Raw genomic sequence first — 144,179 nt, 5'->3', positions numbered from 1 at the left:
TGGTAAAGAAGTACATGTATGCAAAGTATAAAAGTAATTTGTTAAAGGACAAAGAAAATATATGGGGTAGTACACAAACTTTAACATGTGCACGCTAACAGTAACGCCGACGTGATCAGGATAGCTCCATTATATATATTTCATATATATTAGTCAAGCTAAAAATGAGTGAAAATCTCTGACCCGTCTCCACCCCATCCCCTTTAACTTTTGACCCAGGGGTCAGATCAAAATTCCAAATAGTGCAGGGTCGCACATAATGCTCATAGCTACCATGTGTTTAAGTTTCAAGGTTCTAGTGCTTATGGTGTAGGAGATAGTGGCTAGGACAGACGGACAGACTGATGGTGGAGATAACCACAATGAACCTGTTAACAGCCAAATAACGCTGCCAACAAAGCACAAGCTTTACGTGTCAGGATGCGGCACTATCTATACAAACTGCATAAGGAATTACAAGACGCTTAGGGTTTGAGGGACACCAAACCTGATTATGAGTCTTCCACACCTTAAGCATCTTAATAACCCTTTGCATGCTGGGAAATTTGTCGTCTGCTAAAATGTTGTCTGCTGAATTTCTAAAATAAGCATTTTCTTCAAAAAAATTTCAAAGAATACTATCAGAATAGCAAACAGTTTGGATCCTGATGAGACGCCATGTTCTGTGGCGTCTCATCTGGATCCAAACTGTTTTCAAAGGCCTTTAAAATTCGGTTCCCGCACTGAAAGGGTTAAATACACTGTAACTCCAATATAGTGCGGTCCGTTATAACGCTGTGTCCAATATAACGCGGGGGGTCCTTGGATCCCGTTTTTTCTCCAACCTTCCATTTCTGATTCAAATCCATGTTATGCAACTACATGTATTTTCATAAATTCAAAGAAGCCAGCGATCACAGCTTGATTGCTTTATCCGTCCGTTTAACTGATTTTAATCGATTCGAGGTTAAACGACACTCGACAGCTAATTGGTGTTAATCTGTTGTGTAATGTCAATAAAGGTGTGAAAACTCGCGAGTCAGTGTTTATTACATGTTTTCCCTATTAGAGCGGTTCGGTGCGCTAATTTCAATAAGGCAAGTGCAAGCGGTATAATTATCAAATTAAAGTTATTTGAAACGATTACCTGTTTATGTTTTGTATTTATCGTGTATTGTATTTCATTGTATAAACTATGGCTGTGTAAGTGTGTTATCGTTTATTATATGCTACACATGCTTGATAAATACAAATATCTTTGTGTGTGTTTAATGTTTCAGTACGTATACGAAAAATAAATTTAAAAATCCTGACGATTTATTTACATGCTAACGCAGTGTAATAGTTAACAGAGAGGCACTTAAATTTTTGCCCGTTATCAGAAAGTCCACGGAAAGCACGTTTTTTACATGCTGCATATGACGCAATAAAACATTTCTTTGTACATGTATCGTGTTGCATTCAATCTAAATTTAAATGCGCTCGTCCAATGAAAGCTGTGTAAGTGTGTTATCGTTTATTATATGCTACACATGCTTGATAAATACAAATATCTTTGTGTGTGTTTAATGTTTCAGTACGTATACGAAAAATAAATTTAAAAATCCTGACGATTTATTTACATGCTAACGCAGTGTAATAGTTAACAGAGAGGCACTTAAATTTTTGCCCGTTATCAGAAAGTCCACGGAAAGCACGTTTTTTACATGCTGCATATGACGCAATAAAACATTTCTTTGTACATGTATCGTGTTGCATTCAATCTAAATTTAAATGCGCTCGTCCAATGAAAGCTGTGTCCCATAATGCAATGTACCAATTTTTCTGACAAATGGCGTAGGCATATGAATTTGTTTACGAAGTTCGTAAACATATTTCTTGTCATAAATGTTAAACATTATTTTTTCGTAAGTGATGTAATTATATTGGATTATCGGATAAATGTGCACATTAGAAAAGCGGTATGTATACTGTTATCGTTCGATTCGGTTTATATGCATGTATTTGCGGATGACAACACAGCATGACGATACACAGGACCTATATTATAGGCTATACTTTACCTGTTTTTATAGCCCCTTAAATAAATAAGCTCATAACTTATAACGCTGTCCGTTTATAACGCTGTTGCGTGGCTTGGACCCCGTCATCCGCGTTATATTGGAGTTACAGTGTATACTTATTTGCTTGTGTACATGTACCTGATAATAAATTATTATTATTACCTGTTTTGGCATCAACAAGCTTTATCAATAGGCCCTCAAATTTTGCACATAAACGCTACACGATCAACCAATATGCCTTTTCATTTCAACTCGGAAAGCAATTTAGCCCTTATTCGGCCATAATAGGGTGGAGGAACTATTTAAAATACAACTATTCCAGATACAAAAATATGAATTCATTTATTTAATGCACTTATTTTCTTCTCTTTTGCTACGAAATGACCATAAACCAGCTTTCCAAGTCATATTTTGCACTAGCAGATGATATTTCTTTTTTTACATATGAAAGGTAAAAAGAAATTCAAGCAGCATTTTATAATATAAATTTTAAAATGCACTCAATCATGCACTTCCAAACAATATTATTGTAATTCTGTTATTTATAATCATATTAATAATGCCTCATTTTTCTCAAGTTTATGGTTTACTATCTATTTTTCCCAATTTTATGGTTTATCTTGATTATTTTCTGAATTCAAAAGGCACTGGCTTAAAAAAAATGTCTATGCATGTAACTGTATATTGAAATCTCTTTATGAGTGATTATAAATGCATGATAAAATTCTAACATGTTATGTAATAGATAAATCTATATTGTTTGTATTTTTTCTTAAACATTATTAGCCACCGTTGTGGTCAAACATATTTTTTTGTTTTATTAATGACGTTGTTTCACAGATTACTGTAACAGAGCTACAGATAAGGTGGGCATTTGTGCAAATATCCAATGTAAAATTGCCGATTACGCATAGAAAAATAAAACCATGCGTTCCGAAACCCCATTGAAATTGCCGATTACGCATATCATATTTTTCCTTTGCATAACGAGTAAATTTGTCCCGGAAATACCCTGGTCCGAAATACCCGGATTCTTTCCGCTTTGTCCAAGCGCTTTCAGTATAACCTTCAGCACAATAATATGTACGGAAAAAAGTGTCTTTGTGACTACGTGTTATTGTTGTGAAAATGTCGAAATCGTGAGGCCTTAAAAATGGAAACATCGTATCCTAGGCACAAAGAAACTCAATTTTAAGATATTTAACCGCAGGCAACACAAAATCAGAAGCGGAAAATATAGTGAAACTAATTCTTGACAATATTATGTCGGAGGCAATCGCTGTCAGTGCTTACATTGTAAGAAAACTGGTGGAAAAAATCGTTGAACTTTTTTTTTAAATCAAGACTGTATATTATGGATACATCTACATAATGACACAAAATCTCTGAAACTAATCAATTAAGAGTGGAACTACAACCAGCTTATTCAGGTAAGCAGGTGAGAATTTAAGACAATGAACATACCCAATTTTAAAACAAAGGTACCCAATTGTCAATTAAAGTACCCGGTAGTGGGTACCGACTTTTTTGTACCCAATTGAATATGAAAATACCCAATTGAACTCAAAAGTAGTAAGTATTAACCCAATTACTCAGAAAAGTTATCTGGAGCTCTGCTGTAACGTACAATCTTTATACGGAATGAAGGAGTTTTTATTTACAAGTACACTTTTTGTATTTTTTTGATAGTCTACTTAATTTTTGTTTTACTGTTAAATAAAATAACGCCGCACGCGTCAGACTAATGTCGTTAAAATCTAGAGTTTAAATGAAATTATGTCACACGATATACATATAAAAATATTTAACTGCATGTCCGACTTGTCGTCATTAAATTCAAGTCGTCATTAAATTCAAGATTTAAAATGAAAATACGTCACAAGATATATGTACTTCATACCATACGAGTTTTTTAGGATATTTTAAGATCTGAATACTGGTATTTTACATGTGTTAAACTTTAACTGTAATGTATCGCAGATTCAGAGATGTATGTTTTGTTGTAAAGGTCATTTAACCCAACATATCTCAGACACAAAGAGTGTCCAAATTTGTGCAAACAATTAAATTAAAACTAAGACATTTATCGATTGTCATTACCTGCTGTATAATTTATTTGTGTACTGACATATATTCAATTGTGGTGAAATCAACCGGGATCACCTTGGTGAGAATCTGGTGGAAAAATCACTGCACTAACCTGAGGCATCAGAGTGTCATGATTGATTGCTCAGTTGTACATATTTTTCTAATTCTGGCTACCATAACTTTAAATGTCGCTTTTTATGATTTTTGACTGGCGCGACTTTATAGTTATGGACCAACCCCATTAGGAAAGTCAACCAGAAAATGCCGAAAGTCGACAGTTAACAAATACCGGTCCAAAACAGCTTTTAAATGCAGTTATTGGCCCATATCAATCACTTGATTGGAAAGATTGACATTTTTCACATTTAACTGATACATTCTTTCACAAAATACTATCTTAAACATTTAAAATTTATCTATTCTGCTCTTACATATCGAGAAAAACAGCGATGTGACAGACTTTCTTGAAATGCGAATCTCCCGAGATTTCACGGTCATATGATGGTATTTCTACTTTTAGTAACATACCATGTGCTCAAGTGTTTTCAAATTCAGAATGACATTTCCCGGTATTTTAGAATATTCTGGCTTGTTTTGTGAACAAATTGTAGTGTAAATACAAACTCAAAGTAAATATTTAAAACTACCCGATTCACACTGAAATCATTTTTATAATCCACCAAACTTGTTGTTAATCACAAATAATAGATTTCAGAAAACGAAAGTAATGTTTACAATTTCAGCAAAAAATGTCAAGGTCGTTCGAAAGTATCCAAATTAAAACTAGTCTTGGACAAAGCGACAATGGCGTCAAAATTGTGAATTTCAGACTGATGAGAGTTATTTTCATCTATTGTAAGATGCAGTTGAAACATTTGAACCTTAAAATATTCCTCGGTGCAGTAATTTATATTCATTCACCAATATATGTAGAAATGTATCCAAGAAAATGAGTATTCTTTGATTTATATCGTGACATAAATTAAATATGTTACGACTCTGGTTGACTTTCGATACGGGGTTGGCTTCATCATACAGGTATGTCAATACTATATTCAGTGTCCGACAAATTTCTTATTTTTCAGGGAGCCCACTGGGCTACCAATAAAAATATTTGGTAGCCCATATAATTTTCCTACAAAATGATAAGATGCAGGTTTTCATCTTTATTTTATTTCTTCATTTACATATATACATAATATGTATACATACATATACATAATACAGCAAGTAGTCTGATGTACACAGTCAATATTGTTAATTAATGTTACAGTACAGGCACCTTGTACTTAAATGTAAATGTACCAAAGAAAATCATATACTACATGTAGATATTACATGTATGTGCACATGTATGTGTACTTAAATTCGGACAGCACGTTAAGTTGGAAACGTAAATAAAGCGTTTAGATGATCAATACGACTGACTCGTATGGTGTTAATCAATGCAATAGCTCTTTTTAACAACAAATACCGAGTTTCAAGAAATCAAGAGTATTAAATCATTTATTTACTTGTGTCCGACTTTAAGTTCTGTCCGAATTTACGTATTGCATCCGTATGTTACGACACTAGTGTGCAGTCAGTATACAATACAATAATTGTTTCAATAATGAAGGAACTGATACAGTGTAACGGTAACGATACAGCGTGTTTACATTATATTTTATTAAGAGGAAATGTCAATGCCAAATAATTCGCGAGATACCCCGGTACTTTAGTTGAAATTCACAACGAAACTTTTAATGGAAATTAAATGATCTCAATGATGTACCCGCTACGAAATTTTTATTTACAAATAAATACACCCATGCCAATTTGTGCGCGCTTTTTATCTGGACCAGGGGCCTATACGTTTGTATAGGTCCCTGTCTGGACAAAGAAATTCATTTATTAAATGTAGAATTTTGTAACCTAAAATAACTGTACACAACGTGTGCAAACCGTCGCAGGTGATTTACGCAAGTTGCAATTGAACTGTCCTGATTGGGAGCTTATTTCATCATATCTTTAAATAGAATCATATGCCGAAATTCAATTGACACTTTAGAAAATTTCAAACGTTTGTGTTTATGACTCTCAATGTCTATATTACCCTCCCATAATTTGGTTTAAAAAAAATTAAATTGGGCATATATGGAATTATTGATTAACAGTCGATCAATCCAATTATTAATTGACAATGCAAACTAATTAGCAGGTGTTAACCGCGTTGTTATTAATATTCATTTTCGGTTTCGTTACCGTTTTGAAGAATCCGCTATTGTTTTGATTTATTTAATGTTCGGCATCCTTGGATATTTAACGACATCAAAAACGTAGTAGCTCTTACTCATAGTTGCGGTTAACAAAGAATTCCAAACTGCGAAATGATGTTGCATCATGTGCGCCAACTATTCAACCGGCTCTCATTATATTATTAGCAGACGACAAATGTTGATTCTGATTGAATGATTAAAATTCACTCTTACTGTTTACGACATTACCGCAAGTGATCGGTGACTGATAAGATAATTGATTGCACTTTGTTATCGGATTATAAACAAGACACGGTGTAGAAACACATGGTCAGCGTGTTTATTCTACGTATGTCTGTCAATAAAACGGGCTACCGCTCTTATAGATTTATAGTAGCCCGGCGGGCGTCAGCTGGAACATTTCAGTAGCCCGATGAAAAAATTCTGTAGCCCCCGGGCTCCGGGCAATGGATTTGTCGGACACTGCTATATAAATTGTACGCTGAAGTTTCTTTAGCTAATATTTTTCTTATGTTGACAGACCATTGACATTGCTGGGGTTTGTTGAGATAAATACTTATTATCATCAGGGGCAGGAAGACATTATAGACATTAAACAGCGTATCATTACGTAGACAACAGTTGCACAACTGTATGCGTAAAAGGTAAATCAGTATATTAATAATTATGTTGACAACTAGCTTACGTAGCAACGTCCGAAAATATGAAATATCCGACATCTATTTCAATATTTAAAATTCAAGATATAATGACTACTGAACTGTTTTACTTTAAGGAAAAAACAGTAAAAGTATGTTTTTAATGAAAATGAAACACAACAAACAATATACTTATCATGATAACGGCTAAACGACTTATTATCCCAATATAACACTGTCATTGAATCGCACATTTCAATTTAAAATTATTCCCCTTGAAAGTTAATGCATATTGATATAACGAATTCATCAAACGTTATCAAACATGAGTAATTTGCATTGCATCGGATTCCCACAATATTATGTGGATGTAAATCGGATCCGGTTGTTGTTTATGTGTCAAGCTCATTTTGCCAGTGAGATACTTAAATTACTTGCGTAGTAAAATCGGCTAGATTGAACTTTACCGGTACGGAGTTGTTTACCACTATCAAATCTACTGTAAAGTACACAAAGATACTTACATAATTCTGCCGTATCTGTCTGAATAAACATCCGCTGCACAAAATATAGACATTTGTATTAATGATTATTAAACACAATCATATTTTTCTGTGTTTATTGAATTAATGACACTGAGTTTCTTTGTTGCGTTACAAGATGGCGGATCTCTAGCGCTGTTTGTGAAGTGACGTCACAATCTTTATTTGAGCGCGTGCCCGTTCCCACAAAAAAAGTTTAAACACAAAATACTCGAAAACTTGATTTTTGCCAGGTATAACGCCTACGCCAACAGGTAGATCGCATTCTGGTCCATATACATGTCAAATTTCAGCAAACGTGTTCGGCCAGTTTTCAAGACTCCCAAATCGCGGCTATATGCGCCAGCTTAACGAAACTTAGCCCCCTTAATCATTCGTTCGAATGAACGTCATCAATGATGACGTCCAATACATCACTCATTCCATAATTGGGAAAAATATTGTGTGTGCGTTTGTTACATACATTTTACTAGACTTGCGACACCTTAAGGGTTTCGCGGGATGGAATGAGTGGAGAGATGAAATCAAATTGAAAATCGATTATTTCGAAAAAAAAATGGTACAAAAAAATATGTGGGTACGAAAAAAAAAAAAATTCGGTACGAAAACAAATTTGAGTACGAAGAAAAGGGAACAAAACAAAATAAGGGTACAAAAAACTATTTTGGTACGAAAAAAATGGGTATAAATAAAAAATAAGGTACGAACAAATTTGTGTACGAAAAAAATTTGAGTACGAACAAATGGGTACGAAGAAATTTTGGTACGAACAAATTTGTGTACGAAAAAATTGGGTACGAAAAAAATGTGGGTACGAAAAAAAATTTGGTTATGAAAAAAAATTAGGGTACGAAAAACTATTTGGGTACGAAAAAAAAGGGTACAAATAAAAATTTGGGTACAACAAAATTTGGGAACAAATCAAATTTGGGTACGAAAAAAATGGGTACGAAAAAAAATTTGGGTATGAAAAAAATTGGGAACGAAAAACATTTGGGTACAAACAAATTGGGTACAAAAAAAGATTTGGGTACACAAAAATTGGTTACGAAAAAAAATTGTAGGAAAAAAATGGGTACGAAAAAAAATTGGGTACGAAAAAAAAATTGTGTACGAAAAAAATTGGGTACAAAAAAAATTTTAGTATGAAAAATATGGGAACGAAAAAAAAAATGGGTACGAACACATTTGGGTACAAAAAACATTTGGGTACGAAAAAAATGATTACGAAAAAACAATTGGTAATAAGTTGCTGAGAAATAGCTTGGACAAGAATTGCACTATATGGAAAATTTCAAAGGGCCATAACCTGTGAAAAATCATCCGACAAGAACTGGCTGATAATATGCACATGTCCTCTTGGTAGTGAAGTTTCCCATAAAGTTTCATTGAATTCCGGTCATTGGTTGCCCAGACCGGACAAGAATTGCACTATATGTACAGTTAATGGAAAATTTCAAAGGGCCATACATTGTACCGGTAACTCTGTGAAAAATCATCCGACCAGAACCAGCTGATAATATGCACATCTCCTCTTGGTAGTGAAGCTTCCCATTAAGTTTAATTGAATTCCAGTCATTAGTTGCTGAGAAATAGCCCCGACAAAAATTGTGCACGGACGGACAGACGAAGCGGCGACTATAATGCTCCTCCTAAAAAATTTGGGGGGAACATAATAAAGAAGTTATGGCAATTTAAAGGTGGTACGCAAACTTTTAACTAGATTTATCGATTATATGCTTATTCTTGGTGAAAAAAGGCCATAATTGTTACAAAATGCTTGATACAGTTATCTGCTCTTGTTTATACATTGGGGTCATGTTGCTTAAAAAGCAAAATACATGTATGAAAGCAATATGTCAAGGGACATTGAAAATTTGAGGTGGTATGCGAACTTCAACATAGATTTATCAATAATATGCATATTCTAAGTGAAAAAGGGCCTAATTCTGTTAAAATGCTTGATACAGTTGTCTGCTCTTGTTTATAGATTGGGGTTATGTTGGTAAAGAAGTATGCAAAATATAAAAGCAATCTGGCAATGGACAAAGGAAATATATTTGAGGTGGTACGCAAACATTCCAATGCGCACGCCGACGCTGCGGTGAGTAGGATAGCTACACTATATATATTTCATATATAATAGTGGAGCTAAAAAGTAAATATACTATAAACAACAAGCTAACCTCAATCACAACTTTAATTCAATGCTTATAACAATAAAGTTACAATGATATGCCAGGGATTGAAACTAACTTTTTACTATTGTGGGCAACCGTCTTTAGTATTTTGGTTGCCCAGATAAAGAATAACGAGCCCAGAAATATGAACATGTGAATATTATACATTCTTTTAATAAAATAATAGATAATTAAATACATTTGCTGGCAATACACATGTTCAATGCATGATGTATTATTATGAGCCTGAATTGAATCATGTCCTATTCCTAAATAATGAATATTATTTAACTAGTATTGATCCATGGTGATCAATTGTTTTTCAATTTTTATTGCACTGAATTGTTTTAAGATTAAAAAAAAAAAATAACCAACTTTTGAAATTGAGTTGCCCAGGCCAAAATCTACTTGCCCCGGGCTCACAGGAAACCACTTATTTCCATCCCTGTATGCTCTTCATTTTCTGTTCTTCCATCCCATTCTCAAAATTAATTTTAAAGCACAGTATTTTTTAATAACATTTGTATGAATTACTAACCATTATCACCCAAAAAACAATTTTACAAAGCTGTAATCCTGTCGTAGAGATTTAGTTTACTATTATCAGTGTTCTCTTCAAATACCGGCAGCCAGCGATTTTGCCGGTTACATTTACTCTTAAATTAACATGCCGGCTACTTTTCCCAAATATATCAAGTAAATGTCATAAATGCTTTCGTTTTACTGCATAGTTGCCGGCCATATAACTGGCTACTCTAATTTTTCTGGAAAACACTGAATTATGCATGACAAACACACAATACTTAAAATCTTAGATTTGTTTTTAAAATAAATTGACACTTCCAGCTTGTCGCCATTAAAATCCAAAGATTCAAATAATTTTCCACGAGATACGTCAACAATTGCGTAATCAAATGAATGAAAAATAAAAGTAAAGAAAGCCGGATTTTACATAAATTCCAGGTTGATAAACACAACAAGGTAAAGGTACCTTGTAGTCGGTGAGATATAATAATAATACAGTTAGTAAGGCTCGTACCCTGGGTACGGTAAATATACTAAAACGTACCCGGGAATTTTAACACTAAATCGGTTGTTGTCGGCTATTTTGTCAAAATTAATTATGTTTACATTTCTGTCAATTTTCTGTTAAATGGCATTTATATTATCAAAACTCATTGTTAAAATCAATAATGTGATTTAATTTTAAATCTTAAATTGTTTAAAGTCGCGTCATTGTATGACATCGTCAAGTATAATATTTTCCGCGACATCGCACGTTCACTTTTTACCGTCATAGATTTTTTAAAAGAAACATTATTTGGTTACCAAGGTCCGTTAAATGGGGAACACCATATTCGGTATTTATATTATGTTTTAACAATAAATAATGCTGTGTAATAAATATTGTTTAAGATATTTCTATATTTATTGAAAATGTTTCAAAATGTTATTTATGAAACATCTTATTCTAATGAATGTATGCTATTATATTATACTTTGAAAAGCATATCTGTTGTACTATAATCTTATTATTCATTTATTACTGTTAATTTCATTTATTGTAGAGAATCGTCAATGTTACATCTAGTCGCCAATGCTTGTTGTCAGTGTTAGTCTTAAATGCTTGTGATCATTGTCGTCGATGTTAGTCGTCAATCCTTATCGTCATTATACATGAAGGAAATAAAAGCAGAAACAGAGACGTATTCTTGATTACTTGCTTATTCCTACGGCGTCCTCTCAACACTCATACTAAAAAGCATGTTGATGCTGATTTTTTAAAAGAGAAGTTTGTTTAAGGTAAACAATATTGTTTTACGTTAATCGGTAGCATGTTTAACGACATCGGATTTTTGGCGGATATACAACTCGGATACAATCTAATATTTGCGGGTATGTTTAAGTTTATTTACCGTACCCGGGGTACATGTAAGTAAAATTAAGAGTACCCGGGGTACATGTACCGGTAAGTAGTACCCGAGCCGAGAATGATCAATCGAGCCTTAGTAAGTGAGTGATGGTGTATGGGATAACATGCACTGAGGGTGTATATTTTTCACGAACAAGTCAATTGAAGGTGTTAGAGATGCATTGATCCATAAGATTTAAAAGGGTAATTAACCACGGGCTTATTAAAATTAAAATGATGACATTACATTGTACCGGCTGTTTATTGTTGTATACTGTAAGCTTGCAATATTTTAAATAATGTAAACAACTTACCTTGTATTAAGTTGGCACATTGTTGTCAGGTGTAGAAACTTTTTATACTTATTTCTGTTTAGTTGCACTGGCTGAACCAAAAGAATTATGTAGTCGTTTCTAAATAATCACGAAACAACCTACTAATGCATATATGCTTGCCAGTTACTGAGTTTGTGCATTTCCATTCATTATCGGCCTTGGCAAACAGCGTAGAATCAGAGACGCCGTGTGATGTCTGCTATTTCGTTACACTGAAGATTTTCATATCCGCGGGTGTTTTTATGTCAAATGTTATGGTTTTTCAATAGATCGTATACTTATCTACAAAACAGCGAATTAGCGTTCACTTTACATCATTTCTGATGATCTTATTTTGTAAATAATTTCTGAGCGTTAATTCCTACGTTGCTATGTCGTCAGCCATTTTGACGGTTGATTTGTTTACTTTCGGTTTCCACTACAAACGAAATTAATTGATTTGCTGCTTGCGTTTATTTATTGATTAAATAATAAATTATTAAACCCTAATAATGTAATTGTCTGAATATCATTTATATTCAAGATATTATCGGATAAACAGAATACCATTCTAATACCAGTGTGTACTTACATTTATCTCGGAAAGCCTAGCCGTGTAAACCTTTCTTTAACTCGTCGCACTCAATACGTTGAATAACACATAGATTTATCTCATGTTCATTAAAAAACCACAATGTGCACAAAAGACATGCATGTGTACTACCGATTGATATTCAAACACAATTATTACGCCTTTGTTTATCGATTAAACGCCTAACTGAATTAATAACGCGTAACGTCAGTTTCTTTGTTTCGTAGCAAGATGGAAGCTAGCCTAAGCGCTTTTCATGACGTCACGCGCGCGTGCCCTTTCCCATAAAAATATTTAAACGCAAAATACTCGAAAACTTGATTTTTCCCAGGTATAACGCCTACGCCAACAGGTAGATCGCATTCTTCTCCATATACATGTCAAATTTCAGCAAACGTGTTCGGCCAGTTTTCAAGACTCCCAAATCGCAGTGATTTGCCTCAGCTTAACGAAACTTAGCCCCCTTTATCATTCGTTCGAATGAACGTCATCAATGATGACGTCCAATACATCACTCATTCCATACTAGAGTTGCGACACCTTAAGGGTTTCGCGGGATGGAATGAGTGGGAACTAAAAAAATGTGGGTTCGAAAATTTGGGTAAGAAAATGTGGGAACACAAATTTTGGGTACTAAACAAATGTGCATCATTGTCTACTCTCATCTCAACTGTATTATCGACTGCGACTTTCATGGAATACGAAGCACCTTCATGGACCTTCTTGCCAACATAATTGAAACACCCATGTCAGTGTTTTCTTTCCTTCAAAATTTGGGCCTTTTTTCCATTTCCAATGCTCATTACATAAAAAATCAAAAGAGGCAACTTAAGGGGTGTGTTGAAGCGTTGAAAGCAAAAAAAGCCTTTATGTGTAAAAAGTTCACACCACATGAATTCTTTCAACCAGATTCTCAAGAACCAAATAACCAAAGCTAGGTTTTGTCAATAATTCATGAACCTATAAGCTCATGCGTAAATGACTGTGAATCTGAAGCGGTTAAAAACCTTCAGATTCATTGTCCGGGACAACAGCTGAGCCATGGAAACAACAATAGCTTGAAATAATTAATTTAACAAATAAGAAGTTATGTATGATTAAATTTTAGAAATAGGGGGTAAAATAATAATTAATTTTTAAAATAGGGGCAAAATAAGAATTTGACTAAAATGTTATCTGGAGCTCTGGGTACAAGTGTATAGCATGTCAGACTGCATGAGGACTCCAACAGTTTACTTTTTTTATCAACTCGCAAAAAATTGCGAGTTGTTAAAATTTTAACTCGCATTTTTTTCTATCCAGCTCGCAATACAAGTTGGTTACAATCAAAGCGCAAGCCACGAGACTGATACAAGCACTTGTAACAATAGACTTGCGTTATATTCCTTTTATTATATACAAAATTGAATCATTTAATTTAAAAACAAGAGCCGTCTCCATCGGAAGACATAATCGTCTTCTGAATGTAATAACTAGGGTAACTGACATTTTTTAAATTGTTCAAGAATATATATTTTCCGACATTTTCTGACATACAGTAAGAGCACTTACATTATTTTTTGCATTCAAAATATTTCAGTGTTGAAATTATGATATAACTGCTCCTTTTTTTAATTTTTTATTTACAAAAAAAAGACATCAATTTTGAGTTTTGTTTAGTTTTCAAGTGTTATAATAATACTAATCACAAAATTTGAATACGAAAAAAAGTTTTTTATTTTAATTGAACAGTTTTTTGCTTCACGGCTCAACATTAACGGTTATCCGATTGCCCCTGGCAAGTTAAAGTTGGGTTCGGGCAAGTTATTTTATAATCTAGTTGTCCGCCCGGGCAAGTGCAAAAAAGAACAAAGAAAAACATGTGTTTTTGTGGTTAAAACTTAAATAGTACAAATAATCACAAACGATTTGCCTTATGCACGAATTTAACTCGGCGATTGTTGTTTGCGGAAGTCCGAACTAACTAGGCATGGTGCGCATGCATTTCCAAATTTATTTTTTGAAACGCCGTAAATGGCTTGGGATTCCAAACATCGGTTTCAAATGCTATTTTTTTTATCTTTTTCATTAATATTCAGTTACACATGACTAATTATTTCATTTATAAGCAAACATTGGCACAAATCTACATTTAGACTTAATGAGACTTTAATTTCTGTAATCATTCTGTTAAATGTGCAAACATAAAAAAAGGTTTTGTGGGGTATCATTTTGATCTTTATTAAAATATGAGGTTTACAGTTAATGTGATATTTAATGTTTGGGCAAGTGGCTTTACGTTCAGGGCAAGTAGATTTTCTTAGTACTTGCCCGGCAGGGCAAGTTGGTTTTTAGGTGAATGTTGAGCCCTGTGCTTCTCTTGAAAATTTAACAAAATGTCAGTTACGCTACTTTTTACATTCAGAAAATGACAAATGTTCGTAATGTCAATTCCGAAAATTTGGTAAAAACATTATTTTGACCAAAAAGGTTGACTTAATATTTAAACAGTTAATGAATGTCACCTTAATAAACACAAAAATAGAAACAAGAGGGCAAACATGGCCCTATTCGCTCACCTGAAAGAGTCGGTTCATTCAATCTTTACCTAACGTTGGTTTTTAGGTAAATGTTGAGCCATGCGTCGGTCACAGAGTACGCGTTTATTAACAATGAATCACAGTTGTAGCATTAAAACGTGATATAAAACCGGTAAATAAAGCAGTACATTAAAGGCAGTTTCGGGCATCATCATCACACCTATTTACCGTACTGTAAACAATCATTAATTATGAGAAGTTAATTGCAATTGGTGAGCAGTGTAAAATTACTTAAGGCGAGTAAGTTGTGAAAAACAAAACCCGTTAATAATTTGATGCGGTAACAAATTAAATCCAGTGCATGACGTATATTTTATCATGTCTATTTGTAGAACTGATTTACACTGTTTTTCTACAGCCACGTGATAATAACTATTCACCAGGCATTAATACCGGTATGCCATGTGAAACCTGTGTTATAAGAAACAGCGCGAAATTATTGCTGCCGTCTGCAATGCCAAGTTCTACGCATGCAAAGCATTTTTTTTAAACAGACGATGTGTAATTAAATATAGCCTAGCCACTCAGTACATGCAGTATTTAAGACTTTCAAATTTACCAGTATGTTTCAATAAATTATATATTGCAACTATGGAAAAATATGTCAATTCAAGAATACATTGCAGTTAATGTATTTCTCAAAAATCAAGAAGCACCAGACTACGGCAAAAATTATTGGGAGAAGGGGGATGGCGAATAAGAGTTACGCAAGACCCACCCAATCAAAGACCGGGGCATATCTGAAAGTTCTAACATTGTATACTGTTTATGCCAGTGCATGAAAATAAATATATATGATAAATAAAAAAACATAAAATTATTTGATTTCAGGTAACAAATAATTTATTTAAATGTGACTTCATTGATAATTTAATACAGTCATTGTTGATACCGATAGATTTATGATAATGATTATGTCGTTCATTGAGCAAATAAGGTTATAGTGCTGAAATTTGGCTACTAATTTTTTTTCTTTAGCGCCAACCTAGTGAACTAAAACTCTGGCGTATGGAGTGTTATTGTTTTTGTAAGATTTGACCTGGTGACCTATATTTTGAGTTGACACCCCTTACCAAACATCAAACTTTGCTTACAAAAATGCATGTGGAAGGATATTAACTAAACGTTGTAAGAAGACATGAAAGAAACTGAACACTTAATAATATAAAAATGCTGTCAAACATAAACTTAGCAATTTTTATTCTGTTCTTATAATCATATTTATAATGTTTCCCAATTTCATGGTTTATCGCGCTATTTTCCCCAATCCCAAAAAAATGTGGCCTCTAGTGTTTACAATCAAATGAGGATGGACGACGGATCAAGACCAATCACAGAAGCTCACCTGAGCAATCACGTGAGCTTAAAAGTGAAAATGAATAAAAATGTCGGTTACATGACTTATAACATTCAACACTTTTTTTTCGAAACCTTATCCCAGATTTTGAAAGTTAAACACAGACCCTAAGTTCAAGGTCAAGGTCAAAATTTGTGTGTGTATGGAAAGGCCTTGTCCATATACACATGCATACCAACTGTGAAGGTTAAATCTGAAGTGACATAAAAGTTATAAGAATTTTTCAAAATCCAAACGCAAAAGTGTGACGGAAGGGCAGACCGACAGACAGTGCACTATAATTATGCACTCCTTCGGGGAAATAAAAAAGTTTAAGCATTCATAATTAACGAAGAATGCTCTTATAATTTTCTTTTTTCAAAGTGACTTCATTAAAAGTAGTCCGGCTAGTATGGTTATATGGAATTGGAAAACTTGTGAGTAGCATAATATGGGAATTATTTCTGTGCAGATAAATTTTACCGATTGATACAACTTGTATTTTTTGGGAACATAAAGCAGGTATATAACTAGTAACCTGAAAATTAACAGGGGTCATCTGCCAGTCATGATCAATCTTCCTATGAAGTTTCATGATCCTGGGCATAAGCATTGTTGAGTTAGGCCTAACAAAAAAATATGTTTGTTTCCACTGACATGGCCTAAAAAATTAGGGTAGGTAGGTAGGCAAATAATTTTATTTATATATTTTTTTTTTTTTTAGAAAATGTCGTACATGGTGCATCTTCTCATTTTTTTGTGTATAACTGTATGTACAATAAATTTGATGATGTATGTAATGCTATATGGCTTTATTTAAATGCTTAAATGAAATAAAAACTTGCTGTTCATTAATTTTGCATTTGTTGCTTTCCTTATTTCCGAGTTTATTGTTGATTTCTGGCAACGGCTTTAATACTGTAGTCAAATGTCAAATATATGGCGTCTGTCCGTCCGAAAACTTTAACATTGGCCATAACTTTTCCAATATTGAAGATAGCAACTTGATATTTGGCATGCATGTGTATCTCATGAGGCTGCACATTTTGCGTGTATTACGTTGGATTTTAGTGCCTCATGCCTTTGGTAATCAGTCTTAATTTGTTCAAATATGGGACATAATTGTTTGTTAGGATCTTGAATTCGTCAATTGGTCGGTAATAAATTTTGTGCTGGCGAAAATAAATGATATCACAGTAGTCCATTTTATGACCAATAAAAGGCATAACTAAAGTGTCTATACAGTGTCTATAGGGAGTCAGTGTTGTTATACTTTCTGTTCCTTTGGGATCATGGAGTATATACTATATTATTTATAATTTATTATATATTAAATAGCCTAAAAGCCATGCTAGGGGGACGTGAGTGGTGTTGCATGTAACATTATCGCCATGAACAGACGCAATCAAACTGGGTGTGCTATTATATTTTTTGGATGCAGTTTATGCTTCCAAAGGACCACAATTTCAGATTATCTTATGTACTGGTGTCGTGGGGATCTATCTACCAGGGCTAGCGCTGTCCCAAAATTTCTTTGAGCCAACCAGGTTTTTGTTTTTCGATGCGCGAAAACTGGTTTTGAAATAATTATATATACATTTACTATCAACTTGTTTGTATGTCTTTTAATGACAACAAAGGCATATCACATATCATAAGGTAACATTTTTCAATATAGAAATAATTAGTATGGTACTTGTCAAAGTACAAACATAAGTTATTTTATAGAGTACATTTAAAGGGGTGTCGATTGTTCCAAATTTGAAATCCTGAAAATTAGGCCGGGGTTCTTGGAACCGCAGCCGCAGGAATCCAACAGGAATAAAGGGAAGATCCCCCACCCCATCCAGAGCCCTTACTAATTGTTCTTTTTAAGAGTCTTTCCAATTGTATTTTCGGGTGAATACAATTTAAAATATTATAAACCACACCGTCCGTATCACCGCATGTGCATTCGTCATTCTATTTCTTCTATAAAGAACTTCGAAAATAAATTATAATCGACGAAAAATAATGTATCCGAAAACGACAGTCCAAAAAATTGTACGTGTATGCCACATTAAATAAAATGTGCATATCGTTTGACTGCAGACATTGCAAAACCTAGCAAATATACAATTTGGTTGACATATTGCTTTACAATAGCATTTTTGTGGGTAAAAAACAACTTAATTATTACCTTTTAATTTCAAACAATAATCGGCAAAAAGGTGTAACATCGCCGAAATAGAACTAATAATTTAATTATCATCCTTTAATTCAGATCGATAGTCGGGAGAAAGGTGTTAAGTAATCAGCTTAGAAATAATGTATTTCTTGGTACGCTTCTTTTGATTTGTTAATCTTTAAATACGACGTTTGCCATCGGCCGCTATATTGTTGGCAGACAACAAGATCAACTGACTGTGTATTCCAAGTGTACAGTGTTTGCGCATGAATGACCCAATATTATGTGTGAGCAAACTCATTGCTGATTGGCCAGCTACCACATGCACTTCAATAACAATAAAAATGATATGCGGATAATGTAGACAAGTTTATTGAGCGTCTCCGAAAAATAAGCGGTCCGATTTTTTTTCGAATTTTGGCCTCAAAAAAGATTAGGACCGGCGGCAAAAAATTAGGTAGGGTCGGGCCATCGGAAACAAACAATTATTTTTGTTACGCCTTATCATTCGGAAACCATTTTACTGTGTCCAGTAGGGCTGTCACGATTCACCGGTATACCGGTATATCGCGGTGCATGTCGTGAAAAAAATCGCACCGCGGTACGGCGTTGCCGCACCGGTTTTTTTAATATTATTATATTAGCACAGATATAAATACATTACATAATTATTTTGATATAGATATCGTTTTGAAAAATGTAGAAGCGATTCAAAAGGGCTAAATAAATAATCCGTTAATATCCAGGTCAAGCAAGCGCTTCCACTTGTAGATGTTTAACTTTCACGTTTAAAATACGGCGATGTATGGGTCCGTACCTTTTTTGGAATTAGGGAAAGATTTCATTTGCAAATAAGTTCATAATTATCAAAAAGATGTTTTTTCTATTTCTTATTTTCTTTCTTTAGTATACGATCGTTCAAAGCATGGCACTTCCGAATCATGTTATCTTAAGATTCTGAATAAGTCGAGGAAGAGTCAGAACGCTACGGATTTTCAATACTGGGCCCGCTGACTCCGCATTTTGAACATGCCCTTGAAGCGTTCGATTTACACAGATCGTAGTCACAGCTATTGTTAACAACATGGCGGACATTTTAGAAAAAGACGCGAACAATAACAATGACTACTTCTATCAAGTTTATTACAGTTTCTTTTACAGTTTCTAGTCATACTATGATACCAGTGTTTTCTGATTATTGAGTTTAATAAAGTTTGTAAAACTTGTTATTCTGCTGTTTTCTTCACAGATACATATTCTGTAAAATATCGCGGTACGTACCGCGATACAGTGTTGACGTACCACGATATACCGCGGTACGCTCACGGCGTATCGTGACAGCCCTAGTGTCCAGTCACTGTGACCATGACCTAGTGACCTGGAAATCGATAGGGGTCATCTGCCAGTCATGATCAATGTACCTATGAAGTTTCATGATCGTAGGCGTAAGCATTGTTGAGTTATCAACCAGAAACCATTTTACTATTTAGAGTCACTCACTCACTGTGGCCTTGACCTTTGACCAAGTGACCTGAAAATCAATAGGGGTCATCTGCCAGTAATGATCAATGTACCTATGAAGTTTCATGATCCTTGGCCTAAGCATTCTTGAGTTATCGTCCGGAAACCATTTTACTATTTATAGTCACTGTGACCTTGACCTTTGACCTAGTGATCTGAATATCAATAGGGGTCATCTGCCAGTCATGATCAATCTACCTTTGAAGTTTCATGATCCTAGGCCTAAGCGTTCTTAATTTATCATCCGGAAACCATCTGGTGGACGAACCCACCGACATGTGCAAAACAATATACCCCCTGTTCTTCGAAGGGGGGCATAATAAATGAAAATAGTTGAATTTTCTATTATCATTAAAAAAATATTCAATCAACACATATTTCAAGTATTCAAAATAAAAGTCTACATATTAAGTGAAGACAATCATATCGTGTACTGAATGTAATAACTTGTGTGTACAGAGGTGTGTACAAGAAAGTGACACCGATATTCGGCGTCTTACCCTACCAGCATTTTCCCCTCAAAATACAATTTCCCCACCAAAAATATCATTTTTCACCAAAATATAATATTTTTATCAAAGAAATGTTTATTTTTCCTTTGGGCATTCGACAATTATCCAATTTGCACCATGAACAACGATCTTTCTCTCTCTCTCCAGACGAACACAAAAAATCTGGGAATCCCAGTTATTCTAAATATACCTCTTAAATTACGTCATGTTAACTGGGCAACTAATCGTAATAATCATGTGGCTATTTTACTGGATACCGGTCTTGCGCGAGAAGGGTGTTTCGTCAATAAATTATCGGAAACCAGTCGAATTTTCATCCGGCTAAATGTCTCACAATTGGCGTTCTTACACAAACAAAATAAAACATTCGGACTCGGAAGATACTGAACGCATCAAGGCATTTTTTAAGAAAGAATCATTGAAAACCTTTATAACCCAGCAGGATTCTGAGGTAATCAACATCAAACATTGTGAAAGTGAAAGTAGACAATCGGCAGCTGCCGCTCCTTTCCCTTCCAATACTGTTTCAGATCAAGATCGTCAACCCATTCATCATGAAATTGAAATCACAAAAATTGACATCGTCCCCCGGCCCCAGTACAGAAATATAGTTGAAAACATTTCCCATAATTAGATCTACACCTGCAACTTAATTAAGGACTTTGACTTTAATACGTGTTAAATGTGTTTAAGAACAAATAGGACAGAGACCAGCCTCTTTTGATGAGTTATAGACATTGAAATGAACAGTTTTTATTTTTTTCCCTAATATGTCTCTTTTGCAATCTTTTTTCCCCTTTCACCCAGCGCCCAGCGTCTTCCCCTTTCTCTAAAAAAAAACCCTGGTGTAACTAACATTTTGTAAATTTTTCAGAAGAGCATAATTTCCGAAATATATTAAGAGCACTTATGCTACTTTTTGCATTCAAAATATTTCAGTGATAAAATTATGGTAACTGCTTCTTTCTTAACTTTGTATTGTTTTTAATGATATCTCAATTTGTAGTTGTGTTTTGTTTTACAAAGTTTACTATAACACTGATAAGAAAATATGAACACTCAAAAATATTTATTATGTTAATAAAACAGATTTTAGCTTCTCCTGAAAATTTAACGAAATGTCAGTTACACTACTTATAACATTCAGAAAACAACATATGTTTGCTTTTTTCAATAAGGAAAAATTGGTTATGTTTTTTTTTTTTAATGAGGAACTCATATAAGGGCCGCTACACAAATCAGAAAAAAAGCCCTGTTGTCAAGTAAGTAAGTATAAAGGTAAGTATTCTTACCTTTTTCTGGTGAAACTGTCCTTTCTTTGGTCTCCCGCGCCCGCGGGCATTTCCAGTTCTGTTGTTATTCATAATTGTTTTGGATCTATTGAGAAAAAAAATATAGGTTTATATGTACATGTAGAACTGTTTAATGGCACTCATCACAAACAATGTATAGTACCATATGGAATTATAGAAAAGATATGTTTTTTACTTTAAGGGAAGAGAACTGGAAAACTAAGGAAGAAAAGGGAATTTATTCACTTTGCACCTAGGCCACTCCAAATTGATTTGTTGGTGTACGGATTTTTTTGAAAAATAGTTGACGAAGCAAGCGAAAAAATAATAAATTCTTTAGCTATATTGATGCATATGTACATGACTTTTAAAGGAATATTAATGAACAACAGATACATTTGCATCAGATTTTCTTGTCAGTCAGTCGGACTGAAAATCTGTCATCTTTTGTCAGTCCTTCACAAAATTTGTAAGTCAGGACTGAGTGAAGGACCGACTGTTTTCACAAACTCTGTATTACAGTTAAGTCCGGTAATCTTGCGCGTCCCGTAATATTGCGCACTTCGCATTTGCGAATCTCGCAGACGACAAATGGTTTTCTTTAGTGATCCAAGATGGAATTTCACATTTTTAATAATTAACGGATTTAAAAGGTACGTATTCCAAGCAAAATTAAATTTGATCATTACATTTAAACACCGGTTGCGTCATCGTAAACACTGGCCCACTTACGAAACTTTCGAAATGAATCACTAATTCCCTGCAGTCTTTAGCGTTTTCATACTTTAAATTAAGAATTCATAAATCCAACGTGTTATTTAGCATTCCATTGCACAATATCCGATCAGTTATGGTATTATTGGCCATGAAACCGACATAGTCCATTATTTACCGCCATTCTGTCAAACCAATTTGGTATGATCTCTGCATGCGCAATGGCCTAGTTTGGATATTTTCTTTAAACTATGGAAGCATGATAAGGATACAATCAAACTCGTTATGCATAAACATTTATTTCACGCATACCAGGTACTTTTTTATTAATTGTACACTATAACTAGTAACTATATTATTTGTTGATTTGTAGTGAACAAAAACTGCACTAGAAATCCACATTTAATTTCAATGGTTTTACAAACTGATTTTAAAAATATTGTTCTGGAATGTTTTTGTGTCAATAATTGGAAACCACATGTCTACAATTTTGCCTAAACAAGGTCATTACAGAAAGTGCGCAAGATTATTGGACACTGTGATAGTTTGAAAATGAGGTGAGTCATGTTTGTTTTGAAATCAAATCTGACAGTTCTTCACTGAATTAATCAGATACAGTCGATTAGTGTATAACGGATAGCTAAGGACTTCGAGTCTCATTTCAACGTAAACACCATGCATTCAGTAATTAAACCATTAAACCTAGCAGGGCTTAACACTAAGGCACGTCCGAACGACATTCACTGCCTGTACCTAGGTCCGGGCTAGCCAATGTCCCAGAAACATGCCCGACCAGTCGTGTGTATTTTGGGAGGGATAATGTATTCTATTTCAATAAACTGCATTTTAAATAAGCTTTTCAAAGATGCAACAATCTTACATTTAATACAGTACGATCAAATAACAATTAAATCCCAGAGTAAAGTCGGAGACAACAAACAGATCGTATTTCAAAATCAGATTTGGAACCCCCTGATTGCAATCAAAAAGAGGCCGATAATTCAGAAAATCCCCAGCAGTTTTCCTGGTAAAACACGTCAGTAGCTATTTTTAAACGGAATTCCGCTAGATACGGTTTTTGATTGGTTTTCTCGTAGTAACGTGTTTTCTCGATAAAAATATGTTATAATCTAAAAGCAGGGATCGCCCAGGATCGTCCGGGGTGGATGAAGGCAACTCGACATTAACACAAAGTTACTATAAAATTATTAGTTATTTATCAATTTAAAATAATTGTAATTTGTTTGATCGATTAGACGTGTTTTGACAATCTTTTTTACGCAATTCAATTAGCAAAAGTAATATTAATGATTGATCCCGGCTTTTAGTAGAGAGTTAACCCTGTACAATTGTTACGACTACCGTAGCACGTTATTTTGCGAAACCTGAGATTCACTTACCATTTGTTGTCAGACGGTAACCGTGGCAATCTATGTAAAAAAGGTTTGGCTTTACGGGTGGGGATGGGGTTTCCTCAGATAAGAAAAGGGAAGGAGGAAAGCAAGAGAGAGTATGAGGAAAAAAAAAGGAAATTTCTTCCGAAATGGCATGAAGATTACAAATAGATGTCTAAAGCAGATGAATATTGAATTCATTATCAATAGAAAGGCAAGCTTATAAGAATTATTGAATCATAATTGCGCACCTCTACACACAAGAAAATACCAGTTGAATGATAAACATAAAGGTTTTGATATACTTGGGGTCAGGGCACATGAAAGATTGGTAAGGGCTAGTAGGTTCTGCATTTAGAAGCCCGAATGGGCTAGTTGAAAAAAAAGTTAAGTGTTAAGCCCTGCCTAGATATACATTACACAGGGCTTTTTTTCCTCCTTTATGAGTGGCCGTGGAAGGACATTTCACAATTTTGAAAAGGACAATTCACAAACCTAACATGGCCGTGAATTTTTATAAAATGGGCCGTTTTTCACAATTTTAATAATTTCACGACTCAGTTTTTCACAATTTTAAGAAGTTCGCGACTCAATTTTTCACAATTTTGAAAAGTTCGCGACTCAATTTGTCACAATTTTGAAAAGATTGCAACTCATTTTTTCACAATTTTGAAAAGTTCGCGACTCATTTTTTCACAAAGTTAGGGGGCCAGGGCCGCTTCACAAAGTCAGGAAAAAAAGCCCTGTTACACATGTCTTTCCTATTGAAACATGCCAGCGGTTTTAAATTTCCGAAAAATATTATTTGTTTACAGCGCGAATTTCATGGTACACCGATTCAGCCATTTCCGGATCGCTTAGGTCTTTATCGGATTACATGTGTATCGTGTTATTTCTTGAAATTTGACACAGCATTTGTAAAAAATAATTGCAATATATGTACATTTCCAGAAAGGAAATTCATTTCTGCATTTAACAAGACCAAATTAATGGAAATCGCTACACAATTGATGAAGTTATTGCTGTTCAAAGCGATGCACCCTATATTCGGGTCATTTTGAGTTGAATCTATATATAGATTTGATTGCGGAAAATATGTTTTCAGAAAAATCGATTTTTCGTTATAATTTGATTATTTTTCATTAAAAATGATGTTTTTACTTATTAATATCATAGTCACACGCTTACCACATGTGTATTGGACAACTTCAATTGGGTTTATATTTATTTTCAGACAATCCCCACATTCCTGAATATGGGTCACCACATGTCCGTTATTCACATCAAATTCCGAGTTGCAGCTTTCATGTATATTTTATAAGGTACGCATCAATTTGGTTTCTGAGCATTCTTGCTTTTGTAAAGGACACATAATACTAAAATATCACAGCAATAAACATTATGTTTACCAAACAAAATCTGCAAAATTCAAGAAACCATTTGTCTGCACTTTTCCTGACGTCACAAAAACGGTGCGTACATAATGTGACCTTGTTTTGCTTTCGAAAAAAGAAACAGTTGTAAACATTGACACACATCAACAAAAACATTTATCGACTTAACAATAATAGGCTATTTGTATTCAATTAATAGAATACTATAAATCTTAACATAAATAAAAGTATTTTGCAAAAAACGTTTAAGCTATCCGTAACTCACTAAAATCAGCTATTCACCAATCGACTGTATTTTTGTGTTAATAAGCACATGAATTTATTATTTCCATAATAAATTTAGATATTATGTTGTCAATTTATAAAAGAACATGTTTTTAAACCATTTGACCCTTAACTGCGCAAGATTACCGGAGAGCATCGTATTGTTAACAATAAACATACGAACTGCCAGCGGTTGACCTACCGTAATGAAAGTTTAGAGTTGTTTGTTTTTGATCTAGCTTCAATGCCTTTTTCGGGGGCATTATTTCTGTATTATTTATCACTGTAAAGTACAAAAAGTTAAACAGGCAATCATCCGGGGACTCAAGAAAATATCATAACACACTCTATTCAAAAGGTTGATTGTAATTGGTTCGTATACAGCTGGGGCTCAACTGGAGCCAATCAAAAGACTTGTTGCATTATTGAAGCCTCATTGAGTCATTCGGTTAAACTCAGCGTACATCGGTACACTTTTGACTCGTACCCAAGAGGGTTCGTACTTATCGGATTCCTTTCAGCAATGAGTCCACTGCCGGACGCGCGGATAATTATTAACTGATTACAATCTGTTTCGTATTACATAATCGTTATTTGTACGATTGTTTTTAATTTCAAAAGTTTTCTGTAAAATTCAAATCGTAAAAACGACCCTTATCTCTAGCCCTGAGTAAAGTTCATTTAACATGTTAAATACTGAAGATGGCGTTCATGTTACTAATATTCATGATATTTCCATATGCGAGTGTGATTGTAAACACAAGTTTCTGAAAGCAGTGCGAAAAGGTGCATTACGCAAAGCCAATAAATCTGCGCAGATTTGTGTCAATATTGACAATAAACTGCATGTTTTCTTACCGTTAGTAGATCTAATCTGACAGTCCGTTGGTCACTTTGTGGAATATCTTGCATTAGTCCGTTTCAGTTATTATTGCCTTACACTTTTCAATATAAATTTATGAACTTTAAACAAAATAAGTAACTAACTAACTATTTAAATGACTAACACGCGCGTTTTTTTTTCGCAATATCCGAGACATTTTACTTTTGCGCTTTGCCCTCAATGTCTGGCTTTTAAAGTTTACCGCTTTTTTGCAAATACAATGACGTTTACATATGAATTGGCCAATGAAAATTTCGGCGGGATGACGTCAGGCGCCAAAACTGGCGCGTGGTTTTTCCCGGTATAGACCCAATGTGTCAACGCTGTAAATGCGCGCTAAGCATTGTGGGAAACGGACTATTTCCAGCATGGAACTATTTCCAGGGGATGCGGTGGCGGTGTTGTGGTGGAAGGACGTACTTTTTATGCTCTTAGATTTTTAAATTTTTAACTGATTTTTAACTTATTATTCGGGTGGAGGAGATGCGGCAATACTAGGAACAGCTATAAGAGAAAGACAGGACTTTTGTTATTTGCCCAAATTCCCAATTTTTGTGTGCTCGGTGTAGATAAATAACTGCGTGTGTACGTGGACAAAGGAAATCGATATTGGCCGCCATCTTGGATTTTTTTTACTTTGGACATTCTAAAACTGTTTTTACCCTAAATATAGACACTGTTATGACAATTTTAGTAGTCTTAGTGCCGTGCTTATGTTTTATTGTAGATAATTCGTAGTTTTTAAGCTTTTAATGACTTTGCAACTTTTATTGTGAATAACTTTGTTGCACGTGGTGCAGTTCGCGAGTGCCGTAGCGAAAAGGAAAACTGTCTATGGTCCTTAAATCTAGTCCCTCTTATGACATTTTAGTATATAGTTCGTAGTTTCCAAGCTATTCTATGTCTTTGAAACTTTTATTGTGAATAACTTTGTTGCACGTGGTGCAGGTAGCGAGTGCCGGTGTGAAAAGAAATTTTCTAGGGGTCTAAATTTAGTCCTTTTATGACATTTTAGAAGCCTCATTATCATCCCTATGTTTTATTGAAGGCAATTCATTGTTGTTGTTTTCTTTTTTCAAGCTATCCTAATGGTCTTGTAACTTTAACTGATTGCAGCATTGTGAGTGCCAGTGTAAAAAAGAAAACTGCCTAGGGTTCTCAAATCAGACCCTATTATGACATTCTAAGATGCTTTATCGCTGCCCCAATGTTTTATTGTAGACAATTTGTTGTTTTTTAAACTGCTTTTATGATTTTGTAACTTTTACCGATTGCACGTGGTCACAGGCCGTGAGTGCTGGTGTGGAAATAACACTGTTTAGTGTCCTCAAATTTAGACACTTTTATATTTTTCAAGTAGCTTTACTGTCGTCCCTATGGGTTATTGTAGGCAAACTGTTGTTGTCCCTTCTTAAGCTATCTTAATGATTGTGTATCTTTTTCTAATTGCAACATTGTTGCACTTGATAGCAGGTCGTGAGAGCCAGCTTGAAAATATCACTGTTTATCCTTTGATTAATTCATATTATTGGTACGTGAGGGGTGGTCGTATGGTAAGCATGGCCTTGGAAGTTCGAAATAGGAAACCTCTGCCGAAAGCAGAAACACAGAAGTTTGAAAACTATGCCCTGAACATCGACAAATTGCTAAGGAACAAACTTGAGGCCGCTCAAAGAGCTCATGTCGTATCATACGAACTCAGTGAAGGCAATATAGTCTTCTCAACCGACGCAGTGCTGTTTGAATTAATTGATATTGCACTCTCTCAGTATTTTAATAAACTGTCTGAGCAAAATTGTAACGTGAAAGTCACAGACACATTTGACAATACTGGAGTCAATCGAACCAAAAGGGTCTATAGAGTCATTAAAGCCGATGGTGTCAGGTATACGCTCAACATTTATGTAACCACAAGTAGATTTCTCCTTAATGGTAAAAACTGTATGGAATTTCTGGAAGAAGATATGCCAAATATAAATGCTATTGTAGACTTTCTGTGCGTAAGCAACAATATAGATTTGAAAGTGTTTAATGACCTGCTGGTTGAAAAGTTGACCGAATTTCTTTCAAAACAAAGTACAAATGCTCTGTCTGCAGCTGGTGCAGCGATAACCATCAATAACTGTAGAGAAGACTCTGATAAATGCCCAGGTTGTAACCGTGCATGCAAAACAAATAGTGTGCTGTGTACCAAAGGTTCTCATTGGATCCATTATCATTGCCAAAAGCTTAAAAAAGATGAAATTGAACAATTGGCTTCGTCTCACGACGAGTCGTTTTGCTGTAGATTTTGTAAAACTTCTGACACAAGTACACCGTCTAAAACGTTAAATGAATGCGAACAAACTGGTGTTAGCCTTGATGAGCAAACGTCTTTAAAAACATACTGTGTTGCATCGCATATTGACAAAAAGAACCAACCTAAACTTATGTCAAAATCTAAATCAGACTCTAATTTGCGCTTACAAATTCCAAAGGTAACCAAGGCAACAGAGAGCACGGTGGCTCTCGATATCTTACACGATGAAATGGACAGTGGTCAGTTACAAGAGTCAGAGATAATCACTACTGTTAGTGCTGCAAGTGTCGAGTCGCGCAAAAGTAGTAACGATACCTCCAGGCAGAAGCTAGTGCAGAGTGTTGAAGTTAGCAGCGCAGAATGTTCTTGTTTAACTAAGTTGAGTGATATACGAGAACGTGAATTGAAAGTAAAGAAAAAGGAAGAAGAGGTTAAGATACTCCAGCTTAAAAACCAAGAAAAACTTAAAGACCTTAATAAATTAGAATCCTATTGTAAACGTTTAGAAGCCCGTAATGAAGAATTACAAATTACACTGCAAACGGTTGCTAAGAGACTTGAACGTCTTGAGGCGGGAGAATGTGTTAATGATAAGCGGCATGATGCCGATCCAATTCCTAACGAGTCTTCGCGAGAAAAAGTGCAGACTGGCTTTAATAGCACGATACAGGCTAGATTGACTAAATTACAAGACAGACTAACTAACTTTGTTTTTGACAAAATAGAAAATGAACTTGAGCAGTTTATATTTAAAGACAATTTTTTGCATGATACTGAGTGCGAGAATATCCCTGTTCGGCACAATAAGAGCCATATTGTTTCAAGCAATCGTGTACTAGAAGCCGCGAGTGATATAGGTGTGCATACAGCCGGCGTCAGTGTTTGTGCTAAGCCGGTCCTTACGAACATTCACAGCGTTCCCCCTGTAACCCTGTCAACGACTAGTGTGGTCTCGACAGCCGCCGCCAGAGTTTGTGCTACGCCGGACCTTACGATCATTAGCAGCGTTCCCCCTGTAACTCGGTCAACGACTAGTGTGGTTTCGACAGCCGCCAGCGTTTGTGATATGCTGGACCTAACGAACATTAACAGCGTTCCCCCTGTAACAAGGTCATCGACTAGTGTGGTTTCGACAGCCGCCGCCAGTGTTTGTGCTACGCCGGACCTTATGATCATTAGCAGCGTTCCCCCTGTAACTCGGTCAACGACTAGTGTGGTTTCGACAGCCGCCAGTGTTTGTGATATGCCAGACATAACGAACATTACCAGCGTTCCCCCTGTAACACGGTCAACGACTAGGGTGGTTTCGACAGCCGCCGCCAGTGTTTGCGCTGCGCCGGTCCTTACGAACATTAACAGCTGTCCCCCTGTTACGTTGTCAACGACAAGTGTGGTTTCTACAGCAATGCACTACAGCGACAGAGTAGAGAGTGTACCGAACCGCAACAGTATAGACAGTGATAGCGAACGTGTGTCAGTAGTGCCTGGACATGTCCATGGTCAACCGTTGATGTATCTACCGGCGGGCACTAGTGTAAGGAGCTTTCCTGATCAGCATCCTTTTTTGTACCACGTCAAACATCGGAACATTCCCAGATAGCGCAACAGTCGGAATCGAGTGTTAGTTTTGAACCTAGTAGCGAGTCTCCAAAAACGTTAGGGATAGCTTCTTTTAATTGTAAGAACATTGTGACTAGTACACTCGCCATAGCGGACATTTTTAAGTGTAACGATATTATACTTGTGCAAGAACATTGGCTATTTCAGTCTCAAACTGATCTCTTAAGTGAAGTTCACGAAAACATAAACTCTGTTGGAAAAGGTACAGATTACAATGACCCATTATTGCCTACACAGCTTCCGCGAGGTTTTGGCGGGGTAGGTGTTTTATGGAAGAAAGAACTTGATCCAAAAGTGACCGTGCTTGACGACGGAGGAAACAGAATTCAATGTTTGCAACTTTCTAACTTCAAGGACAATAAGGGATTAGTCATAGTGTCTGTATACATGCCCTGTCGAGGGTTGAGCGGTAATGTGACCGAGTTTTGCGATTGTGTGGACCAGATAAGGGAAATCATTTTAAAATATAACACTGACAATTATATCCTTTTGGGCGGCGACTTTAACGAAAATCTTGGAGGGGCTCATGGATCTAGAAGACTTAATTACTTGAAAGAACTGGTAAATGACTTTGATCTTAAATTTGAGAATTCTGGGGAAACATACCTTGACCCTCGAGGCAATGAGTGCACCGAGATAGACTTTTTTCTGTACAACGTGCCATCAGTGCTAATCACTTCAAGAAAGGTCGTACTTAATGACCTGCGGACAAATACATCGGATCACTATCCTATAAAGGTTGAACTTTTGTGTAATTTTACTTTAAATATAAAGCCAGAAGAGAACGTAATAAGCACTAGGGTGAACTGGAGAACTATTGATAAACACGTATATTCCATTAGGGTCAAGGACGGTCTCGCAACCCTAGAAACTGAAATTGATGATGATAATGTCGAGGAGGTTGTTAAAGATTTCTGTGAGCTTATGAGTGAATCTGCGTCAAATCTTGCCAGTAGAAGGAAACCGTTTAATTCTAAACCTAAGTTAAAGGTGTGGAACCCAGAAATTAGAGACAATGTCATGAACATGAAAAATGCATATAAAGCTTGGAAGCGGGCGGGTAGACCGCGTGGAGAGAGTAGTTTATTAACTGAAAAGAACTTGGCTAAGAGGGCACTACGATCCAGTGTTAGGCAGGCAATTGCGAAAAAAGACTATGAACTAAAACAGAAGATAATTGAAAGCAGGAAATATGACTCTAGAACATTTCATAAGCTAGTGAATAGCCAACGTAACAAGCAGGGCAGGTTTATTACTGATTTATACGTAGGTAACCAACGGTACCAAGAAGATAAAATTTTATGTGGTTTTCATGATCATTTTGAAGCTCTTGGGAAACAGGCTGCCAATGAACTTTTCGACAATGTATATGATGAAATCGTCAATATCGAATACGAACTGACTGTGAATATGAACCGCAACCAATACGTCCAACCTGTAACTAAAATTGAACTTGAAAAAGCAGTTAAAAGTCTGAATACTGGTAAAGCGCCTGATGTTTACAACATGTCAGTCGAACATTTATTGAACTGTGAAGACAGCACCTTTGAGTATCTTTTAAGGGTTGTATCCCATGTATTTGCTAGTGGACTGTTTCCTGCGGCTTTGAAGAGAGGTGTGGTGACTCCCATTTTCAAAAACAAAGGTGAACCCAATGTTTCAGGGAACTATAGAGGCATAACAATTCTACCGGTGATTGGCAAGGTCATTGAAGCAATACTGCGCGATAGGATAGCACCAAACATAAAGAGCAGCCAGAATATATTCCAACGGGGCTTTACTAAGAACTCTTCACCACTAAATTCAGCTTTTATAGTAGAAGAACTGTATCGTGAATGTCATGACAATAGATCCGAAATGCACTTGATCTTTCTGGACGCGAGATCTGCGTTTGATGTAGTAGACCACAAACACCTTATGCGACGACTGGGTCACATTGGAGTATACGACAAACATTGGTGCCTAATCGATAGCTTCCATAGGGACTCCACTAGTGCAGTTAAGTGGAAGGGGCGTGTCTCGGCTGAGTTCAGTGTTCAGCAGGGCGTTAGGCAGGGTGGAGTACTGAGCACCGACCTATACAAGGTCTACGTTAACCCGCTGCTTGATCGCCTACAAGAAGCCAGGGTGGGATCCACTATTGGTGACGTCAACTGTTCGGCCAGTGCTTGTGCGGACGATATATGCTTATGTGCCGAAACGGCCAATGAAGCGCAGGAACTGTTAAACATTTCAGCAGAATTCGCCAATATGGAGCGATACCTGTTACAGCCTACCAAGAGCGTGCATATCCATGTTAGTCACCAACGTAAAAAGGGCGTGTCTACTCCCCTCTTCATGAACAATGACGAAATTCCATCTGTGCAAAGAGCTATACATCTCGGTATTATACGAACTGACTCTATGCTGAACAACCAAAAAGCTAATGTGGATGAAAATTTTAAAAAAGCAAGAAGGAAAGCATATAGTATATTCGGTAGTGGTTACAAAGGGCAAGCGGGACTAAATGTACTGTCCATAATTCATCTTTACAAATCTTATGTTCTTCCCGTGCTTTTATACGGATTGGAACTGTTATTACCTCCTGAACGCATTATAAACTGTCTCGAAGCATTCCAAAGAAAGTTTGTTAAAGAAATTCTTAGACTACCAGACAACACAGCCAATGCGGCAGTATATCTTCTATCCGGACTTTTACCGATCGAAGCACAAATTCACATACAGGCACTGACCTTCTTACATACTATATGCTCGCAAGATAGAAACAGTATTGAGTGGGCGCTACTCGAACGTCAGATTAGCTTTAAATCAGTTGACAGCTCATCCTGGTTCATACAAGTTCAGCATATAATGTGGAAGTACGAGTTGGGGACTGTTGCTGACTTAGCTGACAACACACCCAAGAAGGGAAAATGGAAGACACGTGTACTCAAGGCGGTTCATAGCTACTGGAGTGATCAAATAGACAGTTTAACACCCTTATATTCTACATTGTTTTTCCTGAGACAAGATAAGTATGTGCCTGGTAAGATTCTCCCTTTGCTCTCATTGGAATATACGGCCAGAGAGTCAGAACGGTTAAAAACAAAGGTACGGTTACTCACAGGGACTTACATGCTCCAAACAAAACGTAAGAACTTTAACCAGTATGACATAAACCCAACATGTCAGATGTGTGGTGAAGAGAACGAAACCGCAGAACATTTTGTGCTCAAGTGTAGTGCCCTACATAGTGTTAGACAGTCAATTATGGTAGACATAGAACGACAGTGGGGGGCGATAACAGAGACTTCATTAATACTTTACCCGTAGACGAACAGCTCTACATACTCATCAACAGTTGGCCAACTTTAAAGACTTTCCTGAAAACCCATTTGTCTTCAGAATTTCACGAGTTTGAGAAGCATTGTGGACGGTTGTTGTACGGTCTGGACAGGACACGTCAGTTGCTCTTGGTGACCAATGCAAGCCAGCGACCACCCCGTACCAAACACACATAAAAAACAAACTAAAGAAGGGCATAATTCTTAATTAAACTGGCAATAGTGTTTATTGGGTATTTTTATTGAAGGCAATACAATTCTAATGTATGTACAGAAGCACTCTCCGGCCTTCCGTAAATTCATTTAATGATTTATTTTTATTTTTATCTCATTTAATATTTTAACAACTAATGAAAAATCGCGCGTACAGTTCTAAGTCGCATATATTCGCGATTAGTGGATAGACTTATATTCTAGTGAAAGGTGTGTGATTTAAGGAGTGAATAGTGTGAACGTGTAATATAGTGTTTATATTCGGTGGAGGATTATTCACTGTCTACAAACGATTGTTTGGTTCCTCTACAAAGGGGGTTCAAGAAGAACACAGAACATGGAGACTCTTCAGAGACTCTTGAAACAACTATTTATGCTACCTACAAATACCTCTGATATTGCTGTATACGTGTTAAGTGGACTATTACCCGTAGAAGCGCAAATCCATAAAAAAGCATTAGTACTCTTTAATAATGTATGTCACCAAAATAAAAATGCTGTAGAACGAAGGTTGGCAGAGAGACAATTGACAGTTAAGACCGGAAAAAGTAATAGCTGGTTCATTGAAGTGAGGCGTCTTTTTTGGTGGTATGAACTTGGTGAAGCTGAAGATCTACTGAAAACACCTGTAAAGAAAGAACAATGGAAAAGAATAGTTAGTAAATCGGTGAGTTTATGGTGGTATAACAACTTTCAAGACCAAGCACAACACATGAAAAGTCTTAAAAACCTAAATTTTAAAGCAGTAACTCCAGGAAAACCACACCCACTACTTCAACTACCCTCAAGTTCATCTTACGATGCAAACAGACTATTAGTGAAGCTGAAATTCATGAGTGGCACCTACATACTCCAAAGTAATCGAGCGTCGTTCAACCAAAATAGCGTCGATCCAACCTGTCCTCTGTGTAACGAAGCTCCAGAAACGCTAAGCCATTTTATTCTGAACTGTTCATTGATGTCAGAAATACGTAAACCCATTATAGCCGACATCCGCTTTGAAATCGAGAGACTGATGCCAAATACATGGGACTCATTCAACACAGACGAGAAAGTACACACAATTATAGACTGTTCTGGTTTAAGTCACAGGGGTAAATTAACAAAAACAGAGACACTGAGGCTTCAGAGTGTTGAGTTCCATTGTAGAAGACTTTTATTTACTCTACATACTGAAAGATATAGACACTTACAAATAATAAACGTCATTAAAAACAAGGCTACATCCGCGGTGCATTCTTATAAGTCTAATATAAGTAGGAAGGTCTCATCGGTGTCACAAACATTACACTAACGCTTTGACGTGCTCGTCACGGTTGGCCCATAAGGGCTGTTAAGACAAGGAATACGAATACGAATACATGGCGCCCGCAAACCTTATGAACACGGAAGTAAAAATAGTAATTAATTATTATCAAAAACAGGCCTCATCAAACCGGGTCAGCCATGATATATTGTTGGATGCAGTTTGTGCTTCAAAAGGAGCTACTATTCATGCCAGCCTATTGATGTAATATTCACTAAACACGTTGCAACGACTGTTATCTTCGAAATAATAAATATTTACAATTTAATACCTGCAGTCCTTCTGAATTTTGAGGACGTCATCGATTCAAAATAAACGCTGTGAACATTGCAAGGAATCTAACATACATGTAATTTTTGAGAGGATTATTTAGGGATGAAATCAAATGGAAGTTGATGGATTGAACATTTGGAGGAGATCGTCATGGTATCATCATTTGGCACTTTCATCTATTTATTTATCAGTAGATACTGAAAATGCTAAATGTGCTAATCGCAATATCAAACTCAAAGTAAAACAGGTAGGATTTTTACAGCTTTGTTTTTCTTAACATAATATTGTATGTTTTCCATTCAATTTTTATGCTCATTTTTTATATAATTTACTAATGTATTCATAACCAGAATAGTTTATGAATGTATAAACAAAAAGATACATTAACAGTATGTTTAACTATTTAATAAATATGCTTTGCTTAGTCGTTTGGTACTCTTTTTTCATGTTTTTTTTTTCCTAATTACTAAAACTTTTTTGATAGCAAGAAAAAATTGATTCAGTACAATGAATTGCATTTGCAATGTTATAGTGGGAACAATATTTGATTAACTCAAATTTGACTATATCAACATTCGAGTCAAATTAATCAAAGTTGTTTGCACAGATAATTATTGCCCATTCATACTGGTATGAATTAATGGACTATAACACCTATATAATATATAGGTGGTACATAAAGTTTCAAAGTGGTACATAAAAGGCTTGGTACATAAAAGGACTGGTACATAAGGTGTCACATTGAGCTAAAGAAACTTCAGCGTACAGTTTATATATTATTGACATACTTGTACTAGTCGCCTTGAAAGTCGCGCCAGTCAAAAATCATAAAAAGCGACATTTAAAGTTATGGTAGCCAGAACTAGGTATCAGTCTTTCAATAATGTAGTGTTTCCTAATTATGTATTGCTTAGGTTGTTTTGTTTCGAATTTGCAATTATTTTAGAGTATCTTCAGTCATTTTGCAAATTCCATGTTTTTTTTTTGTAATAAGGTAAATTATGTTGCACATGGGAATGCGTGGTAAGTAATAGTAGTAGTAGTAGTAGTTATTGTTGTTCTTGTTGTCGTAGTTAATTAATTAGTAGTAGTAGCAGTAGTAGTAGTTGTAATGGTTGTGTTTTTATTTGTATTGAATTCTGCTCATACAACACAATGATGCAGCTGCTAATGATGATGATGATGAATATGATAATGCTGCTGATGATTGTGATGATGATTAAATGATGGGACTTAGGTCTAAGAAAATGTGTGAGGTTTAAACACAAAACCTGCTGGATAATAAAACCATTTTATGACAAAAGAGCTAGATTTTAGAGTATATAACAAGTATAAAATTGGGAAATTTACCATTCAATGATCATGTGGGCTTCATCAACAGCAATGCATGAAACAGTTATATGATATCTCTTTGAAATGTACTCAATATTGCTCTTCCAATTCTTGTGCTCAGAAATGCTTCTGGTTGGGCATACACCAATGAGTACTTTCCTTCAATTATTTCTTCTATATTTCTAAAGGCACATAAACAATACTGTCGCCCTTGGCAGGACTTCCGCACGTTCTCCCCCCCAGATGTTTCCTCACCAGACATTACCCCCATGACGTTTCCTCCACAAGCGTTTCCCGCCCCCATTTTAGTTTTAGTGCTGATGCTCCCCCCCCCGAATAAATTTATAATTGTTTGGTTGAAGTATAATCTTGATTTATTATCAAAATGATTATTTTCCTTATGAAATATTTAATTAACTTTATCTATGAAGCAGCTTGTTTGTTGTTTTCTTTGGATTAACAGTTCATAATTTTTTTGCTAATCTGTTTAAGGAATGCATTTAAATCATTAGTAAATGCATGTTGGTGTACTAGTGGAATAAATGGAATATTCTCAAAATAGAACTGAGTATCTTATACATGTTGTTTTTTTAAATCCAATTAAATAGGATCAATTGATGAATTATTTCAGTTTGAGTAAACTTGGGCTGGGTTGTGGAACTGAAGTTATTTGTTGTTTTTAACCCAATAAAATAGGGTCAACTGGTTGAATTCATGCATTTATATGTATATAATCCAATTATTGGATGTCACTGATATTTTAATTTTTACTAATAGCTAATATACACTTATATAAACAGAATTGCGCTGTCCTTGCAAATTATTTCATTATTAATAACATAATTAGCAAGTGTAATAATGTATTGATATTTTAATAATTTCACTCAATGATATTAACAATGTTTAAATTTGCACCAAAAAAATAGGGTAGGTAGGTAGGTAGCCTAGGGAATTTTATTTTATTTTTTTATTTTGAAATTATCAGTGCTGACAGTGAAAAAAAGTTTTAAAGCTTCTTCAACATCAGTTTTTCATTTTATGACCTGCAACAGATTCTATGCTTCTTTATTTTACTATGTTTAAAGTCATTAAAGTGTTATATATTTTTTTCAATGATAGAATGTGTGTTTATATTTAAACGTTTATATTTAGACGTTATTTTTTAACATGCAAACACGTTGTTCTACATTACTGACACAAATAAGATTGAAAACAAGCAATAAAAACATCAATTCCAAATAAACAATAAAAAAAATAACCATAACGGTATTTGTCTGATAAAACTAACACGTTGACACATTAAATAAACATGAAATGAAATGTAATATTTTTCATTTGATTGTTTGCATCATAAAATCGTATAACAATTTGTATTTCGGTGTAAAATTGCCCCTTTGATCTGCATAATCCGATTATCTCGTTTTTATCAGATATTGTCCAGACTTAACTAACAACATGGTGCCATAAAGCACACTGGGGTACGGGGATGTAGTACCCTGACAAAATTATTATGCAAAATTTTTCGTACCAATTTTGTTTCGTACTCAAAATTGTAATACCATTATTTTTTTGGTACTCACAATATTCGTACCCATTTTTTTTTCATACCCAAATTTTTGTTGTACCGCATTTTTTTTTTACATAATTTGTTCTTACCCAAAATTTACGTACATATATGTTTTCGTAACCCAAATTTTTTTTATCCATATTTTTCTTACCAAAATCAATTTTTTTTGTTTGTACGCAATTTTCTATTATTTTTTCGTACCCATATGTGAAAAATTTGGGTGTGAAAATTTTGGGTATGAACAAAAATGAGGGTACGAAACTTTTGGGTACGAAAAAATTAGTATAATTCAAAGTACCCGGGGTAAGGGGAAGTTGTACCCGGTGGGACCTTGACCCATTTAGCGTTCCTTATGGTCCGCAAATCTTTGCAGTATAGTCAGCTTATGTGTTCTGTATGGTTTGGGTCATTTGGTATGAATGTTCAAGTATTTTATTTTTACTGTTTCATCAAACTGCCTAATGACGTGGTGTAAATAACAGTATTCAAATCTGAAATTATGTCATATTTTTGTATTACTCTGTTAGTAACAAGAGGGTCATGGGCCCCAGTCGCTCACCCTTAGGAAATCTGTGACTCAGACCAATATACGAGTCTCTAGGCTACCCAGCAAGCAATGGTATAATTCACAAAGTTGCTTGGTTCACCCACACTCAAAAGGCATCCAATATCACAGATACTGCCAATGGTATATGGTCTCTAATTGCTGCAACGTATTAAACATTGTAATCGGTTCGGCAACCGAACGCAGACTGCCTGAACACAACCCTACAGCTTCAATTAGTACTTGTAGTACAATGCGACTATATTCTGTAATACATATTGTGCACCTTCTTAACAGTCTTGTATTATTATATCATTTAACTTAAAATGTACATGAAAATGCAATGTTCAATCCAAAATGCACACACTATTTGCATGGAATTAACCAAAAAGTCAAATATTTGAAAACGGGAATCGTACTTCCCTTTTAATGTAAATTCTAGGAATGAACTCAAAGAATAATGAACCTAAAGGATAAAATACCGGCCAAAATCGTCACATTCTGACCAAATTTCATGAAGATTTGCGAATAAATGTGTTAATAAGTGCCTTAACAAGGATTCACTATAGCCGTATAACAAAAATGGCCCCCCCCCACCTGGCATCCATGTTTTTCAAGGAACTGAAACAGTTTTTCAAATTGAGCCAAGGCATCATTAGAAAAAATGACCTGACCATGTTTCTTGAAGGATGGAAAGTAAATGTGATTTCTAGAGTGGTAACAAGATTTTACTATAGCCATATAAGGGCAACTGCCCTGCCCGCAACAGCCATGGTATATATGCAAATAAATGCCCCTAATGTTATTGTTAGCCGATAATAGGTGTCATTAACACCTCGTTGTAGGTATACCTCCTCTATAAAATCAATTTACCGAAACCTCCACGGCTTTTACTCTATAAATCAATTTACCGAACTTGTCATTTACCGAAACCTCCAGCACCCATACGACACGATGAGCTGGCTATGACAATACCTCAGGTATTCTCCGAAAACAGCCGAGCGCATATGTATAAGTCAGTGAGTAATACTCAACAAGACTATTGTCAAGCAAATTTGTCCCCTACCGGCTCCACCATTGTCAGAATTTATTTTATTTTTTTATTTATTGCCATAGAAACCAGAATTTTTGACGTAGGAACAAAATGAAATCACATGCATAATGTCCTTATTGCCATCTATCCATGTTTCAAGTTTCATGAAAAAATATTAAGAACTTTTAAAGTTATCGCAGGATTCAGAAAAGTGTGACAGACTGACTGACTGACTGACTGACAGACACACAGAGCACAAACCATAAATCCCCTCCGGTGAAACCGGTAGTGGACTAATAAAAGCTAGGCACGGCGTATAAAATCAGAACCACTGGGTCGAATCTGCTGAAACTTGGCCACATTATAGATTATAGTCCAAACAAGCTACAGAATGAGCGTTTTTGGACCTGACAGCGTAAAACATTAACCAATAATGGACAGCACAAAATGGGTCATTTTGTACAAAAAATGTAAACTTTGAGTGGCATTTAATGACCTTTAGACATCAGAAAGTTGCAAATTTTTAATATTCTGCACACTTCGACTTGTTTTTTTTACAAATTTAGAAGCATTTATGCTTGGGATGTATATAAACCCTGTTATTCAGTGTCAAATTTGGCAAAAAATCACAATACAATCCCAAAAATGGCTAAGCAGCAATGCCCCTTTAACATTATTCCTTATATTTAATTGTATTGTTTAAAAAGATAACTGTGTATATTTAATCATAATGGCTCTGTATATCACACATGATAGGGCACTACTGGGGCTTGAACCCAGAACTCATCTCACATTGTAAGATGCGTTTTTCAATTAAACTACAATGTCTGTATCTTGTGATGTGGAGCCAACATACACCCACATACCGGTAAGTGAAAAAATCATTCTGTCCATATATTTGTACTGGGCGTTAGTGAAAGTGAAAGTCTTTTTCCAGGTTTTCCCTGATTTCCAGGTTGGCTGGAAACCATGTTTAACTATGATAAAATGTTCTTTAGATGCCATGTGTATTAATATACAGGTCTATTTTTCTGAGATATTAATGAAAATGCCTTTGGGTATGTGGCGAATATTTAAAAAATCTGCAACTTGATATATGGTGCTAACACGGTAAAATTGTATGAGCCCAAATTATAATAGATGAATGCGTATTATGCTTCTCTGCTTATACTATGACGACATGTTCATACAATGTCATTTTTATTAATATACATGTATATGCCAAATTCAATGAAAAAAACTTGAAAATGTGTGTCGCAAGATACCAAGTACGAAAAAATCAGCATTTTTATGTAGGGTCATCACACGGTAAAATTATTTGTGCCCAAAATAATAATAGATGAATGCATATTAGGCTTCAATGTTGCTTATACTATGACTACTGGTTCATACAATGCCAATTTTATAAATATCTATGCCAAATTTAATGAAATAAGACTTGAAAATGTGTGTAGCCAGGCACCAAGTAAGAAAAAAATCAGCATTTTTATGTAGGGTCTTCACACAGTAAAATTATTTGTGCCCAAATAAGAATAGATGAATGCATATTAGGCTTCAATGTTGCTTATACTATGACTAAAGGTTCATACGATACCATTTTTATAAATATCTATGCCAAATTTAATGAAATAGACTTGAAAATGTGATTCGCCAGGTACCAAGTAGGAAAAAAATCCGCATTTTTATGTAGGGTCTTCACACGGTAAAATTATTTGTTCCCAAATAATAATAGATGAATGCATATTAGGCTTCAATGTTGCTTATACTATGACGATATGTTCATACAATGCCATTTTTAAAAATATCTATGCCAAATTTAATGAAATAGAATTAAAAATGTGTGTCGCCAGGTACCAAGTAAGAAAAAATCAGCATTTTTATGTAGGGTCTTCACATGGTAAAATTATTTGTGCCAAAAATAATAACAGATGAATGCATATTAGGCTTCAATGTTGCTTATACTATGACTACTGGTTCATACAATGCCATTTTTACAAATATCTATGCCAAATTTAATGAAATAGACTTGAAAATGTGTGTCGCCAGGTACCAAGTAAGAAAAAATCAGCATTTTTATGTAGGGTCTTCACACGGTAAAATTATTTGTGCCCAAATAATAATAGATGAATGCATATTAGGCTTCAATGTTGCTTATACTATGACTACTGGTTCATACGATGCCAGTTTTATAAATATCTATGCCAAATTTAATGAAATAGACTTGAAAATGTGTGTCGCCAGGTACCAAATAAGAAAAAAATCAGCATTTTTATGTAGGATCTTCACACGGTAAAATTGTTTGTGCCCAAATAATAATACATGTAGATGAATGCATAGTAGGCTTCAATGTTGCTTATACTATGACTACTGGTTCATACGATGCCATTTTTTAAAATATCTATGCCAAATTTAATGAAAAAGACTTGAAAATGTGTGTCGCCAGGTACCAAGTAAGAAAAAAATCAGCATTTTTATGTAGGGTCTTCACACAGTAAAATTATTTGTGCCCAATTAATAATAGATGAATGCATATTAGGCTTCAATGTTGCTTATACTATGACTACTGGTTCATACGATGCCAATTTTATAAATATCTATGCCAAATTTAATGAAATAGACTTGAAAATGTGTGTCGCCAGGTACCAAGTAAGAAAAAAATCAGCATTTTTATGTAGGGTCTTCACACAGTAAAATTATTTGTGCCCAAATAATAATAGATAAATGCATATTAGGCTTCAATGCAGGGTTGGCATATTGACCGGTCAATTGAGTATTGACCGGGCCGGCGGTCAATACCTGGTTAAAACCGGTCAATACTGGTCATTACTGGTCGATTGAAAATTGTAGCATTTAAACATTACAAAGGAGCCATTTTATATAAAATCAATAATTATTCTGTAATTGATAAACTTTTTTCTGAGTTATTTATTTTTAAAAAAATCTTTAAAGCTGTAAAAAGTTACTTCTTAATTATTTATGGAAACAGCCTCAAATACATAAGGACTAAGGCAATATCTTTATCTCAGTGTATCACATCTGTTACTAATTAGCCGGATTTTACATAAATTCCAGGTTGATAAACACAACAAGGTAAAGGTACCTTGTAGTCGGTGAGATATAATAATAATACAGTTAGTAAGGCTCGTACCCTGGGTACGGTAAATATACTAAAACGTACGCGGAAATTTTAACACTAAATCGGTTGTTGTCGGCTATTTTGTAAAAATTAATTATGTTTACATTTATGTAAATTTTCTGTTAAATGGCATTTATATTATCAAAACTCATTGTTAAAATCAATAATGTGATTTAATTTTAAATCTTAAATTGTTTAAAGTCGCGTCATTGTATGACGTCGTCAAGTATAATATTTTCCGCGACATCGCACGTTCACTTTTTACCGTCATAGATTTTTTAAAAGAAACATTATTTGGTTACCAAGGTCCGTTAAATGGGGAACACCATATTCGGTATTTATATTATGTTTTAACAATTAATTAATGCTGTGTAATAAATATTGTTTAAGATATTTCTATATTTATTGAAAATGTTTCAAAATGTTATTTGTGAAACATCTTATTCTAATGAGTGTATGCTATTATATTATACTTTGAAAAGCATATCTGTTGTACTATAATCTTATTATTCATTTATTACTGTTAATTTCATTTATTGTAGAGAATCGTCAATGTTACATCTAGTCGCCAATGCTTGTTGTCAGTGTTAGTCTTAAATGCTTGTGATCATTGTCGTCGATGTTAGTCGTCAATCCTTATCGTCATTATACATGAAGGAAATAAAAGCAGAAACAGAGATGTATTCTTGATTACTTGCTTATTCCTACGGCGTCCTCTCAACACTCATACTAAAAAGCATGTTGATGCAGATTTTTTAAAAGAGAAGTTTGTTTAAGGTAAACAATATTGTTTTACGTTAATCGGTAGCATGTTTAACGACATCGGATTTTTGGCGGATATACAACTCGGATACAATCTAATATTTGCGGGTATGTTTAAGTTTATTTACCGTACCCAGGGTACATGTAAGTAAAAATAAGAGTACCCGGGGTACATGTACCGGTAAGTAGTACCCGAGCCGAGAATGATCAATCGAGCCTTAGTAAGTGAGTGATGGTGTATGGGATAACATGCACTGAGGGTGTATATTTTTCACGAACAAGTCAATTGAAGGTGTTAGAGATGCATTGATCCATAAGATTTAAAAGGGTAATTAACCACGGGCTTATTAAAATTAAAATGATGACATTACATTGTACCGGCTGTTTATTGTTGTATACTGTAAGCTTGCAATATTTTAAATAATGTAAACAACTTACCTTGTATTAAGTTGGCACATTGTTGTCAGGTGTAGAAACTTTTTATACTTATTTCTGTTTAGTTGCACTGGCTGAACCAAAAGAATTATGTAGTCGTTTCTAAATAATCACGAAACAACCTACTAATGCATATATGCTTGCCAGTTACTGAGTTTGTGCATTTCCATTCATTATCGGCCTTGGCAAACAGCGTAGAATCAGAGACGCCGTGTGATGTCTGCTATTTCGTTACACTGAAGATTTTCATATCCGCGGGTGTTTTTATGTCAAATGTTATGGTTTTTCAATAGATCGTATACTTATCTACAAAACAGCGAATGAGCATTCACTTTACATCATTTCTGATGATCTTATTTTGTAAATAATTTCTGAGCGTTAGTTCCTACGTTGCTATGTCGTCAGCCATTTTGACGGTTGTTTTGTTTACTTTCGGTTTCCACTACAAACGAAATTAATTGATTTGCTGCTTGCGTTTTTTTATTGATTAAATAATAAATTATTAAACCCTAATAATGTAATTGTCTGAATATCATTTATATTCAAGATATTATCGGATAAATAGAATACCATTCTAATACCAGTGTGTACTTACATTTATCTCGGAAAGCCTAGCCGTGTAAACCTTTCTTTAACTCGTCGCACTCAATACGTTGAATAACACATAGATTTATGTCATGTTCATTAAAAAACCACAATGTGCACAAAAGACATGCATGTGTACTACCGATTGATATTCAAACACAATTATTACGCCTTTTTTTATCGATTAAACGCCTAACTGAATTAATAACGCGTAACGTCAGTTTCTTTGTTTCGTAGCAAGATGGAAGCTAGCCTAAGCGCTTTTCATGACGTCACGCGCGCGTGCCCTTTCCCATAAAAATATTTAAACGCAAAATACTCGAAAACTAGTTTTTTCCTAGGTATAACGCCTACGCCAACAGGTAGATCGCATTCTTGTCCATATACATGTCAAATTTCAGCAAAAGTAACCGACTAGTTTTCAAGCGCCACAAATCGCGACTATATGCCCCAACTTAATGAAACTTAGCCCCCTTTATCATTCGTTCGAATGAACGTCATCAATGATGACGTCCAATACATCACTCATTCCATACAAAAATCCAGTTAAGGCCGAATTAAGTGCATTAAGGCCAGTTTACCCAGAACAAGACTTTAACCAGTATTGCGACACCTTAAGGGTTTCGCGTGATGGAATGAGTGTGGAGTTCAAATAAATTTGAGATTTTTTTCTGTGCAAATGATGATTGCAACTATACAGTACTTATTGCAGAGATTGTTTATATTTAAGCCTAGGCCACTTAATTACAGATGTTGTTATTTCGGCCGAACCACTAGCTTTTTAAAGCCATAAACAATCAAGTGTCATAAAAATTATATAAAAAATTAGCGACAGTGTAACAATGTTTAGTTTTGTAATATTCATTTATTTAGGCATAACTTTTCCCTTTGACATGAACTTAATTCAGAATGGGCTCTCAAAATAGGGCATTGTTACAAATTGGGCAAAAGTCAAGGGCAATACCGTCAAAATGCACTTTAACAACTCGGGTGACATTGAGCTTAAGTCCATTTTTTCTGTAAAATATTTTTACAGCGAACACACATAATGTCATTCTTTTTTAAGAAATACATGTCTTATGACTTAATATGGTTATTAGACTGTATATATCTTTTTTTTAAACAACCTACACAATATATTATTATTATAACCATAAGTTATGATAAGTGTTCAATTTCATCAGTGAATACTTAGGGAAAATAAAACCAATAGTGCTAACATTGGCTCTATTATCTTATTGACAAAAAAGTACTCTCCAAGACACCCCAGACACTTACCAAATTCATGATTAAACATTTATAATTGCTAAATTTTGGAAAACCTTAAGTAAATTTGCGTTTTAACTATTTCATATTTGAGGATTTTGAAAATTATGGACCCGAACGTCTGGTGTGTTTCGTCCCAATATCAGTCTGCAAAACTAAGTTTTTTGTCTTCATAGCCAATGTGGCTATGAATCTTTGAAAATGTCATAGCCAGAAGAGTTTCATGTCCAGAAAAAATAATTTACAGTGACATTATTATGAAAGTAATATCAACAGTCGTTATATATCAATTGCAATTGGGGGGGGGGGGGGGGTAAGATTGCATACTAATCAGTATCCCAGGTTTCAAACTTTTATTCCATCACATCTGACACTGAGAGATTTTTACAATATAATATTTTGAAATATTATTTTCATTATTTATGATATGAATGATAAACACTGTTACGGTTATTTCGTTATTTCAAAGCTATTGTAATAAAGAAATTTAAACGTTTTACTTAATGTATAAAACCCCTCGCACTATTATTTTATTTATCGGCGTAGAATGCAAGTTCAGTTTACCAAAAGTATTACTTTTAAATAGGCGAGCCAGACTTTACACTCTCTATAATATCTAATGGATATGACTAATGATAGAAAATTAAGGGAAGTAATTAAGCGTTGTCACTGTAAGAATATACACCTGGAATGCGTAATTGATTATAACATGTAATTGGTTTATTTGCTCTGAATTTTTTTCATTGCAATTCAGGCAATATATATTCAATTTTTCTATCGCTAGTGCCGAGATTTCATCGCATTGGCAATCAGGCTTTGGGTTAATTTTGCAGACTGCCCAATATTACAGAAAGTAAACTTGTGAACTTCTGGATGAAGCACAAAAATTACATTAATTAATAATTGCTTTTAAGTAGGGTATAAGAAAAGATGTGTTAGTCAGAAACACAATGCCCCCTTCTGCACCACTTTGAAGCCATATATTTGATCTTTGACCTTGAAGAATGACCTTGACATTTCACCTGTCAAAATTTGCAGGTCCATGAGATAGACATGCATGCCATATATCAAGTTGCTATCTTCAAATTTGCAAAAATATTGACCAATGTTAAAGTTTTCGGACGGACAGATAGACTGACAGAGAGAGAGACAGTTCAAAAACTATATGCCACCCTTTGAGGGCATAAAAAGGTTCCCATACGTCTTTCTCTTACAGTAGGTCATATTGAAATAATGCTTATGACCAGAAGTTACAAACTTTACTTACTGTTAATGTTTTGTCGACTCGTACCGTGTTTCCGGGACTCATCAGTTGGAGAAACACCATCAACTTGAGTCAACAGAACAACTTTAAAACTGCTAAATAACTTTTAAACTAACAACAAGAATTTTAAAGCGAGATTATACGATTTTGTTAAATATCTATGAATTTATATAAAATGTGTAAAAAACATATTATATATAATACATATATTTCAATATCAAATAAAATTAAAGTTAAGAAGAACAGGAAAAGAAACTACGCTGAGGCTGATATTTGGGCCATTTACCAGGCCTTTTACCAGGTGCGCTGACTGCGATGTAGTTTTTCTTGGGTGAAAAGTCGCCTGTAAATGGCAAAATAACGCATAACAAATGCTAAATGTAAACATCGATTGGAAATGTTTCATTAGTATGTTTATATTCCTACTCACATAAATTGTGTTCTTCCCCATCTGTGTTTACACGGGCTTTGGACCGTTCCCTGAGAACAAAGCGTTCACAGGAAGCCACATTAAGGAGTGACACATCAGCACCTCCCCACCCTCGAACCGAAACTCTGAGTTCGGGGGTGTCTTACCCGTCGTTGTTGATTTGACCTAGTTTTTAACCCTATTTGAACTAAATAAACCACCAATCCAGATATCATCAAGATAAACATTCCGGTTAAATTTCATAAAGATTGGATGAAAACTGTGACCTGTATTGTCTACACAAGGTTTTTCTATCATTTGACCTAGTGACCTAGTTTTTGACCCCAGATGACCCAAATACAATCCCAACCCAGATTTCATCAAAATAAACATTCTCATCGAATTATATATGAAAACTGTGACCTCTATTGCCTACACAACGTTTTTCTATTATTTGACCTAGTGACCTAGTTTTTGACCCCAAATGACCCAAATACAATCCAACCCAGATTTCATCAAGATAACATTCTGACTTAATTTCATACATATTTGATGAAAACATGTTGACATATTAGTTGTAAATATATGTGTTTAGACGATGTACAATGTGCAAGTCTTGAATAAAAAAGTCTGTCTGTCTGTCTGTCTGTTTGTCTGTCTGTGACCTCTATTGTTTACACAAGGTTGTTCTATTATTTGACCTAGTTACCTAGTTTTTGACCTAGTGACCTAGTTTTTTACCAGACAACCCTAAAACAATCCCAATCCAGATTTCATCAAGATAAACATTTTGACCAAATTTTATAAAGACTGGATTGAAACTGTGACCTCTACTGTTCACACAAACTGTTGAGAGACGCACGCATGGACGCCAGACAACAAACAATCACATACAGTACAGGCAACGTGTACTTTGACAAACGCCACTCGTTGCGGTGTTCATTTTACGGTGTTCGCTTAAACAGATAAAAGTGTGATAGAAACGCAAAAATCACAACATTCGCCATATCTCTAAACTATCAAATGAATTTCTGCATGTTTCTATTTAAAGATTTGATGTAATAAGCGCCCAATCAGAACAGGTGTATTGCAACATTCGTAAATAACCTGACGCCTAGTGTGCGCGTTGTGTAGAGTTCATGTTCTGTTACAAATTGTAGCCACAAATAAATACATGTATATATGCCCATGATATTTTCATTTTCTTTGTTCTGAACCATAAAAAGCGCGCAAAAATTGGCATGGGTGTATTTATTTTTGACACAAAATCTTTGTAGCGCAGACAACATTGGGATCTTTTAATTTCGATTTAAAGTTTCGTAGTGAATTTCTTCCTAAGAACCGGGGTAGCTTGCGAATTATTTGGAATTGACATTTCATCTGATTGAAATAAAAATCAAACACGCTGTAACACGCTATATTTAGATTTCATGCAACATGTACAAGTCATTTTCTGGAAATCGGGAAAAATGAAACCCAATTTTGTGAAAACAAAAAGGGCAATTGCATTGATTAACACCATAAAAGTTAATAGTATTGATTATCTAAACGCTTAGTTTCAGTTTCCGACTTAACGTACTGCCCGAGTTTAAGTACACATATAAAATGTGCACATAATATCAACATGTACATAAAGTATATGATTTTATTTTGTACATGTACATTTAAAACGTGTGAATGACTCTCACAGACAGGTGTTTACGGTGGCTGCGCAGCATCGCGGTGATCACGGGTGTTCCCGTTTACGATAGCGTGCAATCGCGGCAATTTCAGGTGTTCGCTGAACACCGCGGTCAGTAGTGTGTCCGCCCCCCCCCCCAAAATGTCACCCATTGGGACAATTGAACACCGTGGACACGCGTTTTTGTCAAAGTACATATTGCCTGTACTGTGAGCTCACCATGTAACTTTGTGACAGGTAAGCTAAAAATAGAGTAAATCAGGTCCGTGAAGCAAAGTTTACATGTAATTTTATAGGGAGGGCTACCATCCCGAAACCCAAAATACTGTCACACTTTTTATTTTAGCTTCATAGGCGCATCTGATTATTACAATTTTTCGGCCACAACTTTTTCAGCCATTTTTACTCTTTGTCCGAAAGTAGACTGTTACCCGCTTATTGATTGGAAGACCAAAGTAATAATTAACCAAATCGCGCGTTGTTATTTCAGGTAAAGATAAAACATTGACCTTTTTGTATCAAATAGTCAGAGTACAGGGCACTCTACTATCTATGGCTATATATTAAAGAATTAAATCGAATTTAGTAGGATTGGCATGGTAATCAAATCGATGCATTTAATTATAGTTATAACTCGTATTAGCTGCTCAGTGGCAGGGGTATCAACAGGCGCCATCCGATTCAATGTTCCTAGGCTCGGCTTATATCACCTTATCGGGCTTCTTCTCCCATTTGTAGTTTAAAAATCCGAGTGTCACTTGTGTTCGGAGGCACAGCACTTAAAAAAAATTTCGAGTGTCACATGTGTTCGGACGCACAGCACTTTAAAAAAATCCGAGTGTCACATGTGTTCGGAGGCACAGCACTTTAAAAAAATCCGAGTGTCACGTGTGTTCGGAGGCACAGCACTTTAAAAAAATCCGAGTGTCACGTGTGTTCGGAGGCACAGCACTACAAAAAATCCGAGTGTCACTTGTGTTCGGAGGCACAGCACTACTATTTACGTAAAACATTAAATAACATTGACAAAAAAGATGATTTCTCCATTGCAACACAGACGCTCTATGCATTTAATACATAAAGTGCCTCGCCGATGATGCTAACGGTGCGTGCATAAAAATCGCACTCCGTTAAAACGTTGATGTGGCTAAAAAACGTTCCTCCAGTACAGTTTAAATTTTATCGCGATTTTTTTTATTTTGGCTTTTAATTTTGAATATAATGATGTAGGGTCGCAGCAAAATAATAGGCCCCGTTGGGGAACCGTAACCACAACATTATTTTGAACCCCGTTGATGCTGCACCCTGTAAATGTTATTAGCAATTTAACAATTGCTCAGTTATACAATTTTATTTCACGGTCAAAGAATTATTCCATTTCTGATATTGCTTGCAAATGCTATTTTACTTAAAATTAAGAATATCAACTGACAAAAGCCTTAAAAACAAGAATATCAGTGAAACTGATGGATGCTCCCCGATGACGGGCTTTGTCAATCTATGTGTTAAAAACCACCTAAAAAAACTATTATAAGCCTTGGTGACCTTGACCCTAGTGACCTCATCAAAAGGTAGAGGTCCATGCAAGGTACCTACATGCCAAATATGAAAGAGATCAGTAAAGAATTGAAGGTGCTATGAGAAACTGTTACAAACGTGTGACAGAAGAATCTATTATTAGCCTCAATGACCTTAACCCCAATGACCTCAAACCTATTCATAAGGTAGAGGTCCATGCAATGTACCTTCATGCCAAATATGAAAGAGATCTGTTAAGAAACTGTAACAAAAGAGTGACAGAAAAATCTATTATAAGCCTCAGTGACCTTGACCCCAGTAACTTCAAACCTAATCAAAAGGTAGAGGTCCATGCAAGGTACATACGTGCCAAATATGAAGGAGATCGGTTAGTTATTGAAGGTGCTATGACAAACTGTAAAAAAAGTGAGACATTAGAATCTATTATTAGCCTCAGTGACATTGACCCCATTGACCTCAAACCTCATCATAAGGTAGAGGTCCATGCAAGGTATTTACATGCCAAATAAGACAGACACACAGATTGTTTTATTGACGTAAACTTTACAGTTTTTTTGTCATTTACAAAATAGTTATACAAAGCATTAAGTCAATGTGAGAACAAATAAGAATATTTAAACATCATATTGATCGCGTAAAGATCATCTAACACTGTATTATGTGAATTGGGAATAAGACATCAATTTGGGAATAAATTGTGTTTTATCAAAAGTGCATAATATGCAGTTTTATATGTTGCATTTTTTTAGTTTTACAAATTATACTTAAAACATATACTTGCATATATAATAGCATCATTAAAATTGATTATACTTCAAAACTGGATTTCTTATTAATAAAAAAAAAAAACTCATGAAATGATACTGTGTCCATGCCGCGCATGCACACGGTTTCAAAATACACTTTAAATGATACAAATTCAATCACTGTTAATGAAAGTCATGGAAAATTGCTTATTAAGCTTAAATTATAGATAATGTATTACAAAATATATGTAGATCATGAAATGAATAGTTTTGTTTGAGAAAATCACCAAAATGATGTCCATTCGCAGTTTGATGTCTTATTCCAAATTCACATAATACAGTGTTATATTCATACATACATGTACATGAATTTAATAAAGAAGTTGAACATAATAAAGATTTGTTTTACAAGTATTAATAATAAAAAATAAATAAATGTATTCATGTTTCGCCAGATTAACATATACTGATGATGAAAACAATTATTTGTTAATAACTTTCATAGAAATATTGGAAATATAAGAAAGAGATTGGTTAAGTTTTAAAGGTGCTATGAGAAAATGTAACAAAAGTGTGACAGAAGGAAGGACAAACTGGCAACTATATGCTCCGCCGAAATTTTATTTCGGAGAGCATAAAAACTAATTACTAGAGAACATTATATTTACAAAACACAACAACATTAATCTAACAGTATTTACAATTTTACATGCAATAATATATTAATAATTAATATCCAATGCTAACACAAACCTTTAAACATCATGTATATTTACATAACAAACAACATTAATTTTACAGTATTTACATGCACAAAAACCCAATGAAACATGTATATATTTACATAACACACAACATAAACTTTCATTTAACTCATCACCCTTCAATCCCATGAAGATGCTTTTCCGTTATCCAGCATATATTGAGAGTAAAGTAAGATTGAAATCATGGGTCGGAGTGGGCCGACAAGATACAGGTTATTAGTAGTCTATTTATGTTTTGATACAAATTTCCTATGTTTATTCCGACAACCTTTTTATTGGGATTATATTTTTTATGCTTGACATGTTTGTAGATATTTTGTTTTTTGTTTATTTGTTAAATAGATTTGACGATGGTAATTTCAGATTTATGTAAAAATTGTCGATTTTATGTGCCTTTCAACAGATGCAGCCAGAGCAGGGCGAATAGACAAGAAGCCGATGACGCTGCGTCGAGGGACCTGTCATCTATGCCCTGCTCAGCGACACCTCTCGTGGCTATTGTTGATGGGTCAGAGTGGGCTGACAAGATACAGGTTATAAGTAGTCTATTTATATTTTGATACAAATTTTCTATGTTTATTCCGACAACCTTTTTATTGGGATTATATTTGTTTGACATGTTTGTAGATATTTTGTTTTTTGTTTATATGTTAAATAGATTTGACGAAGATGATTCATCCATTGCGTCGCAGGCTCTCTTTGCATTTAATACGTAAATCTCTGATATGATGGTGAACATGATTTTGTCTGTAATATCAGATTTATGTAAACAAAATTGATTATATGTGCCTAGCAGTTGTATGTTAGGTGCCTACATACATGCATGTACTCATGTTTTCTGAATATAATTTGTTCCATTAGAGACATGGTATTTATTTCCCAGATGTAATTTTAAGTTATAAATGCAATTGTCGTTCATAGATTAAAACAATGGCACATTCTTCAAGTGGTGTTCTCACTGTATTTATGGAAAAATTTTGTTGTTCTGTTTCCTCTAAATTTCCGTGGCACAATTGAACACGCTCATCACTGTAAAAAATATAGTGATTATTATCAACACACCCAACAGTAGTGTAGTGTTGGTGGTGATGATTGACAGACGCTTTGAACTCATAGGTCTCGTTGTTAATAAAAATGTTATTATCAAGAGAGATTCTCTTTTGTGCACTACGATGAATATTTATTATCAGGAGACTGGGCGGTCTGACCAATTCACGTTTGACCTCATGTAACTTTTCACCACAATGTTCACAATTAAGCAATTTCTGTTCCATTAGCCATTTGTTAATGCCCTCTTGTATACGTATTTGTGCTTCTTCTATATCTACAAGATTGATTAAGATTCTTTGGGATCGGAATTGTTCTTTGATTTTTGAGGAACTGCAACTTTGACATGTTTTTGTAGTTTTGACAGTTCCCTTGTGAATTTGGCAATCGTATGTTTGATCAAGACGGTCAAAAAGTTTAACAAGGAACTCATCCGCATCGTGTTCTATTCCTAGGCGCCAACCAGGGAGCAGGGACTCTGTTAGTTTTATAATTGGCATTTTAGGGAGATCCCTTAGGGGTAAATTGTGATGCCGATAGGCACGATTTACAACCTCATTCAGTGCACAAAGAGGACAAATCTCATTTTGAAGGTGGTAACCAGAGCATTGCTGGTGCAAGTATTGACACTCCCTTAAGAAGGCATCAAAACTTCTGGTATGGCAAAGAGCTATAATTGGGGCATTCAAAAAGCACACATTATTTCCACTGTTTTGCAAACCTTTAAATGTTTGTCTGGAAATATCAGGTCGAGTTTTTAGGGACAGCAAATTTTCATTAGGTATGGGATCAAGAGGTGACAATTTTTGTTTTGGGGTTGGTAATTTCCTTTTCTTAATGTCACATGATGGGCCTCCTAGAGATAACTTATCGTCAAATTGTCTTTTTAAAACCTTTGGTTTAACAGATTTGTTCTTTTGGTAATTAGTCAAGGTTTCATAATCCTCTTGACTTATGTGTGGTGCTGCTTCAGCTACCAGATATTCCTGGGTTTCGATCAACTTTTCAAGCACTCTCATAATAACATTTGTATCGGTGTCTATAAACATAAGTTGCACGATGCGAATCAGTTCCTCTTTGTCCTTTTTGATACTTAACCTTTTTGCAAAAGCTTTATCTATGATACTGTCTGCCAAATCATTATAATGAGTAGTCCAAAATGGGTCGCCACAGTTTTTATGTCGGTACATGCGTTCAGACTTAACTTTTACGGCTTCTTCAAATGCTTGTGCATCAAGAACATTTTCCTTAAGCCTTTGTACTTTAAGGTCCATGTAATTTGGAAAAGTACGTATATGAAGATGGGCGGGACTTCTAACCCTAGAAATGGCAACCAGGAATATGCCAGGCACATGAAACCAGCCATCCAGATCAACTTCAGCCAATGGGAAATTAGCTCCTTGTCCTTTAAAACTTGTTGCTGCATCTCCTCCTTCGAGTGGCAAGGCGATTCTAATCATGGGTATGTTTGACTTTGTCTTCCCAGCTTTTTGTTTGTAACTTTCAACAGGAGGAATTGGGACATAATTTTCGCATCCTGGTAATCTTAAAATATTTGGGCCCGAGTAATTGGAAGCTTGTATTACCATAAAATCAGGCATTTCTGGTGGGTTACTAGGACCCTGAAACTTACAGGTCATGTGTACGCCTGAAGGAAACTCATCAACAGTATCCTTACAATAAGGAACATCATCAACAGAAAGCAATACACTCTTTGGGGGAATCTGCTGTACTTTTCCACATGTATCGATTGGTTTTGTAGTAATGCAGTCCTGTAATTCTCCTGTTTTCAAATCTGCACTAGTTAAAGAAGCAACAATGCTGTCCCTGTTATATATTGGTCCCACCAAAGTATGTAATGATCCATTGTAGAGACCTATACTTGGAGCAATGTTACGTAAGAGCATGACTCTCATTCCCCTGCATGCGTGCCAGCTGGGTGGGGCACCTTCAAATTCTTTTGCAGACATTGCTCTCAGCTTGTTTTCTTTTGCTGCTGGACGATGTATTGAGTCTATTCGCATTATCGGATTTCCTGTTATTTTGTGATGTCTGAGAAGAGCTTTTGCGTTTTCAGACTCAACAGTTGACCTATTTTCATGGTTTTTTGAATGAAAATGATACCCATGGATGATATGTGCACTGTTCCACTTCCCGTCCATCTTCATATCACGTTCTGTTGCACAGTTTTTTCTAAGGAAAAGCATTTCTTTTTCCCTGCATTTTTTACCATACCTCATATTGACAAGCACTTTTCCAGTGAAACATTGACTAATGGGATCAACATCTGTTCTTTTGACTTCAGTCAAAAACACAGCATCAAATTGGCCCAGCATCAGATCTTTCCGACAAGCAGTAATATCTTCTGATAAAAGACGATCTTTAGGCGATGTTAACGATTGCCATTTGTCATAGTTTGGAATTGTTTGTAACGGTGGAAATTTGAAGACCTGTCTAAACCTTATCAAACCATTAATAGAAAGGGAACTGCATTTTTTGTTTTCATGCGTGTAAGAACGAGCGCTCCAGAGAGGTTCAGCTGCAATCGGAAGAATCTGTGCTGGGTCCCCAATAAGAACAATGCCAATATTGTCGAGATCAATGTTGCACTGAATCAGTCGTTCAGTTACAAAGGCAAACATCTCTCGTGACAGCATGGAAAACTCATCAACAATGAGGAGAAAGAATTTTTTGGGGTCAAAATTGAGCATAAGTCTGGAATATGTGGCAGATGTTTCTTCCAGACGCAAATCTTTTTCATTTAGATGGACAGGTATACAAAAAAGTCGATGCAAAGTCTCTGACTTGAAGTACATCTGACTTGATGCAGCTCCTGTGGGAGCTGCAAGTTTGATTCTGTCTGTCCAAGTGCTTACCTGTGCATCTGAATCAGGGTTAGATTGTAAGAGGCTTATTACACTGCATATGATGCATTTTAGTGTCCAGCTTTTTCCAGTACCTGGATTGCCCATTAGAATGAGACGCAAGGGGTTTGGGGGAGGTGCTTGTTTATTTGTTTCCCAATTTAATCTAATTTTAACATAATCAACAACAATGTCATGAGCCATCTTTTGTTTATCATTTAATGAAGATGCTTCAAATGAATTACTTGACAAAACTCCTTGCGTGTTTGTGAGATTTGAAATATGAGCATGTATTTCAGCCATAGAAGGTATAACATTCTCTCCTAGCCAGCTCTTCATAAAATCAACACCTTCAGGATTAGCTAAAATGTCAGAATCACTGAAACATGGCTTGGAATCTATGCCCTGCTGCGGGGCAGACCGCAAACGATCAACTGGGTTTTGATAAAATTGTTCATTTCCGGGGCGTGCTATCGGTTTTGAAGCGGAATCGTATTCACTGCTTTTAATTTTGCTAAGATTAGTGTCATCAGTTGCATCTACTGCACAAGCTTGCTGGTTTTCTTCGAGATCTTCGTCTGAGGATGAATCTGAATCAGAGTTGTTGTTTCGAGGAAGATGGTGATGTTTCCAAAATTTGTATGCCCATGGTGGAAGTCCATTACCATCAAGAAATGTTTGATTGAATAGATCAATCCAAGCTTTCTTTAAAGATTCTGCATCTTCAGCAATTGGTGAGAAGTCAGTAGTTTTGTGGCAAGGAATCTTCCAAAGGCAGAGTGTTCTACAATAGTGCCAATATTGTTTTCCACGGGGATTTGCCATTCTTATACCATGGCAAGGTATGAGCTTTAATGCATTCAATCTGCCATTTCTTGCAGTACTTCTTCTTTTAAATTGTAAGAATCTTGCACCATCATTGGGTTTAATTTCTTTAACATCAAACAAGTCACAAAACTGATGTAGACACATGTTGCATTGTATCTCTGCCTTCAGTTTTGGCGACTCTTTGCCACATTCGATGAAAACAGCTGTTGTGCCATGTCGCCCATCAAATTGTTTAATGAGAGGTGGGAGAATGTAATCTTCGCCATCTTTTTTATCATAGTCAGTTCTCAGCAGAGACAAACCAGATACACTGCAACTTTTGATGTTAACATTTGAAAGAACATGTGGGATATTTTGATTGAGGTGAGTTGCCTGAAAGATAGATGTTGTGCCAGCAATTGCATGGCTATTGTACATTTTTTGAACAGCACCTTGATTTATTGGTTCACCATCTTGCAACTTCTCCATTGCAGTGATGAGCACTTCATTAGATGTTTTAGTGGGAATTGCATCTTTAAAGGCATATTTAGTTACATATTCTGTAGCAGAGTCACCAGTATCTGAAAAGAACTCAAGATTTAAGTCCTGCACCCCATTTTCTTTATTTTGGCAACAACTGACCTCTATTACTGGAGGATTTCTGAGAAACTCTGGCACAACAGCTTTGTCATCAGCATTGCTAAGAAAATGCAGAATCTCAAAAGGATCATGACCATTAAACCATTTGTCGTTACATTCAAACTGAAGTTGAAAAATTTTCTTATTGTGTTTGTCAGGCTCAATGGTGGGTACTTTATTCATTGGTTGCGGTTTTCGCCTTTTACAGGTAATAACCTCTGTGGACTGTTTATTCCCAGTTTCCTTGCATGTCGATTGCTTTTTCTTAACCACTGCACATTTATCTGTCTTGGAAGGCTGATCGTTTATTCCTGTATGACCTAAGTGGCGACATGTTCCATTGGCAACAGTCACATATATTGTGTCCAATGTTGAAAAATCACCGGTTGTGAGGGCATTGTCTATCACACTTGCCATGTTCAGTCTGCAGATGGCGGAGGTCCTTTCATAGATGAAATCAAATGTCTTGTTTTTACCATCTGCTAGTAGACCTGCATTCCAGTTGGTGTAGAATGGTCGCATATATTCAATGTAATCCTTCCTAGCATGATCCCAACAGTACCCTAGTACGGATAGTGTCCTGAACAAGAGGATTGTCGAGATCTTGGCCAGTATTTAAACATTCGTCTTTGGCACTCTGAAGGCAGTTTTGTATATTTAGTTTCAAGCTGTCCATGTGCTGACTGAATTCACGACTAAAATACAGCCTATGAGCATGTGGATTGGCATTTGCACCCCATTCAAACCGTGTAAAATAGGCATCACCATCATATCTGATTCTAGATAAAAACGTTGTGTCCAGCTCTGCCATCAATGCGCACATAAACGATACGATGCTTGGATACTGTAGTACGTTTCTTCGCCGACCTTCCAAAAATTCTTGGTCACTCTGGATGGAGAGGGTCTCTGTACCTGGACAGACGTTGTGAATTGCCGGGTGATGGTTATACGGTGGAGCACGAGTCTGGAACAGCATAATTGACATTGGCATTTTGTCTTTTCGCCAAGGAACACTTTCTTCCCAATCCCGTTGAACAGCTATTGCATCATCCCTTGACCTTTTCCAGAATGGAGCTGTATCCGGTATTGAGGACTTGAACATCATTAGGTTTGATACAGTCCAGTCACGAAGCTCTGCATTTTGCATTAAATCCTCTTTTACAGGTATTCCAGTTGTTTCAAAGGCATCACTTTTCAGAGCGAGCTTGGCCTTTCCCTTGCTATGTTCTCGTTTAATCATGCTATGAACTAGAAATTGAAGCTCAGTATTGACCATCGCTCGTTTTTGTGCGCATACCCAATACAGGTAAGCAAATTTGTAGCTGCCTGATTTATTTTTAATGCTACGAGGACGTTCTTGGTGTGGACATGCATCACCAGTGAGGAAGACATCCGGGAAAGCCATTTGTAGGTATCCTTGTGTATCCTCAGCAACAGGGTTCTGACGGTCCACATCTGGTGCTGAGATCCTTTGTAACACTGTGTTTTGCATTCCATTCTTGAGAATTTGCTCTGGGTTTTCAGACAAGTTAGAAACTCCACCCTGTGCAACACTACCTGAATCTCCTTCATCATTGCTGCTCTCCCTTAGGAGAAGTTCTACTTCTTCACAACATAGGTAGGTTAGGTTTTTTAATTCATCTTCAGGTAATAATACCTGTTCAATGTTTTTTTGTGATGCATTTGAAACATCTGTGCTAGGATTGAGCCATTTCCTCTGAACACCGTACAAGACAACATCAGTGAGTGTTATTTTTATGGTTTCATTTGGATCTTCATCATGGTTAAGTTTGTCATTAGTTTGACTCTCTAGTATGAACTTTGCTAGATCGTTCCATATTAGATTTGCAATTTGTTCCATGTTAAGGCAGCTGGATGTGGCTTTTTGATTTTCAATTAGAATCGCATCTTTTATGCCACTTCCGATAATAAAACCAGAGTTTATCCATTCAGAGAACAGCTGAATAGTTAATCTTTTAGAAGCACGCTCATGGATCAGCTCAACATTGATTTTTCTTAAACCATTTGGGTAAACAGCTGTGCTTGTATCTGATAGCTGACTTGCTAGATTCTCCATGGCAGCTACTGTAAAAGGTGTATGAACCTTATCACAGTACCTGTAAAATGGTCTTTTGGTACCATATACAGGACAAGTCACTTCACGCTCCATAAGCTCTTTTGCATGAACAATCTTTGCCATATTAATTTTAGCTTCATTAATGCTCCCATCTTCTTGCTTAGAGACCATGATAACAAATGGTAACTTTTGGAAAGTGTGCCATGGAAGAGCTTTAGTTTTGACTGGTTCTTTTATCGCAAAAGATATTGAGCCATATCTGGAGAATAGGATATTATTTGTTCGAGACCGCAATATAACTATTACAGCATGGATCGGTGACAGAACAAGTTTTTCAGCCTGAGATAAAGTGTCCATGAACATTTCATGCTGATATGAGGCCTCATCTTGAAAAACATCAAGAGCCATCAGATTTTCAGGACCGTAAGGGTTTATATTTGAAATATTGTCATCAATAGATTGCTGACTATCAACAGTGGTTCCCTGAGAACTCTCTTCAGCAGCAGACTTTTTGTGCAGCAATGTTACAATTCCATCATCAATTTTACAAAATTTTGAACAATTTGTACATACCCCTGTTACTGTTTCATCATTATAAACTCTAGCACTCGAAAATGCTGAGTCGAGAGTGACACTAGACCCTGCTAAGACCCGAGACTGCTTTAAAGCTTGCAGAAGAAAAGAGTTTGACAGTGGAATCTGTTGGCCAGCTTCAGGGACGTTTATACAATTAGCTGCATCTGCTTCAAAGCCAGGTGAACACATTCCACATTGAGAGCAATGGATCATCTTCATGGCACCATATGTTGCATGGAGATCACGAATTCCACTTAGATTTAGGACAGTGTGCTGAGCAGATGGGTCTTCAGATGACAGCTCGCTATGATCTAACCATGATTGACAAACAAGAGCTTCGCGTGGTTTCATTATATTAAGCTTTCCTTTTTTCAAAGTAGGTATTTCTTTACAAGACTTAAATCGACCAGTAGTCAAAGATTGAACAAACTTCACACATGCCGAAGGCAGAGACTGAGTGTATACTGCCTTGCCTTTGATTATGTCAAATTCTTGACTCGTGCATGCATATTTTGCCATTATCTGAACATGTTCAACACCTGCACTAACTTCGCTTATTGTTTTCAACACAAAAGCAACTGGTGTAAGTTTTGACTCGTGCAGACTGTTGTATGCTACCCATAGTTGTGGACTTTGTTCAGAACATGGAAGAGGAATAATGTCATTTTCCTCATCACATGAAGTGCCATGAAGCAGATTGCAGGAGAATTGTACTTGTTTATGAAGGTTACCATATACATATGAGCCCAAGATAAACTTTTCAGCTGCTCTCTTTCCTAACCACCTGACTTTGCTACAAAGATTGCATTTTCTAAGATAAAATTCGCTCGTGTCTGCTTCTGTTGGTTCTATTACTTTTTGTAAAGGCAAGTCGGAGTCTGTCTTAAGTTCCTGTTTTGCCTTAGAAGAGGCAGATGTAAATTTGACATCAAAGTTGATCCTTTCATTATTAAGACGATCCTCATTACATTGAGGCCCAGCAAAGTTCTTTAACAACTTCTCGTGTCTTGAATAATGGTGGATAATTTCTGAATGAACGTCCTTTAATATTTCCTCATAGTCTGTGCAACTTATGAGTCGTGTAGTTGGGTCTACCAAATATTCAGCCTTAACATTTTCTCCATATCTTTTTGCAACTAGCTGCAAGAAAGTTGTTTTTCTGTAGTATTTTATTGTGCCCATTCCATAATAATGAAGGCGCTCTAAATTGCAAGCATCTTCATGGGATTGTGGTCCACGATTTGGCTCTAAGCCTTCATCTCTACAAACTTTTGAAGATTTAGTGTAATAAAGATTTACTTCGTGTAGAAGTGAAAGAAATTGACCCTCATTCGTCAGCACTGAGTTTATTGGTAAATTTTTTTGATTTGCAATGGCCTTCAAACGAATCCATGAATACCAACGGAAAGCCAGGGATGATCTTTCAGTACTTGGTATTCCTCTTGTTAACAGGCTATCAAGTCGAATTGTATGACTGATGTCTGAGCCTTGAATGGTATACTTTAAGATGCAGTTTCTTGCATTTTTATACTCCCAGGGTCCAAAAACAGAATCCTGTAGACCAAACTCAGTTGTGACGGACAAAACATTAATTGGGCCAAGAGTAAGCAAATTTTCTAAAGTTAAAATTGTTGTTGTTGTTTTATTTACATTTGTATTAGCATTGGATATTTCTATACTTTCCTGTGTGGTAGACTGAGCAACCATATACTTATCCTTTTTAATCACATCATCTGGTCTTCCTTCCTGCAATATTAAGTATGACAGAAATTATTCACTTCATTTTCTTATCTAGCTGCTCCAAATGAGAGATAAGCTCAGGACAAAAGAAAATGCTGGGATCAAGGCGTTGATGATATATATTTTATTAATTGTCATTTTTGTTACATGCATTTCAATAATACAAATGATTAAATGCTATACATTTCAAATGCTATCAAAAACTTTTTTCAGGTCAAACATGTGTGACTGAAGTTGAAGAATAATTGTGCCATACATGGAACTGGTTTTGTTTATTTCAAACATATTTTCATGAACACATACATAATTTTACAATAAAAATACAGTTATACATGAATAATTCCAATTGCACTCCGTGAGATAAGATTTTAGCAGCATTTAATACTAAGTCTCTTTCATTTTGATAATCAACAAAGCAACCATGCACATCAACACTTCATAATCTTCATTCAAAATGTCAACTCCAGACCTAGAAAGATTTCATGTGCATCATTGTCTACTCTCATCTCAACTGTATTATCGACTGCGACTTTCATGGAATACGAAGCACCTTCATGGACCTTCTTGCCAACATAATTGAAACACCCATGTCAGTGTTTTCTTTCCTTCAAAATTTGGGCCTTTTTTCCATTTCCAATGCTCATTACATAAAAAATCAAAAGAGGCGACTTAAGGGGTGTGTTGAAGCGTTGAAAGCAAAAAAAGCCTTTATGTGTAAAAAGTTCACACCACATGAATTCTTTCAACCAGATTCTCAAGAACCAAATAACCAAAGCTAGGTTTTGTCAATAATTCATGAACCTATAAGCTCATGCGTAAATGACTGTGAATCTGAAGCGGTTAAAAACCTTCAGATTCATTGTCCGGGACAACAGCTGAGCCATGGAAACAACAATAGCTTGAAATAATTAATTTAACAAATAAGAAGTTATGTATGATTAAATTTTAGAAATAGGGGGTAAAATAATAATTAATTTTTAAAATAGGGGCAAAATAAGAATTTGACCAAAATGTTATCTGGAGCTCTGGGTACAAGTGTATAGCATGTCAGACTGCATGAGGACTCCAACAGTTTACTTTTTTTATCAACTCGCAAAAAATTGCGAGTTGTTAAAATTTTAACTCGCATTTTTTTCTATCCAGCTCGCAATACAAGTTGGTTACAATCAAAGCGCAAGCCACGAGACTGATACAAGCACTTGTAACAATAGACTTGCGTTATATTCCTTTTATTATATACAAAATTGAATCATTTAATTTAAAAACAAGAGCCGTCTCCATCGGAAGACATAATCGTCTTCTGAATGTAATAACTAGGGTAACTGACATTTTTTAAATTGTTCAATAATATATATTTTCCGACATTTTCTGACATACAGTAAGAGCACTTACATTATTTTTTGCATTCAAAATATTTCAGTGTTGAAATTATGATATAACTGCTCCTTTTTTTAATTTTTTATTTACAAAAAAAAGACATCAATTTTGAGTTTTGTTTAGTTTTCAAGTGTTATAATAATACTAATCACAAAATTTGAATACGAAAAAAAGTTTTTTATTTTAATTGAACAGTTTTTTGCTTCACGGCTCAACATTAACGGTTATCCGATTGCCCCTGGCAAGTTAAAGTTGGGTTCGGGCAAGTTATTTTATAATCTAGTTGTCCGCCCGGGCAAGTGCAAAAAAGAACAAAGAAAAACATGTGTTTTTGTGGTTAAAACTTAAATAGTACAAATAATCACAAACGATTTGCCTTATGCACGAATTTAACTCGGCGATTGTTGTTTGCGGAAGTCCGAACTAACTAGGCATGGTGCTCATGCATTTCCAAATTTATTTTTTGAAACGCCGTAAATGGCTTGGGATTCCAAACATCGGTTTCAAATGCTATTTTTTTTATCTTTTTCATTAATATTCAGTTACACATAACATCGTTGGTGTTTTCAGTCATGAAGAAAACTACTTAAATAATATAACTATATAGAAACAACAACAAATAGCTTCGGTATATATATATATTTTATATTTTGCTTCATACATTTTCTTTTGCTTTACGTAAATTGACATTTTTGTTACGGTTCACGTGTTGTTCACAGTACTGTTAGTTTATTTAGCTTTGTGTTTACAAGTAACTTTTAAGTCTAAGTTGCTAAAGAAGACGTGGGGGAGAATGACTAATTATTTCATTTATAAGCAAACATTGGCACAAATCTACATTTAGACTCAATGAGACTTTAATTTCTGTAATCATTCTGTTAAATGTGCAAACATAAAAAAAGGTTTTGTGGGGTATCATTTTGATCTTTATTAAAATATGAGGTTTACAGTTAATGTGATATTTAATGTTTGGGCAAGTGGCTTTACGTTCAGGGCAAGTAGATTTTCTTAGTACTTGCCCGGCAGGGCAAGTTGGTTTTTAGGTGAATGTTGAGCCCTGTGCTTCTCTTGAAAATTTAACAAAATGTCAGTTACGCTACTTTTTACATTCAGAAAATGACAAATGTTCGTAATGTCAATTCCGAAAATTTGGTAAAAACATTATTTTGACCAAAAAAGGTTGACTTAATATTTAAACAGTTAATGAATGTCACCTTAATAAACACAAAAATAGAAACAAGAGGGCAAACATGGCCCTATTCGCTCACCTGAAAGAGTCGGTTCATTCAATCTTTACCTAACGTTGGTTTTTAGGTAAATGTTGAGCCATGCGTCGGTCACAGAGTACGCGTTTATTAACAATGAATCACAGTTGTAGCATTAAAACGTGATATAAAACCGGTAAATAAAGCAGTACATTAAAGGCGGTTTCGGGCATCATCATCACACCTATTTACCGTCCTGTAAACAATCATTAATTATGAGAAGTTAATTGCAATTGGTGAGCAGTGTAAAATTACTTAAGGCGAGTAAGTTGTGAAAAACAAAACCCGTTAATAATTTGATGCGGTAACAAATTAAATCCAGTGCATGACGTATATTTTATCATGTCTATTTGTAGAACTGATTTACACTGTTTTTCTACAGCCACGTGATAATAACTATTCACCAGGCATTAATACCGGTATGCCATGTGAAACCTGTGTTATAAGAAAGAGCGCGAAATTATTGCTGCCGTCTGCAATGCCAAGTTCTACGCATGCAAAGCATTTTTTTTAAACAGACGATGTGTAATTAAATATAGCCTAGCCACTCAGTACATGCAGTATTTAAGACTTTCAAATTTACCAGTATGTTTCAATAAATTATATATTGCAACTATTGAAAAATATGTCAATTCAAGAATACATTGCAGTTAATGTATTTCTCAAAAATCAAGAAGCACCAGACTACGGCAAAAATTATTGGGAGAAGGGGGATGGCGAATAAGAGTTACGCAAGACCCACCCAATCAAAGACCGGGGCATATCTGAAAGTTCTAACATTGTATACTGTTTATGCCAGTGCATGAAAATAAATATATATGATAAATAAAAAAACATAAAATTATTTGATTTCAGGTAACAAATAATTTATTTAAATGTGACTTCATTGATAATTTAATACAGTCATTGTTGATACCGATAGATTTATGATAATGATTATGTCGTTCATTGAGCAAATAAGGTTATAGTGCTGAAATTTGGCTACTAATTATTTTTCTTTAGCGCCAACCTAGTGAACTAAAACTCTGGCGTATGGAGTGTTATTGTTTTTGCAAGATTTGACCTGGTGACCTATATTTTGAGTTGACACCCCTTACCAAACATCAAACTTTGCTTACAAAAATGCATGTGGAAGGATATTAACTAAACGTTGTAAGAAGACATGAAAGAAACTGAACACTTTATAATATAAAAATGCTGTCAAACATGAACTTAGCAATTTTTATTCTGTTCTTATAATCATATTTATAATGTTTCCCAATTTCATGGTTTATCGCGCTATTTTCCCCAATCCCAAAAAAATGTGGCCTCTAGTGTTTACAATCAAATGAGGATGGACGACGGATCAAGACCAATCACAGAAGCTCACCTGAGCAATCACGTGAGCTTAAAAGTGAAAATGTATAAAAATGTCGGTTACATGACTTATAACATTCAACACTTTTTTTTCGAAACCTTATCCCAGATTTTGAAAGTTAAACACAGACCCAAAGTTCAAGGTCAAGGTCAAAATTTGTGTGTGTATGGAAAGGCCTTGTCCATATACACATGCATACCAACTGTGAAGGTTAAATCTGAAGTGACATAAAAGTTATAAGAATTTTTCAAAATCCAAACGCAAAAGTGTGACGGAAGGGCAGACCGACAGACAGTGCACTATAATTATGCACTCCTTCGGGGAAATAAAAAAGTTTAAGCATTCATAATTAACGAAGAATGCTCTTATAATTTTCTTTTTTCAAAGTGACTTCATTAAAAGTAGTCCGGCTAGTATGGTTATATGGAATTGGAAAACTTGTGAGTAGCATAATATGGGAATTATTTCTGTGCAGATAAATTTTACCGATTGATACAACTTGTATTTTTTGGGAACATAAAGCAGGTATATAACTAGTAACCTGAAAATTAACAGGGGTCATCTGCCAGTCATGATCAATCTTCCTATGAAGTTTTATGATCATGGGCATAAGCATTGTTGAGTTAGGCCTAACAAAAAAATATGTTTGTTTCCACTGACATGGCCTAAAAAATTAGGGTAGGTAGGTAGGCAAATAATTTTATTTATATTTTTTTTTTTTTTTTAGAAAATGTCGTACATGGTGCATCTTCTCATTTTTTTGTGTATAACTGTATGTACAATAAATTTGATGATGTATGTAATGCTATATGGCTTTATTTAAATGCTTAAATGAAATAAAAACTTGCTGTTCATTAATTTTGCATTTGTTGCTTTCCTTATTTCCGAGTTTATTGTTGATTTCTGGCAACGGCTTTAATACTGTAGTCAAATGTCAAATATATGGCGTCTGTCCGTCCGAAAACTTTAACATTGGCCATAACTTTTCCAATATTGAAGATAGCAACTTGATATTTGGCATGCATGTGTATCTCATGAAGCTGCACATTTTGCGTGTATTACGTTGGATTTTAGTGCCTCATGCCTTTGGTAATCAGTCTTAATTTGTTCAAATATGGGACATAATTGTTTGTTAGGATCTTTAATTCGTCAATTGGTCGGTAATAAATTTTGTGCTGGCGAAAATAAATGATATCACAGTAGTCCATTTTATGACCAATAAAAGGCATAACTAAAGTGTCTATACAGTGTCTATAGGGAGTCAGTGTTGTTATACTTTCTGTTCCTTTGGGATCATGGAGTATATACTATATTATTTATAATTTATTATATATTAAATAGCCTAAAAGCCATGCTAGGGGGACGTGAGTGGTGTTGCATGTAACATTATCGCCATGAACAGACGCAATCAAACTGGGTGTGCTATTATATTTTTTGGATGCAGTTTATGCTTCCAAAGGACCACAATTTCAGATTATCTTATGTACTGGTGTCGTGGGGATCTATCTACCAGGGCTAGCCCTGTCCCAAAATTTCTTTGAGCCAACCAGGTTTTTGTTTTTCGATGCGCGAAAACTGGTTTTGAAATAATTATATATACATTTACTATCAACTTGTTTGTATGTCTTTTAATGACAACAAAGGCATATCACATATCATAAGGTAACATTTTTCAATATAGAAATAATTAGTATGGTACTTGTCAAAGTACAAACATAAGTTATTTTATAGAGTACATTTAAAGGGGTGTCGATTGTTCCAAATTAGAAATCCTGAAAATTAGGCCGGGGTTCTTGGAACCGCAGCCGCAGGAATCCAACAGGAATAAAGGGAAGATCCCCCACCCCATCCAGAGCCCTTACTAATTGTTCTTTTTAAGAGTCTTTCCAATTGTATTTTCGGGTGAATACAATTTAAAATATTATAAACCACACCGTTCGTATCACCGCATGTGCATTCGTCATTCTATTTCTTCTATAAAGAACTTCGAAAATAAATTATAATCGACGAAAAATAATGTATCCGAAAACGACAGTCCAAAAAATTGTACGTGTATGCCACATTAAATAAAATGTGCATATCGTTTGACTGCAGACATTGCAAAACCTAGCAAATATACAATTTGGTTGACATATTGCTTTACAATAGCATTTTTGTGGGTAAAAAACAACTTAATTATTACCTTTTAATTTCAAACAATAATCGGCAAAAAGGTGTAACATCGCCGAAATAGAACTAATAATTTAATTATCATCCTTTAATTCAGATCGATAGTCGGGAGAAAGGTGTTAAGTAATCAGCTTAGAAATAATGTATTTCTTGGTACGCTTCTTTTGATTTGTTAATCTTTAAATACGACGTTTGCCATCGGCCGCTATATTGTTGGCAGACAACAAGATCAACTGACTGTGTATTCCAAGTGTACAGTGTTTGCGCATGAATGACCCAATATTATGTGTGAGCAAACTCATTGCTGATTGGCCAGCTACCACGTGCACTTCAATAACAATAAAAATGATATGCGGACAGGGTTTTCATTAGGATTCTTTGTAGCAGGCTTTATAGTCATTTGAGGAGGCCAACCTGCTAGGGGGGTCCGGGGGCATGTGTCCCCTGAATTTTTTTGTAATAAAGGTGCCAAATCGTGGCTTCTGAGCGATTTTGGTCACATATTTTACATTACTTTCCTCAGTTAAAATAGAGGATATTAATGTGAATTGTTAAGTCCTCAGGTTGCATCAACTCTCAGGGGTGTCAATTGTCCCAAATTTGAAAGCCTGAAAATAAAATCTGGGTGCCGATAGGGCCCACAGTGGGTTCAGGGCACACCCTGGACAGGGGGCCAGAGGCCCCCGGAAGCACCTGCAATTTAGCTTATTTGAAGCAAAGAAATCGCTTCTCCTGAGCTTTAAGACACCTGTATTTTTAAGAGATTCAAAACAGAAAAAAATACTTTGGCTAGCAAATATCACAATCTATTTCTTTAAATTTTTATGTAGATGCATGGGTCTGAGGTGGAATGTCCCCGTCGGGGACGAAGGGCCCGGGCCCTAGCTTAATGTATAATTTCTGTGCAGTACATAACATGTATTCTTTACAGTAATAATGAAAATCTAAATTAAACAAACACTGGAAATTTTAACATTTTAATAAGTTGTAACTTCCAATAATGACAATGACATTTCAAAATATATAACTAAACCAATTTCAATGACTAGTCCACAAGTAGTTATTGCAAATAAGACTCACCCTCCTGAAAAATGTGGTAACAAATAAATCCACTTACCGCTCGGAGGATCAAAAATCCGCGGAGAAACCAAACATCAACTAAATCTGTTGAAAATCGAATAAAAAACGAAATGTAAGTGTAGCAGGAAAGTGCATTTATACGGAGGTTCCGGTAAATGATATAACGTTAACAAAACTGGAACAAGATAACTTCAACAGCGAACTATCGTTCTTACTCGAAACACAAACGAAAAAGTCGTTTATTTTTCTCTTTTTTTTGACATATTCAATTGTTGACTTTGTCACAATTTGTGACCTTGAATCAAAGTCGTACAGTCTCGTTACCCGCTCCGTGATTGGACAATTATATCGATTCGACTAATGAGAAAGGAGTTAACATATATCGGTTAAGGTTGTTTACATTTGTACTTCCGTTTCAGACATTTAGTTTATTAGTTTATTATTAGTTTAACTAAATATCTCGCCATCGTCGTGAAAATTTGCCGATTTTTTTTTAAATTTTCTTTCTGAATTTGAGCCGGCCTGAATAACATTTGAGGCGGTCAAATCGGCCGCCGGCCGCCTCCTAATGAAAACCCTGTGCGGATAATGTAGACAAGTTTATTGAGCGTCTCCGAAAAATAAGCGGTCCGATTTTTTTTCGAATTTTGGCCTCAAAAAAGATTAGGACCGGCGGCAAAAAATTAGGTAGGGTCGGGCCATCGGAAACAAACAATTATTTTTGTTACGCCTTATCATTCGGAAACCATTTTACTGTGTCCAGTCACTGTGACCATGACCTAGTGACCTGGAAATCGATAGGGGTCATCTGCCAGTCATGATCAATGTACCTATGAAGTTTCATGATCGTAGGCGTAAGCATTGTTGAGTTATCAACCAGAAACCATTTTACTATTTAGAGTCACTCACTCACTGTGGCCTTGACCTTTGACCAAGTGACCTGAAAATCAATAGGGGTCATCTGCCAGTAATGATCAATGTACCTATGAAGTTTCATGATCCTTGGCCTAAGCATTCTTGAGTTATCGTCCGGAAACCATTTTACTATTTATAGTCACTGTGACCTTGACCTTTGACCTAGTGATCTGAATATCAATAGGGGTCATCTGCCAGTCATGATCAATCTACCTTTGAAGTTTCATGATCCTAGGCCTAAGCGTTCTTAATTTATCATCCGGAAACCATCTGGTGGACGAACCCACCGACATGTGCAAAACAATATACCCCCTGTTCTTCGAAGGGGGGCATAATAAATGAAAATAGTTGAATTTTCTATTATCATTAAAAAAATATTCAATCAACACATATTTCAAGTATTCAAAATAAAAGTCTACATATTAAGTGAAGACAATCATATCGTGTACTGAATGTAATAACTTGTGTGTACAGAGGTGTGTACAAGAAAGTGACACCGATATTCGGCGTCTTACCCTACCAGCATTTTCCCCTCAAAATACAATTTCCCCACCAAAAATATCATTTTTCACCAAAATATAATATTTTTATCAAAGAAATGTTTATTTTTCCTTTGGGCATTCGACAATTATCCAATTTGCACCATGAACAACGATCTTTCTCTCTCTCTCCAGACGAACACAAAAAATCTGGGAATCCCAGTTATTCTAAATATACCTCTTAAATTACGTCATGTTAACTGGGCAACTAATTGTAATAATCATGTGGCTATTTTACTGGATACCGGTCTTGCGCGAGAAGGGTGTTTCGTCAATAAATTATCGGAAACCAGTCGAATTTTCATCCGGCTAAATGTCTCACAATTGGCGTTCTTACACAAACAAAATAAAACATTCGGACTCGGAAGATACTGAACGCATCAAGACATTTTTTAAGAAAGAATCATTGAAAACCTTTATAACCCAGCAGGATTCTGAGGTAATCAACATCGAACATTGTGAAAGTGAAAGTAGACAATCGGCAGCTGCCGCTCCTTTCCCTTCCAATACTGTTTCAGATCAAGATCGTCAACCCATTCATCATGAAATTGAAATCACAAAAATTGACATCGTCCCCCGGCCCCAGTACAGAAATATAGTTGAAAACATTTCCCATAATTAGATCTACACCTGCAACTTAATTAAGGACTTTGACTTTAATACGTGTTAAATGTGTTTAAGAACAAATAGGACAGAGACCAGCCTCTTTTGATGAGTTATAGACATTGAAATGAACAGTTTTTATTTTTTTCCCTAATATGTCTCTTTTGCAATCTTTTTTCCCCTTTCACCCAGCGCCCAGCGTCTTCCCCTTTCTCTAAAAAAAACCCCTGGTGTAACTAACATTTTGTAAATTTTTCAGGAGAGCATAATTTCCGAAATATATTAAGAGCACTTATGCTACTTTTTGCATTCAAAATATTTCAGTGATAAAATTATGGTAACTGCTTCTTTCTTAACTTTGTATTGTTTTTAATGATATCTCAATTTGTAGTTGTGTTTTGTTTTACAAAGTTTACTATAACACTGATAAGAAAATATGAACACTCAAAAATATTTATTATGTTAATAAAACAGATTTTAGCTTCTCCTGAAAATTTAACGAAATGTCAGTTACACTACTTATAACATTCAGAAAACAACATATGTTTGCTTTTTTCAATAAGGAAAAATTGGTTATGTTTTTTTTTTTTAATGAGGAACTCATATAAGGGCCGCTACACAAATCAGAAAAAAAGCCCTGTTGTCAAGTAAGTAAGTATAAAGGTAAGTATTCTTACCTTTTTCTGGTGAAACTGTCGTTTCTTTGGTCTCCCGCGCCCGCGGGCATTTCCAGTTCTGTTGTTATTCATAATTGTTTTGGATCTATTGAGAAAAAAAATATAGGTTTATATGTACATGTAGAACTGTTTAATGGCACTCATCACAAACAATGTATAGTACCATATGGAATTATAGAAAAGATATGTTTTTTACTTTAAGGGAAGAGAACTGGAAAACTAAGGAAGAAAAGGGAATTTATTCACTTTGCACCTAGGCCACTCCAAATTGATTTGTTGGTGTACGGATTTTTTTTGAAAAATAGTTGACGAAGCAAGCGAAAAAATAATAAATTCTTTAGCTATATTGATGCATATGTACATGACTTTTAAAGGAATATTAATGAACAACAGATACATTTGCATCAGATTTTCTTGTCAGTCAGTCGGACTGAAAATCTGTCATCTTTTGTCAGTCCTTCACAAAATTTGTAAGTCAGGACTGAGTGAAGGACCGACTGTTTTCACAAACTCTGTATTACAGTTAAGTCCGGTAATCTTGCGCGTCCCGTAATATTGCGCACTTCGCATTTGCGAATCTCGCAGACGACAAATGGTTTTCTTTAGTGATCCAAGATGGAATTTCACATTTTTAATAATTAACGGATTTAAAAGGTACGTATTCCAAGCAAAATTAAATTTGATCATTACATTTAAACACCGGTTGCGTCATCGTAAACACTGGCCCACTTACGAAACTTTCGAAATGAATCACTAATTCCCTGCAGTCTTTAGCGTTTTCATACTTTAAATTAAGAATTCATAAATCCAACGTGTTATTTAGCATTCCATTGCACAATATCCGATCAGTTATGGTATTTTTGGCCATGAAACCGACATAGTCCATTATTTACCGCCATTCTGTCAAACCAATTTGGTATGATCTCTGCATGCGCAATGGCCTAGTTTGGATATTTTCTTTAAACTATGGAAGCATGATAAGGATACAATCAAACTCGTTATGCATAAACATTTATTTCACGCATACCAGGTACTTTTTTATTAATTGTACACTATAACTAGTAACTATATTATTTGTTGATTTGTAGTGAACAAAAACTGCACTAGAAATCCACATTTAATTTCAATGGTTTTACAAACTGATTTTAAAAATATTGTTCTGGAATGTTTTTGTGTCAATAATTGGAAACCACATGTCTACAATTTTGCCTAAACAAGGTCATTACAGAAAGTGCGCAAGATTATTGGACACTGTGATAGTTTGAAAATGAGGTGAGTCATGTTTGTTTTGAAATCAAATCTGACAGTTCTTCACTGAATTAATCAGATACAGTCGATTAGTGTATAACGGATAGCTAAGGACTTCGAGTCTCATTTCAACGTAAACACCATGCATTCAGTAATTAAACCATTAAACCTAGCAGGGCTTAACACTAAGGCACGTCCGAACGACATTCACTGCCTGTACCTAGGTCCGGGCTAGCCAATGTCCCAGAAACATGCCCGACCAGTCGTGTGTATTTTGGGAGGGATAATGTATTCTATTTCAATAAACTGCATTTTAAATAAGCTTTTCAAAGATGCAACAATCTTACATTTAATACAGTACGATCAAATAACAATTAAATCCCAGAGTAAAGTCGGAGACAACAAACAGATCGTATCTCAAAATCAGATTTGGAACCCCCTGATTGCAATCAAAAAGAGGCCGATAATTCAGAAAATCCCCATCAGTTTTCCTGGTAAAACACGTCAGTAGCTATTTTTAAACGGAATTCCGCTAGATATGGTTTTTGATTGGTTTTCTCGTAGTAACGTGTTTTCTCGATAAAAATATGTTATAATCTAAAAGCAGGGATCGCCCAGGATCGTCCGGGGTGGATGAAGGCAACTCGACATTAACACAAAGTTACTAAAAATTATTAGTTATTTATCAATTTAAAATAATTGTAATTTGTTTGATCGATTAGACGTGTTTTGACAATCTTTTTTACGCAATTCAATTAGCAAAAGTAATATCAGGGTTTTTTTTTAGAGAAAGGGGAAGACGCTGGACGCTGGGTGACAGGGGAAACAAGAGTGCGAAAGAGACAAATTAGGGGAAAAAATAAAAACTGTTCATTTCAATGTCTATAACTCATTAAAAGAGGCTTGTCTCTGTCCTTTTTGTTCTTAAACACATTTAACACGTATTAAAGTCAAAGTTCTTAATAGATGGGTGTAGATCTTGATAATGGGAAATGTTTTCAACTATATTTCTGTACTGGGGCCGGGGGACGATGTCAATTTTGTGATTTCAATTTCATGATGAATGGGTTGACGATCTTGATCTGCTACAGTATTGGAAGGGAAAGGAGCGGCAGCTGCCGATTGTCTACTTTCACTTTCACAATGTTCGATGTTGATTACCTCAGAATCCTGCTGGGTTATAACGGTTTTCGATGATTCTTTCTTAGAAAATGCCTCGATGCGTTCAGTATCTTCCGAGTCCGAATGTTTTATTTTGTTTGTGTAAGAACGCCAATTGTGAGACATTTTTTTTTCTGTTTTCACGTTTATATCTTGGCTTGCACATAGCCCGGATGAAAATTCAACTGGTTTCCGGTAATAAATTGACGAAACACCCTTCTCGCGCAAGACCGGTATCCAGTAAAATAGTCACATGATTATTACGATTAGTTGCCCAGTTTACATGACGTAATTTAAGAGCTATATTTAGAATAACTGGGATTCCCAGATTTTTTGTGTTCGTCTGGAGAGAGAGAGAGAGAGCGAGATCGTTGTACATGGTGCAAATTGGATAATTGTCGAATGCCCAAAGGAAAAATAAACATTTCTTTGAGAGAAAATATTATAATTTAGTGAAAAATGATATTTTTGGTGGGGAAATTGTATTTTGAGGGAAAAAATTCTGGTAGGGGAAGACGCCGAATATCGGCGTCACTTTCTTAGTAAAAAAAAACCCTGAATATTAATGATTGATCCCGGCTTTTAGTAGAGAGTTAACCCTGTACAATTGTTACGACTACCGTAGCACGTTATTTTGCGAAACCTGAGATTCACTTACCATTTGTTGTCAGACGGTAACCGTGGCAATCTATGTAAAAAAGGTTTGGCTTTACGGGTGGGGATGGGGTTTCCTCAGATAAGAAAAGGGAAGGAGGAAAGCAAGAGAGAGTATGAGGAAAAAAAAAGGAAATTTCTTCCGAAATGGCATGAAGATTACAAATAGATGTCTAAAGCAGATGAATATTGAATTCATTATCAATAGAAAGGCAAGCTAATAAGAATTATTGAATCATAATTGCGCACCTCTACACACAAGAAAATACCAGTTGAATGATAAACATAAAGGTTTTGATATACTTGGGGTCAGGGCACATGAAAGATTGGTAAGGGCTAGTAGGTTCTGCATTTAGAAGCCCGAATGGGCTAGTTGAAAAAAAAGTTAAGTGTTAAGCCCTGCCTAGATATACATTACACAGGGCTTTTTTTCCTCCTTTATGAGTGGCCGTGGAAGGACATTTCACAATTTTGAAAAGGACAATTCACAAACCTAACATGGCCGTGAATTTTTATAAAATGGGCCGTTTTTCACAATTTTAATAATTTCACGACTCAGTTTTTCACAATTTTAAGAAGTTCGCGACTCAATTTTTCACAATTTTGAAAAGTTCGCGACTCAATTTGTCACAATTTTGAAAAGATTGCAACTCATTTTTTCACAATTTTGAAAAGTTCGCGACTCATTTTTTCACAAAGTAAGGGGGCCAGGGCCGCTTCACAAAGTCAGGAAAAAAAGCCCTGGTATTACACATGTCTTTCCTATTGAAACATGCCAGCGGTTTTAAATTTCCGAAAAATATTATTTGTTTACAGCGCGAATTTCATGGTACACCGATTCAGCCATTTCCGGATCGCTTAGGTCTTTATCGGATTACATGTGTATCGTGTTATTTCTTGAAATTTGACACAGCATTTGTAAAAAATAATTGCAATATATGTACATTTCCAGAAAGGAAATTCATTTCTGCATTTAACAAGACCAAATTAATGGAAATCGCTACACAATTGATGAAGTTATTGCTGTTCAAAGCGATGCACCCTATATTCGGGTCATTTTGAGTTGAATCTATATATAGATTTGATTGCGGAAAATATGTTTTCAGAAAAATCGATTTTTCGTTATAATTTGATTATTTTTCATTAAAAATGATGTTTTTACTTATTAATATCATAGTCACACGCTTACCACATGTGTATTGGACAACTTCAATTGGGTTTATATTTATTTTCAGACAATCCCCACATTCCTGAATATGGGTCACCACATGTCCGTTATTCACATCAAATTCCGAGTTGCAGCTTTCATGTATATTTTATAAGGTACGCATCAATTTGGTTTCTGAGCATTCTTGCTTTTGTAAAGGACACATAATACTAAAATATCACAGCAATAAACATTATGTTTACCAAACAAAATCTGCAAAATTCAAGAAACCATTTGTCTGCACTTTTCCTGACGTCACAAAAACGGTGCGTACATAATGTGACCTTGTTTTGCTTTCGAAAAAAGAAACAGTTGTAAACATTGACACATATCAACAAAAACATTTATCGACTTAACAATAATAGGCTATTTGTATTCAATTAATAGAATACTATAAATCTTAACATAAATAAAAGTATTTTGCAAAAAACGTTTAAGCTATCCGTAACTCACTAAAATCAGCTATTCACCAATCGACTGTATTTTTGTGTTAATAAGCACATGAATTTATTATTTCCATAATAAATTTAGATATTATGTTGTCAATTTATAAAAGAACATGTTTTTAAACCATTTGACCCTTAACTGCGCAAGATTACCGGAGAGCATCGTATTGTTAACAATAAACATACGAACTGCCAGCGGTTGACCTACCGTAATGAAAGTTTAGAGTTGTTTGTTTTTGATCTAGCTTCAATGCCTTTTTCGGGGGCATTATTTCTGTATTATTTATCACTGTAAAGTACAAAAAGTTAAACAGGCAATCATCCGGGGACTCAAGAAAATATCATAACACACTCTATTCAAAAGGTTGATTGTAATTGGTTCGTATACAGCTGGGGCTCAACTGGAGCCAATCAAAAGACTTGTTGCATTATTGAAGCCTCATTGAGTCATTCGGTTAAACTCAGCGTACATCGGTACACTTTTGACTCGTACCCAAGAGGGTTCGTACTTATCGGATTCCTTTCAGCAATGAGTCCACTGCCGGACGCGCGGATAATTATTAACTGATTACAATCTGTTTCGTATTAACATAATCGTTATTTGTACGATTGTTTTTAATTTCAAAAGTTTTCTGTAAAATTCAAATCGTAAAAACGACCCTTATCTCTAGCCCTGAGTAAAGTTCATTTAACATGTTAAATACTGAAGATGGCGTTCATGTTACTAATATTCATGATATTTCCATATGCGAGTGTGATTGTAAACACAAGTTTCTGAAAGCAGTGCGAAAAGGTGCATTACGCAAAGCCAATAAATCTGCGCAGATTTGTGTCAATATTGACAATAAACTGCATGTTTTCTTACCGTTAGTAGATCTAATCTGACAGTCCGTTGGTCACTTTGTGGAATATCTTGCATTAGTCCGTTTCAGTTATTATTGCCTTACACTTTTCAATATAAATTTATGAACTTTAAACAAAATAAGTAACTAACTAACTATTTAAATGACTAACACGCGCGTTTTTTTTTTTCGCAATATCCGAGACATTTTACTTTTGCGCTTTGCCCTCAATGTCTGGCTTTTAAAGTTTACCGCTTTTTTGCAAATACAATGACGTTTACATATGAATTGGCCAATGAAAATTTCGGCGGGATGACGTCAGGTGCCAAAACTGGCGCGTGGTTTTTCCCGGTATAGACCCAATGTGTCAACGCTGTAAATGCGCGCTAAGCATTGTGGGAAACGGACTATTTCCAGCATGGCGCCCGCAAACCTTATGAACACGGAAGTAAAAATAGTAATTAATTATTATCAAAAACAGGCCTCATCAAACCGGGTCAGCCATGATATATTGTTGGATGCAGTTTGTGCTTCAAAAGGAGCTACTATTCATGCCAGCCTATCGATGTAATATTCACTAAACACGTTGCAACGACTGTTATCTTCGAAATAATAAATATTTACAATTTAATACCTGCAGTCCTTCTGAATTTTGAGGACGTCATCGATTCAAAATAAACGCTGTGAACATTGCAAGGAATCTAACATACATGTAATTTTTGAGAGGATTATTTAGGGATGAAATCAAATGGAAGTTGATGGATTGAACATTTGGAGGAGATCGTCATGGTATCATCATTTGGCACTTTCATCTATTTATTTATCAGTAGATACTGAAAATGCTAAATGTGCTAATCGCAATATCAAACTCAAAGTAAAACAGGTAGGATTTTTACAGCTTTGTTTTTCTTAACATAATATTGTATGTTTTCCATTCAATTTTTATGCTCATTTTTTATATAATTTACTAATGTATTCATAACCAGAATAGTTTATGAATGTATAAACAAAAAGATACATTAACAGTATGTTTAACTATTTAATAAATATGCTTTGCTTAGTCGTTTGGTACTCTTTTTTCATGTTTTTTTTTTCCTAATTACTAAAACTTTTTTGATAGCAAGAAAAAATTGATTCAGTACAATGAATTGCATTTGCAATGTTATAGTGGGAACAATATTTGATTAACTCAAATTTGACTATATCAACATTCGAGTCAAATTAATCAAAGTTGTTTGCACAGATAATTATTGCCCATTCATACTGGTATGAATTAATGGCCTATAACACCTATATAATATATAGGTGGTACATAAAGTTTCAAAGTGGTACATAAAAGGCTTGGTACATAAAAGGACTGGTACATAAGGTGTCACATTGAGCTAAAGAAACTTCAGCGTACAGTTTATATATTATTGACATACTTGTACTAGTCGCCTTGAAAGTCGCGCCAGTCAAAAATCATAAAAAGCGACATTTAAAGTTATGGTAGCCAGAACTAGGTATCAGTCTTTCAATAATGTAGTGTTTCCTAATTATGTATTGCTTAGGTTGTTTTGTTTCGAATTTGCAATTATTTTAGAGTATCTTCAGTAATTTTGCAAATTCCATGTTTTTTTTTGTAATAAGGTAAATTATGTTGCACATGGGAATGCGTGGTAAGTAATAGTAGTAGTAGTAGTAGTTATTGTTGTTCTTGTTGTCGTAGTTAATTAATTAGTAGTAGTAGCAGTAGTAGTAGTTGTAATGGTTGTGTTTTTATTTGTATTGAATTCTGCTCATACAACACAATGATGCAGCTGCTAATGATGATGATGATGAATATGATAATGCTGCTGATGATTGTGATGATGATTAAATGATGGGACTTAGGTCTAAGAAAATGTGTGAGGTTTAAACACAAAACCTGCTGGATAATAAAACCATTTTATGACAAAAGAGCTAGATTTTAGAGTATATAACAAGTATAAAATTGGGAAATTTACCATTCAATGATCATGTGGGCTTCATCAACAGCAATGCATGAAACAGTTATATGATATCTCTTTGAAATGTACTCAATATTGCTCTTCCAATTCTTGTGCTCAGAAATGCTTCTGGTTGGGCATACACCAATGAGTACTTTCCTTCAATTATTTCTTCTATATTTCTAAAGGCACATAAACAATACTGTCGCCCTTGGCAGGACTTCCGCACGTTCTCCCCCCCAGATGTTTCCTCACCAGACATTACCCCCATGACGTTTCCTCCACAAGCGTTTCCCGCCCCCATTTTAGTTTTAGTGCTGATGCTCCCCCCCCCCGAATAAATTTATAATTGTTTGGTTGAAGTATAATCTTGATTTATTATCAAAATGATTATTTTCCTTATGAAATATTTAATTAACTTTATCTATGAAGCAGCTTGTTTGTTGTTTTCTTTGGATTAACAGTTCATAATTTTTTTGCTAATCTGTTTAAGGAATGCATTTAAATCATTAGTAAATGCATGTTGGTGTACTAGTGGAATAAATGGAATATTCTCAAAATAGAACTGAGTATCTTATACATGTTGTTTTTTTAAATCCAATTAAATAGGATCAATTGATGAATTATTTCAGTTTGAGTAAACTTGGGCTGGGTTGTGGAACTGAAGTTATTTGTTGTTTTTAACCCAATAAAATAGGGTCAACTGGTTGAATTCATGCTTTTATATGTATATAATCCAATTATTGGATGTCACTGATATTTTAATTTTTACTAATAGCTAATATAGACTTATATAAACAGAATTGCGCTGTCCTTGCAAATTATTTCATTATTAATAACATAATTAGCAAGTGTAATAATGTATTGATATTTTAATAATTTCACTCAATGATATTAACAATGTTTAAATTTGCACCAAAAAAATAGGGTAGGTAGGTAGGTAGCCTAGGGAATTTTATTTTATTTTTTTATTTTGAAATTATCAGTGCTGACAGTGAAAAAAAGTTTTAAAGCTTCTTCAACATCAGTTTTTCATTTTATGACCTGCAACAGATTCTATGCTTCTTTATTTTACTATGTTTAAAGTCATTAAAGTGTTATATATTTTTTTCAATGATAGAATGTGTGTTTATATTTAAACGTTTATATTTAGACGTTATTTTTTAACATGCAAACACGTTGTTCTACATTACTGACACAAATAAGATTGAAAACAAGCAATAAAAACATCAATTCCAAATAAACAATAAAAAAATAACCATAACGGTATTTGTCTGATAAAACTAACACGTTGACACATTAAATAAACATGAAATGAAATGTAATATTTTTCATTTGATTGTTTGCATCATAAAATCGTATAACAATTTGTATTTCGGTGTAAAATTGCCCCTTTGATCTGCATAATCCGATTATCTCGTTTTTATCAGATATTGTCCAGACTTAACTAACAACATGGTGCCATAAAGCACACTGGGGTACGGGGATGTAGTACCCTGACAAAATTATTATGCAAAATTTTTCGTACCAATTTTGTTTCGTACTCAAAATTGTAATACCATTATTTTTTTGGTACTCACAATATTCGTACCCATTTTTTTTTCATACCCAAATTTTTGTTGTACCGCATTTTTTTTTTACATAATTTGTTCTTACCCAAAATTTACGTACATATATGTTTTCGTAACCCAAATTTTTTTTATCCATATTTTTCTTACCAAAATCAATTTTTTTTGTTTGTACGCAATTTTCTATTATTTTTTCGTACCCATATGTGAAAAATTTGGGTGTGAAAATTTTGGGTATGAACAAAAATGACTCAACCCCCACCTAAGGTAAAATATCCCAAGGCGCGACACACCAATATCCGGCCATGCAGTTTCTCCAGACGACTGAACAGGAAGTCGACTGAGGTATGGACTGTCGTCTGCAGTACTGTCCGTGGCGGCGGGTCGAACGAGCGCGTCAAACGACAGCTGATCAGAATTGAACAAAATGTCAGTATAGCGTTATACAAAATAATTTATTGAAGAAAAACCTAGCTGTGTAATTTCTGGTTTGCATCAAACTTTCAAATTTCTACTCACTTCAAATTTGTCGACTAATATGATCCTGATTGAAGACTTTTTTGACAGAACTGTTATAACTTAGGATTACCCATGATATTGATTACTAAAAGAAAATAATTAATTCCCAATTAATTCAATGATGATTTACTGACTAAAAAGTATTTTTGCTTGACATTTAATGTAAGATTACAAATACAACTGGCACTAATAAACTATTCATCTTTCAAAAAAGAATGTTCTTTATCGTTCAGAAACAGTGTCATAATTCTTTGCTCGTTGTATTTAAATTTTCTTCACGGATTTTCCTCATTTTCCAGTTATTAAACCTTTTCAGAGCTGCGTGCACTCACTTTTAAGAACAGCGGTGTCGGGCACTTCCGGAATGTGCTCAGCAGGATGTCCATCTGGATCAACTTCCGGTTCCGTTTCTCCGCCCACGACGACACAAGGCTGTGCGCGTCCCTTTGACCTAGTTCCGGGACCTGTATGTACCTATCCTCGTCAGGAAATAATTTCTATAAAAAAAGGCAAACTTGTATTACAATATTATAATGAAAAATTTTGAGGTTGGTGAATTATTTTAAAGAATTCTTGGCGGCGTGTATTTTAAGTGTATAACTACACATATTTCGAAGTTGTTTGGTATTAAAAAAAATATTCCTCAAAGAACTATCAAATAAAAAATGTGATCACCAGTGTTTTAAATAGTCAATGGATACGTAGAAACAAAACTCCTCTCTATTTTTTGTAAACTGGAAAAACTGGTTCTAAGAGATATAAGAACTATACTGTTACCAATGCATATCTTAACACTGAATGGGGCAGCCATTAGTGAACATATAGATTGAAATATACGGTATCCAATGCACATCTTAACACTGAATGGGGCAGCCAGCATGCATGCGTATCTCACGGAGCTGCACATTTTGAGTGTTGAAAGGTCAAGGTCATCCTTCAAGGTCAATGGTCAAAGTGTGCTATATTGAAGATAGCAATTCGATATTTGGCATGCATGCATATCTCATGGAGCTGAACATTTTGAGTGGTGAAAATGTCAAGGTCGTCCTTCAAGGTCAAAGGTCAAATTTTGCAATATTGAAGATAGCAACTTGATATTTGGCATGCATGTGTATCTCATGGAGCTGCATATTTTGAGTGGTAAAAGGTCAAGGTCAAGGTCATCCTTCAAGGTCAAAGGTCAAAAAAACAAATTCAAAAACTTTAACCAAAACTTTAACCATCCTCATAACTTTTGCAATATTGAACATAGCAACTTGATATTTGGCATGCATGTGTATCTCATGGAGCTGCACATTTTGATTGGTGAAAGGTCAAGGTCATCCTTCAAGGTCAAAGGTCAAACAAATAATTCAAAGCGGCGCATTAGGGGGCATTGTGTTTCTGACAAACACATCTCTAGTTTAATGTTAACACGACGTTTACAAATGCTTCCAATATAGTCATCATGTATATTTGCCGACAAAAGAGCGCAAAAATTATAAGGCAATGTTCAAGGTCAAGGTATACGCGTGGAAAGCTAGCGTGTGTTGATTTTTTATACAAACTGTGTAGCGCAGAGACCATTGAATTATGTTGATTTCGGTTAAAAGTTTCATTGGTATTTTTTAACACAATTATAACGCACATAATTTGATATTTCCTCAAAATTAATTTCAAATCAAACACGCCGTATCTTCATCGTTACGGTCCTTTAGTTGAGTAATTATTGAAACAGTAATTGTACTGTAAACTGATTCAAGAGAACATCTGGACGGAACTGGATTAAGTATTGGGCGTTACGAAAACACGCATTGCACATCTGCTGACCTATTGTGTAGACTGCTGTCTGCGGTGTTTAAACAAAAGAGATTAACATGTGTGAATGCAACTCTTCCGATTTGGTCCATAATGTCCCGTAATACATTGTTTTGAATGTCATTATTTTAATCAATACATTTGCGATCTAAATAAGGGACAAGTCGTGTAACACGAGATTATTAAAAAAAAAAAATTGCAGTCGGTAGATTTCTACGTCTCTGCTGCTATGAAATGTGTATTTACAAATAAATACACCCACGCCAATTTTTGCGCCCTTTTATTAGAACAAAGAAACTCATTTAATTTATGTGCACTTTTTGGATAGAATTTGTAACCGAAAATAGCTGTACACGACGCGTGTAAACCGAGTCAGGTGATTTACTCATGTTGGATTACAACTGATCTGATTGGGCGCTCATTTCATCAAATCTTTAAATAGAAACATATCCCGAAATTCATTTTATACTTTCGAAAAAATGTTTACGTTTGTGTTTGACATTCTTTAGCACTCTTATCGTCAATATTAACCAGAATTCGTTTAAAAAAATGAAAACGGGCATAATCTGGATTATCGAGTCATGGATAAAGACGGAAGAAGTTGCATGTATGCGATTGAGACAGTTGAAACGTGTATATCGGAGAAAAGAGGGACTCGTGGAAAATACGACTATTACATCAGTTATGAGTTCTCCATGGCTTCAAACTGTTAATTACATAAGGCGACCACTTTTATATTTATTGGTTTACAAAACCGGCAGACGTATTTTTCAAAAACCCGAAAAAGATAAAATTGGATTTAACATTGTTTTTTTAAACAAAAATTCCCGATCCTACGAAAATTGTCTGAACAGTAATCAGTTGGGTTTTTTTAAAATCAGAGTTTATTTACAGGTCCTACCGGCCTTTTCACGAGGTCTTTGAGGTCCGACCTGACAGTAATCAGTTTTCTAAACGTTCCGCGTTTTATACATGACATCGCGCACTGAGCGGTCGGGTTGTACTATTTTTGGTATTTCACGTTCTTGTGCGTATAAATACCCAGTAACTGTGATAAACCAGTCTGTTGTTATCGGGAACATGGCGACTCCCGTTGACCTGCACCCGATTGTATAAAGGTTACAATACACTAAATGATCGCTTCATGTAGGGCTGTACTCTCTAAAAAAATTTCATAGTTGACAGGAAGGCATGTTTTACACTTTTTACCATTATTCAGGTGTTATCTTGCGGAGATAATGGTAAGGCATGAATAGGTGTTCACTACTGAATCCCTGAAATATGATACACTTGAAGACTATAGTAAACCATTGCACTAGAAAAGGTTACATTCCACTAAGAAACGGCCGGAAAAAAAGTTGCAAAAACAGTCGATTTTGATTTGTGTCAAGTTCTATCTTGCATTGTACATGACATATCTTTTTTATTGCATAAATCGATTCCTCTTAGAATGGCCTTTAAGAAAAGGTATGGTTATGGGGGTCTCTATGTGCAAAATGTTGCATTTATTTTCGCTCAAAGTTGTCGCTTTTACATTGAATTATATAGGAAACTATTTGGTGTATTATGACCTAAACGCAAAACCAGGCCTAGTCACAAAGAAGCTGTATTTACAGAAAATCAACCTTTTTTTAGTGAGATATGATGCGTTTTGGCAAATTTCACGGAATAAATGCGTTTGTTTCACGAATTTAAGGAGCATCGTGAGTTTTTAAGAAAAAAATACGTTTTCAGAGGAAAATAAGAAAATAAATGTACAAAAACTCGTCTTGAGCATCTCAAATCGCAACAATTTGTGCTGAAAGAGCTCATGAACACGTTTTAATAGTTGTTTACTTTTTTTCTACATAGCTTGTAACAATATTCCAGTATTTTGACCGATTGTAATTATTTAGGGTAATCGTTTTACGCCTGAACGCCCGTTATAAATCAAAGCTCCGAACGCGAAAGCCACATGGCTTATCAGGCGTTATAATAAAATGCATTTTCAAGCATTTCTACGTTAAAGATCGGTCTGAAAATTGGCATGCACATAGTAAATAGGTTTATAAGTATCAAGAAGTGCTTATTTTTCGCGATGTTAACAGTAAACGTTGTCTTATAGGTTACAATACACTAAATGATCGCTTCATGTAGGGCTGTACTCTCTAAAAAATATCATAGTTGACAGGAAGGCATGTTTTACACTTTTTACCATTATTCAGGTGTTATCTTGCGGAGATAATGGTAGGGCATGAATAGATGTTCACTACTGAATCCCTGAAATATGATACACTTGAAGATTATAGTAAACCATTGCACTAGAAAAGGTTACATTCCACTAAGAAACGGCCGGAAAAAAAAGTTGCAAAAACAGTCGATTTTGATTTGTGTCAAGTTCTTTCTTGTATTGTTCATGACATATCTTTTTTATTGCATAAATCGATTCCGCTTAGAATGGCCTTTAAGAAAAGGTATGGTTATGGGGGTCTCTATGTGCAAAATGTTGCATTTATTTTCGCTCAAAGTTGTCGCTTTTACATTGAATTATATAGGGAAACTATTTGGTGTATTATGACCTAAACAGTTAAACCGGCGGTTAAACACATACCGGCAGTTAAAAGTCGGTAACTTGTTGGTTACTGGTCGGTAAGCGTTTGTATAAAATTGGGTAAGTTATACCGATCGGTTAAAATCCAGTTAAAACATACCCTGCTTCTCTAGGTGGGTAAGTACAAGTAACCGAGAGGTGACTTACACAAAATGGCCGAGTCGCGCGACATTATAAAAGCTAACCATCAACAACCTTGGACATTTCGACAAGTAAACAGACAATTGCAGCGACTGACACTTTATTTGACTTAATTTACAGGGCAATACGTTTTCCGACTTCGGACGACGAATTTAAGGACGCGCAGAACGTGATTTTTAATATAATGTTATGGATATGCCGTGTGTGATCCGATGCATCAATGGCGCCCATGTTAAAATCATTTCTCCGAAAACAGTAAACGACAAAAGTACAAACAAAAACCAAAACATGTTCGAACTAGTATCTTACCTTTAATAATCCTTTAAAATCCATAAATAACCCATTTAACTCAATAATTGACGATTTTGCATCTAGGGTCTTTAATAATTGTTTTAGCATAGTTTAATAAAGACCTTAATGCCATCCTATTACTATTTTCAAATGAGTTTATGAACTCGATAAACTTTCTTTTTTGTCACACATTACGTCACGTACTCTACATTACTGCTGTTCAAATGAACCGGAGCAGTTTAACAAATAATAGCCGTTGGTAAACTCGGTTACATTTGCAGATTTCTGCATACAAACATATGTTTAACTTACACGATGTTTTATTTGTCTATGGTAAATGCCCTTATTGTACACGAACATAATTTAATATATAAGTAAACAAAGAATGAAAAAAATTCCATTACACAACCGATAAATGAGTCGTTAATACCCGTGTAAAAAATGGGACATTCCGAATTCCAGTGTGGTGCTATTTTTATCATCTTATACTTTACACATCTCTATGCCTAACATGAATTTAATCGGAAAGCAAATATTGCAGATTATTTATGAATTGTGCGATATTTGTATGACTTGTTGTACATTCTAAAAATGTCAAAAGTACATGCACGGATTATAAACAATGCACATTGCACGAAATAAGGAAATTGTGATAAATTGACAATTGAAATGCGTCGATATACAGTGCATGTAAGTGTGAAATAAGTCGCGTTCATAATAAATCGTCAAAAAGACTCGCACTTTTCTTAATTTCAATATGCAATATCGGACTACAGACAGAGTGATTTTCGGATGTAATTTTAAGTTAATGATATACTCAGCGTTGTGCTTTGAATGTGTAAACATCGTTATTTGGCGAAAGATATTTTTTTTAACGCAGTCATATGAAAACGGGTTATAAGCAAAATTAGAAGAATAGGCTAGCATGTTACGGCGACCATGAATATGTTACATCATTCAAAAAACAAGAAAATTAGGCGTCTTTGCAAGCACTCTCTCGCAGTTGGAAGCAACAGGGATTCCGCTAAATGAGGCAAATCCCGACATCATGATATTTTTTTCCCTGGTCTGTGACATACGTTCGTAAACATTTTGAAAAATTTGATGAACTCGTAGTTAAAATGTACACTTTATTTTATTGTAAAAGCATTTGTAAATGAATTTGATAAAAAAAATACACGACGCTGTTTATTTTGTTTGTTAACGAAATCGAAGCGTGACACTTCGCGCGAAAATTACGTCATTAGAAAATTCATTGTGGGAATGTTTTGGTTAAATTTACCGTTGGTTAAATTCCACTATGCGAGGTTTAGTTACTTTGCGGTATTTCTTGTTTATACAATCGAGTTACCATGACGGTTACTAAACCTGAATAACCGCAAACTGACCAAGGTTTAAAAGTTACCGAGCGGTAACTTTAACCAGCGTTTATACAATTGGGTGCTGGAGAACAAGGGAGATTGTTTATTTTTACAAGTCTAACCTCTTCAAGGAACTGTGCAGTAGACTACAAATGACAAAGTCCAGGACGAGTGCACAGAATCCAAAGGACAATTGGCAGGTAGAACGGTTTAACCGCACACTTATTAAAATGGTAAAGTCCTTCCTGGTGGGTGAACAAACAAGCTGGGATCTACACCTAGGCAGTTTGGCGGGTGCGTACCGAGCAACACCGCATGAAGCGACTGGTTTCTCCCCTAATATGATGGTAACTTGACGTGAAGTTCGACTCCCAGCAGACATCATATATGCTGATCCATCTTCTGGAGGTTCCACCGAGATGAGAAATATCACCACCATGCAACAGGCCGGATATGCGGGACAACAACGGGAAAGGTTGATCCGCATACACCAGATAGCGATGGAACACCTTAAACAAAGGGCAAAACCCAGTAAAGTTCATTTTGAACAAAAAGGTTCGTTAATAGACTACAAGGTGGGCGACCCTGTATGGTGTCTTAATGAGGGCCGTAAAGTTGGGTTATGTCCGAAACTCGAAAATATGTACGAAGGGCCCATGCTCTTTAAAAAAAATTCAACAGTAAACTTTGTATTGCAAACTGACCGAGAGGGCCATACTAAAATGGTGCACCACGATAAACGGAACCCGTACAGGGGCAAACACATTCCTAAATCTTTTATCTCTGCGAAACAGAAACTTAAAAACACATGAGCGAATAACTAATATGTGAGCCAATACCTAATTCATAATCAAAGACTTAGGATCTTGCGCGAAAAAAAACCTTGCTTAAAAAAAGAAAAGAAAATCAAAGTGCATAAATATTTTGGTGGGGGGGGGGTATTACAAAAAAAAAGGATTATTTAAAGTATAATCTAACATTTAGTGGCGCAAAAGAACAATGACGCTTCTCAAGTTCATTAAGTTTAGTAATAATAAATTGTTACGTCACTACTGGTTGTGTATTTTAGAAAATGTTGCGAGCTGTAGACGATCGTCATAAGAAGTATAGATGTCGTGCCTGTAGAAAAACTGACAGAAAGTCTAGAGTGGTAGGCCATGTTTTAAAATACCATGTGTCGATGGACAGAGCACCATTCTCTTGCAGTTTATGCAATTTCCGCTGCCTTGAGCAACACGAACTTATGGACCATGTACGTAAGTACAGGAGGCATATTGATGAGGCAAGTAAACTTGGTATGACCAATACGACAGTGTTCCTAAATCAAGCGGAACGGCCGATTGACATCGACAATTATGCAGAAGCCGTAGAGGACACAGTGCAAACCCAAGATCCTGTGTTGCCACTAAGCAGCATTGAAAAGGGCTCTGCGTCAAAATTGGAACGACCGGACCAGGAGCAAACGAAACATGCCTTGAATCTCCATACATGTACGTCCGTTTCAATGGGCGGCTCTCTAACATCTTCTGATCTATCCATCGATATAGGATAATTGACTGACCCTCCCATTGGTCAGTACGATGCACCAACGCCCCTGTTAGACGAGCACGACGAGGAGGAGGAGGAGTTCAACGTCTGGCTGGGATCCTTGACCGCCACTGATGATCAGGAAACGGTTACTTATGCGGAACCTAATCAGCAGGTTGTACCAACACTGTCTTCTGTTGAACAGCGGGATTGGATGAGCCCCATGTCACGGGTAGTAACATCAGAACAGCCAGCGGTGCTTTCCACTACGATGACAGCTTCACAGGTGCCGACAGCTATAGTCCAGGATCCGATCAGGGAGGCAATAAGGCAATCAACAATACTGATGTTAAACACAATTAGGGAGGGGCATTCTACAATACTGAGTGCCACCAATGCAAATCACATGGACATGCTTAATGTGCTTAAGGAGATTCGGGACGCACTGCAGAAAAAAAGACAAATAACTAAAATAAAAACACTAACCGTGTCATATTACATTTACTGTGTTGATGTTGTTTTACAACGGCACTAACTAATGTGACGATGACAGTTGTTTACTAGTGTTCATGTTTTTAAACTATAGGTAATGTTTGTGTTTAACTTTAAATTTTATTCAAATGTGCATTGGCTACAGGAGTTTAGCCAAATTGACCCTTCGACAGCGAGAGTGAAGCCACGCCCACCGATTTCAAGGGGAGTCACTCCGCCGAAGTCCGTCATAAAAATGGCTACGCGAATCGGCCGCATAAGTGAACCAAAAAGGCCTCATGGTATACCAGAAAGGCCATACAATAGTTTTTATTATCATTGAATAGTGGTGCTGAATATAATTATCATATCTATTAAATAATCAAAACTTTTTTATTAGTCTACTTAAAAGCCGTTAAATTTATCATCAAAGTCGGCAAAATTATCGCCAATTATCGCATACAGTATGAATTGTTCGTTAGTCACAATATTGTTCCTTGAGTAATAGATGTTTCAGTTTTTTAATTAAAAGCCGTTAATTTTTGCAACCGATGGCAACATCGCAAATGTGGCACAGGTAAGTAAATTTATTATAATAGAAGACGAAGAACGTTTTTATTGAAATCCGATATAACACATATCTACAATGCGTTTGGTCAAAATGACCCATGCGCATTGTTATAATCGTATAACAAAGTCAAAGTCGTCAAAAAAGTAACATACACAATATATTATTATATATTATTATTTCCTCGAAAACTATCTTCTGCAATGTTTAAAATATAAAAAGTTGAAAGAATTTTCATGTACAAAAAAACTCGCTAATCAGACCGGGTTTTCAAAGGGTCATTCACAGTTTGCGGCATCTGTTTTGATAACGGATTAGTAGAAAGCCCACATATGGTGTAAAATGACACTTATTGGCCCCTATTGATAATTACTTGCGCATTTGAAAATAGTTTCTTAACTTACATTAAATTTGGAAGACTTAAACCGAAAGAAATAAAACCTGTTTTATTCTATGTGATATTATTAAAAATAATAACTGATTGTCTTTATTATTACGATTTCATTAGCATTAAAAAAATCTAGCAAAGTTTATAATGTCTTATTTATTTGCCGACTGCATTAGAATGTCAAATTTATTTAACGTTGGCCACCTTTGAAAAATGGTTTTAAATGTTCCTTTCTAATTTGTCTATATAGAGGATAAACAAGTACAAAGTTATACTCTTTTTTATAACGTGTCCGTTGCAAAACTTACATTTTCTATTTTCGCGTAGTATCTTATTATAACGACTGTGTTTTGCTTTCGGGCGATCGCTTAATATGTTGAGATTAAGCTGTTCGTGTGGACGACCACAAAGACGAATCCAACGTTTGAATTTTTCAAGATTAGTACCCGGTTGAGGGAACGGAAAAAAACGTACTTCCATCTTTTAACCGTTCTGGATACCTTGTGTCTGAATAACAAGTGCCATAACAGCACCTTTCAACCATTTTCTTTGTTTAAAACACAGAATTACGTATAAGCTTATGTGTCGGACAACGGCGAGTTTGACGGACAAAATGGCGGATAGTAACGGGCCTAATCTATGCTGTAATCTGATTGGTTAATAAGCCTGTCGATCAATCGGCTGTCGAAAGGTCAATTGTGTGTGTGTGGGGGGGGGGGGTAATGATATGCACTGGGGTTTTAATCTAATGTTTAACCTTTCCTGTAAATACTTGTTCTGGATTCATTCACTCCAATAGTCAGTGCGTTTTGACACACATAATAAGCAGAATATGTAAATGAATCTGACTATTAACAGATCCCATAACATATAAATCAAACCATGTTTGCTACTTGCCATTTAACCAGGAATGTGGACATTGTTCTTTCTTATTTAGGTTGACTCATAGAGTGTCTGTTCCGAGACGCACTTTTACTCAAGTTATTTATATTCTAAGCGAATTGTTCATAAATAAAAGCACTGTATTGGGTTAATGAACACATATATTTTATGAATCCATAGGTATTGCACAATTATCTTCGTTAGTCTGATTGTTATTCACATTTTTCACTAGAAGTCGTCATGTCATTTCTCCATTGTCCGCCATCTTGGAATGCTGACTTATGGGTAATTATTGCACACTGCTGTGTTTAAGTAATAATATTTTTCTATCATGGTTTGTTGTCGAATAACCCACAGGAAGGAGTATAGATGCGTAGGAATTAAATCACGAGTGCGAAGCACGAGTGATTTGATAACACGCATCTATACAACTTACTGTGGGTTATTCGACAACAAACCATCATAGAAAAATATTATTTCAATTCTTACACAATTCTGATCGATTTGGTTAAAGCTTTAGGACGTGAACTATATTTTTCAATACTCCGCCCTTCTTAGTACAAAGTTTACTATTTAGTGACGTCATTGACTTGTACAAACATATGACGTCGTTTTCATTCATAAATATTTTGCAAATGACGACACTTTCATTGAAAACAACAATCGTAGAAACTTAATGACGTCACGTGTATTGATGCTACTGAAAAGCTGACATGCTATAAATGTTTTCTGAATTACGTTTCCTAACAAATAACATTCTTTGTAGGCGTGGTTATGCCACTTATCACCAAATATACAATTTGTTGTTTCATTACATTTATATACATGCTATATTTGTTACATTTCTTTTAGAGCAGGTGTTAGCACGTGCATTTTACTGCACTATTTTCTTTATTTATTCGGAACTATTTTCGGAACATTAAGCTCCGCCCATAAGTTATTGCAGAATAACCCACACTTGATTTCCTTTTTTGTCTATAGAAAACAAGTTGCGTGCCGTGTTAGAATTACATTTTTATCGCAAGACCTATTTTTAGGCATAAGGTAAGAAATCTACGCTATTATTAGCATGTAAAGGTTATTAATTAGTTCATATAGTCTGTTTTAAATTGGTTTTTTCATTTAAAGTCCATTTTATAATTCATAAGTGTTAAGCGTGCGAGCGTTTCATAATTGGTCACGGCAGTTATTGTGACCCGCTTTTGGTCACACAGTGACCAATATTTGGTCACAGTGACCAATTTCTGGTCACAAGTGGAATGCCGCGGCTATATAAAGTGACCAAATTTTGGTAACAGGGTTCATTCTAGTTATAATTTTTAAAGGGGTAACATCTATCAAATTTTTCTCTAAAAAAGTAAGCATAACATTATCAGTAGTAACTTTGGCATTGAACCATTGAATTTTGAGACATAAGTAATAGCTCCATACTAAGTTCTTTTAAATATGAAGTAATTGAAGTATTAAAACTTACTTTAACTACCGTATTACGTTTAGAAGAGCATCATTGAACTTTTGACATCCATTGTTTTCTATTATTTGATTACGCCACTTTGTCAAGACTGTTAAATCCGATGAATATTAAGTTTTATTGAATGTATCGGAAGTAAGCATTCTGTTTATCAGTACACAGTTATAACCGTTTTTGTGAATAAACCCGTTGAACATTTCGTATCGGAATTGCGTTGTGAATTTATAGTACCACGGAACGCAACAATACTACAAAAACGAAAGAAAAGATATATAAAATGTCTAAATAAAAACTTAATTAATTAATTGCGGAAGTTATTTGTGGATGCGGTGCCGTTTGATAAAAAATACACGGGTGACTAGAAGCCGATTCTTGTCATTCGGGGATGACTAGAATCCGATTCATGTCACCCTGTGGTGACATAAACTTGATAAAGCCGATTCTAGTCACTCGTCGGCTTGAAGTCACCGCAGGGTGACATGAATCGGTTTTTAGTCACCCCCGGTTGACTTGTGGGCCTTTTCAGGTCGACAATGACACAATGAGCTCTAATTACATACATTCAATAACTGAAACATGGGTTTCGCTGTTTTGATATATTCTGTTCTAAAATTTTGATACCTCACTGTCAATGGAAAACATCGTTTGTGTACATCATTGATTGGTTGTGAAATCATCAATTTTTTTCTCTTTTTTTACCAGTAAACAATCTATTTTATATCAATGTGGTACGTCGGCATTATTATTTATCCGCAGTGAACACTTTGTGTGATATATTATACATATGCCATTATTATTTGTGACCGGGTCGACTTTTTCCCGATTTGTTTAGTGGTTTTATAACCCGTACTTATTATTTGAACATGATATTTTTGTGAGTGTGGTCACATGATCAAATCGGAGGGAAAAGCTGGCAGCCATTTGTCTGTTATCTAAACAAACGAGTTCAAGTTCACTCTAGTGGTCAGTATTGGTTCTTGTGTTGTGTATTTAATTGTATTGTTGTGACTTTGCTCCCGATCCGTACCGAGTCGAGAGAAGACGGGACGTAGATCAGACCGATTTAGGTCCAGAAAGGCCGAAAACCAAAAAGGCCGCATGCCAAAAAGGCCGAATACCAAAAAGGCCCCAAAGCGTACCAAAAAGGCCAAAAAATGAACCAGAAAGGCCTTAAAGCAATTATTGTTATTTAAGGTTTCAAATTGTGTTTACAAACAAATACACATAAATCAATATGAAATAAGTCATAGAACAGTTATGAGGTTTATTATTTTCTTTATTTGTTGTTTATGTTTAAATATACATTTACGATACAGACAATGTACAAGCAGTCACACAATTTACATAACAAAATATACAGTAACAAGCAAACATTTACAGACGATATACAGTCACACTGACAAAATACAACATAACAACATAATAATATTGTTAAACATGTGAATGCCATTTTTTTATAAAATCAAAATGGAGTTCGACATAAAACATGTATAAAGTTTTTTATTTTCTTTATTACAAAATATACATAGTTTCAATTTATTGAAAATGGAGTAAGATATAAAACAGGTATGAAGTTTGTTATTACCTTTTTCACAAAATATACATTATTTCTATTAATTTCAATTACATAATAATATTGTTTAACATGTGAATTCTATTTTCTATTAAATCAAAATGGAGTACGACATAAAACCTGTATGAACTTTTTTTATTTTCTTTATTACAAAAAATACATTTACAACAAAAATACATAGAATATACCGTCAACGTGACAAAATACAACAGAATTTAAACTAAATGTACATAATAAAATATACATGTGCATTACTCCAGCACAACACTGTACACTTGACCGACCTTGGCCAGGAACTCGGAGGTGGTGCATTGTTTCGCCTCATACTTTTGGCATAAATTAGAGATCGAAAGCGGTCGTTATAATAAGATACTACGCAAAAATAGAAATGTAAGTTTTGCAACGGACACGCCATAGAAAACGAGTATCCCTTTTTACTTGTTTGTCCTCTAAATAGAGAAATTAGAAAGGAACATTTAAAACCATATTTTCAAAGGTGGACAACGTTAATAAACAAAGTTGACATTCTAATGCAGTCGGCTAATAAAAAAGACATTATAAACTTTGCTAAATATATTTTTAATGCTAATGAAATGCGTAATAATATAGACAATCAGTTATAATTTTTAATAATATCACATAGAATAAAGCATGTTTATTTGTTTCGGTTTAAGTCTCCCGAATTTAATGTAGCTAGTTTTATATCGTTAAAAGTTAGGAAAATATTTTAAAATGCGCAGGTAATTATCAATAGGTGCCAATAAGTGTCATTTTACACCATATGTGGGCGTTCTACTAATCTGTTATCAAAACAGATGCCGCAAACTGTGAATGACCATTGACGCTTGGATACCCGATCTGATTAGCGAGTTTTTTTGTACATGCAAATTCTTTCCACTTCTTATATTTTAAACATTGCAAAAAAAGTTTAAGAGGAAATTAATAATATATAACAAAATATTATATACTTAATAGTATATGTTAAAAATATTAAATATTTGTCTTTCAGCAGTCACTAATCCATATGCGTATATTTTATTTTATTTATTTTATTGTTTTACATAGTAATTATAAATAACGTTGTTCACATATATTGTGTGCGTTACTTTTTTGACGACATTTAATGTTATACGATTGGAGGCCATACCACAACACTCACACAATGTCGACACACAATAAATTAACACTCATGAAGAAATACGTATAGGAGGTTTTGGGGATTCCGATAATGACGTCACGTTTGCGCATATTCATATTTTGCCGTCAAAACTGCGGCCGTTCTGCTATTGTTTGCATGTGATGAACCGCATCGTGATAAGGTTACAATCATATTCGAGACCCTTTTGAAGAACAAAAAATACTCAGAACTTGAAATTCTTTCAGATTAAATTGAATCCTATGAACGAACACAAATAAGGACGAACACAAACAACAAATTGATTGAATTTATGTAATCAACATATAGAAACTGATTTGAACCTATTTGTCTGTAAAAACTTACCTTGTTACAGATAACCTAAATCCTCTTGATAAATGTAAATGCTTTTATTAAATTGTTCACACCAGTTTTGACACTCTTTGTTTCAACATTTTTAACCCAGTGTTTAATTTCCCCTTTGTTTATCACAAACCGATTATCTCGATATGATCGGATACTTTCCAGACAATTACTAAGAAAACAGTGTGTAAAAAAACCCAGGGACCTATGCTGGTATGACTCTGTATGGGATCTCTGCATAAACCACATGTGTCTGGTCATTAAACACAATTTATGATACCTCCGTGTCATCTCTAAGCATATTTAGTCAAAAACTTAACAGTTGCTTTAATAAAATATTTGAACATATTTAAAAAAAATTAGACATTTGTCCGAAATGGATTAACAGCTAGGAACTATTAAGTATATATATTAGCCAGTTTAAACATGACAATAAAGTGTTTAATAACTATACATTTAAAAGATTTTAAAAATTTACTGCTTCACAAGTAACGTATTTAACGGGTGCCTGCAAATGTAAACTCTGCTATAATGTGTAAAGATCGTGCGTTACTGCAGCAGTGTTCGAAACATCATCATGGAAACAAGCAATCGCGTTTGGTCATTATATACGGATATAAAATACTTGCGTAAAATAAATTAAATGTGTAGATTTATGGTATCATAAAATGTTTGATTTGTATCGCTCATCACTAGAGAAGAGTTTTCAATATACATGTACATGCAAAGACAGTCTAATTTGCAAAATATGCAGGTGTTTTTTCAATTACTGGTTAAACTATTAATATTTTCATTCAATGTAAACGAAACGAAAATTCATTCAATGTAAAGGAAAATTCACACTACATTATAAGATTGAAATGTATTGAGCTATTTAAGGGCTTTGTTTTATGACTGATTCAATACACCCCTTACACTCAACTTCAATCTCTGATGAAAAATAACACTATCGCATCCACACTTCTTATAATAATATTATTATTAAAATTATTAGATGTTTTATAATTTTTGAAATATCATTTATTAAAGCCTTACTTAAAAAAGAATTCGGGTATTTATAGTTTTGTTTTGTGAAATTGTAAGTATTAAGTCTTCCGACGACCTTTACTCTGATACAATATAATAGGCCGCGATCGAGAAGTTGACGGCCAATCTATTTTTAGTAACGGAAAACCCCTCTTGTGACGTCACACAAAAACCTCCTATAATTTACACGATTTAAAAACTCTATATTTCAAGCGCCGAATAAAGTCCGTTATACTTTCCAATATAATGAGTAAAAAAAGCAACTACTACAGACAACTTTGACACAACGACGTGTTATATATTTCTCAATAATTCTGGATCTTATATATATTTGGCCGCCACGTAAGTTTACAACACCCTCATTACTCATTTGTTACACTTTTAGATGCAAACAGAAAGTTCAGAGAAAAATATAATTTTCTTAAACAGATAATTCCTACGTGCTAATTAGCGATAATTATGCCGACTTTGATAACAAAATTAATTGCTTTTAATTAAAAAACTTAAACATCTATTACTCAAGGAAAAATATTGTGACTAATGAACAATTCATACTGTATGCGATAATTTTGCCAACTTTGATTATAAAATTAACGGCTTTGAAGTAGACTTATAAAAATGTTATGACTATTTAATATATATGATAATTATATGCAGCATAACTATTCAATGATAATAAAAAATATTCTTAGGCCTTTTTGGTATACCATGAGGCCTTTTTGGTTCACTTTTGCAGTGGTGCGGGTTTTAGTGCGTACCGGTAGTGACGTTTGACGAAGCGGGTTCAACTCTGGCATTCGAGGGACTGAGACGAAGGTAGAAACATTTATTGCTTTTATCTTGTACGTCGTGTAAATAAATTGGTATTTTAACTTTGAAATATCTCAGTTATATGTGTAGAAACACATTATTGGCGACGAGGGAAGACGTTAATCTAGTGAATTTGCAATTAGGGCTTTTCTGCACCAGGCAAATTTGACAGTCGTTCTTCGGACGCGAACGAAAGTCGAAAAAAACCCACTAGGCACATGAGGTCATCGTTTTGAAGAATACTTCGGGGCTTCTTCGGTTCTGTGCCTTTCTTCAACCAGCTGGCTGTCAAGATTTGGGGCATTACAGCACTAGACAGTTCACGGCAAGACACAGTCTTTATTTTTTAAACTTTAATGAATAATAAGCGGCATATTTTGCGGTCCATGGAAACACCGAATTCCACTTTTCACCGAATTACAACCGAATTACACTTTTCACCGAATTACAACCGAACTACACATTAAAATGATCGTTGGTATCGATTAGATACGGGTTCTTCACATGACGCCGGGCTGTTACCGAATTCCACTTCCACTAATCACAGACTGACTGGCAGAGTTTCTATCAATTGTTTTGCGTTGTTTACAGTTTGCAGATTTTTCGACCACCTTTATTAGTTTCACACTTCTTTAATCTGCTATTCACAAGTTTTTGACACACTATTCACAAGTTTTTGACACGATGTCTGATTGAATATAATAGATAATTGGCTATAAAAGAGTTCCGATTTGTTTGATGATTGTCCTTTTGAATAAATGAAAGTGGGATATTTTTTAATTGTTTTAATCATATGCTGATTTTCACTAATAAGAATAAATTGTTATTTTGAGTGTTTATTGAATACAATATCTAATTGGCCAATAAAGAATTTCGATTTGTTTGATGATTGTCCTTCGAATGTTATAAAAGTCAAATATTCCGTGTTCCATAATTTAATAAATTGTAAAAATTGCTGTACTAACATTAATGAATCATTTAATGGCAAATACTTATATACGGAGTATACTGTCCAGATTTGCGGACAATAAAGAACATGTCTGACTTAATATTGATTGCGTGTTCCACGTCTTTCAATATTGTATCAATAAATTTATTAAAATATATAATATAATGTATCTGTAATGACATTAATGACAAAATACTTGTTTAAATTTGAACATCGGCGGACTATACGGATCAAGTGTCAAAGCGAGAATATACGATTTTGTCAAAAATGTATGAACTAATATAAAATGTGTATAAACTTATTATACATATATTTCGATATCAATTAAAATAAAAGTTAAGAACAACACGTGTAATGCGAAATAAGCCAGATATAAAATCTGAATTTAAAATGTCAGTACAATAGAATTTGCCAGCGTGTATATCATGCATGTACGATATGAATCTAAATTAAGGTTTACGGATTATTTAAATTTCCTTTCAGCGGCTAATTTCTTTTTGCTGCATTTTATGAAATTCGTCTTCAGTGTAAATTTTTCATGCCTATTCAGTGTTTTGGTAACATATATTTATCAATATATTACAATTAAACACTTATAAAAATCGTATAATCTCGCTTTAATAAGTAGTTCATGTTCATTCAAGATTATGATACAATATAAGATATACAAATGACGAGGCCATAAACGGCAATATTTCTTGTTTTTCATTGTTAACTAACACATCAATTATCAATTAGTGAAATTATTAACATGAAACAAGATGGGCGTCCTCGAGATGCAAACATATGCCGATATTGTCTACAATAATAACGATTGTCGCACTCAGTAATTGGTAATTACAGACGTGTTAATCATTTATGGTATATTCTCAACACATGACAAAGATAATGCGTTTCACAACAATCAGTAAGTGTCATAAATTGGGCGTATTCCAGATGCAAACATACGAGTCAATAATACGAGTGTTATTATACCCGTATTGACATTTTAAAACACGTTTGACTGCTAATAAAATGTATGGAATAGATATAAACAAGTGTTTGATAAAAAGATGCATTGATAAAAAATGCGTTGTTTGCAGAATTTTTAAGATAGAAACACGGGTGTATTTTTGTAAAAAATTTAAGTGATGAAAGAAATATTATTGCTTCTTCCGTTACTCCATTTATAACTTTCAACTACCTGAATTACACCTTCAAATCGCACACCCAACTGAATGTGTAATTCGGTTCTTGGGTAAATATGGGAGTGGACTGGACTTCGGTGAAAGTGTAATTCGGTCCTCAATTAAATATAAAATGTGTAATTCGGTAATTACTTAGCAATTCTTTATCATCTTTAGGCTCTTATCAAATTAAAATCGACATGTTGAGCATTTTAATCATTGTGATAAAAGAAAAATTAAATATTTTAAGTGGAATTTGGTTTTAAGATATGCGCACATTTCACCTTTTCCAACTGTCGTCTTAAAAGATTAAAAGCTGAAACATAACACAATTAACAAAACAATGACGCAACCCTAAAAAATTAAGTTTACTATTAAGTTAAATAAAAAACATGTCAGTTAATTTTGGTTGAAGTATAGTGTAATTCGGTAATGATATTCGGTACTCAGTTGTAATTCGGTGAAAAGTGGAATTCGGTTGTAATTCGGTGAAAAGTGGAATTCGGTGTTTCCATGCACCCGCATATTTTGATAAAGCTACTATTAATCCAATAACATACTACTTACTTTTGAGTTACGTAATTTAAAAATTATAGCATCACCCTGGAATAAACATTACCTACTTTCCAATGAATACCAGAAATCACAAGAATGATCGTCGTAATAGTCTTGGATAACCATAAAATAAATTACAACATCTAAAAATTGAAAAGCATTACATTTTCAGCACTTTATGTAGGTTTTTCTTTAAGGGACGATATTATGGGGAGGGCTGATTCTATGAAAGTAAGGGATAAAATCATAAGGGACACTAAAGCCAAATTTTGGGTTAGATTATTACAAGTAAATATTCCTACTGGCGTTACTGTACATGTATTCATTCAATTTGAATGATTGAAGGCAGTAATTGGTAAAGATAAAGGAAGATCTACAGTACACTCCACGCGTTTTCCCCAAAAAACCTGCGCTCCTTCCGCGGGTCTTTTTCTGCTAGCGAGTGTTCACTCGGCGTTGGAAGAGCGAGGTGAACTCGATAAGACGCTCCGCGTTACGCCGTGTCTCTAATTCCCGCGGCGTGTATTACTTTAGGCTAGTTGGTAAATGCAGACAATTTCCGTTCTTATCAGTGACCGCCGTGCAACGCCGCATTAGCAGTGTGCTACTGGGCATGCCAAAAAATAAAAACATTGTTATAATAAATTGTTGCAATACTGTAGTACATGTTTAAAAAAAGATAATTGTACAGAAAATTAATACGTATAAAAATTGTTTCTTTATTCACAGGTACGTCTACAATATGAATGAATATAATACATTTGACAAATTAATATTTAAATCATAATACATATACAGGTTTTTTTTGGCCCGATTTTATAGCCGAAATTTCCCAATCCCAAAAAGTATACTTTTTTCCCAAAATGTGGCAAAAAATTCCCAATTTCCAAATTTTTTATTTTTTTTGTGTGAAAGAAGTCTTATGTATTTTATCTCAATTTTAATTAAATTACATCTAACAAAGTATTACATGATTTTGTTCTTTTAATTTGAATGATTATAAAGGGTTATATCAAATTTAGTATTTCCCTAATCAGTGGACTTTTCGTGTGGAAGAAAAGGCTAATGAATTTATTTTCCCAATTTCATGAAAATGCCGATAAATTCCCAATTCCAAAGCCATGGGCTATCTTCCCAAAAAGTGGAAAAAAAACCCTGATATAACACAAGAATAAATGTTCCGTAAAATTTGCAAATGAGAATAATAATTAGTTATCCGAAACACACTACGATTTTTAATTGTTAACACGACGTTTACAAATGCTTCCAATATACAGTCATCATGTATATTTCCCGACAAAAGCGCGCGAAAATTATGCTGCAATGTACAAGGTCAAGGTCCAATGTATACTCCTGCAAAGCGTGCGTGTATTTAATTTTTTATACAAACTTTGTAGCGCAGAGAACATTGAATTTTGTTGATATTTCCTCTAGAATAATTTCAAATCGAACACGAAGAATCTTTATTGTTACGGTATTTTAGTAGAGTAATTATTTCAACAGTAATTGTACTGTAAACTGATCATCTGGGCGGAACTGGATTTTAAGTGTTTTACCTTATGAAAACACGCAAAGCTTGTCTACTGACCTATTGTGTAGACTGCTGTCTGCGGTGTTTTGACAAAAGGGATTAACATGTGTGAATGTCACTCTGTCGATTTGGTCAATAATTACTGGTAAACATTGTTTTGAATGTCGACACAACAAGAATACAACTGTGAATATTAAATGCAACTATCAACTCAATAGTTACCACCTTCTTTAAGCAATCAATGGAATAACCTACCTACAAAGGGAAAATAAATGCATTAACGAGCAGAGAATTGACTTTGTTCCGACAATTAAAACCATTCCTTATGCATTCGTTGAACGTGTTTACTTGAGTAAGTTATGCCTTAAGACAGGAAGCGGCTTTTCTTTGATTACGTCAAACTGTCAATTCACACAGATTTGCAAGATTTTAGGGTCCTTGGTAATTTGTTGACATGTTCAGTATAGAAAATCACCTGCTAACATGAAAACTTTGGATTAAATTATCAAAATAAAAACAATGTTGCAAACTGTGTTTATATTGGTAAGTATTAGTTATAAGACGACGTTTTGTGTGTCGTAAATCAACGAGTTTTCTATACAACAACAACTACTTCTACAACCACGTTGGGATCGATCTATCTTGGGTTTTTTTTTAATGTAAATATACTACATGTACATGTATGTACTTGTAATAAATGTAATTTTATTTGAAAATCAGGAAGTCAAACAAAATTAAATTGATCGTTATCTCGTAAAACGCGGAGTTTCCCCCGCGTTGCCAACGCAGAGGGCCGCAGCGTCGGCTTATCAGTTTTGCCGATCGCTAACCGCCGCGTCCAAAATCATGCAAACGCCGCGTATAGCAGGATTTTCTCAATCTCCCTCCAGGTCAATCCCCGCGGAGTATGGAGGGAAATTGGGGAAAACGTGTGGAGTGTACTGTAGCACCAAACCTCTGTTTTAGTAATTATTTCAACTCTTTGTTTGGTTTAATTATGGATTGATGTACCTGTACTTGTCAGTTGACGAACAGACAGACAGCCAAGTTACCATTACAGTTTTACGGTCTGGACAATTCGCAATGTTTTGGTAATATTTGATTGAAAAAGTCCTGGTTTATGATATTTTAATAGAAAAAGACAAGAGTATTCTGTTTAAAATAGTCAGTCACAAGTTTAGGTGTATTAAACAGACTGTATTTGGGTAAATTGCTGTTGGAAATAATCAGATTGAATTGTTTTATGGAATATAAACAGCTGATTATTTCGCATCCTAGTTTATAACCCCTGAATTCCATTGTGGGTTAATTTTGCCATATTAAGAATATTAATTTGGCTTCTCTGGTTTACTGACAGTTTTTTCGTCTGAGTTAGGACACAAACTGTGTATATAGTAATATTTTTTATTTAATTTTTGTAAGCATTAAGAAAGAATCTTAATAGAGCCATTATTGACATAAAGAGGGCACAATTCCATTACAGGCAATTGTTGATATTTGTGTGATCGCATTTTGTCCGTTGTACGTCGTCTGTCGTACCATGTGCATTTCCAAATCCCTGTGTGATTGCATTTCGTCCTTTGTAGGTCGTCTGTCGTACATTGTGCGTTTACAAATCTATGGTGGGCCATTGAGACCATATAAAACTTTACAAATCTATGGTGGGCCATTGATGTCATCATAAGACTTTACAAGTCTATGGTGGGCAATTAAAGTCATAGTGAGACTTTACAAATCTATGGTGGGCTATTGAAGTCATCATAAGACTTTACAACTCTATGGTGGGCAATTAAAGTCATAGTGAGACTTAACAAATCTAAGGTGGGTTATTGTTGTCAACATAAGATTTTTCAAATCTATGGTGGGCTATTGATGTAATATTAAGACTTACAAATCTATGGTGGGCAATTTGTGTCATATATTTATTGGCATTCGAGGGACTGAGACGAAGCTAGAAACATCGATTGCTTTTATCTTGTACATCGTGTAAATAAATTGGTATTTTGACTTTGAATTGTCTCAGTTATATGTGTAGAAACACATTAGAATGTAATTAAAAACGGTTGCAATGCATTGTTTTCTTTGTATTTCGTTAGAGGTTTGAACCATAGGCGCTCGATGTCAATGACAATGTTTTTTTAATTTATTGATTTTTTTAGTTTTAATGCATACACATACTAAATTAATAAAAATCTTCCAACAAAACATAGTTCGACTATGTATGTATAGATATTGACAAGATAAATCACTCGCCAATTTCTTAAGCAACGGAAGTGCGTCATTATTAATAATTAAGGTATAGTGTAAAAAGGCTTATTTTTCACATAGGAATAGTTCAATAAATATAATGGCAAATAATTCAATTTATTTGTCAATAGGCTTGTAAATACTTGTAGAACAGATCAGTAAATGCTAATAAAAAATATATTATGCAAAATGTTGCTTTTGATAAATATACAGCGCATGCATGAAATTATCAAAATAACAAACGGAGTTAAATTGAACAAATTCCTTTGGTCAAAATATTGTATACACTTAATGTTAGGTACTACAAATGAAAAGTCCACACAACACACACCAACAATCCTAAAATATCCAAAAGAAAAACATCAAAGAATGTCAAAAGTTAACAAAATAATTGGGAACTACTTTTAGTATGGTGGACTTTCCAGTGAACCTTTATTGTCAAATTTACTTGTTTACTCGCAATGCAGTACTCCTTATAGTCACAAAATGACACAAATACAAAAAAATAAACTAGATTACCAAAAGGCATAAACGTGTAATGTTAATTTGAAATATATAAGACTCGGAGAGACGACTAATTTGCTATCTTAAAACAAATTCAGGGTTTTTTTTTAGAAAAAGGGGAAGACGCTGGACGCTGGGTAAAAGGGGAAAATCGAGCGCGAAAGAGACATATTTGGGGAAAAAATAAAAACTGTTCATTTCAATGTCTATAACTCACCTACAGACTTCAGGGGGTTTTTTTTAGAAAAAGAGGCATGGCTCTGACCTTTTTGTTCTTAAACACATGAACAAGTATGATATTAAAGTCAAAGTCCTAAATAAAGTTGCAGGGGTAGATCTAATAATGGGAAATGTTTTCAACTGGGGCCGGGGAACGATGTCAATATTGTGATTTCAATTTCATGATGAATGGGTTGACGATCTAGATCTGCTACAGTATTGGAAGGGAAAGGTGCGGCAGCTGCCGATTGTCTACTTTCACTTTCACAATAAACCGACAGTATTAATCGATGTTGATTACATGTATCTCCGAATCCTGCTGGGTTTCAACGGTTTTTGATGATTCATTCTTAAAAAAATGCGTCAACACAATTTATATTTTCCGAGTCTTAACGTTTTATTTTTTCGTGTATGAACGCCAATTGTGAGACTTTTTTCTGTTTTAACGTTTATATCTTGGCTTTCACATAACCCGGATGAAAATTCGACTGGTTTCCGGTAATTAATTGACGAAACACCCTTCTCGCGCAAGACCGGAATCCAGTAAAATAGTCACATGATTAATACGATTAGTTGCCCGGTTTTCATGACGTAATTTAAGAGCTATATATAGAATCACTGGGATTCCCAGATTTGAGTGTTCGTCGGGAGAGAGAGAGCGAGATCGTTGTACATGTTACAAATTGGATAAGTGTCGACTTCCCAAAAGAAAAAAAAACATTTCTTTGAGAATAAAATATTATATTTTGGTGAAAAATTATATTTTTGGAGGGGAAATGGTATTTTTAGGAGGAAAATTCTGGTAGGGGAAGACGCCGAATATCGGCGTCACTTTCTTAGTAAAAAAAACCCCTGAAATTACACCATGTTTATGTCACTGCTCGAACACCATACCCGTTCGTCAAACACGTGGGGCATAAAACATCCGGTTTAAAGGAAGTCTACATAACAATATTTTAATTAACAATCTAGGCATAATATTTATGGGATCGGAAAAATGAATTATACAAATGTTGGGCACACGTACATATTAAGCCAAGTGAACATTTACCTTTCTATAAAAACCTTGTCATCGATCAAAAAATGCATTTGTTATTGTCTTGTCATGTTTACCTGTTCAGCTAGCCATTATTTGCCGGAAGTATATTCGAAAAATATTTCTTTTCAATTTCAACAATTTATAAAATATTACCGATCCATTTGTTCTTAAGCTTATATAATTTGTTTATGAGACATTTTCAAGTTATCTAATCAAATTAATATAATATGTAAGCAATATTTAATAAATTCGTTAATGCGGATCAATACAAACTGCTGACAAAGATGGACGACAGATGAAATTAAATAGGGAGGAGACTTAAATGTATCAAGATTCTATTGAATTAGTGAATTTCACGTAAGCGTAATTGTTATGGAGATAGTAGGAAAATGATATAGTTTCATGATATATATTTCATAACATCATAACTCCTCTTGATCGCATGCTATGCAATTGGAAACTTAGACTTTTTCCAAAATCTATAAATATCAACTCGTGGTATAAACATGTTCATTTTGAAATTCGCATAGTGTTGTGGGGATTTATTGACGCAATTCAATGGTAGTAGTACCTTAAATATAACTGGCCAATACTGTTGGTGGTTTTATTTGGTTCATGTGTGTTCTTTTTAATGGATTTGAGAATTTGCCATATATTGGATAATTTTTGCTAATAATGACATTATAACTAAGATTTGTGATTTTTTTCTTGAAAATGTATACATATGTAGAAATAATATATAATAATTTAAACCATATGTAAATTTCATTTATTTATTTTTGGTATTACTGATCATTTTTATATTTTTAAATTTCTTCAATGTGGGGTCATTTTGGCACTTAACATGAGCCTTAAATCGCTGTCGCCCCGCTCGCTTACTGATATGCGGGCGCAGGCCGGGAACCTCGCTCTTTATACACAATAACAGCCACTTAACACTGTGGGCGCCAGATTTGTTTTTTGACGTGCTTTTTTTCTGGAAATCTCCATGGCAGACGATTTGGTAAGGAATGATTCATGTGTATACAATTTACAATATCTTTTGTTGGTTGCCCCATTAATTGAGAGAAACAATAGTTACAGGGATTTATCACATCGTCTGTGGATGTTTCTGTTGAAACTGAAAGAAGATAGAGAAAGAGCGAGGTTCCCGGCCTGCTCCCGCATTTCAATAAGCGAGCGGGGTGACAGCGATTTAATTATGCATAATGACGCACTTCCGTTGCTTTAGCCCAACTATCTTTTTTTTTAAGAAGACGTTTTGTTGGATGATTTTTATTAATTTAGTATGTGTATGCATTATAATAAACAACAGGTAACTAAAAAATAAATTAAAAAAAACATTGTCATTGACATCGAGCGCCTATGGTTTGCACATTTTTAATGTTCGAATCACATGATTTCGGGAATGGCAGCAAATTAATAAATTCACTTATAGAAAGCAACTTATACACTCAGTTGAAACACCATAATATCTGTTTGCATGCTTGAATTTACAGCACTGGCAGGTTAAAAGAGGAGAGACTGAAGTGAAAGAGAAAGGGACTCAACTCCATAAATTGGTAAGAATTGTAGAAATTGTATCAATGTGTTGAATGATATATTTTTATCTCATTATTATGCCCCCCTTTGAAGAAGAGGGGGTGTATTGTTTTGCAGTATGTCTGTCCGTCCACCAGATGGTTTCCGGATGATAAATCAAGAACGCTTAGGCCTAGGATCATGAAACTTCATAGGTACATTGATCATGACTCGCAGATGACCCCATTGATTTTTAGGTCAAAGGTAAAGGTCACGGTGACCCAAAATAGTAAAATGGTTTCCGGATGATAACTCAAGAACACTTATGCCTAGGATCATGAAACTTCATAGGAACATTGATCATGACACGCAGATGACACCTATTGACTTTCAGGTCACTAGGTCAAAGGTCATGGTGACTTGACACAGTAAAATGGTTTCCGGATGATAACTCAAGAAAGCTTACGCCTAGGATCACGAAACTTCATAGGTACATTCAGTGAATAATAAAATCCTGATTTTTTCGGATAACACTTTTGATTGTATGCATTTGAAAATAAGCAGTCTGCAAAATTAACCCATCGCCTGATCGCCAATGGGATGAAATCTCGGCTCTGACCATAGCAAAAATCTGAATAGACTGTTTGGAAATAAACCGAATAATAATCATTTCAAGAAAATTTGTACGCGTGCGTGATCATTTGAGAACGAATTCGGCATTTCGGAAATATTCGTTCGGTACTGATTTTCCGTTATTTCGTTTATTCATTTCCGAGTTGTTAGCAGGTGGTACGGACATGAACTGCAATTGACCAAATATCTTCACTAGTTTCCAAAAATCTTAAAAGTCAAATGTCCGCCATCTTGAAATATTTAAAGTGTCTATTAGCAAAGAAAAGTAGTGCAAAAGCATATTGTCATTTTAACCAAATTATATATTGATTACGTATTTAATGAGTAATTGGTTTTCATTTTCTGCAGTCAAACGATATGCACATATTATTTCTTGTGCAAAACACGTAATTTTTTGGACAGTCGTTTTCGGAGCAGTATTTGTCGTCGATCATAATTTACATGTTACATTTGAAATTCAGTCGTTGATTTGTCATAATAACTAATTATGAACAGTGCTTAACTCTATGCTCTCAAATCGCGTCACGTGATTGACAAATGTTCAATGGCAATTCCCCCATCGCACAATTGAACTTGCGTAAAGTGGACGGTAGCGGACGTCAATATTGTCCGTATTTTGGTTTTGAAAATAGAAATCGTAATAATACTGGATTATCGGGTGATGGATAGAGTTGGAACATGTACCTATATATTAAAATTCTAAAATTAAAGAGGGACGTCCAAAATTTTAGGCTTGGAACTTGCGAAGTCAGGACTTCCAACTTTTTAAAGCTAACAGAAGCGTTGGGTCAAAGGTCACGGTGACTTGACACAGTAAAATGGTTTCCGGATGGTAACTCAAAAAAGCTTACGCCTAGGATCACGAAACTTCAAAGGTACATTGATCATGACAAGCAGATGACCCCTATTGATTTTCAGGTCACTAGGTCACAGTGCCAAAGATCGTTTTCACACAATGGCTGCCACTACAACTGACAGCCCATATGGGGGGCATGCATGTTTTACAAACAGCCCTTGTTTATAAGGTTTTTGATGCTGCGTTTTGTGTATTTATGATTATTGTTGTCATTGTTGTACCTAAATCTTATATGAGTAGTTGAGTCATATAAAATAAATGTTAAGGCCACTAGAACAGAACAATTGTTTAATTGTTTAGTATTTTATTGTTTTATATATTTCAGATCCTGATTTATACTGTAGGATTAACTGCTATTTGAATTCTCGTCTGCATGTTTTTCATTATGGACTGAAAAGCATTGCTACATTATTAAAAGAAGTGAACTGTGAACTATCTTATTTATGATGTCTTGTTTATTGGGATACAACACAGCCGTAACCATCCGGTTTACAGTATTATAGACTATTTTAACAGAATTATACTTAAACTACATGTACTTTCACATGTAAAACTTCATACACTAGAGTATCAAAATTGGCAACACGTGCATTGTCTAATGTTGTGAAACGTTGGCCTATGGTTGAAAAGTTTTATTGCACATCTTGTGTTTGAATTTATCTGTGTTTCAGTATTAATTTTAACGTCTAAGGTTGATAAACTTTTGGAACTAGCTTTATTTTTTTCATATTTCACAAGAAATAAACTTGGAACGATTTGAACAAAAAGGTTTTAACATTATAAACAGTAACAAAATGGCAACAGGTTCATTGTCTTCGGTTCCAAAATGTTTGCATATGGTTGAAGACTTTTCTTGCACACGTTGTTTAGAGCAGAATTTTACGGAATCTGCAGACATTTATTGTGAAAAATGTAAAGGGTTTTATTGTAAAAAATGTGTTATCCTGCATAGTCAATTTTTCACAAAACATATGACATGTGGAAGGGAGGATATTAAGAAATGGCCAGTTTCTAAGGCAGTGGAAGATTTTCTCAGGAAGTGTGAGGTGCATGAGGATGAAACACTGACACAGTTTTGCCATGACCACAGTCAGCTGTGCTGCTCTGCATGTGTTGGAACAATTCACAGGTATCTCACACATTTATATTCCTTAAGTAATAAATAATTAACAGCGCTTTCGCTAGCTTTTAAAAGTTGGAAGTCCTGATTTCCAAACCATAAATCTTGGACATTCCAAACATAAATTTTGAAGTCCCACTTTTATTTCATAATTTTAATAGACCCTACCGATTGTGATTTCGATGGATACAAACATGTTCCTTAAATCTGTAAATAAACATACACTATTGATAGATCTTTGCATGTTCCAACTCTATCCATTACCGGATAATCCAGTATTATTACGATTTATATTTTCAAAACCAAACTATAGCCAATGGCTATGTCAAAGAATTTCATAAACTCAAATGTCCGCCATTTTACACGAGTGCATTTACAAATTTATTTATGGGATGGGGGAATTCCCATTGAACATGTGTGAATCAGGTGACGCAATTTGAGAGCATGGAGGACAGTGAATTTTTTTAACCGTGAGTCCTGCGTCCTGGACTCACAAAAATATCTGGGGATGCAAAGTTTTGAGTTATGGGAGTCCCAAAAATGCATAGTATTTTCCAAAATAAAATAAAGTTTAATACTTTGACTCGCAGTAGCAGTGGTTTTCAGCCTTATATATCAGGAGCCTATTAAAGGCCCCTTCCCAATTGAAAATTTCATTAAAATCATGCAGTTTTCCAAAGATCCTTGCTTACACCAGCTTTTTCATTTCCCAAAGCAGTAATTTTAGCGAGAATTCTTCCCAAAATCCATAGGTAAGGGCCTCTTTCCAATGAAGCGAGGAAAACCTCTGACTCGTTTTTTCGATTCAGGGAGTTGTGGTTTGCAGGTTATGGAGTCCCAGGACTCGGATAAGGAAAATTGTAAAAAATCACTTTGAGGACCGATCATGAGGGATTTCAATAGATTTTGAAAACTGGTAGTCAATGATCCCTGGACTGAAATTTTGAGGAATCAAATTGAAAAATACTGGGGTCAATTTTGAAGCGCGTTTATTGTGCTTTTGTCTGTACTATTCATTTTTTTAAATAAAAATATGCTCTAAGAGCAACACAATATCTTAAAAAGTTACGCTGCTTTATTAAATAAAAATAAAAATACCATGATAAATAACACAACATATTTTAATGAATTGGTACACAAAGATAAGGACACAATATCAATAATTTGTGTGAACAATATCGACTTTTCAAAAACAAAAAATTTTCATTTTACAACTTTTTATTATTTCTATCACTATACTATGTTTATTTGTAAAAACAATAAATGCTCATTAAAATCTACTTCATCATAACACATTTAAGTCTTTAACACATTTAAGAAATTTAAGATATGTACCAGTAGCACCGTTCCATCACATATTTATCTTCATTATATTATCATCATCCCTATCATAGCTTTTGTACAAAAACACAATCTTAATGCATGGAACATCTTGTATATCTATTACTGTTCATTCGATTACTCAGGGCTCAGCCTAGGTTCAAACTTGAGGGAGAAGTGACTTCTCCCTGAGCTGAAATTAGGGAGAAGTTAGGCCACTAGAAGGAGAAGTGATTTCTGTTGGGCGTTTAATAAAATCTTCGCTTGTTTTATACCCCTCATTACACCAAGCCTTAGTATCATCATCAATGACAAACAAATACTATTTTCAAATTCAATATATCCTTACATATTAAGTCACATAAATCAATTCATACAAATAAAACTTGTGATTTCCATGTGTATCATAAAAATAAACAGTACTTTAATAATGCAATGACAATCCAAACCCTATTTACATCATAATGTATCAATAAATGATAATTAGTGATTTTTTTCACCCAATTGGGAGCAGGTCCGGAACCAATGCCATTGGGAATTTTTCGCGTCATGAAATCACCAAATTGTGGTAAAAACGAGTCTTAACAAAACACAATCTTAATGCATGGGACCAAAGACCTGTAGATTACATATAGTATATCTATTACTGTTTATCCGAATTGTATTCATATCCGAAATATGTACACTTGAGAATGCCTAAACTGTTTCATTTAATAATCCAAATTTTCCTTGTTGTTATCTGGTTTAACAAACCTTATTACACGTACATGTTTGTTAAATCCAGTTAATGCTTTCTCTATTATTGAATCACCATTAGTCTACTTCACTTGTAATTTGAATCGCCAGCTTTGAATTGAACGCGGGTTTAATGTTACAATAAATCTGCCATGAACAATGTCGAAGGTCATGAGTCATGACGTAGCAATTTTATTCTACTCGGATAATTTATATCTAATCGAGGAAATGTGTTTTCTCAATGTCTATTGTGTAGTATTAGGACTTGTTAGTATAAAAATGAACTGTGATTCCAGTTTATATAAGATGGGTGTTACTCGTAATTATCGGTGAATTAACAAACTGACAAAACTCGCTGGACTTTTACAGTAGTGGATCTACGTAATTAATAGACCTTTGATCATTTTTGTTTTTCTTTAATAATTTTTGCCGACTTCTTTAACCGTGCCGCCTGCCAAAAACATGTAATTATCGAATGGTCAATAAATTATCACGTAATCATTTGACAACCTTAAGCACGCGCAAAGAGGTTGCGGGATATAAAATAAAGTCGTTTACGTATGGATACGGTAGATAAAATTATGGAAATTAGCACTACAGTTTGCACGGGTGGGTTGTTAGTTTTCGTTTACATGTATATGGTTATGAATTAATGTCTGACAAAATAAATTGCACATCGACTGGATAATTAGTGTTTAAGAGTTTTGAAACACGAAACAAGTAAACAGTAGAACATACTAGAATAAATTGTATTCATATTTACTGTTGGGAATGTGTTGCGCATGTAAACTTTTTTGAGAGTAAATACATGTCTATAACGACGTCATTTCATCGCTCAGGTAAACTATTGCATATGTATATACAATGCGCGCGTTCTCATTGGTAACTATCGTTGTTAATGTACCGCTTAACTCCGCCTGCAAGGCGTGTACTAATTTGGCTTGCAGAACAGAGAACTATCCAAACTGTCGGCGAAATGACACTCGCTATGATCTTTTGATCTAAACCGTTATTGTTTGAAGTGAATGCCCATGTATGCTAGTTGCCTGGATAAGCTTTCACAGCAGTCGATCTTTTGCTATGATAATAAACTGATAACATAACAAGCGTCATCAGTGAATTTATGACATGTGTAATAGAGAATTTTTAGATGAAAAAGTTGAGAGAAAAAACTTCGATGTTGTAAAAAAAGAAGGCGAAGTCAACTTCTCCTTCATGTAATTTAAGGGCGACATTATTATGTCTCGGGCGAAGATGTCGCCCACGTCGCCCTCACGGCCGAGCCCTGTTACTATACATGTCCAAAATATATACACTTAAGAATGCCTTACCAGTAGTAGTTTAACTTTAATTATCCAAATTTTCCTTGTTGTTATCTGGTTTAACAAACCTTATCAAATGTTTGTTACATCCAGTTAATGCTTTCTCCATTATTGAATCACCATTACTTGTAATTTGAATCGCCATTTTTAAATTGACCTCACTTCAATGTAAATTTTCAATACGTCCGCCATTTACAATGACGTAGCAATGTAATTTTACTCGGATAATTTATGTATCTCATCGAGGAAATGTGTTTTCTAAATGTTTATGTGTAGTATTATGACTTGTTAGAATAAAAAATGAACTGTGATTCCAGTTTATATAATATGGGCGTTACTCGTAATTATCGGTGGATTAGCAACTTTCAGGTAACTAGGTCAAAGGTCAAGGTCACGGTGACCTGAAATAGTAAAATGGTTTCTGGATGAGAACTCAAGAACGCTTATGCCTAGGATCATAGGTACATTGATTATGACAGATGGCAGATGACCCTTTTTGATTTTCAGGTCACTAGGTCAAAGGTCAAGTCACAGTGACCTGAAGTAGTGAAATGGTTTCTAACGTAATCACACAATGGCTGCCACTGCAAATGACAGCCCATTTGGGGGCATGTGTGTTTTACAAACAGCCCTTGTTAGGATTTATCAGTCAATAGTATTAGTGCTGCAACAATACGCCAAAAACCGTATTGCAATATATTGTCAGTTCAAAAACCCGTATTGCAATATATCGCAATATATTGCTAACTTGTACCAAAATTATAACTTGCCAATTACCCAATAATCCCATAAATTCCAATTTTAAAGCAAATTCTGGTAAATATTTACTATAAATGTGCTCAAGAATAATAAGAAACACAAACATTTGCAAATTTTCTTAAGTATCAAATACATTTTTGCAATTGTTACTATTTAAAGATGTGATGAAATAACGTCCAACCGGGGCGTTTTTCCCGCTGAACACGCGTAATTCAGCTGACGTGATGTTCCCGTTTTTATACAACACAAAATACACCCATACTTTCCATGCGACGTTCTACATGTCTGTATAATTTTCGCACGCTTTTTATTGAGACAAAGGATAAAGCACTTTTTATTTGACGCTATAATTTTTTATTGTCGCGTTAGCATTCAAATTTGGAAGCGTGTTTCCGAAATTCGGATTACAAATAATGCTCAAATCAGAATCGAACGAAACATTTACAGCTGTGCGCAATTAATTCAACTATAATCTGTTCAAAAGCATCGAATGAATGCTCCCATGTAACAATGCTACTCTGTATAATACACTTTTTAGAATGCTTTTTTTACATAAAAAATAATTTACACTGCTTTGTTTTGTTTACCTTTTTATCATTATTTCGGATGGCTTTTCTGGACGAAATGTGAATGAATTTTTGTAAAATTTTCGTACCGGTATGATGAAATATGCGGATTGCGTATTGCGATATATACCGATATACCGGTATATTGTTGCAGCCCTAAATAGTATGTATGCCCCGGCCTTGATTGATGTGTGAGGTATATATTGATTGACCAATCCGTCCATTTGTACTTTATTTCACATTTGCCTTAAGTGGCTAATGCTTATTTCTGGATTTATCCTTATTGTCATTATTCAAGCTCTTGGCATTGCATTTATACCACTTCTGGGACATTCATCAACAATCTTTGACTAATACAACATGGGTGAAATTTTAAGACATCCGTACCCAAAAAAAAAGAACAAAGAGGAAAAAATTATCGAAGTTAAAAAAAAAATAAAATAGATTAATTACAGTACAGCCAACGTGGAACAAACATTATTTTGCGATCCGCGGCAGCAATGCGCAACAAGTCGATGCAGAGTCGGCCGTTAAAGCATTTCGCAGCGAAGCTTCGCATCTTTCCGCCGAGGCAAGCCGCTATCCGCGACATGACGCAGAGTCCGGCATGCACATCTTCAAATCAAAATCTTTTTTAAATGATTAGTTAGTCAAAGAAATTTAAAAGAACAATTATAATTATATTTATAATCATAATTAATTTAATGCGCACAGATTCAAAATAGATAAATTAGTTAATAAAAAAACATGCTGTTGTTTTGTTTTTAGTGATTGCATTCCCATTTCTAAAGAAATTGCTGTCATCTGGATATACATAATTATTATTTATAAAGAATGCAAATAAAAAAAATCGAATTAATTAAAACAAAATACGATTATCACAGGCATGTATTAATAAAATTTCAATAATCATTTGCCATTGTCATTTATAGAATCGGCTTAAGTACTTTAAGTTACTTTGTGTGCGTTTAATTATTGCACTGTATGATTATTGTCTTTATATTAAAACGATCAACAGACATATTTGTTTTGGGTTTAATTTTTACGACAACATGTATTAGCATATAAGCACATTTAATGTGGCTGGCCAAGTTAGTTTGTTTCCTGCCCGTAGTGTATGTATTTCACACATAAATGTCACGTAATTATGTCTTGGCACATACGAGTGGTCAAGAATCCAGCAGTTGGTTGATTTATAATTGCTTGTTGTTTTTGCTATTATATTTTAGCTGAGACGATGAGCAGTGTGAAGCCACATCAATAACCAACACTAAATTGTTGTTTTGTTAATTATCAGCTTATTAAAACTATCGTTTGACTATGTGTATATAAATTAGTTTCATTTTGTTTATATTTTACAGTTGATATCCCTTATCATTACCCGATAATCCGGTATATTCCAGTTTTAAAGGAAATTCCGGTAAATATTTACGATAAAAGTGCTCAAGACACGCACTTATTCGCAATTATTCTTAAGTATCAAGTACATTTTGGCGTTTGTTACCATTTAAAGATGTGATGAAATAACGCCCAATCGGGGCGTTTTTTTACCCCATTGAACACGCATAAATCGCCTGATGTGATGAATGTTTTTATACAACACAAAATACTCCCAAACTTTCCATGCGACGTTGTACATGTCTGCATAATTTTTGCGCGCTTTTTATGGAGACAAAGGATATTTTAGCACTGTTTATTTGACGCTAGAATTTGTTAATGTAGCATTTGCATTAACATTAGGAAGCTTGTTGCGGATTACAAATTTAAGAAAGCTCATTTCAGAATCGAACGAAACATTAACATTGTGCGTAATTTATAAACGATAATTTGTTAAAGCGAACTACGTGCCATATCGATTATTGAAACGTGAAAATAATAAATATGAAAGTAGCATAAATCTAGTTTTCTATGCTACACAAATGTACATGTAGGTGTATATCTTTTCACTCAATCTGCCGAATATGTATGCGGCGGATTTACTCGGTGAAAGTATGCGAGGTTAAAACAGACTCTGCGTCGTTGCGCAGATCGATGCCGAGTGCCTCAGCAATACGCCGCGTGAACACTAGACACTGCCGCCGCATTCTAAATTTCAGGCTGTGGCGTAGCCGCGGATTATGTTTGTTCCGTGTTGGCTGTAATGTAGATCAAGCATCTAAAAAAAATGAAACCACTTCTGTCATATTAACATAGTATAATTTAAAAACTGTAAACTGTAAGCGGGTGCTCAACACTACGCTTCTACACAAAGCCATTAAAGGGATCTTTTCACGCTTTGGTAAATTGACAAAATTGAAAAAAGTTGTTTCAGATTCGTAAGTTTTCGTTTTAGTCAAGATATTTGTGAGGAAACAGTAATACTGAACATTAACCATGCTCTAATATAGCCATTATATGCATCTTTTGACGATTTTAAAACCTAAAAATTATAAAGCGTTGCAACGCGAAACGATTGAATAATTTGGAGAGTTCTGTTTTTGTCGTTAAATTTTTTGAAACTACGAAGATTGCTTATATAAGGTATAAAATACGTACAGAATGTGTTCACGGCGGAATAGCTCAGTAGGCTAAAGCGTTTTTACTTCAGGACTCTGGCAGGACTCCAGGGGTCACTGGTTCGAAACCTGCTCCGGGCAATGTTCTTTTCCTTTTTTTATTTTTTTTCTTGATTTTTTACTGGAGCTTTTATGATCCAATGTTTACATTTATCAATATAAAGCATTTAATGAATAAGTTAAAAAAATGCCAAAATCTGTGAAAAGGCCCCTTTAACTCATTTTTTATGTCCCCCACTATAGTAGTGGGGGACATATTGTTTTTGCCCTGTCTGTTGGTCTGTTTGTGCCAACTTTAACATTTTGCAATTTCTTTTGTTATATTGAAGATAGCAACTTCATATTTGGCATGCATGTGTATCTCATGAAGCTGCACATTTTGAATGGTGAAAGTTCAAGGTCAAGGTCATCCTTCAAGGTCAGAGGTCAAATACATGTGGCCAAAATCGCTCATTTTATGAATACTTTTGCAATATTTAAGATAGCAACTTGATATTTGGCATGCATGTGTATCTCATGGAGCTGCACATTTTGAGTGGTGAAAGGTCAAGGTCAAGGTCATCCTTCAAGGTCAGAGGTCAAATATATGTGGCCCAAATCGCTTATTTTATAAATACTTTTGCAATATTGAAGATAGCAACTTGATATTTGGCATGCATGTGCATCTCATGGAGCTGCACATTTTGAGTGGTGAAAGGTCAAGGTCATCCTTCAAGGTCAAAGTCAAATATATGCGGCCCAAATCACTTATTTTATGAATACTTTTGCAATATTGAAGATAGCAACTTGATATTTGGCATGCATGTGCATCTCATAGAGCTGCACATTTTAAATGGTGAAAGGTCAAGGTCATCCTTCACAAGGTCAAGGTCATCCTTCAAGGTCAAACATCATTAAGGGGGACATAGTGTTTCACAAACACATCTTGTTTCGGAATGATGACCTATTGAAACTTTCTGATTCGTTAGCAATTATATTTAAGAATATGTATACAAATAATGTATGAAATAAATATTATCTATAACCAAAATAGTTTTTTTTAGAGTTGGTCAATGTTAATTTGGAGTAGACAGATTATAATACACTACGCGCCCCGGGATTTTTGCCTAAATCACCGACCAACGCATTTGGGCCAAAGTGGCAAATCGCAGTAATTTGCCGCAAATTGCGGTGGATCCACTCTGTGGTTGATTCAGGGTGATTCCACCGTAATTTGCACTGCGACCATCTGGCGATAAAGATCAGCTGTAGAATCATTGCGAAAACACCGCAAATCGCCTTGATTCACGGTGACTACTAGATTTAAATTAACTCATTAACTAATGTCATCACTATTGACGATCACATTAGATCGCGAAAATGTATTCCAATATGAAAGTAAACACCGTACCTGCTGAATGTCGAATCCTGATTTACAAACAATATCTTTATTTGTTGAAATAACAATTGTACAGTACGGCTCACGCAAAACCAACAAAGTTCGCGGCTACAGATTCTTTTGTTCTCGAAGTTTCTCTGCAATCACAACGAGTATTCACTCCGAAAGAAACAGGTACAGATAATAACCTGATATTTTTACTTCTTCGCGATTGTTTTAACATTTCGTCAGCTTCTCTGCATACTTCATACAATTACCATCGGATGTCATCTGTCAATGATTGTGTAGGTCAGTAACCATACCGAAGAAATTTTTATAGTTTAATATCGGAAACGAGACTTGCTTTAAACGTTGAAATAAACGATATCTATTTGCTGAAGAGTTGCTCAAATACACAGACGACACATATATATGAATAATGTCGACCATTTGAATAAAATCAAATGTTGGTTTATTTGTAAAATTAATACTTTCACTTCGTCCTGATTTTCAGAAAATAACTTAAATGTGCATCTCAATTTAAATTTACACATTGCTTCAGGTGATGTACGCTTCTCCAATCGCCATTGGGCTGCTAGATCTATTTAATAAAATAGAAGCGTGTAAAATTCATTTAATGGAACGTTACTAAACGTTTGTCTTTACTATTTCTCGCGCAATGTTGAACAGCCTATACTTTTGAAAATGGAAGCTGTGATCATCCGGAATTATCGTTGTTTATACATAGTTTGCTACACTTAAAATTAGGCGGTGATTTTTGCCTAAATCACTGACACTCTGTGGTCATTATTTATTTTGGGTGAAAAATCATCGCGATCTCGCGCGTTTCATCACGATAGGTCGAGCATGATCGCCGTGTATGCTATAAATATCATCTCCGCGGTGATTCACTGCGATTTACCCCGTTCACGGTCAACGCAGTGAAGAACGATTTTCCTACGTTACATGTACATGTCTAATCTTCACAAAGATTATAGCAATATGGGATTATTAGCATTGTTGGCAGATATAAGAGAGTAAACTTTTTTAAATTTCAACATGTATTTCACACCCCATGTCCCTGACAGGTTATTTGTTACTTTTTAAATGCTGCGTATAAAACAAAACTGTGTTTGCACCTGTATGATACCGGAACTGGAGAAGTGATAATTGCGTTATTGATTATACAATTTAACAGTTTGAAGCCATGGAGAACTCGTAACTGATTGTAATGTAATCATTGTATTTTCCCCCGAGTCTCTCGATTCCCCGATACATACCTTTCAACTGTCTCAATCACATTTATACAACTTCTTCCGCCTTTATCCATTGCTTGATAGTCCCGCATATGCCCGATTTCCATTTTTAAAGCGAATTCTGGTTAATATTGACGATAAGAGTCCTAAAGAATGTCATACACGCTGTATTGTAACCGTTGCGCTGTTTCAGTACGGTGTTTACTTTCATATTGGAATACATTTTCGCGATCTAATGTGATCGTCAATAGTGATGACATTAGTTAATAATTTAAATCTGTTAGTCACCGCGAATCAAGGCGATTTGCGGTGTTTTCGCAATGATTCTACAGCTGATCTTTATCGCCCGATGGTCGCAGTGAAATCACCGTGAATCAACCACAGCGTGAATTCACCGCAATTTGCGGCGAATCAATGCCATTTGCCACGTTGGCCCAAACGCGGTGGTCGGTGATTTAGGCAAAAATCCCGGGGCGCATAGTGTATGCTTTTATCTTGCTTATTTTGTGAAAACTTTCAAAATATTCTTGTCCTTAACTCTAGGACCTAGGGCTACCACATTTTGTATGTAGTGAGATACAGTAGTCCTCTACAAAGTTTGCTCAAATTAAGCCCCTGGGTTCAAATTTGACCCTGCCCCGGGTGTCACAAAGTGTACATGTGCTTAAATAGGGCCTATATTTAAGTATTTGCACACGCCAAGAATATTTTCAGCAGTAGAGCGATACAGGGCCATCATGGCCCTCTTGTACTTGTTTGTTAACTTGCAGAAAATGCACTTCTTGAAAAAAAATGAATGAATTTGTCTTTCTTTTTGGAAATTTTCAGACAGCAATTTGGAATTTCGTAGTTTTTCTTCAATTGGGAAAGTATACCTTTACAGGTACTTTATAAAGAAGAAAAAAAATCGCTGGGTTGCATGTCATAAGATGCTTATCACCGGCTAGAATGTTAATACTAAGACTATATTTAGAAATAGAGGACCTTTTTGTAAGAAGCAGGGTTATTTTGCTTTGCATCTGTTCTTTAGTCCGTTGGTCCGTAGAACAATTGTGTTCCACAGTATATCTAGGGAATGCTTTGACCTACAGCCAGGCAACATGTTTTATGTTTACATTGAGGAAAATTAAGAGGTCAATCCATTTTAAGGTCAATAGGTCAAAGGTCACAGAAGATTATAACATGAAATTATAAAGATTTAGTAGTCAGTTTTAGTTCCTGTTATACCCATAATAATATAATAAGCAGATTTTCAATTATGATAAAAGTTATATTACAGTACTGCCATTATTAAATGCATTTAATCATTGAATTTTAACCCATTTAAGACAACTTCATTAATGTCAAAAAATTATGAAGAAACATATGGAGTTGCACGAGTTTACCTGACAATTAAAATGTCACGGTGACTCAACTTAGAAAAATGGTATTCGGATGATAACTCAAGAATGCTTACTTCATAGGTACATTGATCATCACTGGCAGATCACCCCTATTGATTTTCAGGTAACTAGGTCAAAGGTCAAGGTCACAGTGACTTGAAACAGTAAAATGGTTTCCTGATGATAACTCAAGAATAATTAGGAACATTTTGAACAAACATATGGAGTTGCACACGCTAACTAGACCATTCAAACATTTAACAATGGCGTCTTTACTTTTCCACAAATAGATCACATGACAACAACAAAAGCAAAATAATCACAAGAGGTTAAATAGCAACAAATATTGGGAGATAGTAGACCAGGTTGCATGTCATATGTCGCTCATCACAGGCTAGACTGTACATACTGAGTTTGGGAATAGACATTTAATATACGTCATGCTTGTTTTTTTGTGGGATGGAAGAGCATTAATGATCTTTTCTTGCATGTGTTATTATGGATAGTGTGGTCAAGGTGTACAATGATACTAAAACTGAAAACAATATAAACTACTAGAAATGTATTCTTAGTACATGGATACCTCTACAATCCAATTCGTCCCACAACTGCACAAATGTCTTTAAATTATGAACAAACATATGGAGTTGCACATGTTAACCTGACAATTACTATGTTACTGTAGAAGTATTCCTCTATTTGAGTAACGCTTCTCACAATTGAAAAAATAATTATCGTTTGGTTAAAGGGATTGTCACATAACTCTTCTTATGTAAAAAAAAAACATAAAAAAAATATCAAGGTGCATACTTTTACTTGGTGGGTTATACTTTAAGAATAGTTCATCCCTCTATCAGCTGTACTCTTTGAGTTACTCACAACACAATTTTAAATGTGATTTCTTTGCTAAACAAGGGCCATAACTCTGGGTATGTTGAAAAAAGACATATCAAACTATGCATGTGGGTAAAATTACACAATGATAAATATTTATGTAAAGTGTTAGTCCTCTTCTAGCAATACTGTTTATTTTACACTCTACACATATTCTAAAATGTCATTTATGTATAAATATGAGACATTACTACAATTATGATGAAAAAAACAGAAACAACATATAGAGGTGCGCATAAGCTCACATGCCTGGTTACTGTACTTGTGAAGTTGCAGGGATACATGTTGAGTTATATATGACAGAAAAGTCACACAGATGGATGGAAAAGTGCAAATCTATATACCCCCATATTCAGCCCAAGAAGCGTTAATTTATTGTCCATGCATGTTTTTATTTGACACTTTATACTTGTTTGAAGCATTACATAATATCACTGACTATTCCTTGCTGGTACATGTTTATTTCAGCCAGTGCAGTAAAGTGACCCAGATTTCGGAGCTGACCAACTCGCAGCCCACTGGCCTGGAGGGGATGTCAGTGGAGCTGGAAACTGTCCTGGGGGAAATTAAAACCCTGCAGATCAGTCAGAAGGCCAGCATTCAGTCATTGCAGAAAACATACAAGGAACATAGTGCAGTTATGATAGAGCAAATGCGTGGCAATTTAAATACTTATATAGATGAATGTGATAATAGTTCTGTGGGTACATCAGGCGGAAATGAGCAATATTTAAAAGAAGAGATGTGTAAGAGTGTTCTCTCTATCGTGAATGAATTTGATAATATTACTACGAAGGAACTTAACGAGATGAAAGCTGAGGTTATAAGCATAAAAGGGTCAGTTACAAGTTCTATTCATAAATGCACCAGTGTTCACAATGACTTGTCACAATTCCATGAAATTGTTCAGAAAATTGGAGATCATAAGCAGCTCTGCCTTATAGCCAGCATAAAATGTAAGCATATAATACAGCAGGCACTGACTCTGCTGGGAAAGTCAGGCAAGGCGTTTAATGTCCAGAGTAATACTAAGCACAATGTGAGAATACCAAGTGATAAAGATGTATGTATTATGAGAGGCATATGTGTTCTTCCCGATGGGCAGGTACTGATTGTAGACTCGAAAAATCAGAAAGTCAAGCTGCTGAACCAGCAGTACCAGGTGGTGAGTCACTGGGATGTTAATGCTAGGCCAGTTGACATTTGTTTGATCACACCCAGTGAGGTTGCAGTGGCTGTGAATACTAGCAAGATACATGAGGTCCAGTTTATCACTGTCAACCACGGAAAGCTTGTTCCTGGCAGGAAGTTTCAGTTACAACATGAATGTAGAGGTATTGGCCATCACCAAGGAGACCTTTTTGTCACCTCTGGTCAAGAACTGTACAAATACTCACTGAATGGCAAACTGATCTGCAGTCTCTACCAAGATAGATCAGCTAATTATACAGGTAAGAATCATGGTGAATCCATCCTGATAACATGTGTATTATGTACAGGGATTTGTCTAGCCATTGTGGACAAGCAGTCTAGTCAAATTGTGTTATTTTAAATCCATACAATGACAAATTTGGGAATTTTTATTGACTAAATGAACCGAGTTGGGATTTATTTTTTTAATCAACAAATATTGACCCATTAGGCCTTTATCTTGTTATTTTGAAAAAATAATAATATAAATTATAGTTACATACTTTGTGAGATGATAATAAAATAAAATTCAGATGTAATAGCAGAAAACCTGCTGATGTATTATAAAAAAATTGTTCTATAATTCATATGTGCCCTTTGAATGCTACAGTAGTCAGTACATTGTAGCCAAAACAAGATTCAGAAATATTGATTTATAAACATGAGTAATGAAGTATTTTGACTGTCACTACATGGCATGTCTATAAATAGAAACTGTGTTCCTGGGAGAGAGACACTTTCTGACCTGGTCTTAATTTTGTGGTTGTTAAATGATTGTACATGTACAATATGTTTACCTGTTGATAGAACTGTTCAATTGTTTCAGTATGTGTAATTGTTTCCATCTGTGTACTTGTTTTGCTTCAATTCATATCTAACTCACTAGTCACATTTCAACATTTCAAAGGTTATCACAATAGCTCTGCTACTGAAGTTTATTGTCACGCTTAACTATTTAATCATTGAAATGTATGCATATATTTTAGATGTGTAAAGGCCTCTTTATAGCAACATATGCGTAATACAATATCACTGCAGTATGTGTAATAAGATTATTTAATATTTACAGTAATTCAATATCTTGATGTTACTCTGTTTTGCAGTATACAAGTGTGATGTGAGTCCCACAGGGGACAGGCTGTACATCACCAGCTACTACCAGCTTCGCACCCTGGCCAGGGATGGCACACTCCTGGCTACATGCACAGACCCAGCACTAGGTGGCCCATCTGGTCTACATGTGACCCCTGCAGGCCAGGTGCTGGTCTGTGGAGACTGGCCCTACACTGTACAACAGGTGGGCTGGGAGGGAGAGAGTAAGCTGGCTACGCTGGCTACCCGCCGTACCCGGGAAGATGGAGTGAGGTACCCACGGTCAGTCTGCTACAGCAGCACTACATCCTCCATCATTGTGGGACAGTGGCTGGACGACAACATCCGGGTGTTCAGAGTGGAATAGTGTGTACATGTATGTATTAGTTGTTGTAATTAGTGATTAGTATTTTAATTACAATGTGTTGTTTAGCATACGAACATAGTAGTGTGTGATGTTACAATACAACATTAACTGTGTAGTTAAAGATACAAATGATTTATGTGAACATATTGTTATCTAATTACACAATGTGAGGGGTTTTGTTGGAACATAAGATCTAATGCATATTATGTTATGGTGTCTTAACATTTGTGTCATTTTGGTCCTAACATTTAGTTCTTGTAAACTGTGCATGAAAAAACAAAGCATTTTAACTGAAAATTTCATATTTGTACATAGATGCTCATGTACATAGCAACTGAGGCTATTTTTAGACTTTCATTTCTATAAACACCATGCCATGTAAGAAATGTATATGGATGAATATTTTTTAAATAAAATATTGTTTAAATAATCTTTGGAGGAGCATATATTGATATTTTACGCAATGTTTACAGAAAGGTAACACTTGATGTGAGATTTATTAATTTGCAATATTTTATGCTGTTGAACATCTGTTATTGATTTTCATTACATTTATATAAATTTGTGTGAATCCTAAATATACATACAAGAAAAACATCAAGCTATTTTGCTGCTCCAGTCGCTGCTGAGTCAGGACAAGGATGCTGAGGATGTGGTGGACAAGGATGACCTGAATACACAGTAGGTAACAAAGACGTTTTAATTATCAGGCCTTTTCATGGCCAATTTGGGAAAAAATGCAATTTTGGGATTTTTATTTTTTTCGTGCGAAAAGTCCATCGATTTCAGAAAAACAAATTTAATATAGCTATTTCTAATACTTAAAATTAAAAGAATAAAATCATATTATGCTAGTAATATACTTTTTTTTAGATCTTATTGAAATATAATTGAGACATATTAATCATAAGGCACTTATTATGCCCCCCTTTTGAAGCAGAGGGGGTATATTGTTTTGCACATGTCGGCCTGTCAGTCGGTCCTTCTGTCCGTCCACCAGATAGTGTCCTGATGATAACTAAAGAACGCTAAGGTCTAGGATCATGAAACTTCATAGGTACATTGATCATGACTGGCAGATGACCCCTATTGATTTTCAGGTCACTAGGTCAAAGGTCAAGGTCACAGTGACAAAAAACATATTCACACAATGGCTGCCACTACAACTGACAGCTCATGTGGGGGGCATGCATGTTTTACAAACAGCCCTTGTCGTAATAACTGTATCTACACATGTGCAGACATGTGGTGTCTCCAATGAACGCTTTTAATCCACACTTTGAGATCTAATTCTCTTTTTATGCCCCCCTTCTAAGAAGAGGGGGTACATGTATATTGTTTTGCTCATGTCGGTCGGTCCGTCCTTATGTCTGTATGTCTGTCCACCAGATGGTTTCCGGATGATAACTCAAGAATGCTTAGGCCTAGGATCATGAAACTTCATAGGTACATTGATCATGACTCGCTGATGACCCCTATTGATTTTGAGGGCACTAGGTCAAAGGTCAAGGCCACAGTGACCCAAAATAGAAAAATGGTTTCCCGATGATAACTCAAAAATGCTTACGCCTAGGATCATGAAACGTCATAGGTACATTGATCATGACTCGCTGATGACCCCTATTGATTTTGAGGGCACTAGGTCAAAGGTCAAGGTCACAGTGACCCGAAATAGAAAAATGGTTTCCGGATGATAACTCAAGAACGCTTACGCCTAGGATCATGAAACTTCATAGGTACATTGTTCATGACTCGCAGATGACCCCTATTGATTTTCAGGTCACTAGGTTAAAGGTCAAGGTCACAGTGACATAAACAGTAAAATGGTTTCTGGATGATAACTCAAGATCACTTACGCCTAGGATCAGGAAACTTCATCATAGGTACATAGATCATGACTCGCAGATGACCCCTATTTATTTTTAGATCACTACGTCAAAGGTCAAGGTCTTGGTGACCGGGAACAGTAAAATGGTTTCTGGATGATAACTCAAGACAGGGCTTTTTTTCCTTCTTTGGGACCCGCCAAAGTTAACTGATCCAGTGTAGAAAATATAACATATTGCATAATTAAAATATCTGTTGCCTTGATTTTGTTTTAAAAACAGCAAAATATGTTGAATTGATTAATTAAGACTTTCCTTATTTTCCCCCAAATCCGGCGTTTCGCGTGATTTTTTCTCCCAAAATCCAGTATTTTGCGCGATTTTTTTCCCCTCAAAAAAGGCCAGGCCCTTTCCCAAAAATCAGATAAAACCCCCTGCAAGAACGCTTATGCCTAGGATCATGAAACTTTATAGGTACATTGATCATAACTCACAGATGATGAATTTGTGTCAGTTACTTTTCTGTGTGTGATAAATTTGTGGATCAGTGAACCCTTAAAATCAACATAAATAATGTCCCTCAAATAATAATGGTTTACAGTGTAACCTGTGTATTAAGAATGTTAAAGATGAAATTGACAAGAATGATATGATTTAACAAAACATAAAATGGCGTCTTTTATTGTGTATATCATGTTTACAGCAGGACTTGTTTTACTTGAGGATCAATAACTCAAACTCTTCTTCAGCTCGATGCTTTCCAACTTATCATACAGGAACCTCAGTTACACAACACCCCAAGAATTTCTGTCATCCTCGTAAGGCCTTGAGTTTTTATAAAGTTGTGAGATATTTAATAAAGCTTATAAATATGATTCCATGGAATGCATTTGTTCTCAATAAGAAGGACCCCGGCCTCATTCCAAGAACAGTGTAATAAAAGCTTTAGAGTTAGTTTTCATGCATGCAATGGCAACAATGTAAGGTTGCATGGGAAAACAGGACTTAATGCATGTGTGTTAAGTGTTGTCCCAGATTAGCCTGTGCAGTTTGCATATTCCATATTGGTTCGCTCAACGTTACAGCTACTGCTCAGCAAAGAAGACAACTGTCTGGTGAAAGGCTGGCTGTATTACAGTCCAGTGATGTGGGGGGACGCGGCCTTTCCATGTCCGGGGATTGCATTGTAGCGGACACTAACAAAAAACGTTAAAAATATTATTTATGAATTGACAGATTAATAAAGTATTGACCAACAATTTAAATGATGTTTGAGTACGATATGGTTTGATTGAATCCATTGTCATGTTATTTTGGACAAGGAACCAGTGAAATGCCAAGTTCAACATTCATGAGAATGAAGTTTTGACTCTGAAAAACTTTATCAAGAGACATAGTTTGTTATAGATTGTAATATAAACCTGTTTTATTAGTTCATATTTCCCATGTTTTCAGGAGAGCCCCGGTTTTGATATAGAGTTGGTACGGCAACGGCACCAGCCGGGCCTGCAGAAGCCTCAAGTCAAGCACGACCACTCCCCTGACCCCTAGCTTCTCCCATTTGACATCCAGCTTCAAAGGGTCAGCATCGTTGAACAAATTCCTCCTATAGAAAATTTTGAGCACAAAGAGTTTTCACACATGGTTCTCAACAACCACAATTTTCGTGTCGAGTGATCCGCACTTGAGCCTGATTGGTTTGTTAGACCCGAGTGCCGGAGATGGGACAACCGTTACAGACACAAGGCCTTATTGCAGCAGTTATGGCAACATGTACGGTCAGTTCTCAATGTTGGACTTCACAACTAATATCATAATAAATACAAAGTTGGATAACTCGTTCCATTCTTTTTGGGACAAACAGTACAACGGAAAGTAACAAGAGAAAATCAAGGAATATTTGTAGAGTTTTAGTCAGAAGCGTATGCTTACCACTGGGATACTCCTGGACAGTCGTGACTTTACGGACAGTCCCGGTTTGTCCTCACAGGTGTCCAAACTGTCCAAAGAGAACGCACTTTTGACGCAGTTGCTAACAAAGAAAGGCACCACCGACTTTGTTGTAAACACTCAGAGCTTCCATGGCCATGCCTCTGGCGGGAAGTTCGACCAACAGCTGAAACAAGGTGCTAAAGGTGAACCCATCAGGGTTTGTAACTTCCCACTCTAATCCTAAACAGCCTGGCATTGAGTCGGCGCTTGAGAAGGCGTTGAAAAATGACAGCAGTTTTGTTGTGTGGTCCAATATGCTCTTTGATTCTCAACCCGATGTTAGGTAGAACTCAAACTGGGCTCTTAGCAATATCAGCGAGGCTAGAATGTCATCTCTGCATCTTGAGCTTCAGGTGAGACCTTACAGTGTTATTTATTTGGTCAAAGCATTCCTAATCTCAAAAAGTCTATTCCATTTTTTTCGATAATTACTGGCTTAATTCCCAATTAAATGTTTGACAAAACAAATACTGTTTTTAATAGGTTGTGACATTGAGTTCATTTCCTTATTCAGCTCTATAAGTTGAATATAAGCACAATTTATATTTTTAGCACTGATTCTAAATTTTTAAGTATTCGTTAGCAAAATGTTGTATTGCATCATATTTTAAGGGGTATAGTGTCACGTCTAAAAGTGCTTAAGTTATTCCTGTTTTTTAATGTACAGATAAATATGGCAACTTGCTACAAAATGTACTTTACCATGTATTCCTCACTGTTTAAAACCCCAAAATTTCGATTAAACACGTTGCTGCGCGTTATTCATTATAACAATGCTATTGTGAGTGCTAACTGGCGAAAAATAAATCATTATGCAATCCTAAATATAAAATATAGACTCAATGTGTTGCATTAAAAAGTGTTAAGTAAGGTGTTTCAACATACATTGTCAAGGCATATTCGTTTGTCACTAAAAACACTATTTTTAGTTTACTTTCCATTTCCTTTGCAGAAAACATTATAAGCAAACAAGACAAACATTATGAATGTTTAGGCAATCCCAATCCACTTATACTACAACTCGCTCAGGAAATTCAGCACGCCACCTTTTAACATCTTCTCACAAGGCGCTAAATCAACACTTCAAACAGTTGAGCCTTGGTGAGTTCAACTTTCATCCCGACGAGTCACTCGAGGTGAAACAATCTGATCCACAGATAGAGCAGGCGCTGAGTGACTCGCCTCTTAAAGTGACTGACCTCCATATATCGCTCTCCAATAATATGAACCTGATGCCTGAGGAGCAGCGTTGTCCTACATTCCCGGTTCAGGGTGGAGACTCTGGCGTCAAGACTCACACAATCTCTGGCTATGGCAGCAGCAGCAACAAAAACAGGAAGTATTTCAGCTGAGCTCTGTGAAAACAGGGCTTAATGCATGTGCCTCAAGTGTTTTACCCACAAAAGCGTGTTAAGTCTGCCCAAGCTAATTTGTGACCACACTTTCCTAATATACCTTAAAACAAAGAATTCCATAAAAGCTGAAAGTGTCGTGGCTGATTAGTTTGTACAGGCAAATCTGGAACAACTCTTTACGCTATAAATGCATTTAGCCCAGTTTTTAATGAGTTTAGAGTTGCACATTTAGTTCACGTTACATCAGCTTTTTGCTGACCTTTCTGTAGAAAAGTTCCTATTACTGATCAGGAATTTTGTGTTTTTAAATTGTAAATTGGTCAAACTGAGTAAATAAATATATATAAGAGTTGATTTGATATTAGTTTTAATCATAAAGGGTCAGGGCATATTTTCATACATTTTTGTGCCAAAATTCAGCCTCTAAACCAAAAGGTTTTTGTTTTGTTTTTCACATGTATATTTACAAAATTCCCCTTGCATAAATTAAAGAAAATGCCTATTAAATGCTGGTTAATTTTTTTTAACAATCATTGAAATGCAGTCAACATTCTATGAAATAATTATCTGCATTTATTTTTAAATAAGGATATCTATAAATTTAAATTAACCACCTGTCCAAGTTTTAAGTATACAAATATGCCGCTGGAGTAAGAATATGCCCTGAAGATATTTATTCATTATACCCCCGTGATGATTGGGGTATATAGGAATCACCTTGGATGGATGTCTGTCGGTCTTTGTAAATGTCTGTGGCCTGTGGGTGTCCACTTACAAATTTAACGTTCAGCATTCAAACTTTCAGGTATTTTCATTCTCATATGAGGTTGTGCATCTAAATTTTGTATCATATTTCACTGAAAATTACAACACTTAGACAATCTATAACATCATGCGACATATTATGACTTGCACCATTGGGTGATAGTTTTGTCACAATGATAACAAATTCTTGTTTGACTAGAAAGCAATTACACCTTTTAGCTTATAGTATTTTCATGCAGATTAGAAGATATTGTTTTCTTCAAAGAATTAAAAAAAAACATATTTTGCTTTGGGATATGGTCAGCCATATAACTTGTTAATTGAATGGTCATGAAATAATGTTCATGTCCATTCTCTCAATGATTCTGCTTTTATATTTTGCATACTTCTTAAGCAACATGAACCCAACCTATAAATAAGAGCGGACAACTTTATCAAGCATTTTGTAAGAATTATGGTCCTTTTTTCACTTAGAATATGCATATTATTGATAAATTTATGTTAAAGTTTGCGTACCACCTCAAATATTTGTTATGTCCCTTAACATATTGCTTTCATATTGAGTATACTTCTTTACCAACATGACCCCAATCTATAAACAGGAGCAGACAACTGTAACAGGCATTTTGTAAGAATTATGGCTCTTTTTCCACTTAGAATATGCATACTATTGATAAATCTATGTTAAAGTTTGCGTACCACATCAAATATTTTCTATGTTCATTGTAATATTGCTTTTATATTTTTCATACATCTTGACCAACATGACCACAATCTATAATCTAGAGCAGACAACTATATCAAGCATTTTGTAAGAACTATATTCCCTTTTTATATGTAGAAAATTGAAACTTTGGTGAAGTTTTGTGTTTAGGTTCACTTTATTCCTAAAGTATCAAAGCTATTGTTTACATACTTGCAACACTCACTAACTATCGTAAGGGGACTGTGCAGGCAAAGTTATGTAACTCTTAATGGCATTTTGACAGAATTATGGCCCCTTTTATACTTAGATAATTAAACATTTGGTTAAGTTTTGTGTTTTGGTCCATTTTACTCCTTAAGTATCATAGCTATTGCTTTCAGACTTGGAAAACTGTCATAAGGGGACTGTACAGGGCAAGTTGCATAACTCTGGTTGGCATTTTAATGGAATTATGGCGCTTTTTTGTCTTCGTTACTTGGAATATTTTGTTAAATTTTGTGTTTAGATCCACTTTACTTCTTAAGTATCAAGGCTATTGCTTTCAAACTTCAAATACTTTCTAATTATCATGAGGGTACTGTACCTGGCAAGTTGAATTTGACATTGACCTTTGAATGACCTTGACTCTCAAGGTCAAATTAATAAATTTTAATTAAATTGCCATAACTTCTTTATTAAGGATCAGATTTGATTCATACTTTGACATAACAACACTTACCTGACATAACACAATGACTCCACCAAAACCATCCCCCACGCCCCACCCCAGAATCCCCCCCCCCCCAAAAAAAAATAAATAAATAAAAAAAATAATATTTTTTTCCTTTTTTTTATTTTTGAAAGATCATCTAATAAATGACCACACACCCACATTATACCCCCTCTCTCTACCCCCACCCAACCCCCCCCCCCCACACCCAAAAAGATTTTTCTTTGAAACATAGTAAAAAAATCCACAAATATTTATTTACTTTATTTTGGAAGGATTGTCCAACCATCCCACCCAAGCTATTGCTATCAAACTTAAAATAAAATCTTATTAGTTTGTTTTATGTCTTTACAAATGTTAAAGAGATTGTAGAAAATATACCTGAACTCAGAATTGTCTATAAAGTACACTTTCTTTAAAACATAAGGGATCAATAAAATATGTTTCAATTATGGTCCTCTTCCACTTAGAATATGACTATATTACCTTGACCTTATTGAATATGAACAATTTCCCCCTGATGGATTACGTTATACTGTCAAGCACTCGAATAGCCGAGCATGCTGTCCTCTGACAGCTCTTGTTTGTGTAGAGGTCTATTAAAAACTGATAAAATTCCGGGATTTTCTAGATTTTCTGGTTCCTACAGGACCCCATACAATCACACATCTTTACACAGCTGAACAACAACAGGCCTTCTGGACATCCAAGGACAATGGCTTGGTAAAGGTGTCAAGCTCTTGGGTCAGGAATTTTGGGTAAAGCTCCTACCCCCAGGGTACAGCCAGTCTATCCATGGAACTCCAAACTTCCCTGCTCAGGGGCCAAGACTACCTCATCTACAAGGTAGGTTGTTATGCAAACAGTTTCACAGTCATCCAAATAATTTTTGGTAGAGTATGGATATTAATGTCCCCACTATATGAGGTAAGGGGGGGGGGGGTATAAAGATTTGCCCTCATCTGTGATTTTGTCTGTCCTTCCATCCTTTCGTCCATCTCTTTCACTTGTGTGGCCGCCCTAGCTGAAAAAAGTATTGTGCAAGAGGGATTGAAACTTTGCAGTTATTTAAAAAAGCATGTGAACTTGGGAACCTCCATATTTTGATTTGATATCTTTGACATAATTGAAGTGATGTTTTTTGACAGTTTTTTTTTGCTACTAGAGGCCTGAAACTGTGGATGCATTTTGGATACCATGGTATCTGCTGTCCATCCTTTTGCAATGTATTTCTGTTTGTCAACTTTTTGTCAAGGGACATTTTCTCCTGAAGCACATGAAAGAATTAAATGAAACCTCACAGGAATGTTTCTTGGGTGTTCATTTTTATGTCCCCCACTATAGTAGTGGGGGACATATTGTTTTTGCCCTGTCTGTTGGTCTGTCTGTTGGTCTGTTTGCGCCAACTTTAACATTTTGCAATAACTTTTGCTATATTGAAGATAGCAACTTCATATTTGACATGCATGTGTATCTCATGAAGCTGCACATTTTGAGTTGTGAAAGTTCAAGGTCAAGGTCATCCTTCAAGGTCAGAGGTCAAATATATGTGGCCAAAATCGCTCATTTTATGAATACTTTTGCAATATTGAAGATAGCAACTTGATATTTGGCATGCATGTGTATCTCATGGAGCTGCACATTTTGAGTAGTGAAAGGTCAAGGTCATCCTTCAAGGTCAGAGGTCAAATTTATGTGGCCCAAATCACTTATTTTATGAATACTTTTGCAATATTTAAGATAGCAACTTGATATTTGGCATGCATGTGTATCTCATGGAGCTGCACATTTTCAGTGGTGAAAGGTCAAGGTCAAGGTCATCCTTCACAAAGTCAAGGTCATCCTTCAAGGTCAAACGTTATATAGGGGGACATTGTGTTTCACAAACACATCTTGTTTTCTTCGTTTTTGAAATTTTGAAACCCATAGCCAAGAGGTTTAATGTTTGGTGTGCAACAGTGTAAAGTGAGTCCTCTCAAAATATTACCAAATTATGTCTCTGGGATCAACTGGCTTAGCCCTAGGATTTCCCAGTTTTATACATAAACATATTTAGGGACAACAAATCTTTGTCTGCAACTTCAAAGCCCAAGTGTTCCATATTTGGTATGGAGCATAATCAAGAGGTCATCTACAGAGTTTGTTTGATTAATGCACCTGGCCCTTGTGGTCATTGACTGATATAGGTAAAACCTTTGAAAAAACATTTGGTTAAACCACAACACCCCTTGGTTTCATATTTGGTCCATGTAACTGATGCCATTTCCGAATGCATTGAATATGATTTCTGGGATTTGTTAAGATCTTTCTATCTGTTCACAGGGACCTTATCCTTACAAGTTCAGTCCCAGAGAAAAATGTTACCCAACTGCAACACAGGCAATACATCTCAACAGGTAAGTCCCAGTAATAGTTTGTTATCCCCCGCCATAGGCGGAGGGATATTGTATTGGCGTTGTCTGTCCATCCGTCTTTCCGTCCGTCCTTCAGTCCATCTGGCACTTTTGTGTCTGGAGCTATATCTTGGAAGTGATTTCATTGAAATTTGGTATGAGTATGTATATGGATAAGAGGATGATGCACCCCAAATGGGCATTGTACACTATTTGTTAATAATGGAGTTATGACCCTTTGTATCTTGAAAAAAATGCTTTATAATATAAGCTTAGGGCTGCATCTTTATTTAACACATGAGCCAGAGCCATGAAACTTGCCATAGTTGTTGCCAATCATCTGGAGGTGCTTCACATTCAACACTTATAATGCTAGGGGCTAAGGTCAAGGTCACACATTATTTAGTCATTTCTTTACTATGCATCAAGGGATTCTGTAATAACTGTCCAATTGTTCTCCAGTATCTAGCTGAGTGTCAAATATAAGATCCAGGTTGCTAGGCGCGTGGTCAAAGTCACACACAAAGATCAAAATCACACATTTTGATTAAATATGCCTTATTTGGTAAGGATTCTGCCATACTAAATTGATTCACAAAATGGCCTGATGTAATTGTCCTCAAATATCAGGCAGTGCAAGACCTATGCGTTTGTGACCCAAGTCAAGGTCACACACCAAAGGTCACACATTTGTAGAAATATTTACTGCTTAGCCATTATTTTACTATGCTCAGTGGATTCTGTTTTGACCTTCTATAATTCTTTTCCATCTTCTTCCTTGCTGTGTTTCGTATGTAAGATTCATGTCTAGGGTTAAGGCTCATGTCTAAGGTTAAGGTCAACGTCTCACAATATACTATATGCAAGGGTCAAGGTTACACAAATGCTTCATGTAAGGTCCTATGCTAAAACCCTTACTTGACCAGCATTTTTTCCAGAATTATGTATACATCTTTGTACTTAGAAATTACAGGTTAGAGATTTTGTGCTCCAACAAGCGAGAGCATATTGTCGCTGACTTGTCTGTCCTTCCTTCTGTCATAATTTTATCTGGAGGAGGATATTGTTTTGGCGTTGTCCGTCCATCCAGAAAACGTTTGTGTCCAGAAGCATATTGTGGAACTTCTTTTGTGCATTTTAATGAAACTTGTTTGTACATAAATGCATTTCATTAATAAAATATATGCCTAAAATGTTATGTTGTAAGTTTTTGATTTTTCCCAAATACATATAATACACACATGTTGGGCCCATGTTCACCAACCATTCTTAGTTTCTGGTACATTTACATTAATTACTCCCCCCCCCCCCCCCCCCCCCCCCCCCCCCTCTTCCCGCACTAAAAGGTGGAGGGATATAGAATTGGCGTTGTCTGTCAGTCCATCCCTCTGTCACAATTGTGATATTGGTGGGGGATATAAATTCAATGAATTTGCTTGTTTCACCACTTTTGGATTGGGGCTGGGGCCCTTTGGATTCTGAAAAACTGTGTTGTTTTGAGTAAAATGGAGAAATTGGTGTTGTGGTTGTTTTTACTAACAATTGCTTTAATATTGGGGATAAAAGTGTGTTCAATATTACATTTGCTATGTTTCAACTTGTAGAGCTGATTAGGAAAATGAACTTAATATTGCAAAAAAAATATATTTGTTTTGGAATCCTTCAATTGTTAATTTTATTCATTTTGGAAAAATCTATATTTTGTTACATTTTAAAAGGGGCCGAATAACAGCCCCAAATAAATATATATAAAACAACTGAGGTAAGTCCCTTGCCATTGGAAAAGGGATCACTGTGGCACAGCTGTGACCACCATCCATGAGGCCCATTCATAATAAGACTAGTTCTGGGAAAACTGGTCTTAATGCACGTGCTGGTTTAAGTCTCGCCCCAGATTAGCCTGTGCAGTCTGCACAGGCTTATAATGGACGACACTTTTCACTTTTGGGGAATTTTTTGTTTAAGGATGTCTCTTCTACATGAAAATCCTGTCTTGGCCAAAAGTTTTGTCCATGAATAGCCTGTGCAGACTTCACGTGCATTAAGCCCAATATTCACAGAATGTGGCCCTTATAACTTTAATACTTTGATGTAATCAAGCTGTAAAAAATTGGTTAAACCCAAATGCAAACTCAGTTTTCTGCACTTCACTTAATTTACCAGTATATCTTATTTCAATAAGTGTGAAACTATTGCATTTCATATAGAAATGTGAAGAAGATACAACAGTTTCACGCTAAACCCTTAAATTAAAATTGACCATCAAGAGCAACAACATACAAATTATCTATAGGCACCAAGCAAACTGACTTTTTATCTCTTTACAAAATCAAGTTCCATATAAAAGGTAATTATCGTAATAAAACTGCCATTTATATGTGAAGGGGTCACTTGTATTTTTGCCTTTGCATTAGATGGTAAGAATGCTTATCTGGACAATATATAGGCTGATTTTGTATCGAGGTCACTTGCATCCAAAAACTATGTAACTATGTCACCAGGTCAAATCTTCAGAAACCCTTGATGCCAATATAGAGGCCACATTTATGACTCAATCTTGATAAAACTTTGAGAGAATGCATATCTTGACAATGGCAAGTTGGAATGAGGGATTGTGCATCCAAAAACTAGGTCACTAGTTATTATAGTAGAAAAATCTTCTTGCTACTCTAAAGGCCACATTTATGAGTTGATTTGATGAAACTTTGTCAAAATGTTTATCTTTTCATTTTAGGTGTTTTAATTTATGTGACATGCATCCACTAGTTAATCTTTTGAAATCCTTGTTTCCGCAGTAGAAGTCACATACATGTCTCAATCTTGATGAAACTTTTTCAGAATGTTCATCTTGACAATATCTAAGCAAAGTTCAAAATTGAATTCCGATCTTGCACCAGGTCGAGTCTTCTACCAAAGTTTAATGTTTAACTCAGGTAAGCGCTTTAGGGCCATTATGAATCTCTTGTTTCAATTAACAACTTTCAGAGGATTTTCAATGCAGAACCATTTAGATTGTTATCTAAGATTGTTTTAAAAGAAAATGTTAACATTTAAGGAATATAGAGTGTTTTGGTCAGTAAACTTGAAATACGCGTGGCGTTTAATTTGAGACAAATTTGCATGTTTTCTTTTCATTCATGTTTAAAGGTCCGTCAGTCTCTTGTGTAACAACCGAAGCTAAAGATGAAGTGCCACAGAGAGAAATAGAGGTCACAACAGTAAGACATGCAGATATTGCTGCTTCAGTCTCAATAGCAACATAAGCAGCAGCAGAAGCAAAAGCAGCAACAACACCCACAATTCAACAATCAACAGTGCCATTGCTGAGCTCTTTCAAATGTATGAGGCTTGGAAAAAAACTTATATTGAGACTCACCTTTGGTGAATGTTTCCTTTAATTGTTGACTGAATAATTACAATGGAGCTTTTCTCTAAGATAACGCATGTGCCTAAAGTGTCGTCCACACAGGCTGATCCTGGACGACACTTTCCGCTTTAATGGTATTTTTTTTGTATTTAGGTAGTCTCTTCTTGCAAAAATCTGGTTTAGGCAGAGTGTTGTCAGTGATAAGCCTGTGCAAATTTCACAGGCTTATCGAAGTGGATACTTTTCACACATACATTTTACTACATTTTCACAGAGTCATAATAATGGAGTCATTTTTCTGAAGGTTAGTCATTCAGAGTGGTGCTTTGTCTGCATATAATGTTATAGGATTGTATTGTATCTGATTAAACCACGTCCACATTTCTCAAGGGAATTATAATGAAACATCAATTGTGTGAACCCCATGGAGTGTGGGTTGAGGGTTAGTTGACATTTTGTGACAAAGCTCTAACTTATCATTGGCCCAGTCACGACTCTCTTGCACAATAGTAATGGACTGTCTCTGTATCTCATCATACATGGGAATTCAGAGGCTGTGTAACTTATATTATAAATCACTATGCACCGCAGTCTATTGCACCGTCCGCTCTATATGGATTGTTTAAAAAAACCTAATTGAGTTATTGAAAATATTTGTTAATTTCAATGTGAGAGCGTTATATAGCACAATATATTAACACCACAGATGCAGATGCATGATAACTATTGTATTAATGGCAAACATCAAAAAATGTATTTCTTAACATTTTGCCTCAAACACATTATGATGAACACATTATATTTGTTTCAAAATATATCTAAATAACATGTGTTTCAGGAAATATCTAAACATATTGATATATTTGACTTTGCTTTGATTTATATTTTCTATGATTTCTCTTCTCCTAATTAGGTCGAGGATCACCCAAAACCACTCGGTGCCAAGCAATGAAATTATCAGCTGCCACTTGACATGACCACTGTACACACCTGGGAGTCAGGTTTAAGGTCACATCAGCTTAAATGTTCACGGCAGTAAGAAAATGAAAGATCTTAAAGGGACTCGTTCACAGATTGTGTGGGTAAGTTGACAGACCTCATTGGCATTACTAAAAAAATGGCAACAATTTTAAATGAATAAACATATGACTACAACTTATACCAATATATTGCGGTACATAGTGTATAGTATCGCAATATGCTTTTACTGCCTTGAATACAAATATAAATTACCCAAGTTTGGAATCCAAATAGAGGCAGTTTTTTTAATTTTACGTCCTTAATATTTATTATTTTAATTATTTTAGGTTATTCCATAAACTGTATTTTATTGGTTTTAATAATGTTTGTAAAAATATATTGAGAACTCGATGACCACTATATCTTAAAACAAAATGACTGCAGAACAGGTCTTAAACATTTTCCTTTAAATATGTCACTATCTTTCTCAGTAAACACAATGTCTGCAGAAAGAATAACCTCTTTCCCTTTAAAGAATCTCAATATGTTTTTTACTGCAAACGGATTTATTACAGAACTGGAATCTATCTTTGAACATTTTCCTGCAGTATTCTCCGTCATTTGCAGTTAACAAGATGACTGAACAACATGGCATCAATGGCAAGGAAGAAGTTCTCAGGGGGGGGTAATCACGTGCAAGTCAAGATGGTGACGTCCATGCCAAGACTGGTATGGTTCGCTGTTTTATAGCCTTTACTAGTTTTATTAATTTTTAAATGCCGCTTTATTTCCAGCCATAACAGTAAGAAAGTGATTAGTATTTGTTTTGTATTAATATACGCTTATATCTCGACTTGACTCGCCACGTATTTTCTTAGCGGGAGCTGTAATTTTGTGATCCCGCTAAGAAATTTTGTTGTGAGTAAAGTAGAGATATAGAGCGAATATTAATACGAAATAGACGCTAATAAATCTGCATGGACGCGACCATCTTAACTATTAGGTGATAACCACCTCTTAGTGATTGTCCCCAACTTATGTAAATCAACTTTTTCAAAATGTGTTGTATTTGGTGAATCATCAAATATATATACCACTTTTGTCAGAAAAAGTATATTATTTGTATATAAAAACTCTTCAAAAAAAATTGGTCATAACCAACAAACAAAAAATTAAACTAATTTCTAATATTTGGCGTGATTGCATTGACTGTATGTTAAGTTTTAAGAGGCTTTCCAACTCTGGAACTTCGTGGACACAAGGCTTTAGTTAAGCCTCTTTATTTTACCTTGTTTATATGAAAGTTTATGGCTTATTAAGAAAATCACAAGTGTGGCGGGGTTGAACCAGTACTTGGGAGTCTTGAAAAAAAAATGTCCAAATCATGCTAGTATTGTCTCGTTTGACACATGATTGACTTCATTTCCAGAAAACCCTGATTGCAAAGCGTAGAGTCTGCTCGGGAAGCATTTGCACACAAGGCACAAACACCAGCTGCAATAATCGTCTCGATATTCTGTCATCGCCATGTTGCATGACCCTCAGTCTATGAACATAAAGAACCTTGGGTGAGTTTTCAAGTCATGTACATGCTTTTTGCGATGGGTGGTTGAATGTAGATTTAACATAGTCCGTCCATACGTCTTTCGCATCAGCTAACGGATTTGTTTGTCTACTAAGAGTATTGCGTCTTATGTGATGAAATCAAAGATATGTTCCATCATATGAACTTACCCTCCTGTGTAACTTTTTTCACTCTCTATGACATTAGTGGAGTTTTGTGACACAAGAAAAATGTGGATGCGTCCGTGACCATGGTGACCAACTCTTGTTTCCTACTTCACAAAAGAGATATGAGTTTTCTCATAAAAACTCTTGCTCAATGCACGTGTTTTGGGCCATCAGCTTATTGTCATTATTAACTATTTTTCGAATGGCAAAAAATTATCTTTATCAAATCCCATCCCATAGTATTTGTATATTAAGAGGTTACACTTCACCTTTAATATGTATAGTCGATTGTTATTTTATCAATAGTTTCAGGACCATTATTTCCTCTCTGGATTCAAATCAGATATGTTTTAACACCCTACGGCAGGCAGTGCTTGTTAATTTTTTTCATCTGTATCAAAAATATAATAAAAAACTGACTTTTCAGTAATGTGTCTTTCTTTTATCAGACACCCATGGAAGAAAGAAAACTGGCCAATCAGAATTACAGCCTGTTGCAGCAGTTGTTACCATATTTTCCTCAGTCAAACCTGAGAAGCTCAGAGATATATACTGTTTAAGATGTGCTAGACTCTACATACCTCCTGGTATGTTCAGCACTTACTCTGACAGGTTTTATCTTTGAATTTTGTGACGGATGGAAAATAAATGAGCTTGTTCACATCGAAATGGCAGAATGACATATCACAACAATTGAAGTGGAAAGCCAGAAAGTCATGTGGACAGCCACGTTTTGTATGTGACCAGCCAAGTTGTATTCAAAGGAAAACACAAGTATATGTTTTATGGGAATTATGATACTGTCAGTCATTTTATGTTGAAAGTTTTGGTGAAATATAGTATGTACATTATTATCATAAGCACACATATAACAAGTCTATCCAATGTCTTTGTCTGTATTATGAAACTTTCACTACAGACTTTGATCCTGATAATGATAACATTTTATTTTAAGATTGTCAAAGCTGTTTAAATGATGGTGGTAAATTGGATAAAATTGAGAAAATATTTAAGTATTTTCCTGTAATGAAACATGTTCATGTTTTCTGTTTTTACCAGTAATATAGATGTGCTACTTAAACAAATTCTTCAGAAAGGCTGAGAGTTATGAAATATCGGAATTGTCTGTCTATCAATCTTTCTGAAACAATATAAGTCGATTGGCTCACCTGGGTCAGTATTCGATCAAGAATCTTGTTTAGTAGCATAATATTTCATCGGAATACATGTATAAATAAATTCTGGGAAAAATCATTTAATCTACCTAACATTATTGATTCTGTATTTACTACCAGTACTTGGTTGATTTCAATGGCTGTGATTTGTTAAATGATAAAAGCATGACTCTTGTGTTATTGGGAAAGCTTTTCATGTAAATGAGAATTAAACAAAGATGAAAGTATTTTATGAAAAATGGCAAAAGTTATGATTGTTAGTTTGTGTTGTTATATCATAGACTTACATGCTGGTAAGTTTTAAAGTTTGTTTTGGACATAATAGTTTATTATGCCATATATTTGTATATGCACATTTAGACAACCCTCTTAAATCAGTGAGTACACATGTAACTTAACCAAGATTTCTGATCACTGTATATAGGTATGTTTTGCCATGTATACATAGAGCAACTGCGAAACAATTGTATGTTCAGTGTAAACTGTTTATTTAATGTTGCCATTTTTATAAGATAAACTCACTGTTTACATTAATTTGTACAAACAATTGTTCTAAAACAACATTTCTTGTGTAAATGCTCATATACGTATTAAACTGTTTAAATAATGCAGCATGACATATTTTGAAGAGAAAAAGATAGTTAAGGCAATATAAACACCTTGTTATATGCAATGTTTTTCATCGAATGAATTATAGCAACTATTTAAAATGTATTTTTTTACATAAACTAAAGAAAAAATAATACCTTGAAATTTGAATTAAAATTAAGGGAGAGTGATGTCATATGCTAACAATTGCCAAGAATTGCAATGGCCTCTATTGGCAATATAAGCGAGTACTATTATTTGCAAAAGATATCTATTTTGTTAAATAATAATTGTGTTTTACAACTCTACATAACAAGTAAATACATTTCTAATTATTTCGCACTATATACTCGGCTATAGGTGAATGTCTAAAAGGGTTTTGTGGAATAAACACTTTAGAAAATATATGCTTGTTTCAGGAAGTAATAGTTTAGGTAAAATGTGATACTTATTGTTACATAAACACCAAGTGTAAAAACAAAATGCATCAGTAATGACTTTATTTGAAAAATTACATTTGCATGATCACACAATGTGTAAAGTTGTGTAAATGTGACGTTTATGAAATGTGTATATTTCAACAATAATATTATACTTGTATTTAAAGTACTTGATAAGTATTGACGTAGATCTACTGCTATTAGAGAATTGTGTCATTTAACTAGTTTTGTTACAGTTTGTGTAACGTTGACCAGTCAACATAGCTGTCAGTGGAGTGAATTCACTGGGGTTCAATTTTCGTAATTCTCCCAGTTTAAAACTTCAGCATACACGTATGTCTTAAATCCAGATTTCCCTAAAATTGTGGTTGTTTATATTGAACGTTTATTGAATGCATGTGACATGTTTGTTCTTTTGTTGAACGACTGAAAATGACTTTATATGTAAGAATTGTGTGTCATGTTTAGATATATCAAATTGATAAATAGAAAACAAAATACAAAATTTGCAATAATTTGTATGCATGCTTAGCCCCCAAAAATGTTATCATACAAGCTTATTGGTATTGGACTATGTTT

The 144,179-nt window shown here is 35.1% G+C and overlaps 2 protein-coding genes and 1 long non-coding RNA gene across 5 annotated transcripts; 1 reads left to right on the top strand and 2 right to left on the bottom strand.

Moving 5' to 3' along the window:
- Positions 1–57,169: 57,169 nt before the first annotated feature.
- Positions 57,170–78,212, bottom strand: LOC127862708 (uncharacterized). The gene is made up of 5 exons (XM_052401965.1): positions 78,033–78,212; positions 72,452–72,536; positions 58,639–62,475; positions 58,080–58,199; positions 57,170–57,220 (listed from the first exon to the last, which is right to left on the bottom strand). Exons 2-5 carry the CDS (start codon positions 72,521–72,523, stop codon positions 57,170–57,172), a joined length of 4,080 nt encoding a protein of 1,359 aa, XP_052257925.1. The 5' UTR covers positions 72,524–72,536; positions 78,033–78,212.
- Positions 78,213–81,013: 2,801 nt separating this feature from the next.
- Positions 81,014–87,076, bottom strand: LOC127862707 (uncharacterized). Its single transcript, XM_052401964.1, has 4 exons — positions 86,901–87,076; positions 82,396–82,560; positions 81,807–81,952; positions 81,014–81,020 (listed from the first exon to the last, which is right to left on the bottom strand). The coding sequence occupies exons 1-4, from the start codon at positions 86,988–86,990 to the stop codon at positions 81,014–81,016; spliced, it is 408 nt and encodes a 135-aa protein (XP_052257924.1). The 5' UTR covers positions 86,991–87,076.
- Positions 87,077–126,209: 39,133 nt separating this feature from the next.
- On the top strand, positions 126,210–141,234 carry LOC127862377 (uncharacterized). Of its 3 annotated transcripts, none has more exons than XR_008040583.1 (10): positions 126,210–126,278; positions 128,875–129,764; positions 130,364–132,342; positions 133,596–133,792; positions 135,269–135,342; positions 138,178–138,272; positions 138,487–138,678; positions 139,620–139,788; positions 140,294–140,395; positions 141,096–141,234. It is a non-coding gene; the product is annotated as an uncharacterized LOC127862377 (long non-coding RNA). The 3 variants fall into 3 exon arrangements; XR_008040581.1 differs by lacking the exon at positions 126,210–126,278 and adding an exon at positions 128,013–128,627; XR_008040582.1 differs by lacking the exons at positions 126,210–126,278; positions 138,178–138,272 and adding an exon at positions 128,013–128,627.
- The last annotated feature ends 2,945 nt before the right edge of the window (positions 141,235–144,179 follow it).

Source organism: Dreissena polymorpha, chromosome 16 (genome assembly GCF_020536995.1).
Source record: "Dreissena polymorpha isolate Duluth1 chromosome 16, UMN_Dpol_1.0, whole genome shotgun sequence".
Classification (NCBI taxonomy): Eukaryota; Metazoa; Mollusca; class Bivalvia; order Myida; family Dreissenidae; genus Dreissena; species Dreissena polymorpha.
This window is presented reverse-complemented; position numbering and strand designations above follow the sequence as displayed.

Coding starts and splice junctions, on each gene's coding strand:
- LOC127862708 (XM_052401965.1), bottom strand. CDS start 72,523: ATGAATAACAACAGAACTGGAAATGCCCGCGGGCGCGGGAGACCAAAG. Junction 62,476..72,451: donor GACAGTTTCACCAGAAAAAG/GTAAGAATACTT, acceptor TTAATATTGCAG/GAAGGAAGACCAGATGATGT. Junction 58,200..58,638: donor AGGACACTATCCGTACTAGG/GTACTGTTGGGA, acceptor TTTCAACTTCAG/TTTGAATGTAACGACAAATG.
- LOC127862707 (XM_052401964.1), bottom strand. CDS start 86,990: ATGCTAAAACAATTATTAAAGACCCTAGATGCAAAATCGTCAATTATT. Junction 82,561..86,900: donor ATTTTAAAGGATTATTAAAG/GTAAGATACTAG, acceptor CTTTTTTTATAG/AAATTATTTCCTGACGAGGA. Junction 81,953..82,395: donor CGACACCGCTGTTCTTAAAA/GTGAGTGCACGC, acceptor AATTCTGATCAG/CTGTCGTTTGACGCGCTCGT.